Source organism: Pinus tabuliformis, chromosome 1_2 (genome assembly GCF_031772625.1).
Source record: "Pinus tabuliformis cultivar Carrire ecotype Pingquan chromosome 1_2, CPIR1, whole genome shotgun sequence".
Taxonomy (NCBI): domain Eukaryota; kingdom Viridiplantae; phylum Streptophyta; class Pinopsida; order Pinales; family Pinaceae; genus Pinus; species Pinus tabuliformis.
In genome coordinates this window covers 711,553,181-711,697,359 of record NC_142298.1, presented here as the reverse complement: position 1 = coordinate 711,697,359, position 144,179 = coordinate 711,553,181, and the positions used below count along the sequence as shown (strand labels likewise).

The window sequence follows — 144,179 nt, the reverse complement described above, 5'->3', positions numbered from 1 at the left end:
TCTTAAGGGTTCAATATGTTACTTACACTTACAAAAATGCTTCTTACCATGGAAATCAGAGATATAAAATCTAATTTTTGGTTTTCATTGTTTTTGGGTTTTTTTTTTGCAGCATTTGGAGAACGAGTATCCTGGAGGCAATCTTCTGATGGTAACAGTCACTGACGATGAAGCTAGACGTATAGAACAACAGCCTGACCACGAGACAAAAATAGAAATAATGGGCGTTTTAAGAAAAATGTTCGGCTCTGATATCCCAGAGATGGAGGCAATACTCATTCCTCGATGGGGAAGAGATCGATTCTTCAAGGGAACTTACTCGAACTGGCCCATTGGTGTATCCACACATGACTTTGACAACATAAAGGTTGTTAACAAAACTCGGGGCTTATCACAATTTATTCATTTGCTGTATAACGCTATACATATTAGAATATGCCAAATGGATAACTGATCATTTATGTTGTGTGAATGGCTGGCAGGCACCAGTAGGACCTATCTATTTCACTGGAGAACATACAAGTGAGAAATATAATGGTTATGTACACGGTGCTTATCTTGCAGGTATGTCTAAGCCATTTCTGTATTTTGACAGGATAGTGTAAATTTGTTTCTGTGAATCTAGCAGTTAAAGTAGAGGTGGGTTTTTTGTCTCATAAATAAAAGGGTTTTATAAACTAGTTTGGTGTCTGGCTTGGCGGACACCTAAAAATTAGATAATAATCATAATATTAATAATAATTACATGAGATTTATTTGCCTATGAATTTAGAATTAATTAATGTGGTTTATCATCGAAACAATAAAATAGATCACATTAATTGGTTAAAAAAAATTGACAAATAACTCTTATGTGATCCATTCCAAAGACATTTGTCAAAATAATTCTTCTCACAAGAGCTTGCATTCAGAAATCTCTATAGCTCTATATTCTTCTTTCTTTAGGGATTGAATAATATTTATTTATTTGCTGACTCGATCTGTGATCAGGCATCGACACGGCCAATATGCTGTTGGACTGCATGAAAAGGAAGGGACGTTGCACCCACATGAGATCCCAGGGACAAACTGTAGCAAAGAACGAGTCTTCTTGTAAAGCAGAGATTCAGAGGGTAAGTGCTAACCTTCTAATCGTTGTTAAATTTCAATGCATTCACAGACAATATGAAGGTAAAAAGGGCTGGGCTCCTGAACATGAAAGGCCAGCTATAATTTGATTGCAGGAAAGGGAGGTTGGAAGAGAAGCGTGGATGAGTAAGGTGCAGGTTTTGGAGGACGCGCTTTCTCACAAATGCAAAACAGCATGAGAGAGGATAAGGGAAGCTCAGGAACTACTGGTCAACGAGAGGGTCTCCTCGAATCCATAGTCTTGTACATGTCACGTTGTTTCAAAATGTCAGTGTGTCTCGGCATGTTGATGACAGCCGACAAATGTACTGGTTGCAGTAATTTCTCGTGTAGGCTTTTGGTGTTACATCATTGTGTTTGGATAGCGATAAATGTATTTGTTGCAATAATTTCTCGTGTAGGCTTTCGATGTTACATCATTATGTTTGGATATTTTCAAATTAAAGCATGAGTGGCGGTTGTGGTTTTTTCTTTTTTTAATAAAAAGACGTTCGCTTAACTTTTTACGTGGGCACTCAAGGAATGGTCAGTTGTCTTTATAGGTATAAATTTGTAAAAATGTCGTAATCTGATAATTATTTTTTTTGAAAATTATGGAAATTCTGGTTATATTTATAAAAAAATTGGCATGTGATTTTTGTGAATCTAAGTTGTTAAATTTCATAATTTTTGGTGCCTTAAAAGTTTTGATGATGCCGAATTTATATTTCCGCCATTAAAAACATGATTCAAACACTACCTCTATAAGATTTTTTTAATTTTTTCTCTCAAATTCTGACCGTCGAGCAATTCACCCCATAAACGACTCATGTATAAATTTGTTTAGAGAAGACGGAGGTGTATAAATTTGTTTAGGGAAGACGGAGGTGTAGAGTTGAAGTTCTAAAGGTACATATATTGTTTATGGTTGTGGCGATTTAAATTTCTGAGAGCCATGTTTTATTGTTTATGGTTGTGGCGATTTAAATTTCTGAGAGCCATGTTTTATTGGATGAAAAATTGATTAGGTAATATGAAAATCGTTTTTAATTAGAAATTTTTTTTTTTTTTATTAATTCATAATTAAATTAATTAATTTATATTAAATTTTAATTATTTTTATCAAATAAATATATTTTATTAAAAATAATGGATTATCTATATATATGAAAATGATTTACTATAAATAAATTGAGACTAATAGTAAGAAAATTTTATTTTAATTAACATTATAATATATTAATTGTTTCGTAAATTTATTTTAATAAAATTGTATAATAATAAGTTTGTTAAATCTCAAAAAATAATTTGAGATTATATGAGGTGTTCAGTAAATATGATAGACAAGATATTGGGTGTTCAGTGGACATGATAAACAAGGTGTAGGTGAGGGGATGGTCACTATTCTTTATTCTTAGTTGGTATGAAAATATTAAGGTGTAATGTACTTTGAATTAACAATATTCATTATTCTTAGTTGGTATGAAAATATTAAGGTGTAATGTACTTTGAATTAACAAAATTCCCAAAGATAATCCCATTACACTTCACTCTACTCAAAATGTTAAGGAGAAAGAAACTTGCACTTAATTCCTATTATTATTATATGTGCATCATTTTTTTAATGTAAGGATAAACGCACTTGCACTTAACTCGTATTCTCATTATAAGTGCATTTCTTCTTTTATTATTGTTAGTTATAGATTTCATTTGCGTCCAAAGTGTATTAGCCAATTTTAGACTAAAGTGAGTTATGTTTTCTGTATGGTTGAGCCACTATTTTGTTTTCATTCGGGATTTAAATTTATTTTTCTCTATCACCACTATTCTGTTTTCATTTGGGATTTAAATTTATTTTTCTCAATTTTTAAAGCTTGACATGGCTTATTTTCCAAATGTGTGTGTGATTATGTTTTTTTGTGAACTCTATAATTAGGTAGATATTTTGAGTTTATTTCTTAATATTCATCGAGGTCTAGATTTTTTTGGATAAAATATTTTTCTCTATCTTTAAAGCTTGGCCTAGCCTATTTTCCAAATGTTTAAGTGATTGTGTTTTTTTGTTTTTTGTGAACTCTATAATTACGCTGATATTTTGAGTTTATCTCTTAACATTCATGGAGGTCTATATTTTTTTGGATAAACCAACCCTGCCAACTTTCTACTTTTATGTAGTTATGTATTCTACAACTTAAGGGCTTGCTCATGATAATCCTATCCAATTATAACATGTTAGTTGTGATGGAATTTTCAATGAATAGAAATATGATCACTTAAAAGAATTATTAAAGGTACTTACACAAACTTTAAAGACATTGTGTAAAAGGATGAAACAGATAATGAAATTGCATTCCTTAATATACAAGTTTTATATATGTAAAACTTGATATAACTCAAAAAAGAGGTTTTCCTATTATTAGTATGTTATTTTTTTCTTGGTTATGCCCTAGGTTTAGTATGTAAATGATGAAATTTTTGAAACAAAATTGTATAGCTATACATAGAAGGAAATTCTTGTGCAATGTTATTTTTCAATTATTTTTAATGTTAATTTTTATTTATTTATTTTTTAATTAAGAAAGTTAGTGAAGCCCTAAAATGATGAGGTTGATCATTAAGATCCACTATCATGGTTTTAGCATAATCATATTATTTTTATTGTGTAGGTATTCATCTTTAATAGTGCAGGTTCCTTTTTTTTCAAATGTTATAGTAGGGGTGAGTGCATGAAATAACCCAAAAGAGTGAAGTTGCATTATGCCTCCCTCCTTGGAGAGTGAATCAACCAACCCATAAATGAATATATAGTAGGAGAGTGGGACAATTTTGGTATGTTCTTGGTTGCTTTCCTTCTGGACAGTAAAAGCACTTACAATTGACTAATATTGAGTGAAATATATAGCAATAGTATAATGTCCAGCCATTGGAGAAAAAATAATATTTGACAAGCAACAAGAGGAGAAAAGGTAGCATTTAAGCTAGAGGTAGAGAGACAATCGTCAAATATAAATACATTGACAAAGTCAAGGGCCACAAATATATAAGGCAGAGGTTACTCTATTGTAAGAGGTTAGACACAAAAGAATTGGGGTGGTAATATTAGAAAAGGCGAAAAGGATTGGTCGAGGTTCTGAATTTACCTTTTTTACAACACTACTACATATGGTGACTATGTTTGTTAAGGAATATTGTCGGTATGTATAAAATAAATTGTACCATTGAAAATTACTAAGTAATTATCAAAATGTTTTATCGTTTTATCATATAGATTTGAACATAGTTTGACATTTTAAGAGAAGTTCTTTAGGATAGAAATTGTACCTAGTGTTTTAAAATGCCTAACATTTCGAGTGGACACTCCAACCATTATCATGGACCAAAAATTAAATGGTAAATGGAGAGAGACAAAAGAACTTAAATTAAAAGTGACAAAATAATAGTTGAGAAAAATTCCATTAAAAAATGAGAAAATATAAAAAAATATATTGAATACTCAAACACCATTAAAATAAAAAATACAAATACAAATAAAATATTAAAGATTAAATATTTTCGATTAAAATATTCACTTCAAAAACTAAAAAGCACCAAAGAACCTAACCAATATTAGGGAAGTAATAACTACTAGGCAAAAGTTAAATTTTTTAAGGGATTAATAATTATCTAATTAAAATTTAAAATCAAAATAACTTATAATTAAAATTTAATTAATGGTTTATAAGTTAACTAATTAAAAAATTAGATATTAATAAAAAATAAGTATAGTTTGAAAAAATAGGAATTTTAAGGGAATAAAAACTATAATTAAGAAATAGGAAAAATAATTTTAAAATGAATCAATTTATGATTATAAATTAACTAACTAAATTAAATTAAATTAGGAAGGATGTTTTAGGAGGAAAAAGTAAGAATGGATTTGATCAGGTGATCAATTTTAATCTCAAAAATGAAAGTGATATGAATCCAACACAACTTGAATCGCTCAAAACTGATATTGTATGCTCCCAATATCACATTTTGATCGTTTTCACAAATAGGCAAACTTTTTGCAGGTACATTGACTGTGTAGTCCATACACTGATTAGGCAAGGTGATTGGGCATGCTGACTATATAATGTGGACTAAAGACAAGTTGCCACTTGTCCTCTTCGAACTGGCTCAAATTTTTTGTGTTTTTATAGGTCGAAGTGGATTTTAAGTGGTCCAATGGATGGAAGCCACATGAGCCAATGGATGGCTGCCATGTGGCCTTTCGATGGGGATGTAATTTTTTTGTTATGGGCCGAAATTCCCTCACAAGAATCGAACACGAGATTGGTAGAGCAACACTGCAACGCCTTATTACTAGGGCGCATGGTAGTTCTTAACTACTATATGTCTGAATTTGTATTTAAACTTCACGTATTTGGAATTTGGGGGATGTGATCGGTGTTATGCCCTAGCCCCCAGTCACCCCACGCCCATGGGACCACGGGGGGGAGCCAAGGGCGCGGGCTTAGTCCCGGCCCACAATTTTGGCACCATAGTCCTTGCCACCAAACCACATGCCAATCCAGAGTGAAACAGTTGAAGGCGATAAGCATTGGGACTAGCCCACTATCGTGGGCATTACAACGTGACTGAGTGCTAGAGTGTTAAGGAGCTTAACGGAGAATGCAAAGTCTAGGCCTCAACCCAAGCCATATGGCCCTTGTCGTGACCACAAGTGTAGAGTTTGGGCATAAGGTGGAAGGTGCCAAGGTGGGGGATCAACCCCAGGTTCTGATGGCAATCACAAGACTGCGTGCTAGCAGATTAGGGGCTCTAACGGGTAGAGCAGGTCATTGGCCCAACCCTAGGACTTGTGGCACTCTATGTGACCTCGTTTTTAATTTTAAGGGCTTAACTAGTGGGGGTGGGTGTTAAAGCCTAGCCCTCGGCCCTATGTGGCCCATGTGCCCGTGTTTTTCGGATTAAGGGGTTTGAGGCTAAATTAACTATCCAACAAAATGCACTAGCAAGTAGCAAAATTGTCACTCCATTAGCAATTTTTAGGGCAGATTTGTTGAACCGATAGACAAAAGGGTGGATTTGTTGAACCAATAGACAAAAGGGTGATTTTTTTGAACTGTATAGACTTAAGGGCGAATTTGTAGTATAGTTAATAGTGAGATTTATGAGAGAGCTTGGAAGCTCATAACTTTTTGAGTTTTTATCAAAATTGAGCTTAGAAAGAGGCTACTTAGGGTTTTTGGATGTTTTGGATCCATTGGTAACCTCTAATTTCCAATTAGAGAACATATACATAGTCTGTTTGTAGGTTTGAGACTAAAGGTGTTTGGATGAATCAGGGTTTGGAAGTAGTTCTCGAAGGTATTTCGGCATGGAGAAGACCTTGTAGGGGTATTATCACTTCCAGAAGTCTACTACAGTAGCTGTAACTTGCAGGGTTTAGATCAGGTTCAAATTATTTTAACATGAAGTTTTGATTATGTGCTTCAATGTGAAATTGAAGGGTTCACAGGTTGTTTTTAGTTCATTTCAATTGAAGTATGTCATATTTGTAGGAGATGATTTGAGTTGTTGTTGTTTTTGAGAGTTCTTTGAATGAGAACATTACCTTGTAGGTGTGATAGCCACATATTTACCTGCAGCAAACAGTTATGTACTTCATTTGACACTGAATATATGTATGGTCTAGTCATGTTGATAGGCCCAGAGATGTAGCTCAGGATGGTGAATTCCTTCAACCAACCTTTTGTCTTACTCTTCATTATGCCTTCATGTATTATGTGTTGTTATTTTTACTATGTCAACTTACATATGAATACTAGTTCATGGTTTGAAGAGATGTTGAAAAACCTGTTTGTTTCAAGACGCATTTTTACCTTGCAAAGCATCGACACGATCCTAATTTTTGTTTTATTTGATTTTGGTAAAGAGGAAGAAATCACCTAATCCAATTTCATATCATTTTGGTATTAGAGCACCAGTTGAACATGTTGCAAAGATGGGGAGCAAAAGAGTCTCCAAGAGCTAGAGGAACAAAATTTGGCTCTTCGGATGGAGAACATATAGTTGAGAAGGATGTTAGAGATATTTGAAGAGGAAAAGATAGACATGCGCCTTGTTTTGCAGCAAGTGCTTGATGAGCAAGTGCTTGATGAACAATTTACATAAAGTTCTACTCCTGTACCAGCAAGGGAAACCTCCAAAATGAGGCCAGTATGTGGTCATGGTTCAAATAGTGGTTTTGGACCATATGTGGAAGATGTTGCATGTACATTTTGCAAACATCTTCAAGAAGCACACCATATGCCAGTGGACAAGAGTGGGTGGCTAGAGTCATCTACAAGTTGTCCATCATCATCATCATCAAAAGCTGAAAAGATGAATGACAAATTTAAGGAGGTAATTAGCATCTCAAGTTCCACTCCTTCCGTTTATATGCATAACAACTCTTTTGCAGTGTTTGAACAACATACCAAGGGCATAGGTATGAAGTTGCTTTCCAAGATGGGATATGAAGGTGGAGGCCTTGACATAAATGGCCAAGGTATTACCAATCCAATTATGGTTGAGGAGAGATAGAAGTATATGGGATTAGTATATAATCGAAGGGAGTTTGGAGAATACTCCAAACAACTTGAGGTACATCAAACATCTGAAGATGCGATGTAACTACCTTGTGACAACCATTAAATCTACATCTCTAGAGACATGTATAACTCTCAAGAATGTTTTCCAATGCATGGAAATTTTGAATACTTGTGGAATCAATACCCTTGTACATTTTGTGATGATTTTGACCATTGCGTAGCTATATACATATGATAATGGTTAAAAGAATGAACCAAAATTTTGGCATCTAACACAATGATTTTCTTTCACATGAGATAACTTTTATGTCAGCAAACAATAAGAAGTTTTTTTGTACTCATTGCTAGTTGCATGTACATGACACTGAATGATGTTGGAAGTTTCATCTTGAGCTTCGCTCATAGAAAGGTAAAGAGATTATGCTACATAATGCAAGGGAAACAAGAGGTGGCAAAGAGGACTCTCCACAATCCTAAGCGACCTTCAAGACTAGATGTTGCAAGAAGAGAATCAATAAGCCTAAGAGAGGCAAAGTTTGGGAAGACTTATTGTAAATTTATTTTGTAAAATTTTGTAAATAAATGTTGTCATTAACTATTTAGGTACTTTTGTAAAGTGAACATTCATTGTCACTATGTTCAACAAGTATATGTTTTTCATTGATGTATGTATTGAATCGTTATAGTCCACATGTTTAAGGGATTTTGTGAATGTACAAGATTGTCATTCAAAGTTGTCTACAAGTTTCCATATGATCATTGATACAAGTATTTGATTTGAAATTTGTGTGAATCGAATCTTTGTTTTCAAAGATTGTATAACATGACTATGTATTGTAGGCAAGGTCAATCATATCATGGAAACTTTAGCAGCAATGTACATTTCATGTACAAGGTCCGCTTGAAGACACTAAAACAAGTTTATTTTGCTTCTGAATTCCAAGATGGAGTCAAGTTTGTCTTCAGCAGTTTAAACTTCAAGATGAAGTGTTTTTGGAGTCGTGCAAAGATGAGATTAGAGAGAATTTTTAGATTCCACTCATCAATATTTTGTTCTTGCAGCAGCAATAAGATTGATGGCTCAATTCTTAACAGGACAATAGGTCTTCATGAAATTGATAAGTGAAGTGACTTGATTGGGGCTTGAAGGGAACTAATTGAAAATTTTGCATTTTGGATTGCGTTTTTGGGTATTGTTGAGTTTTATCCTTTTTATATTGACTAGAGAAGTAAAATTTTGGAGTCCAAAAGTTCCTAGTGGGCAGGTGTGATTAGGTGATCAATTTTAAGCTCAAAAATGAAAGCGCCCAGACATTCTTGAAATTGGCGCAAAATTGAAGAGCTTGCCAATATAAATCCAACACAACTTGAATCACTCAAAATTGATATCGTATGCTCCCGATATCATGTTCTGATCGTTTTCCCAAAAAGACAAAATTTTTGCAGGTATGCTGATTAGGCAAGCTGACTGTAAAATGTGGGCCAATGACAAGCTAACACTTGTCCTCTCTGGATTGGCTCTAATTTTCTATTTTTTTATTAGTTGAAGTGGATTTTAAGTTGTCCAATGGATGGAAGCCATGTGGGCCAATGGATGGCTGCCATGTGGCCTCCCAACAATGGTGTAAAATTTATGTTATAGGCCGAACGTCCCTCACAAGAATCAAACACAAGATTGGTCAAGCAACACTGAAACACCTTACCGCTATGGTTCATGGTAGTTCTTAACTACTATACGTCCGAATTTGTATTTAAAATTTACATATATGGTATTTGGGGGACGGGGTTGGGGCTAAGCCCTAGCCCCCGGTCACCCCACATCCACCGGACCGAAAGCGGGGGAGCCAAGGGCACGGGCTTAGCCCTAGTACATGGTTCTATCACTACACTCCTGGCCAACATACCAGATGCCAATCCGGAGCGGAACAATTGAAGGCGCCAAGAATTGGGACTAGCCCACGGTCGTGGTCATTACAATGTGATTGCGTGCTAGAGTGTTAAGGAGCTTGGCGAAGGGCACGAATCCCAGGCCCCAAGCCAGGCCATATGGCCCTTGACATAAACACAGGCACGGAGTTTGGGCGTAAGGCGGAAGGTGCCAAGGAAGGGGGCTAGACCTAGGGTCACATGGTAGTCACAGGATAGCGTGCCAATAGATTGGGGCTTTAATGGGACCATGGCAATTTAGGTGACCTCGTCCAAAATTAAGGGCTTAACCGGCGGGGGCAGGCATTAAGGCCCAACCCTTAGCTGTATGTGGTCCATGTGGCCATGTTTTTTGGATTATGGGGTCCGAGGCTAAATTAACTATCCAACAAAATGCACCAGTAGGTACTGAAATTATCTCTCTGTTAACGATTTTTGGGGTGGATTTGTAGGATCGATAGATAGAATGGTGAATTTGTAGGATGGTACTGAAATCGATTTAAGACAACTCTAAAAAAATTAGTTTATGAAGGTTACAAATTTGCCAGTAAATATTTTGGCCCGAGTTTTGCCAAAATCTCGTAGAAATTTTAGGAAATCTTTATTACAGTTGTCAAACTTCAAGATTTCGGACTCTTAGAAAGCTTTTGATGATGCTGAATACATTTCCACAGTCCAAAAAACAATTCAAACACAACTATAAACATTTTTTTTTGAAAATAAAAAATGTCCAAGGAAAAAATAACTTTTCAAGCAAATTTGTACACTCAATCCACAACGCCAAAAAAAAACTATAATAATTTGATTATTAGTTTATTTTAATAAAAAACCAAATGAATTGATTAGATGTGGTGCACAGAACCTCCACGTGTGACGAGCTTAAAGAATGTGCTACCCAATCCCACTTTTGACGATTTTGGTGAAGATGAGTACTTCGTGGCCGACAGTCGAGGATACGAATACATCGTTCATAAAATAGCTCAGGAGTTCCTCGATTCTCACAACGGAGATATATCAGATAACCGTCTCAAGCTCAACCAGGTTGGGGTCTCCCAAAAATTTAGTGTTTTCTATGGAAAATAAACCTATTTCTACTTGCTGATCTATAATCATATGTTTTCATTAAATCTTTTGATAGGTTGTGAGGGAAATCCAATATACAGACAAAGGCGTCAAGGTTGTGACAGAGAACGGTTTAGCTTACACTGCAGAGAACGTGATTGTTTCTGTCAGCGTGGGAGTTCTTCAAACCAAACTTATCAAGTTTAAACCTGATCTTCCTGTACGTACTATAAGCCCTCTGATCATGGTATTTGCAATAAATTCATAGATTAAGGAGATTAGGGTTTACTTCATTCTCTGACCTGTCTGAACTACTGTGCACAGCTGTGGAAACTGCTGTCAATATATAGATGGGATATGGTTATCTACTGCAAGATATTTATGAAGTTTCCTTCTAAATTCTGGCCTACTGGACCTGGCACAGAATTTTTCATTTATGCCCATGAACAAAGAGGTTACTACAATTTCTGGCAGGTATTCAGATTAAGTTTGCTTATCTTAGGGATTTAGTTTGTTTAACTATTTTGTTTTCATAGTTTGTTTAACTATTTAGGGATTTAGTTTGTTTAACTATTTTGCTTTTATACGAGGAAACTTGATAAGGGTTTACATGTGAAATGTTTGATGTTTTCACATAAGTAGATGAGGCATTTTGAAATAGATATATTTTTATGTTTTAGGAGGATTGTAGATTTTGGGAATATTTTGAAAAAAAATAATGGTTAGAAGAGAGGAATTTGAAACAGATAGGATTGCAGATTGTGGGAATATCTTGAAATGTGGCAGTTCGAAGAAAAGTCAATCTTTTGATTAATCTCTCTTCTCACATTCAGATTCCATAATATTCCTTGAATCTATAATTTATATAAGTTCAAATTCCAAAATATTCTTAAAATCTACTATCTATATAAATTCAGCACTTTGAAATAGATAATCTTAGGGGTTCAATATGTTATTTACACTTACAAAAATGCTTCTTACCATGGAAATCAGAGATATAAAATCTAATTTTTGGTTTTCATTGTTTTTGGGTTTTTTTTGCAGCATTTGGAGAACAAGTATCCTGGAGGCAATCTTCTGATGGTAACAGTCACTGACGATGAAGCTAGACGTATAGAACAACAGCCTGACCACGAGACAAAAATAGAAATAATGGGCGTTTTAAGAAAAATGTTCGGCTCTGATATCCCAGAGATGGAGGCAATACTCATTCCTCGATGGGGAAGAGATCGATTCTTCAAGGGAACTTACTCGAACTGGCTCATTGGTGTATCCACACATGACTTTGACAACATAAAGGTTGTTAACAAAACTCGGGGCTTATCACAATTTATTCATTTGCTGTATAACGCTATAGATATTAGAATATGCCAAATGGATAACTGATCATTTATGTTGTGTGAATGGCTGGCAGGCACCAGTTGGACCTATCTACTTCACTGGAGAACATACAAGTGAGAAATATAATGGTTATGTACACGGTGCTTATCTTGCAGGTATGTCTAAGCCATTTCTGTATTTTGACAGGGATAGTGTAAGTTTGTTTCTGTGGATCTAGCAGTTAAAGTAGAGGTGGGTATTTTGTTTCATAAATAAAGGGGTTTTATAAACTAGTTTGGTATCTGGCTTAGCGGTGACCTAAAAATTAGATAATAATCATAATACTAATAATAATTACATAATTACATGAAAGTTTAATTAATGTGATTCATCATCGAAACAATAAGATGAATAACATTAATTGGTTAAAAAAATTGACAAATAATTCTTATATATATGATCCATTTCAAAGATATTTGTCATAATTCTTCTCACAAAAGCTTGCATTCAGAAATCTCTATAGCTCTATATTCTTCTTTCTTTAGGGATTGAATAATATTTATTTATTTGCTGACTCGATCTGTGATCAGGCATCGACACGGCCAATATGCTGTTGGACTGCATGAAAAGGAAGGGACGTTGCACCCACATGAGATCCCAGGGACAAACTGTAGCAAAGAACGAGTCTTCTTGTAAAGCAGAGATTCAGAGGGTAAGTGCTAACCTTCTAATCGTTGTTAAATTTCAATGCATTCACAGACAATATGAAGGTAAAAAGGGCTGGGCTCCTGAACATGAAAGGCCAACTATAATTTGATTGCAGGAAAGGGAGGTTGGAAGAGAAGCGTGGATGAGTAAGGTGCAGGTTTTGGAGGACGCGCTTTCTCACAAATGCAAAACAGCATGAGAGAGGATAAGGGAAGCTCAGGAACTACTGGTCAACGAGAGGGTCTCCTCGAATCCATAGTCTTGTACATGTCACGTTGTTTCAAAATGTCAGTGTGTCTCGGCATGTTGATGACAGCCGACAAATGTACTGGTTGCAATAATTTCTCGTGTAGGCTTTTGGTGTTACATCATTGTGTTTGGATAGCGATAAATGTATTTGTTGCAATAATTTCTCGTGTAGGCGGGCAATTCCTATTTCCAACCCCATTGAAACATAAATGCAGCCTGACATGCAAGGGGAATAACAGTTGCTTTGTTGCTAAAATGCCAAAGTCAACCCCATTGAAACATAAATACAAGAGAACTGCTATAGCCCTTGCATGTCAGGCTGCATTTATGTTTCAATGGGGTTGGAAATAGGAATTGCCGTAGGCTTTCGATGTTACATCATTATGTTTGGATATTTTCAAATTAAAGCATGAGTGGCGGTTGTGGTTTTTTCTTTTTTTAATAAAAAGGTACGTTCGCTTAACTTTTGACGTGGGCACTCAAGGAATGGTCAGTTGTCTTTATAAATTTGTAAAAATGTCGTAATCTGATAATTATTTTTTTTGAAAATTATGGAAATTCTGGTTATATTTATAAAAAAATTGGCATGTGATTTTTGGGAATCTAAGTTGTTAAATTTCATAATTTTTGGTGCCTTAAAAGTTTTGATGATGCGGAATTTATATTTCCGCCATTAAAAACATGATTCAAACACTACCTCTATAAGATTTTTTTAATTTTTTCTCTCAAATTCTGACCGTCGAGCAATTCACCCCATAAACGACTCATGTATAAATTTGTTTAGAGAAGACGGAGGTGTATAAATTTGTTTAGGGAAGACGGAGGTGTAGAGTTGAAGTTCTAAAGGTACATATATTGTTTATGGTTGTGGCGATTTAAATTTCTGAGAGCCATGTTTTATTGTTTATGGTTGTGGCGATTTAAATTTCTGAGAGCCATGTTTTATTGGATGAAAAATTGATTAGGTAATATGAAAATCATTTTTAATTAGAAAATTTATTTTTTTTATTAATTCATAATTAAATTAATTAATTTATATTAAATTTTAATTATTTTTATTAAATAAATATATTTTATTAAAAATAATGGATTATCTATATATATATATGAAAATGATTTACTATAAATAAATTGAGACTAATAGTAAGAAAATTTTATTTTAATTAACATTATAATATATTAATTGTTTTGTAAATTTATTTTAATAAAATTGTATAATAATAAGTTTGTTAAATCTCAAAAAATAATTTGAGATTATATGAGGTGTTCAGTAAATATGATAGACAAGATATTGGGTGTTCAGTGGACATGATAAACAAGGTGTAGGTGAGGGGATGGTCACTATTCTTTATTTTTAGTTGGTATGAAAATATTAAGGTGTAATGTACTTTGAATTAACAATATTCATTATTCTTAATTGGTATGAAAATATTAAGGTGTAATGTACTTTGAATTAACAAATTTCCCAAAGATAATCCCATTACACTTCACTCTACTCAAAATGTTAAGGAGAAAGAAACTTGCACTTAATTCCTATTATCATTATATGTGCATCATTTTTTTAATGTAAGGATAAACGCACTTGCACTTAACTCGTATTCTCATTATATGTGCATTTCTTCTTTTATTATTGTTAGTTATAGATTTCATTTGCATCCAAAGTGTATTAGCAAATTTTAGACTAAAGTGAGTTATGTTTTCTGTATGGTTGAGCCATTATTTTGTTTTCATTCAGGATTTAAATTTATTTTTCTCTATCACCACTACTCTGTTTTCATTTGGGATTTAAATTTATTTTTTTCAATTTTTAAAGCTTGACATGGTTCATTTTCCAAATGTGTATGTGATTATGTTTTTTTGTGAACTCTATAATTAGGTAGATATTTTGAGTTTATTTCTTAATATTCATCGAGGTCTAGATTTTTTTGGATAAAATATTTTTCTCTATCTTTAAAGCTTGGCCTAGCCTATTTTCCAAATGTGTAAGTGATTGAGTTTTTTTGTTTTTTGTGAACTCTATAATTACACTGATATTTTGAGTTTATCTCTTAACATTCATGGAGGTCTATATTTTTTTGGATAAACCAACCCTGCCAACTTTCTACTTTTATGTAGTTATGTATTCTACAGCTTAAGGGCTTGCTCATGATAATCCTATCCAATTATAACATGTTAGTTGTGATGGAATTTTCAATGAATAGAAATATGATCACTTAAAAGAATTATTAAAGGTACTTACACAAACTTTAAAGACATTGTGTAAAAGGATGAAACATAGATAATGAAATTGCATTCCTTAATATACAAGTTTTATATATGTAAAACTTGATATAACTCAAAAAAGAGGTTTTCCTATTATTAGTATGTTATTTTTTTCCTGGTTATGCCCTAGGTTTAGTATGTAAATGAATAGCTATACATAGAAGGAAATTCTTGTGCAATGTTATTTTTCAATTATTTTTAATGTTAATTTTTTTTTTTTTTTTTTTTTTTTTTTTTAAGAAAGTTAGTGAAGCCCTAAAATGATGAGGTTGATCATTAAGCTCCACTATCAGGGTTTTAGCATAATCATATTATTTTTATTGTGTAGGTATTCATCTTTAATAGTGCAGGTTCCTTTTTTTTCAAATGTTATAGTAGGGGTGAGTGCATGAAATAACCCAAAAGAGTGAAGTTGCATTATGCCTCCCTCCTTGGAGAGTGAATCAACCAACCCATAAATGAACATATAGTAGGAGAGTGGGACAATTTTGGTATGTTCTTGGTTGCTTTCCTTCCGGACAGTAAAAGCGCTTACAATTGACTAATATTGAGTGAAATATATAGCAATAGTATAATCTCCAGCCATTGGAGAAAAAATAATATTTGACAAGCAACAAGAAGAGAAAAGGTAGCATTTAAGCTAGAGGTAGAGAGACAATCGTCAAATATAAATACATTGACAAAGTCAAGGGCCACAAATATATAAGGTAGAGGTTACTCTATTGTAAGAGGTTAGACACAAAAGAATTGGGGTGGTAATATTAGAAAAGGCGAGAAGGATTGGTCGAGGTTCTGAATTTACCTTTTTTACAACACTACTACATATGGTGACTATGTTTGTTAAGGAATATTGTCGGTATGTATAAAATAAATTGTACCATTGAAAACTACTAAGTAATTATCAAAATGTTTTATCGTTTTATCATATAGATTTGAACATAGTTTGACATTTTAAGAGAAGTTCCTTAGGATAGAAATTGTACCTAGTATTTTAAAATACCTAACATTTCGAGTGGACACTCCAACCATTATCATGGACCAAAAATTAAATGGTAAATGGAGAGAGACTAAAAGAACTTAAATTAAAAGTGACAAAATAATAGTTGAGAAAAATTCCATTAAAAAATGAGAAAATATAAAAAGATATATTGAATAGTCAAACACCACTAAAATAAAAAATACAAATACAAATAAAATATTAAAGATTAAATATTTTCGATTAAAATATTCACTTCAAAAACTAAAAAGCACCAAAGAACCTAACCAATATTAGGGAAGTAATAAATACTAGGCAAAAGTTAATTTTTTAAAGGGATTAATAATTATCTAATTAAAATTTAAAATCAAAATAACTTATAATTAAAATTTAATTAATGGGTTATAAGTTAACTAATTAAAAAAAATAGATATTAATAAAAAATAATTATAGTTTGAAAAAATAGGAATTTTAAGGGAATAAAAACCATAATTAAGAAATAGAAAAAATAATTTTAAAATGAATCAACTTATGATTATAAATTAATTAATAGATTATAAATTAACTAACTAAATTAAATTAAATTAGGAAGGATGTTTTAGGAGGAAAAAGTAAGAATGGATGTGATCAGGTGATCAATTTTAATCTCAAAAATGAAAGTGATATGAATCCAACGCAACTTGAATCGCTCAAAACTGATATTGTATGCTCCCAATATCACATTTTGATCGTTTTTCCAAATAGGCAAACTTTTTGCAGGTACATTGACTGTGTAGTCCATACACTGATTAGGCAAGGTGATTGGGCATGCTGACTGTATAATGTGGACTAAAGACAAGTTGCCACTTGTCCTCTCCGAATTGGCTCAATTTTTTTGTGTTTTTATAGGTCGAAGTGGATTTTAAGTGGTCCAATGGATGGAAGCCACATGAGCCAATGGATGGCTGCCATGTGGCATTCCGATGGGGATGTAATTTTTTTGTTATGGGCTGAAATTCCCTCACAAGAATCGAACACGAGATTGGTAGAGCAACACTGCAACACCTTATTACTAGGGCGCATGGTAGTTCTTAACTACTATATGTCTGAATTTGTATTTAAACTTTACGTATTTGGAATTTGGGGGATGTGATCGGTGTTATGCCCTAGCCCCCAGTCACCCCACACCCATGGGACCACGGGGGGGAGCCAAGGGTGCGGGCTTAGTCCCAGCCCACAGTTTTGGCACCATTGTCCTTGCCACCAAACCACATGCCAATCTAGAGTGAAACAGTTGAAGGCGATAAGCATTGGGACTAGCCCACTATCGTGGGCATTACAATGTGACTGAGTGCTAGAGTGTTAAGGAGCTTAACGGAGAGTGCAAAGTCTAGGCCTCAACCCAAGCCATATGGCCCTTGTCGTGACCAAAAGTGTAGAGTTTGGGCATAAGGTGGAAGGTGCCAAGGTGGGGGGTCAACCCCAGGTTCTGATAGCAATCACAAGACTGCGTGCCAGCAAATTAGGGGCTCTAACGGGTAGAGCGGGTCATTGGCCCGACCCTAGGACTTGTGGCACTCTATGTGACCTCGTTTTTAATTTTAAGGGCTTAACTAGTGCGGGTGGGTGTTAAAGCCTAGCCCTCGGCCCTATGTGGCCCATGTGCCCATGTTTTTCGGATTAAGGGGTCTGGGGCTAAATTAACTATCCAACAAAATGCACTAGCAAGTAGCAAAATTATCACTCCATTAGCAATTTTTAGGGCAGATTTGTTGAACCGATAGACAAAAGGGTGGATTTGTTGAACCAATAGACAAAAGGGCGATTTTTTTGAACTGTACAGACTTAAGGGCAAATTTGTAGTATAGTAAATAGTGAGATTTATGAGAGAGCTTCGAAGCTCATAACTTTTTGAGTTTTTATCAAAATTGAGCTTAGAAAGAGGCTACTTAGGGGTTTTTGGATGTTTTGGATCCATTGGTAACCTCTAATTTCCAATTAGAGAACATATACATAGTTTGTTCGCAGGTTTGAGACTAAAGGTGTTTGGATGAATCAGGGTTTGGAAGTAGTTCTGGAAGATATTTCGGCATGGATAAGACCTTGTAGGGGTATTATCACTTCCAGAAGTCTACTACAGTAGCTGTAACTTACAGGGTTTAGATCAGGTTCAAATTATTTTAACATGAAGTTTTAATTATGTGCTTCAATGTGAAATTGAAGGGTTCACAGGTTGTTTTTAGTTCATTTCAATTGAAGTATGTCATATTTGTAGGAGATGATTTAAGTTGTTGTTGTTTGTGAGAGTTCTTTGAATGAGAACATTACCTTGTAGGTGTGATAGCCACATATTTACCTTCAGCAAACAGTTATGTACTTCATTTGACACTGAATATATGTATGGTCTAGTCATGTTGATAGGCCTAGAGATGTAGCTCAGGATGGTGAACTCCTTCAACCAACCTTTTGTCTTGTTCTTCATTATGCCTTCATGTATTATGTGTTGTTATGTTTACTATGTCAACTTACATATGAATACTAGTTCATGGTTTGAAGAGACGTTGAAAAACCTGTTTGTTTCAAGACGCATTTTTACCTTGCAAAGCATCGACACGATCCTAATTTTTGTTTTATTTGATTTTGGTAAAGAGGAAGAAATCACCTAATCCAATTTCATATCATTTTGGTATTAGAGCACCAGTTGAACATGTTGCAAAGATGGAGAGCAAAAGAGTCTCCAAGAGCTAGAGGAGCAAAATTTGGCTCTTCGGATGGAGAACATATAGTTGAGAAGGATGTTAGAGATATTTGAAGAGGAGAAGATAGACATGCGCCTTGTTTTGCAGCAAGTGCTTGATGAACAATTTACATAAAGTTCTACTCCTGTACCAGCAAGGGATACCTCCAAAATGAGGCTAGTATGTGGTCATGGTTCAAATAGTGGGTTTGGACCATATGTGGAAGATGTTACATGTACATTTTACAAACAACTTCAAGAAGCACACCATATGCCAGTGGACAAGAGTGGGTGGCTAGAGTCATCTACAAGTTGTCCATCATCATCATCATCAAAAGCTGAAAAGATGAATGACAAATTTAAGGAGGTTATTAACATCTCAAGTTCCACTCCTTCCGTTTATATGCATAACAACTCTTTTGCAGTGTTTGAACAACATACCAAGGGCATAGGTATGAAGTTGCTTTCCAAGATGGGATATGAAGGTGGAGGCCTTGACGTAAATGGCCAAGGTATTACTAAGCCAATTATGGTTGAGGAGAGATAGAAGTATATGGGATTAGGATATAATCGAAGGGAGTTTGGAGAATGCTCCAAACAACTTGAGGTACATCAAACATCTGAAGATGCGATGTAACTACCTTGTGACAACCATTAAATCTACATCTCTAGAGACATGTATAACTCTCAAGAGTGTTTTCTAATGCATGGAAATTTTGAATACTTGTGGAATCAATACCCTTGTACATTTTGTGACGATTTTGACCATTGCGTAGCTATATACGTATGATAATGGTTAAAAGAATGAACCAAAATTTTGGCATCTAACACAATGATTTTCTTTCACATGAGATAACTTTTATGTCAGCAAACAATAAGAAGTTTTTTTGTACTCATTGCTAGTTGCATGTACATGACACTAAACGATGTTGGAAGTTTCATCTTGAGCTTCTTTCATAGAAAGGTAAAGAGATTATGCTACATAATGCAAGGGAAACAAGAGGTGGCAAAGAGGACTCTCCACAATCCTAAGCGACCTTCAAGACAAGATGTTGCAAGAAGAGAATCAATAAGCCTAAGAGAGGCAAAGTTTGGGAAGACTTATTGTAAATTTATTTTGTAAAATTTTGTAAATAAATGTTGTCATTACCTATTTAGGTACTTTTGTAAAGTGAACATTCATTGTCACTATGTTCAACAAGTATATGTTTTTTATTGATGTATGTATTGAATCGTTATAGTCCACATTTTTAAGGGATTTTGTGAATGTACAAGATTGTCATTCAAAGTTGTCTACAAGTTTCCATATGATCATTGATACAAGTATTTGATTTGAAATTTGTGTGAATCGAATCTTTGTTTTCAAAGATTGTATAACATGACTATGTATTGTAGGCAAGGTCAATCATATCATGGAAACTTTAGCAGCAATGTACATTTCATGTACAAGGTCCGCTTGAAGACACTAAAACAAGTTTATTTTGCTTGTGAATTCCAAGATGGAGTCAAGTTTGTCTTCAACAGTTTAAACTTCAAGATGAAGTGTTTTTGGAGTCGTGCAAAGATGAGATTAGAGAAAATTTTTAGATTCCACTCATCAATATTTTGTTCTTGTAGCAGTGATAAGATTGATGGCTCAATTCTTAACAGGACAATAGGTCTTCATGAAATTGATAAGTGAAGTGACTTGATTGGGGCTTGAAGGGAACTAATTGAAAATTTTGCATTTTGGATTGCGTTTTTGGGTATTGTTGAGTTTTATCCTTTTTATATTGACTAGAGAAGTAAAATTTTGGAGTCCAAAAGTTCCTAGTGGGCAGGTGTGATTAGGTGATCAATTTTAAGCTCAAAAATGAAAGCACCCAGACATTCTTGAAATTGGCGCAAAATTGAAGAGCTTGCCAATATAAATCCAACACAACTTGAATCACTCAAAATTGATATCGTATGCTCCCGATATCATGTTCTGATCGTTTTCCCAAAAAGGCAAAATTTTTGCAGGTATGCTGATTGGGTAAGCTGACTGTAAAATGTGGGCCAATGACAAGCTACCACTTGTCCTCTCTAGATTGGCTCTAATTTTCTATTTTTTTATTAGTTCAAGTGGATTTTAAGTTGTCCAATGGATGGAAGCCATGTGGGCCAATGGATGGCTGCCATGTGGCCTCCCAACAATGGTGTAAAATTTATGTTATAGGTTGAACTTCCCTCACAAGAATCAAACACAAGATTGGTCAAGCAACAATGAAACACCTTACCGCTATGGTTCATGGTAGTTCTTAACTACTATACGTCTGAATTTGTATTTAAAATTTACATATATGGTATTTAGGGGACGGGGTTGGGGCTAAGCCCTAGCCCCCGGTCACCCCACACCCATTGGACCGAAAGCGGGGGAGCCAAGGGCACGGGCTTAGCCCTAGTACATGGTTCTGTCACTACACTCGTGGCCAACATACCAGATGCCAATCCGGAGCGGAACAATTGAAGGTGCTAAGAATTGGGACTAGCACATGGTCGTGGTCATTACAATGTGATTGCGTGCTAGAGTGTTAAGGAGCTTGGCGAAGGGCACGAATCCAAGGCCCCAAGCCAGGCCATATGGCCCTTGACATAAACACAGGCACGGAGTTTGGGCGTAAGGCGGAAGGTGCCAAGGAAGGGGGCTAGACCTAGGGTCGCATGGTAGTCACAGGACAACGTGCCAATAGATTGGGGGCTTTAATGGGACTGTGGCAATTTAGGTGACCTCGTCCAAAATTAAGGGCTTAACCGGTGGGGGCAGGCATTAAGGCCCAACACTTAGCTCTATGTGGTCCATGTGGCCATGTTTTTTGGATTATGGGGTCCGAGGCTAAATTAACTATCCAACAAAATGCACCAGCAGGTACTGAAATTATTTCTCTGTTAGCGATTTTTGGGGTGGATTTGTAGGATCCATAGATAGAATGGTGAATTTGTAGGATGGTACTGAAATTGATTTAAGACAACTCTAAAAAAAATAGTTTATGGAGGTTACAAATTTGTCCGGAAAATAGTAAATATTTTGGCCCGAGTTTTGCCAAAATCTCGTAGAAATTTTAGGAAATCTGTGTTACAGTTGTCAAACTTCAAGATTTCGGACTCTTAGGAGGCTTTTGATGGTGCTGAATACATTTCCACAGTCCAAAAAACAATTCAAACACTCCTATAAACATTTTTTTTGAAAAATAAACAATGTCCAAAGAAAAATAACTTTTCAAGCAAATTTGTAGCCTCAATCCACAACGCCAAAAAAAAAACTATAATAATTTGATTATTAGTTAATTTTAATAAAAAACCAAATGAATTGACTAGATATGGTGCACAGAACCTCCACGTGTGACGAGCTTAAAGAATGTGCTACCCAATCCCACTTTTGACGATTTTGGTGAAGATGAGTACTTCGTGGCCGACAGTCGAGGATACGAATACATCGTTCATAAAAGAGCTCAGGAGTTCCTCGATTCTCACAACGGAGATATATCAGATAACCGTCTCAAGCTCAACCAGGTTGGGGTCTCCCAAAAATTGAGTGTTTTCTATGGAAAATAAACCTATTTCTACTTCTGATCTATAATCATATGTTTTCATTAAATCTTTTGATAGGTTGTGAGGGAAATCCAATATACAGACAAAGGCGTCAAGGTTGTGACAGAGAACGGTTCAGCTTACACTGCAGAGAACGTGATTGTTTCTGTCAGCGTGGGAGTTCTTCAAACCAAACTTATCAAGTTTAAACCTGATCTTCCTGTACGTACTATAAGCCCTCTGATCATGGTATTTGCAATAAATTCATAGATTCAGGAGATTAGGGTTTACTTCATTTTCTGATCTGTCTGAACTACTGTGCACAGCTGTGGAAACTGCTGTCAATATATAGATGGGATATGGTTATCTACTGCAAGATATTTATGAAGTTTCCTTCTAAATTCTGACCTACTGGACCTGGCACAGAATTTTTCATTTATGCCCATGAACAAAGAGGTTACTACAATTTCTGGCAGGTATTCAGTTTCAGTTTGCATATCATGGGGATTTAGTTTGTTTAACTATTTTGTTTTCATAGATTGTTTAACTATTTTGTTTTTATACTTGGCAACTGCATCTTCCTCAGGGGCTTCATAAGAACGGCCCTGCCAAAAGCAGCAACATCAACAAAGGCAAATGGACCGCTCCCCCAAAGCATTCCTATAAGCTCAACTTCGATGGTGCCTCCAAAGGCAATCCTGGAATAGCCGGTTTTGGGGGAATTATAAGAAATCATGAAGGCACTCCCATGCAGATATACTTTGGAAACATAGGATGGGATACTAACAACTCAGCTGAGTTAGAGGGACTTTGGCAAGGGCTCACTCTCGCTTGAAATCTCAACCTTCAACCCCTGGCCGGACTCCCAGATTCTCATAAACATGGCCAAGCGCCTCCAGAATGGTTCCCAAGCAAGGAAAATTGCCACTAGCTGGAGGCTCGAAGCAAGGCTGGAGGCTATTGAACAATCGCTTCGCAGCAACAGAACCATCTCTTTCAATCACATAAAAAGGGAAGGCAACAAGGTTGCTGACCTCTTGGCCAATATAGGAGTGGAAAACGAGAATACCCTTCTCACTGGAAATACCACCATAATACCAAATATTGTCCAGGCTCAGGAATGCGCTAGCCTGGTCCAATGTGATGCAGCTGCCCCAGATGCGGGTGAAAGGACGGGTGGCAGTGAGGAGCCACATGCCAGCCATGTGCTGCCTCGAGCATAAGCTTGGAATTCAATTCGTTTCTCGCCGCCGAGGAATAAGTGCACAGGTGAAAGCGGAGGTTATTCAATGCAGTGTCCGGTTAATTGGTGCGACTGCAAATCGCAGTTATGGAGAACAAGTCTCGAGGGAATGTTGAAGTTTTTAAAAAGGGTGATGGATTGGAGCAGGTTCACGCTCGGTGCTTGGGTCACGAAGTTCAGGTTCCTGCATGCAGTATTGTCATACAGGCTACAACTCTTGCTGTTAAAGCCTGCTTCCAAGTCGTTGAGGGCTGTCTCAAGCCCGGAAAATCTGTTGGTTGCTGTCTCTGGTCTGTTGGGAGTCGTCCCAAGCCTGTTGGGCGCCGCTTCAATTCTGCTGGGTGCCGTTTCAAGCTGGAAGGTCCTCTGTCTCAGCATTGCTCCAAGCCCCCGGTGCTCCTGCAAAGATGGTCAGACCCCGACAAAGATTGCTCAGTCGTCGAGGTTCTGCTCCGGGAGGGTCTTCTCGTCCTCCAGTCACAGAGCCCCGTCTCCACTGTTGCCGCTGTCACTGCCATAGAAGTGCTGAGGCCAATCCCCTCCAGGCAAGCCAATTCATGGACGCGAGCAGCCCAAATTCTGATCCGGATCCTTTACCTGCCTTCGGCTCCGCCATCTTCACCTTCGGCAGCTCGATGGATAAACCCCGCATTAATGCACACGTTTCGGTTCTATTCCTCGAGGAAACTCAGGACGGTGAAGGAGGTCCGCGCAGTATGGGGAAGCTCCCAGGTGGAAGCTCGGAAGACGACGAGAAGAGACAGCGGGGGCGCCCGAGCAAGCTCCTAATCGCCCTCAGGCTCAGAAGGCGTCGACTTCCAAGGAGAACATTGTCGAAGATTGGGACTCCTTCCCCACTGCAGAAGAACGAGAGAAGTATGGATGGTGCAGGGTGGTCGAGGAGAAGCCGGAGGAATAGCCTTCCACTGGTTCAATCTCTCTTCCTCCATAACTGCTCAGGTCCTGTTTTGGTTTTATGTCTATGTCTATGTCTTTTTGGTTTATGTCTAAGTCTATGTCTGCTCTTGCTATGTTTGTATGGCCTGTAAGGGAATTCGCTGAAAGTTTTTTGATGCCCCTGAGTGGGATGTACTTTTTTGCTCCGGTGCCCCTGCGCGGGATGATTTTGTTTGGTCTGGATGCACTGTCGTGTTACAATGCCCCTGTGTGGGTAGTTCTGTCTAGTCGCACTGCCCCTGCGAGTGCTGGTTTTGTACTGAGAAATCCTGGTCCAAAGAGCCACAGTTGGCCTTGGGCAAACTGACTCTGTGAATGTAATGTTTTCCTGTATATAATAGAATAGAATAGATTTACCGAGAAAAAAAACTATTTTGTTTTTATACCAGGAAACTTGATAAGGGTTTACATGTGAAATGTTTGATGTTTTCAGATAAGTAGATGAGGCATTTGAAATAGATATATTTTTATGTTTTATGTGTATTGTAGATTTTGGGAATATTTTGAAAGAAAATAATGGTTAGAAGAGAGGAATTTGAAACAGATAGGATTGCAGATTCTGGGATATCTTGAAATGTGGCTGTTCGAAGAAAAGTCAATCTTTTGATTAACCTCTCTTCTCACATTCAGATTCCACAATATTCCTTGAATCTACAATGTATATAAGTTCAAATTCCAAAATATTCTTGAAATCTACCATCTATATAAATTCAGCACTTTGAAATAGATAATATTAAGGGTTCAATATGTTATTTACACTTACAAAAGGCTTCTTACCATGGAAATCAGAGATATAAAATCTAATTTTTGGTTTTCATTGTTTTTGGGTTTTTTTGCAGCATTTGGAGAACGAGTATCCTGGAGGCAATCTTCTGATGGTAACAGTCACTGACGATGAAGCTAGACGTATAGAACAACAGCCTGACCATGAGACAAAAATAGAAATAATGGGCGTTTTAAGAAAAATGTTCGGCTCTGATATCCCAGAGATGGAGGCAATACTCATTCCCCGTTGGGGAAGAGATCGATTCTTCAAGGGAACTTACTCGAACTGGCCCATTGGTGTATCCACACATGACTTTGACAACATAAAGGTTGTTAACAAAACTCGGGGCTTATCACAATTTATTCATTTGCTGTATAACGCTATAGATATTAGAATATGCCAAATGGATAACTGACCATTTATGTTGTGTGAATGGCTGGCAGGCACCAGTTGGACCTATCTATTTCACTGGAGAACATACAAGTGAGAAATATAATGGTTATGTACACGGTGCTTATCTTGCAGGTATGTCTAAGCCATTTCTGTATTTTGACAAATGTCTATTTTGACCGATGTTTTTAGGATAGTGTAAGTTTGTTTATGTGGATCTAGCGGTTAAAGTAGAGGTGGGTCTTTTCTTTCATAAAAAGGATTTTATAAACTAATTTAGTATTTGGTTTAGTTGTGACTTAAAAATTAGATAATAATAATAATAATAATTACATGAAAAAAATTAACACCATTCCAAAAACATTTGTGAAAATAATTCTTGTTACAAAAGCTTGCATTCAGAAATCTCTATAGCTTTATATTCTTCTTTATATTCTTCTTTCTTTAGGGATTGAATAATATTTATTTATTTGCCGACTCGATCTGTGATGAGGCATTGACACTGCCAATATGCTGTTGGACTGCATGAAAAGGAAGGGACGTTGCACCCACATGAGATCCCAGGGACAAACTCTAGCAAAGAACGAGTCTTCTTGTAAAGCAGAGATTCAGAGGGTAAGTGCTAACCTTCTAATCGTTGTTAAATTTCAATACATTCGCAGACAATATGAAGGTAAAGAGGGCTGGGCTCCTGAACATGAAAGGCCAACTATAATTTGATTGCAGGAAAGGGAGGTTGGAAGAGAAGCGTGGATGAGTAAGGTGCAGGTTTTGGAGGACGCGCTTTCTCACAAATGCAAAACAGCATGAGAGAGGATAAGGGAAGCTCAGGAACTACTGGTCAACGAGAGGGTCTCCTCGAATCCATAGTCTTGTACATGTTACGTTGTTTCAAAATGTCAGTGTGTCTCGGCATGTTGATGACAGCTGACAAATGTACTGGTTGCAATAATTTCTCGTGTAGGCTTTTGATGTTACATCATTATGTTTGGATATTTTCAAATTAAAACATTTAGTGGCGGTTGTGGTTTTTTCTTTTTTTAATAAAAAAGTACGTTCGCTTAACTTTTGACGTGGCACTCCCGGAATGATCAGTTGCTTTTATATCTATAAATTTGTAAAAATGTCGTAGTCTAATAATTATGTTTTTTTTTGAAAGTTATGGAAATTTTGGTTATATTTTTAAAAAAATTGGCATGCTATTTTTGTGAATCTAAGTAAAAGTTGTTAAATTTCATAATTTTCGGTGTCTTAAAAGTTATGATGATGTGGAATCTATTTCCGCCATTAGAAACATAATTCTAACACTGCCTCTATAAGATTTTTTTAATTTTTTCTCCCAAATTCCGGCCACTTTTGACCCTGTGATGACCCCGTAAAACATGTAATTATGAAAAGTTACTATGGTAAGAAACTAATGTGAACTGTTAATTACTGTTGTTAAATGATATTATTTATTTATGAAATGGAAGATATTTTTGGAAAAATGCTGGTAGCCTCCTGAGGGAGGATTTCTAAAGAAAAGGAAATAGTTATAAAACTGAAAAAGAAACTAACCCTCCAGACACGAAAAGTCCTGGGAGGGAAAACCCCTGGGCTGTGGTGACAGACAGGGGAAGAGAAATTCCAAGAGAGGAAAAAGAAAGAAAAATGAGGGTTAAGTCTGGGAAGGACCAGATAACCCTAGCACAACAGTGCATGAGTCTTGTTGAGGGCTGCAGGCCTGCAAGACAGCTCGGGGGGAGAATCCAACGTACTGGTGGATCTCAAGGTTGGGTGGATAAGAGCAAGCATGTAAATTGCAGGTGAACTTCTGGAGCGTTAACTCTTGGGCCTAATAGACCAGGTATGAGTTATTCACCAGAATTAGATTTCTGTATTCAGTATGCTGGGTGTATAGAAGGAAAGTATAGCTGCACCTGAGTTTCTGTTGCTAACTAGATGGAAAAGTATACATATAATATTTTAAACAGTTTCTAAGAGTGCTTAGAACTGGCTATTTAAGACAAAAACAGAGATTATCTGCTACATACTTTGCATGATAACTGTAAAGAAAACGATGCATGCTAACTGTACAAAAAGCGATGCATGTTAATTGTATAGAAACTGATGCTCATTACTGTATGGAAGCCGAAGCGTTTCTGTATAGAAACATTACGATGGTCTTGAAAGACCATAACTGTATGCAGAGTACGTGAGTGCATACTGGAAAAAAAAGGCATTGAACTATTCAACAGTGGGAGAATTTATTAGCAAACATAACAGTAGAATGATTATGGAAAATAACAGAACGACACATAGATTAGTCGTATTTTTATAACAGCCGGGAAGCATATTGAAACATTAAGTGCTGTTCATAGTATATGGTGAGGCCGTTTCAAAGTAAACCCATCGGGCCCTGTACCTAGGGTTTAGTCTCATTTTATATGAAAATAAGTAAAAGACGATCACTGTATCATCGCAGAATACAAACAAATAATATCATTAACAAAGTAAATGCGACTTGATGTCACAGAACCACTGTGGTAAACGGCCGCTTAACCGCCATGTACAGCCATGCATTGACAAGTGAACGTAGGGTTGTTATAGACGAAACCCTCGAAAGGGACCCGTCTCGACTCTGTTAAACAGAGGAATGATAATAACCTTAAACAAGACGAGCTCAATACATTCTGGAAAGCAAGTTCATATACATATAGACAAATAAGTTGTTGATGCAAATTAAACCAAATGAAAAACATGTACATCGTATTCAACAGGAAAAAGAAATATACATATATTAACATTGTGACAAATAAAACCCCTGAAGGGTATATCGACAGCCTGTTCACTAAATGTTCAGAGAGCCGAGATGGACTCGTTGTCCCTTCATAAATACAGATAAACCTGGGTAATTATAGTTAACATCCTTGAAAAACAAGAGAAACTGAAAGGGATAAATATCCTAACTTAAGTTGAATCGATTCGGTTCCGGCAAGGGAGGCCGTGAACCCTTAACAAAATATACATAATCCTGGACATAGTGCCAAAATGAATACAACATAAAACTGTATAACCAGATTAGACGCAGGTCCCGGCATGGAAGGCCGACCACGCATCCTAACCAGGGTTTAGCCGAATGAAGGAACCCTGAGACAATAAATAAAAAGATTGCCATGAGGAACTCCTCAGGCCGAGAGAATCGATGCAAGAGAACCTTCCAGTTTAAACCCTCACCCATCGGATTAAACCAATGCTCTGCATCAATTCATGATAGAATAAATACCTGAGGATGCCTCGGTTGTGTCATTTCTTCCCTGAGCGGTAGGAGGAATGAGAAGCAATTACCTGCACATGATAAACACGTTGAAGTTAGCCGTGAATGCATAAACCGGAAATGTGAAACCCTGCCGAAACAACGCACTGTATTTATAAACAAATAATTTGACAGCTGAAAGGGAAACAATGAATCAGCGGGCATCAATCATTAGTTTACCTGAGTTAGCTTGCCAAGACCTGGCATATGGTGCAGGGATGGAGCCGCTGAATTAAGCAAGGGTTCGGCCTCTCCACCAGGTGCAAATGAACCCGAAATAAGCGACTCAGTGGTATATATGAAATCCGCTAAACCCTGAAGCAAATGTAACCCTTAGATCTGTGCAAGTGATCCTCACCGTCCATCCGGTGGAGGTTTGGCGCGCGAACCCCAGTGATTTCCCCGAGACTTCACATGGCCTCTGCACGGTGCTAGCCACCTGGCCAAGGTAGGTGAAGCCATTTAGAATTCCGTTCACACCTGGCACCGGAGATTGATCGGAAAAGCAAGCCGATGGACATGATAACCGTTGACTTAAACCTTAATATGAAGGTCGCCAATGATTCATATAACCATAAGTCAAGAGGAAACCTTAAGTTAATAGGTTGAGAATTATATATGTGTAACCATGGCAGCACGTTCGGTGCTTTAAAAGCGATTTATATATATATGTGTGTAGTTATTCTATGATCGAATATATGGAGGGTTATGAAGTAAAAGGTTTTTACAATTAATTTTTTTTTTATTTGGTATATTTACCGTGGAGTCGTGACAATGTGGTATCAGAGCAGAGGTTTCAGAACTGTGGCCTCTGGAGCAGTAAGATCCAGCTGCATGGAAGATTATCATATAGTACATATATGAGGAAGAATTAATTCAGCTAACTGTTTTTCTGTTTATTAATTAGGAGATAAATACAGAAACAACAATCCGCTAACAGTCAACAATAAAGATGGAGGAAATGCAGGGAGCTGACAGCATTCCTCGGGAAAATCCAGAGCTGTGGGTACAACTTGGTGCAGAGACACGCAGTACCAATCTGGCGATACTAGAAACTGTTCAAGAACTGAAAAGGGAGATGGCACGTTTGCGAGAAGACAACGCGCGATTGACAGTGGAACAGGAAAGAATACTGAAGAGTTTGTCGGACAGACAGAATCCACCATTAGCCAATCCCAGTGCAGAACAACAAAGGGCAACTGAGGAGCGGAATTACCCAACTGCACCTGAAATTTCAGAGGAAAAAGAGGACCATTCTGATAATGTACTTGAACAACAAACCTCAAAGTGACAGAAAATGGAATTGCAGGGGGAATTCCGGAAAATTAAACCTCCACATTTCGATGGGGAACAGGAGGAAGCAGCAGAAGCATGGTTAATTAACATGAACAAGTATTTCCAGTTGTACGAGTATAATCAGAATTTGAAGGCACGGCTGGCCATCTTTCAGCTACAAGGCAAGGCAACTCTGTGGTGGGAAGAAACCAAGATTGTAAAAGGAGTGAATGAGCAGAGTATAAGGTGGGAAAAATTTCAAAAATACTTCAAGGAGAGGTATCTAACTGAACGATTCTATGATGAGAAAGCACGGGAATTCCATGATTTACGGCTAGGACAGCAGTCTATGGACGAGTTCATTAATCGGTTCACTTCCCTGCTTCGCTATGTGCCATATATTAAGGAGGAAAAGGCCAAGGTGCAGAGATTTGTGAGCAGCCTACCTGCCTATATAAGGGAGCGCATTGAGTTTGATAATCCCAGGACAATGGATGAGGCGATTCGTAAGGCAAGAATCTGTTACCAGCAAAACAAACAGAAAGGAGACACTTCAAATAAAAGGTGGAATGAAAGAAAGAGCAACATAATTGCTGGTAATAATAAAGGGAGTCGTGGTAATGGCAGCAAGGGTGCTGGTAAGGGACAGATTAGCAGAAATGTAGCAAAGAGTACCTTTCGGACTAAACCAAGTGAGAGCAGAATCAGTGAACCACCTGCCAGGTCCGACCTTGAAGGAATAACCAGACCTCCAGTTCAATGTTGGGGTTGTGGAGGACCGCATTATGTTAAGAACTGCCCTCAGCGTAAAGGAGTGGACCAAATATCTCAGATCCAGGAAGCATCGACTGTTGGGGAAGTGGCACGCAGCGTACCAAGAATTAACGCAGCCTTGGATGACCGTCAAGCGGAATACCAACCGACCATGGTGGAGTTTGAAGGTAAAATTTCAAACCTTTCTATAGCTGTTCTTATTGACCCAGGAGCTACTTTGAGTTATGTTAGTCCAAAAATAGTAGAACAGTGTAAGTTACCTTCTGAAAAGTTTAGGAGTCCATGGCTGGTACAGCTAGCCACGGGAGCTAAGAGACGAGTCTTAGCCAAAATTGGTAACTGCTCTTTCAGCATAACTGGACAGCCAATTACAGCAGACCTGAATGTACTCCCATTGGGGTCCTACGACATCCTGATTGGTATGGATTGGCTGGAAAAACATTGGTCGTTGGTAAACTGCAAGACCAAAACCATTTATTACAAGGATGACTTGGGACAGCAGCAAGAATTGCAGGGAATTAAACACCCTGTACAGATCCGGCCTATCACTGCTTCCGAGCTAGCTAAATGTCTCAGGAAGAAGTGTCAGATTTATGCTATTCAAGTTGGTTATGCAAACCAGAAAGACAAAACATCTGCACTGGACAATATTCCGGTAGTACAGGAATTTGTTGATGTTTTTCCTGAAGAGGTACCAGGACTGCCTCCAAAAAGGGATATAGATTTTACTATAGAGCTAACACCAGGGGTAGCCCCGGTGTCACGAGCACCGTACCGGATGAGCGTACCCGAGTTGACAGAATTAAAAATGCAACTACAAGAGTTGCTGGATAAGAATTACATCCGCCCCAGCATGTTATTTGTTAAAAAGAAAGATGGAACTCTCCGTATGTGTATAGACTATCGTTAGCTGAACAAGCTCACGATAAAAAACAAGTACCCCTTGCCTCGGATTGACGAACTCTTTGATCAAATGAAGGGAGCAAAGGTATTCTCCAAGATCGATTTGCGATCTGGTTATCATCAGATCAGAATTAAAGAAGAGGACATTGCCAAAACCGCTTTCAGAACACGCTACGGGCATTACGAATTTGTGGTGCTGCCCTTTGGCTTGACCAATGCACCCGCCACCTTTATGTGTTTGATGAACAACGTGTTTCACAGGTTTTTGGACAAATTCGTGCTGATATTTATCGATGATATTCTGATATATTCCCGTTCCCATGAGGAACACGAAGAGCACCTGAGGATGGTGTTGCAAACTCTTCGAGAACATCAGCTATATGCTAAGTTTAGTAAGTGTGACTTTTTCAAAGAGGAAATCCAATATTTGGGCCATGTGATTACTAAAGAAGGAATTGCAGTAGATCCTGAGAAAATAAAGACTATTATGGAATGGCCCATACCCAAGGATGTAGCTGATATCAGATCCTTTATGGGACTAGCTGGCTATTATCGAAGATTTGTGGAAGGTTTCTCAAGGATAGCCTACCCTATCACTTCTTTGCAGAAAAAGGGGAAGGTGTTTAAGTGGACAACGAAATGTCAGCAGAGCTTTGATCGGTTGAAGCACTTACTCACCACTGCACCCATCTTGAGTATAGCTGATCCTAATAAGGATTATGTTGTGTGTACTGATGCAAGTAAAGAGGGTGTAGGAGGAGTATTAATGCAGGAAGGGAAAGTAATTGCGTATGAATCAAGAAAATTAAAAGATCATGAGCATAAATACTCTGCTTACGATCTAGAATTAACAGCTGTTATTCATGCGCTGAAGATGTGGCGACATTACCTCTTGGGGAGGAAATTTCTGTTGTTAACAGATCACCACAGCTTGACCAATTATTTCAGTCAACCTACCTTGAATGCAAGGCAGGGTCGTTGGGCAGATTTCCTAAGTGGATTCGATTTCGAGATTAAGCACCTAAAAGGCAAAGAGAACCGGGTGGCTGATGCATTGAGTCGAAAGGTGCAGTGTTTGTGTGAACTTTCAGTCAGCAAGTGGCGAAACTCTCTGTTTGAGCAGATTAAATCAATAGCAAATCAGGATGCTGAATACCAACAATTAAAACAGCAGGTACAACAATCAGTTAATGAAAAATTACAGCAAGGATATACACTAGACAGTGCTGGCATGCTGTATTTTAATAAAAAATTATATGTACCTGATTCGAATGACCTTAAGAACCTGATTTTGGACGAGTTCCATACCAGCCACTACACTGGCCATCCAGGGTACCAAAAGATGGTCACTGCACTTAGGAAGGAATATTTCTGGCCCAGAATGAAGAAGCAAGTGGTTGAGTATTTGGCAAGGTGTTTAGAGTGCCAGCAGATTAAGGCAGAACATCAGCATCCAGCCGGGCTATTACAACCTTTGCCTATTCCGGAGTGGAAATGGGAAACCATTTCCATGGATTTTATAACCGGTTTGCCACGAACGAAGAAAAACAATGATTCCATCATGGTGGTGGTTGATAAGTTGAGTAAAGCGGCACACTTCATACCCGTGCAGTCCACTTATAAAGCGGTGCAAATTGCTCACCTTTTTATGCAGAATGTGTTCAGACTGCATGGACTACCGAAGGTAATCATTTCAGACCGGGATGTAAAGTTCACATCCACCTTTTGGAGGACGTTGTTCGCTGAGTTGGGAACACAGCTGAACTTTAGCACAGCCTATCACCCGCAGACCGATGGTCAAACCGAGCGAGTAAATCAAGTGTTGGAAGATATGTTGAGGGCGTATGTGATGATGAAACCAAACCAATGGGAAGAATATTTACACCTGGTTGAATTTGCGTATAACAATGGATATCATACCTCGACACAGTTAAGCCCCTTTGAGGTTCTGTATGGGCGAAAATGCCGCACACCCTCAAGTTGGGGTGGACCTGAGGATAAGCTGAGTTTGGGTCCGGAAATGCTTAAAGAAATGGAAGACATGGTGAAAAGGGTGCGTGCCAATTTGAAGGCTGCACAGGACAGGCAGAAAAGTTTTGCGGACAGAAAAAGAAGGTTTAAAGAATATCAGGTTGGTGACCATGTGTTTGTGAGGATCCAAGCCAAAAGAAGCACACTACAATGGAGCGGATGTGCCAAGCTGGCTCCTCGGTACTTTGGACCTTTCCAGATCTTGGCTAGAGTGGGGCCAGTGGCTTACCAACTCGCCTTGCCAAGCCATATTAGAATTCACAACGTTTTCCACGTTTCTGTTCTAAAGAGATATGTATATGATCCTAAACATGTGATCAAATGGCGAGATGTTCGGGTAAGAATTAATTCCGTTGTTTTGAACATGCGGATATACTTAATGGGAACTGACTGAAGATATTGATTGTCTGTAGGTCGAACCGGAAGGCGAGGTTCTGGTCGAACCACAGAGCATTCTCAACCGGAGAGAAGTGCGGCTGCGGAAACGGGTTATTACCCAAATTAAAGTGCTGTGGCAGCACTATGGGCTTGAGGAGGCTACTTGGGAAGACGAGGAGCTTATGAGGAAGGTTTACCTGGACTTATTTAAAGGGAATAGACATCGGGACGATGTCCAATCCTATGGGGGGGAGATGTGATGACCCCGTAAAACATGTAATTATGAAAAGTTACTATGGTAAGAAACTAATGTGAACTGTTAATTACTGTTGTTAAATGATATTATTTATTTATGAAATGGAAGATATTTTTGGAAAAATGCTGGCAGCCTCCTGAGGGAGGATTTCTAAAGAAAAGGAAACAGTTATAAAACTGAAAAAGAAACTAACCCTCCAGACAGGAAAAGTCCTGGGAGGGAAAACCCCTGGGCTGTGGTGACAGACAGGGGAAGAGAAATTCCAAGAGAGGAAAAAGAAAGAAAAAGGAGGGTTAAGTCTGGTAAGGACCAGATAACCCTAGCACAACAGTGCATGAGTCTTGTTGAGGGCTGCAGGCCTGCAAGACAGCTCGGGGGGAGAATCCAACGTACTGGTGGATCTCAAGGTTGGGTGGATAAGAGCAAGCATGTAAATTGCAGGTGAACTTCTGGAGCGTTAACTCTTGGGCCTAATAGACCAGGTATGAGTTATTCACCAGAATTAGATTTCTGTATTCAGTATGCTGGGTGTATAGAAGGAAAGTATAGCTGCACCTGAGTTTCTGTTGCTAACTAGATGGAAAAGTATACATATAATATTTTAAACAGTTTCTAAGAGTGCTTAGAACTGGCTATTTAAGACAAAAACAGAGATTATCTGCTACATACTTTGCATGATAACTGTAAAGAAAACGATGCATGCTAACTGTACAAAAAGCGATGCATGTTAATTGTATAGAAACTGATGCTCATTACTGTATGGAAGACGAAGCGTTTCTGTATAGAAACATTACAATGGTCTTGAAAGACCATAACTGTATGCAGAGTACGTGAGTGCATACTGGAAAAAAAAGGCATTGAACTATTCAACAGTGGGAGAATTTATTAGCAAACATAACAGTAGAATGATTATGGAAAATAACAGAACGACACATAGATTAGTCGTATTTCTATAACAGCCGGGAAGCATATTGAAACATTAAGTGCTGTTCATAGTATATAGTGAGGCCGTTTCAAAGTAAACCCATCGGGCCCTGTACCTAGGGTTTAGTCTCATTTTATATGAAAATAAGTAAAAGACGATCACTGTATCATCGCAGAATACAAACAAATAATATCATTAACAAAGTAAATGCGACTTGATGTCACAGAACCGCTGTGGTAAACGGACGCTTAACCGCCGTGTACAACGATGCATTGACAAGTGAACGTAGGGTTGTTATAGACGAAACCCTTGAAAGGGACCCGTCTCGACTCTGTTAAACAGAGGAATGATAATAACCTTAAACAAGACGAGCTCAATACATTCTGGAAAGCAAGTTCATATACATATAGACAAATAAGTTGTTGATGCAAATTAAACCAAATGAAAAACATGTACATCGTATTCAACAGGAAAAAGAAATATACATATATTAACATTGTGACAAATAAAACCCCTGAAGGGTATATCGACAGCCTGTTCACTAAATGTTCAGAGAACCGAGATGGACTCGTTGTCCCTTCATAAATACAGATAAACCTGGGTAATTATAGTTAACATCCTTGAAAAACAAGAGAAACTGAAAGGGATAAATATCCTGACTTAAGTTGAATCGATTTGGTTCCGGCAAGGGAGGCCGTGAACCCTTAACAAAATATACATAATCCTGGACATAGTGCCAAAATGAATACAACATAAAACTGTATAACCAGATTAGACGCAGGTCCCGGCATGGAAGGCTGACCACGCATCCTAACCAGGGTTTAGCCGAATGAAGGAACCCTGAGACAATAAATAAAAAGATTGCCATGAGGAACTCCTCAGGCCGAGAGAATCGATGCAAGAGAACCCTCCAGTTTAAACCCTCACCCATCGGATTAAACTAATGCTCTGCATCAATTCATGATAGAATAAATACCTGAGGATGCCTCGGTTGTATCATTTCTTCCCTGAGCGGTAGGAGGAATGAGAAGCAATTACCTGCACATGATAAACACGTTGAAGTTAGCCGTGAATGCATAAACCGGAAATGTGAAACCCTGCCGAAACAACGCACTGTATTTATAAACAAATAATTTGACAGCTGAAAGGGAAACAATGAATTGGCGGGCATCAATCATTAGTTTACCTGAGTTAGCTTGCCAAGACCTGGCATATGGTGCAGGGATGGAGCCGCTGAATTAAGCAAGGGTTCGGCCTCTCCACCAGGTGCAAATGAACCCGAAATAAGCGACTCAGTGGTATATATGAAACCCGCTAAACCCTGAAGCAAATGTAACCCTTAGATCTGTGCAAGTGATCCTCACCGTCCATCCGGTGGAGGTTTGGCGCGCGAACCCCAGCGATTTCCCCGAGACTTCACATGGCCTCTGCACGGTGCTAGCCACCTGGCCAAGGTAGGTGAAGCCATTTAGAATTCCGTTCACACCTGGCACCGGACATTGATCGGAAAAGCAAGCCGATGGACATGATAACCGTTGACTTAAACCTTAATATGAAGGTTGCCAATGATTCATATAACCATAAGTCAAGAGGAAACCTTAAGTTAATAGGTTGAGAATTATATATGTGTAACCATGGCAGCACGTTCGGTGCTTTAAAAGCGATTTATATATATATGTGTGTGGTTATTCTATGATCGAATATATGGAGGGTTATGAAGTAAAAGGTTTTTACAATTAATTTTTTTTTTATTTGGTATATTTACCATGGAGTCGTGACAGTCGCAATTCTTTACCCCATACTCATGTATAAATTTGTTTATGGAAGATGGAGGTGTAGAGCTGAAGTGCTAAAGGTACATATTTTGTTTATGGTTGTGGCTATTTAAATATCCGAGAGACATGTTTTATTGGATGAAAAATTGATTAGGTAATATGACAATCATTTTTAATAAAAAAATTGTTTTTTTAATTAATTCATTATTAAATAAATTAATCTATATTAAGTTTTAATTATTTTTATCAAATAAATATATTTTATTAAAAATAATTGATTATATATATATGAAAATGAGTTACAATTATATATTTTCAATATTTATAAATAAATTGAGATTAATAGTAAGAAAATTTTATTTTGATTAACATTATAATATATTAATGGTTCCATAAATTCATTTTAATAAAATTGTATAATAATAAGTTTGTTAAATCTCTCAAAAAATAATTTGAGATTATATGTGTTCAGTAAATATGATAGACAGGATATTGGGTGTTCAGTGGATATGATAAACAGGGTCTAGGTGAGGGGACGGTCATTATTCTTTATTCTTAGTTGGTATGAAAATATTAAGGTGTATTGTACTTTGAATTAACAAGCTTCCCAAAGGTAATCCCATTACACTTCACTCTACATTCTTAGTTGGTATGAAAACATTAAGGTGTATTGTACTTTGAATTAACAAGATTCCCAAAGGTAATCCCATTACACTTCACTTGAATTAACAAGATTCCCAAAGGTAATCCCATTACACTTCACTCTACATTCTTAGTTGGTATGAAAATATTAAGGTGTATTGTACTTTGAATTAACAAGATTCCCAAAGGTAATCCCATTACACTTCACTCTACTCAAAATGTTAAGGAGAAAGAAACTTGCACTTAATTCTTATTCTCATTATATGTGCATCATTTTTTTTTAATGTAAGGATAAACGCACTTGCACTTAACTCGTATTCTCATTAAATGTGCATTTCTTTTTTTATTAGTTATAGATTTCATTTACGTCCAAAGTGTATTAGCAAATTTTAGATTAAAGTGAGTTATGTTTTCTATATGGTTGAGCCACTACTTTGTTTTCATTCAGGATTTAAATTTATTTTTCTCTATCGCCACTACTCTGTTTTCATGTGGGATTTAAATTTATTTTTCTCTATTTTTAAAGCTTGACATGGCTTATTTTCCAAATGTGTATGATTATGTTTTTTTGTGAACTCTATAATTAGGTAGATATTTTGAGTTTATTTCTTAATATTCATCGAGTTCTAGATTTTTTTTGATAAAATATTTTTCTCTATCTTTAAAGCTTGGCCTAGCCTATTTTCGAAATGTATAAGTGATTGTGTTTTTTTTGTTTTTTGTGAACTCTATAATTACGCTGATATTTTGAGTTTATCTTTTAACATTCATGGAGGTCTAGATTTTTTTTTGGATAAACCAACCTTGCCAACTTTCTACTTTTATGTAGTTATGTATTCTACAACTTAAGGGTTTGCTCATGATAATCCTATCCAATTATGACATGTTAGTTGTGATGGAATTTTGGATGGATAGAAATATGATCACTGAAAAGAATTATTAGAGGTACTTACACAAACTTTAAAGACATTGTGTAAAAGGATGAAACATAGATAATGAAATTGCATTCCTTAATATATAGTTTTTATTTATGTAAAACTTGATACAACTCAAAAAGGGGGTTTTCCTATTATTAGTATGTTATTTTTTTCTTTGTTATGCCCTAGGTTTAGGATGTAAATAATGAAATTTTTGAAACAAATTTGTATAGCTATACATAGTAGGCAATTCTTGTGCAATGCTATTTTTCAATAATTTTTAATGTTATATATATATATATATATATATATATATATATATATATATATATATATATATATAAGAAATAAAGTTAGTGAAGCCCTAAAATGATGAGGTTGATCATTAATCTCCACTATGAGGGTTTTCACATAATCATAATATTTTTATTGTGTAGGTATTCATCTTTAATAGTGCAGGTTCTTGTTTTTTAAAATGTTATAGTAGGGGTGAGTGCATGAAATAATCCAAAAGAGTGAAGTAGCATTATGCCTCCCTCCTTTGAGAGTGAATCAACCAACCCATAAATGAACATATAGTAGGAGAATGGGACAATTTTGGTATGTTCTTGGTTGCTTTCCTTCTAGACAGTAAAAGCACTAAAAATTGACTAATATTGAGTGTAATATATAGCAATAGTATAAGCTCCAGCCATTGGAGCAAAAATAGTATTTGACAAGCAACAAGATGAGAAAAGGTAGCATTTAAGCTAGAGGTAGAGAGACAATCATCAAATATAAATACATTGACAAAGTCAAGGGCCACAAATATATAAGGCAGGGGTTACTCTATTGTAAGAGGTTAGACAAAAGAATTGGGGTGGTAATATTAGAAAAGGTGAGAAGGGTTGGTCGAGGTCCTAAATTTACCTTTTCTACAACACTACTACATATGGTGACTATGTTTGACAAGGAATATTGTCGGTACGTATAAAATCAATTGTACCATTGAAAATTACTAAGTAATTATCAAAATGTTTTATCGTTTTATCATATAGATCTGAACATAGTTTGACATTTTAAGAGAAGTTCTTTTGGATAGAAATTATACTTAGTGTTTTAAAATGCCTAACATTTCGAGTGGACACTTCACCCATTATCATGGACAAAACTTAAATGGTGAATGGAGAAAGACTAAGAGAACTTAAATTAAAAGTGACAAAATAATAGTTGAGAAAAATTTCATTAAAAAATGAGAAAATATAAAAATATATATTAAATAGTCAAAGACCATTTAAATAAAAAGTAAAAATACAAATAAAATATTAAATATTAAATATTTTCGATTAAAATATTCACTTCAAAAACTAAAAAGAACCAAAGAACCTAAGCAATATTAGAGAAGTAATAAATATTAGGGAAAATTAAATTTTTTAAGTGATTAATAATTATCTAATTAAAATTTAAAATCAAAATAACTTGTAGTTAAAATTTAATTAATGGGTTATAAGTTAACTAAAATTTAAAATCAAAATAACTTGTAATTAAAATTTAATTAATGGGTTATAAGTTAACTAATTAAAAAAATTAGATATTAATAAAAAAAATTATAGTTTGGAAAAATCGGAATTCTAAGGGAATAAAAACCATCATTAAGAAATAGAAAAAATAATATTAAAATGAATCAAATTATTATTATAAATTAATTAATAGATTATAAATTAATTAACTAAATTAAATTAAATATTTATTAAATTAGGAAGGATGTTTCAGGAGGAGAAAGTAGTAATGAATGTGATCAATTTTAATATAAAAAATGAAAGTGATATGAATCCAATGCAACTTGAATCGCTCAAAACTGATATAGTATGCTCCCGATATCACATTTTGATCGTTTTCCCAAATAGGAAAACTTTTTGCAAGTACATTGACTGTTTAGTCCGTACACTGATTAGGCAAGGTGATTGGGCATGCTGACTGTACAATGTGGACTAAAGACAAGTTGCCGCTTGTCCTCTCTGAATTGGCTCAAATTTGTTGTGTTTTATAAGTCGAAGTGGATTTTAAGTGGTCCAATGGATGGAAGCCATTTGCACCAATGGATGGCTACCACGTGACCTCCCGATGGGGTTGTGCACCAATGGATGGCTACCACGTGACCTCCTGATTGGGGTGTAAATTTTTTGTTATGGGCCGAAATTCCCTTACAAGAATCGAACATGAGATTGGTAGAGCAACACTGTGGTGCCTTACTGCTAGGGCGCATGGTAGTTCTTATCTACTATACATCTAAATTTGTATTTAAACTTTACGTATTTGGAATTTGGGGGACAGGGTCTGCGTTATGCCCTAGTCCCCGGTCACCCCACACCCATGGGACCACAGCCGGGGGAGCCAAGGGCACGGTCTTAGCCCTAACCCATGGTTTTGGCACCACAGTCCTTGCCACCAGACCACCTGCCAATCTGGAGTGAAACAGTTGAAGGCGATAAGCATTGCGACTAGCCAATTGTTGTGGGTATTACAACGTGACTAAGCGCTAGAGTGTTAAGGAGCTTGATGGAGGGTGCAAAGTCTAAGCCCCAGCCCAAGCCATATGGCCCTTGTCATGACCACAGGTGTAGAGTTTGGGCATAAGGTGGAAGGTGCCAAGGTAGGGGGTCAACCCTTGGTTCTGATGGCAGTCATAAGACTGCGTGCCAGCATATTAGGGGCTCCGATGGGTAGAGGAGGTCACTGGCCCAACCTTAGGACTTGTGGCACTCTATGTGGCCTCATTTTGAATTTTATGGGCTTAACCAGTGGGGGTGGGTGTTAATGCCTAGCCCTCGGCCCTATGTGGCCCATGTGCCCATGTTTTTCAGATTAAGGGGTCCGAGGCTAAATTAACTATCCAACAAAATGCACTAGCAGGTAGCGAAATTGTTACTCCATTAGCGATTTTTAGGGCAGATTTGTTGAACCGATAGACAAAAGGGTGGATTTGTAGAGCCGATAGACAAAAGGGCGATTTTTTTGAACGGTATAGATAGAAGGGCGAATTTGTGGTATGGTTAATAGTGAAATTTATGAGAGAGCTTGGAAGCTCATAACGTTTTGAGTTTTTATCGAAATTGAGCTCAGAAAGAGGCTGCTTAGGGGTTTTTGGATGTTCTGAATCCATTGGTTACCTCTAATTTCCAATTTAAGAATATATACATAGTCTGTTTGCAGGTTTGAGACTAAAGGTGTATGGATGAATTAGGGTTTGGAAGTAGTTCTGGAAGGTATTTGGGCATGGAGAAGACCTTGTAGGGGTATTATCACTTCCAGAAGTCCACCGTAGTAGCTGTAACTTGTAGGGTTCAGATCAGGTTCAAATTATTTTAACATGAGGTTTTGATTATGTGCTTCAATGTGAAATTGAAGGGTTCACAGGTTGTTTTTAGTTCATTTCAATTGAGGTATGTCTTCTTTGTAGGAGATGCTTTGAGTTTTTGTTGTTTGCGAGAGTTCTTTGTATGAGAACATTACCTTGTAGGTGTGATAGCCACATATTTACCTGCAGAAAACATTTATGTACTTCACTTGACATTGAATGTATGTGTGTTCTAGTCATGTTGATAGGCCTAGAGATGTAGCTCAGGATGGGTGAACTCTTCAACCAACCTTTTGTCTTGCTCTTCATTATGCCTTCATGGATTATGTGTTGTTATGTTTACTATGTCAACTTACATATGAATACTAATTCATGCTTTGAAGAGACATTGAAAAACCTGTTTGTTTCAAGACACATTTTTACCTTGCAAAGCATCGACATGATCCTAATTTTTGTTTTATTTGATTTTGGTAAAGAGGAAGAAATCACCTAATCCAATTTCATATCAATTTGGTATTAGAGCACCAGTTGAACAAGTCGCGAAGATGGGGAGTAAAAAGAGTCTCCAAGAGCTAGAGGAACAAAATTTGGCTCTTCGGATGGAGAACATATAGTTGAGAAGGATGTTAGAGATATTTGAAGAGGAGAAGATAGATATGCGCTTTGTTTTGCAGCAAGTGCTTGATGAGAAATTTGCATAAATTTCTACTCCTGTACCAGCAAGGGATACCTCCAAAATGAGGCCAGTATGTGGTCATGGTTCAAATAGTGGTTTTGGACCATATGTGGAAGATGTTACATGTACATTTTGCAAACAACTTCAAGAAGCACACCATATGCCAGTGGACAAGAGTGGGTGGCTAGAGTCATCTACAAGTTGGCCATCATCATCATCATCAAAAGCTGAAAAGATGAATGACAAATTTAAGGAGGTTATTAGCATCTTAAGTTCCACTCCTTCCGTTTATACGCATAACAACTCTTTTGTAGTATTTGAACAACATACCAAGGTCATAGGTATGAAGTTTCTTTCCAAGATGGGATATGAAGGTGGAGGCCTCGACGTAAATGGCCAAGGTATTACTAATCCAATTATGGTTGAGGAGAGATACAAGTATATGGGATTGGGATATAATCGAATGGAGTTTGGTGAATGCTCCAAACAACTTGAGGTACATCAAACATTTCAGGGTGCGATGTAACTAACTTGTGACAACTATCAAAACTACATCTCTAGAGACATGTATAACTCTCAAGAGTGTATTCCAATGCATAGAAATTTTGAATACTTGTGGAATCAATACCCTTGTACATATTGTGATGATTTTGACCATTGCATAGCTATATACGTATGATAATGGTTAAAAGAACGAACCAAAATTTTGGCATCTAATACAATGATTTTCTTTTGCATGAGATAACTTTTATGTCAGCAAACAATAAGAAATTTTTTTGTACTCATGACAAGGTGCATGTACATGACACTGAACGATGTTGGAAGTTGCATCTCAAGCTTCGTTCATAGAAAGGTAAAGAGATTATGCTACATGATGCAAGGGAAACAAGAGGTGGTAAAGAGGACTTTCCACAATCCTAAGCGACCTTCAAGACAATATGTTGCAAGAAGAGGACCCATAAGCCTAGGAGAGGCAAAGTTTAGGAAGACTTCTTGTAAATTTATTTTGTAAAATTTTGTAAATACATGTTGTCATTACTTATTTAGGTACTTTTGTAAAGTGAACATTCATTGTCACTATGTTCAACAAGTATATGTTTCTCATTGATGTATGTATTGAATTGTTATAATCCACATGTTTAAGGGCTTTTCTGAATGTACAAGATTGTCATTCAAAGTTGTCTACAAGTTGCCATATGTTCACTGATACAAGTATTCGATTTGAAATTTGTGTGAATTGAGTCTTTGTTTTCAAAGATTGTATAACATGACCATGTATTATAGGCAAGGTCAATCATATCATGGAAACTTTAGTAGCAATGTACTTTTTATGTACAAGGTCAGCTTGAAGACACTAAAACAAGTTTATTTTGCTTATGGATTCCAAGATGGAGTCAAGTTTGTCTTCAACAGTTTAAACTTCAAGATGAAGTGTTTTTGGAGTCGTTCAAAGATGAGAGAAGAGAGAATGTTTAGATTCCACTCATCAATATTTTTTTTCTTGCAACAGCAATAAGATTGATGGCTCAATTCTTAACAAGACAATAGGTCTTCATGAAATTGATAAGTGAAGTGACTTGATTAGGGCTTAAAGGGAACCAATTGAAATTTTTTCATTTTGGATTGTGTTTCTGGGTATTGTTGAGTTTTAGCCTTTTTATATTAACTAGGGAAGTAAAATTTTGGAGTCCAAAAGTTCCTAGTGGGGAGGTGTGACCAGGTGATTAATTTTAAGCTCAAAAATGCAAGTTCCGAGACATTCTTGAAATTGGCACCAAATTGAAGATCTTGCCGATATAAATCCAACACAACTTGAATCATTCAAAATTGATATCGTATGCTCCTGATATCATGTTCTGATCGTTTTCCCAAAAAGACAAAATTTTTGCAGGTATGCTGACTAGGCAAGCTGATTGTAAAATGCAGGCCAATGACAAGCTACCACTTGTCCTCTCTGGATTGGCTCTATTTTTCTATTTTTTTATTAGTTGAAGTTGATTTTAAGTGGTCCAATGGATGGAAGCCATGTGGGCCAATGGATGGCTGCCACGTGGCCTCCCAACAATGGTGTAAAATTTATGTTATAGGTTGAACTTCCCTTACAAGAATCAAACACAAGATTGGTCGAGCAACACTGCAACACCTTACTGCTATGGTTCATTGTAGTTCTTAACTACTATACGTCAGAATTTGTATTTAAAATTTACATATATGGTATTTGGGGGACGGGGTCGGGGCTAAGCCCTAGCCCCCGGTCACCCCACACCCATGGGACTGAAAGAGGGGGAGCCAAGGGCACGAGCTTAGCCTTGGTCCATGCTTTTGTCACTGTACTCATGGCCACCATACCACATGCTAATCTGGAGCAGAACAATTGAAGGCGCTAAGAATTGGGACTAGCCCGCGGTCATGGGCGTTATAATGTGGCCACGTGCTAGAGTGTTAAGGAGCTCATCAAAGGGCGCAAAGGCCAAGACATATGGCCATTGACATGAACACATGCGCAGAGTGTGGGAATCAGTGTTCAAAATTGAACCCTTCCTTGCACTTCCTTAGGCTCCTAGCCCTTCCTAGAAGGGCTAAAAAAAATTACACTTCGAAAAAAATTTAAAATATCAAAATCACTCGTCAATTACAAAGGTTAGATTAAATTTTTATATTTCAAAAGAAGGGAAATATTTTTAATAGCCTGTCAATACTTTTTTAAGTTTATGATAATTTCGAGTCTGTACTAGCGCATAAATCACTCTAACTAGTGATAGTTTCGTAGAAGAGACCAGTCAAAGTCCAAATGACCTCATATAATTTAATAGTTATGTCATGATTTGGGGACGTTTCCCTGAGGCCCCCAACTTACGCCAACATGATGCAACTTGCAACAATAAGACATGCAACAATCATGGTACTATTACACCTAGCACAGGGTGGCAGAGCACATTGAATAACCATTCAACAACTATGCACGTGCTCTCGCTTCTCCGTGAGTATCCTTGAGTGTGCTTTCCCTGCATCCATTTTTTCCATTTTCATTTGAATTGCAACCCATCATCCATAGAAGGAAAGTTATCGTTCGACGCTAGACTATAAGGTATTTTTCATTATCCTCCTCATATCTTCATTAAAATTTGGTTTTTAATTCTATGGATTCTTTAATGCAACACTCCTTGAAGTAATGACAGCCTTCGTGGTCACACAATGTATCCTAGGCACCATAGAATCCACACTCTAGGAAATCAACATTGTGGCTAGGTACCTTGAATGCAACTGCTTCCCATCCTTCCATTCCGGGCATGGGTGGTCGAGTTGCTTTCTACATTGTTAATGGTGCAATTTTTAATTGTCATAATTATATGAATCTACCAACTATGAAAATAATATCTATCTTATATCGAGGGTATTGGACTCCACAACTATAACGCTCTCATTCAAACTCTTGCTTATTTTCCTTCGTTTCTTAAATTCATACAAATTTCTTGTCCAAGTACCATTTTTCATGAATTTTTTGTTCTCTATCATAAATATACAAGTTTCCTTGAATGTTACAAAACATAATTCAACAAATCAATGAATAACCTATCAAGAAATCTATAGTCAAATCCTATGGAATCTTGCTAAGGTTGAATTTTTTATATCTCAATCTTGCTAAGGGATTTTTAATTTATGTATTTACTTATTCTAATTTTTTTTATTTATTTAATAGAGTAAATCTTGAAAAATTCTCCTATTGGTCATCCTAAGAAGGATAAAATGCAATTGTCAATTTTTGAATCATTTGGTCTTTCACAAAATTCTAATCAACCATGTAATATTCAAAATGAAGTTGATGCTCATCTACATGAATATGATAAATCAAATAGTGTAGAGCTTGTTGAAATAGAAAACCCATCAAAGAAACACAACATAATATTCAAATCTAAATGGAATACAAGGTTTCCATGGGCTTATGTTTTAAAACATTTAATGGTAATGAAAGGATAAAATGTTCTTGACGTATTAAATTTAAAAGTGAGACTTCATTTTTAAAAGAGGGAACTACCACTCTTCAAGTTAGTGGTATAACTAGCCATGCAAAATCAAAAGCTCAAGTTTTGTTTTACAACTTTTGGAGGGAAAAAGCGATTGAAGCAATATTCCAATCAATAAACATGTAGAACTAATGGTAAATGTTGGGAAGGAGAAAATTATGTCAATGATTGAAAAAATGTATTTTGTTTCTATACATGATTTATCTTTAGAAATGTATAAGTCAATATGCAGCTATAATTGGTATAAGTGCACTCCACGCGTGCTTATAACAGATGAATTTTCTGCATACACAAATACCACACCAAGAAAATATTTTCTTCAAGTTTCTAAAGAGGTGTATTAGAGCAATCTAAAAGAGAAGATTTTACATAGGTCATTTTAGTCAATTTCAGTTGATGAAAGCACTGATCAAATTATGGAACACCAATTGATTGTTTATATTACATATTTGACGAATGGAGGAAGAGGTCAATGTTTAACAAAGTTTATATGTTTACTTCAAATAAAGGATGGAATAACTCAATGTATGTATGATCTAGTGAGAACTCCTTTAGCATAAATGGATTTATATTTGATGAAGGTTGTTGGTTTTGGATGGTGCATCTTCCATGAGGGGTATTCATGAAGGTTTATCTCCTAAGCTTCGTATGCTCCTGATTTATTAGTTCTCCATTGCATAGCTCACGGGGAAGCATTGACAATCAATGAGGCTTCATCTCATTTTCCAGAGTTGCAATATACTAAAAAATTTGAAACAAAGTTTTTTCATGGCTTGGAAAATCAACTAAAGGACATGGAAAATTGAGAGAGCTAATGTATACATTTTTCAAATCACTAAGTTAGTGGTCTTACAAATTCATCAAATTAGGCGGCTCTCGAGAGGAAAGGTCATGGAAAGACTTGTTAAACTCATGCATTATTTGTTAGGATTGGGAGTTAGGAGAGAAAAAAATGTATGAGTTGACAACAATATTTCATGTGAAAATTTGCATCCATATACTTGCAGACATGCTCATTGAATTAAATAAGTTGAATCAAAAGTTTGAAGAGGATCATGTTGATATTACATATATTGACACTAGTTTAGATGTTTCTATTAGCATGCTTCGTAAATGATTTTTGGAAAGCATTTTTTGTGTATATGTTGTGCATCTGTCTTCTTTTTTAGTTAAAGCATAAAGAGGAACCCTTGAATTTGCAGATAGCACAAGTATGGTACATTTACATCCACTGAGATTCGAAAGTTTTCCAAAGATGAAAATATTTGGGGCTACTATATGATTATATTGTTTTGTGAAAATGTTTTATTGTAAAGGTGATTAAATCTTTAGATAGGAGATTCGTAGATTTACATGTATTTAATGTGGCTAATTTTTTCACTTCTCAACATTATTATGAAGAAGTGAATGATATAAATTGTCCAACAAAAAAATAGTTGAAATGTTTATGTGAAAAAAAATATTGTTTGGGAATCATCTATTGTGGATATTGCTAGATGTTTGGGTGAAATGAATGAATTTATTTGTGCTATTTGTAAATCATACCCTAAAAATCATATGTATGGCATGAGACCTATGTGGAGATGAACATGAATGGTTTGAAGACTTTCCATATTTGATGCAATTATGGCAAGCTATTTTTGTTATCCCAATAACCACATGAGTGTGTGAAAGAGGCTTCTGAAAATTAAACAGGATAAAAAATTATGATAAATAAAGACTATGACTAGAGACACTAGATATGCTAATGTTTATATCTCTAAGTGCACATCATGCTCTAAATGAGGTAGATCGGAATGCTACTTATGATGTATGGAAATAAATGAAAACTAGAAATGCATTTCCATTGGAAAAATATATTTATATTTTCAATTATGTAAGTCCAAATACTTTTGAAGATCATTGAACGAATAGAAGCAACATATGTTTACCTTTTTTTAATGGAACTTGAGAATTTTTTTGTTTATTTACTAGTTATATGGAGATTTTATAGTGTTTTATTGAAGCTACTCTTTAAATTTTAAAGATTTTAAAGATTTAGAATGGCACTATTTCATTATGGAATTTTTTTGAGGGGTTTATTTAATATACACTTTTCAGTAGAAGTGAATTTTTTTTATAACCTTTCATCCTTGAAGGGTTAGATGAATATATGCCCTTCCAAATGAAATTAAGAGCAGACCTTCCAATTTGATCATTGGTGGGAATAAGGTGGAAGGTGCCGAGGAAAGGGGCTAGAACAAGGGTCGCATGGTAGTCACAGGATGGCACGCCAACAGATTGCGAGCTACGATGGGACTGTGGCAATTTAGGTGACCTCGTCCAAAATTTTAAGGGCTTAACTGGTGGGGGCGAGCATTAAGGCCCAAACCTTAGCTCTATGTGGTCCATGTGGCCATGTTTTTTGAATTATGGGGTCCAAGGCTAAATTAACTATCCAATAAAATGCACTAGCGGGTACTAAAATTATCGCTTTGTTAGCAATTTTTGGGGTGGATTTGTAGGATCGATAGATAGAAGGGTGAATTTGTAGGATGGTTAGTAGTGAAATTCATCAGAGAGCTTGGAAGCTCATAACTTTTTGAGTTTTATCCATATTGAGCTCAGAAAGAGGCTAACTAGGTGTTTTTGGATGTTCTGAATCCATTGGTAACCTCTAATTTCTGATTTGAGCACATCTACAGAGCCTTTTTCCAAGTTTGAGACTAAAGGTGTATGGATCAATTAGGGTTTGGAAGAAGTTTTGGAAGGTATTTGGGAATGGAGAAGACCTTGTAGGGGTATTCTCACTTCCATAAGTCTACTACAGTAGATGTAAATTGTAGGGTTCAACTCAGGTTCAACTTCTTTTAACATGAAGTTTTGAGTATGTCCTTTAATGTGAAATTGAATGGTTCACATGTTGTTTTTAGCTCATTTCAGTTGAAGTATGTCATGTTTGTAGGAGATGCTTTGAGTTGATGCTATTTGTGAGAGTTATTTGTAGGAGAACATTACCGCATAGGGGTAATAGCCACATATTTACCTCCAGCAAACATTTATGTAATTAATTTGATACTAAATATCTGAGTGGTATAATCATGTTGAAAGACTCGAAGATGTAGCTTAGGAGGGGTGAACTTTGTCAACAAACATTTTTTATTTCTCTTCACTATGCCTTCATGGGTTATGTTTTGTTATGTTCACTATGTTAATTTACATATGAATATCAATTCATGATTTGAAGAGACATTGAAAAACCTGTTTGTTTCGAGACCCATTTTTACTTTGCAAAGTGTTGACATGATCCTAATTTTTTTATTATTTGATTTTGGTAAAGAGGAGGAAATCACCTAATCCAATTTTAGATCAGGATGACTACTTGTCTAGTGTGTTGAATAAGAGGCTTCCAAGAATGGAATGCATCTTCACAATAAAAGTTGTTATGGTGTTTCTCAATATTTAGGGCTTTAAGAATAATGTAGGAAGAGTGGTGTAGGGGTTTAGGCTAAGACCTTCACTTGATTGAAATATATAAGACGTTTTGTGTTAAAATAATTCTCCACAAGAGAATATTTGGAATCATGATTGCGGGTAGTATCAACAACGTGTTCTTTGGGCCAAGTTTGAATCGATGCTTATTTTGCCCAATGTAAGATTTATTTCAAGAGAAAGGGATTTGGAAAACTCATCATTCTAACATAGGATTTGACTTTTCCTCAGCAGAAAAGAATAATTTCTCAAGGGATTTATAAGGATTAAAAGGGATTTTTAAATCCTTTCTAATTTTTTTTTTAAATGAGGTCAATACTACTTTTAATATAGGGAAGTGTAATAAGTGCTCGAGGAATGGAGCGAGGGGACTTATTCAGTTTAGGATTCAGGACCTCTTGAATTTTTTTGTTTATGAGAGATAGAGTACCCATTAGACATCAAGGATTTGGTTAAATGTGCTTTTTACTCCTCTAAAAATTAACACGCAAAAATACACATTGCTTAGGTAATGAGAGTTTCTAGGATAGTGGAATTTTTTGTTGGGTGAGGATGTGAATGGGCATGAAGATAGTGGTCAGTGTGCATATTTTTTTGGAAGAATTGGTGGTGAAGGGATCCATCTGGAAGTACAAAAACTAAAACATCTATAAGTGGGAGAGATTTATATTTTTAACTTTCCATAATGAATTGAATATGGGAGCAGATGATGTTCAAGTAGTCCAAAACGGTAGTCATGGATGAGAGGCCATGAGGCTAGACAACAAACATATCATTAACAAACCAATACCATTATTTTTGCTTGACATGCCAAGGGTTAAGAGCTTGAGTTTGAAAATTTTCCATGAAAATATTGGAAACCACAAGAGATAAGGAAGATCCCATAATTTCACCTTCCATTTGTTCATAAACATTCCCTTTGAATGAGAATAATTTAGAAGAGAGGAAATTTTAGATCAAGTTAAGTGTTTTAGGGTTAGCCAATTCAAAGATAAGATTAAGGGCTAAAGGGACTGAAATATTAGTGAATATATATACAACATCAAAGCTAACAAGGATGAATTTTTCTCCAAGGTGAAGGTTCCTAGTTTTGTTGATTAATTTGATGGATTCCTTTATGAAAGGGGAGGTTCATTCAATGAATGATTAGATTTTTTCACCTAGGAAATAACCCAAGGCATGAGTGGGGGATCCAATCAAACTCATAAATTGAGTTAATGGGAATCCTAGATTTATGAATCTTAGGGTTCCAATATCTTATGGGTTTGGGGGTTACAAGGGATAAGGTGTTCATGAGTGGTGGGGTGAAGGGTGAGGGATAACATGTTTTTGAGTAGTGGGGTCAAGCGATGAGGATTTAGTAGTTTTAGTGAAAAACTAGGGATATAATTTATATTATTTTTAGCAAGGGGCTTGTAAGAGGAAGAAGAAAGGAGATCAAGGAGTTTAGATTCATAGTCATGGTTGTTCATGATGATTGTGGCATTTAAATTATTGGCTTTAAGAATGAAAATGTTGGGGTTATCATTCAATTTGAAAATAGATTGGAATTCTTATTTGGTTAAGTTGAACTTGAGGAGGTTAGAGTGCCAAATGATTCCATTGCATTCTTGCCAAATTTATTCCACTTTGAAAGTGAGGATATTTTTCGTAAATGGATTTGATGGAACAAACAATATCTTCAAAAGGAAAGAAATACAACATCAAAGATAACAAGGGCATCTTGATCTTCAAGGTGAAGGTTCCTAGTTTTACTAATGAAGTTAGTGGACTCCTTGATGAAATGGGAGATCCTTTTAAGGAATGATTGGATATTTTTAGCTAGGAAATGACCCAGGGATGTGAGTGGGGACTCTTATCACACTCACAATGGGTCTAATGGGAATACCAAATTTATGAATCTTAGTGTTCAGATAGATATTATGGGTTTCTATGCTACAAGGGATAAGGTGTTTTTAAGTGGTGGGGTCAAGGGTTGAGGATTTAATAGTTTTAGTGACCAAGTTTTGGATGGAATTTAGAGTTTTTTTTAGCAAGGGGCTTGTAAGAGGAATAAGAAATGAGATCAAGGAGTTTAGAGTTGTTGTCATGGTTTTGAATGATGATAGTGGCATTTCCCTTATTGGATTTGATAATGACAATTTTTGGGTTACCATTCAAGCTAAAAATTGATTGGAATTGTTCTTTGGTTAGGTTGGACTTGAGGAGGTTAGAGTGCCAAAGTATTCTATTGCACTCTTGTGAGATTTCTTCCACTTTGGAAGTGGGGATATTTTTTGTAATGGATTCGATGACATAAACAATATCTTCAAAAGGAGAATAAATACAACATCAAAACTAATAATGATGTCTTGACCTTCAAGGTGAAGGTTCCTAGTTTTATTGATGAAGTCAGTGAACTCCTTGATGAATTGGGAGGTTATTTTAATGAATTATTGGAGCTTGTTTATCTAGGAAATGACTGAGGGTATGAGTGGGGACTCTAATCACACTGACAATAGGTCAAATGGAAACCCCAAATTTATGAATTTTAGGGTTCCAATAGATCTTATGGTTTTTGGGGTTACAAGGGATAAGGTGTTTTTGAGTGGGGGGTTCAAGGGTGGGGGATAGGTTTCTTTTGAGTGGTGGGGTCAATGATTAAGGATTTGATTATTTTATTCACGAAATTAAGGATGTAATTTATAGTATTTTTAGTAAGATTCTTGTAAGAGGAATAAGAAATGAGGTCAAGGAGTTTAGAGTCATAGTCATGGTTGTTCCTCATTTAATGTTGTTACATTATTATGTTTGGACATTTATGATGTTGTTACATTATTATGTTTGGATGTTTATGATTATCAAAGGAAAAAATAAGGATAGGTTGAGTTGCGTGTTTTTTTAATACAATCGAAAAATTTATTTAGTTTTGAATTTAACGGAGAGAGAAGTCCTTACTAGTTGTTGTCACATAATGTAAGTTGACTATTTGAGCTACATGTTACTTATAGCTTTTTTTTAATAAAAAATAATTAACATAATCTTTTAATTAAAAAAGTGTTTTTTTCTTAACTATTCATTCAACAAGTTTGGGGGTGAGATCTTTATGTGTAGACCTGCTTAGGTAGAATGGACATAATCACCTTATGTAAGGTTTCGATCAGGGTATTTTTTAAAGATTCAAAAATTTTGCTTAATTATAGTATTATAGGCCATTATTATGGTGTAGAAAGTCATACATTTCGAATGTAGGTGAATATTCAGTAGGAAATATATAATTTAGTATTGAAAGTGGTAAATTTTTGTGGAATATTTTACATTTAATCATATATATGTAAAAAAATAGAAATTTTTTTAAACCAAATGGTTATATATATATATATATATATATATATATATATATATATATATATATATATATATATATCAAAAAATTACATTATTATTAAATAATCTAATATTTATATTTTTTAAATATTTTTAAAATATATATATTATATTATTGAAATAAAGTGATGATTGTTAATATATTCTCAATATATTATAATTGGTTGTCATTATTACACCATTTCCAACTATTACATAAATCTCACAAAAGGCTAGTTATAACATCTCTTCAAGAGTAGGGAAACAAATAGTTCACCAAACCATTCAAGTTAAGATACTTTTACAATCCAAAAAGTTATTATAAGTTATTATTAATAATAAAGGAAAAAATGTTTTCTCTATATTAGGTGTTTACTTTACAATATGGATAGGATGTGAGTGAGGGGGCTGGCATTATCATGCTTCCAGCCACGAGTTTGTCACATAATGCCATTATTTATGTAGATTAGGCAGGTGGTGTTTATAGTTTACACAAGGATGAATGAAGAATGGGGGTTTTGCTAGTGCTAATCTGGTCAAATGAGGCAATCAATCCCAATGCAAATCATGCTAGAAACTAGTCAAACGAATATAAAAATCATATCGTCAATCCTTTCAATTTGGCACCCTTGTTGTGAGATGGTCGCATGCCCATCCCTTCTATTAGCAATCATTCATAATTTTGTTATCCCTAGTTCTATTTTAGAGCTCCCTCTAGGCCTCCCAAATGGATTTTTAGTGTTCGCTTTAGTTGTCATATCTCATTGCTCCTTCTGTAAGGGATAATCTTTGTTGATGAAATAAGGTAGAAAGTGTCATTGCTATCATTGCCGCAACCTTTTAGTGGACATTTCCATCTAGAATTAAGAATAATATTAAGGATTTGGAAGAGATGTTAGAGTGGAAAGAGATTACAAAGAAGACGAGGAGGTTGACTAAATGATCAAGGATTTTGTTTCAGATCTAGGCACCAATCACACAAGAGATACCAAATTTTTCTAGACTATCTAACTATATTGACACACCTAATTTTTTGTTTATTTTATTTTGGTAAAGAGGAAGAAATCACCTAATCCAATTTCAGATCAGGATGACTACTTGTTTAGTGTGTTGAATAAGAGGCTTCCAAGAATGGAATGCATCTTCATGTTTAAACTTGTTATAGTGTTTCTCAATATTTAGGGCTTCAAGAATAATGTAGGAAGAGTGGTGTAAGGGTTTAGGCTAATACCTTCACTTGATTTAAATATATAAGACATTTTGTGTTAAAATAATTCTCCACAAGAGAAGATTTGGAATCATGATTGTAGGTAGTATCAACAATGTGTTCTTTGAGCCAAGTTTGAAACAATTCTTATTTGGCCAATGTAAGATTTATTTCAAGAGAAAGGGATTTGGAAAACTCATAATTATAACGTAGGATTTGACTTGTCCTCAGCTGAAAAGAATAATTTATCAAGGGCTTTATAAGGATTAAAAGGGATTTTGAAATTCTTTCTAAATATATTTTTTTAAATGAGGTCAATACTACTTTTAATATAGGGAAGTGTAATAAGTGCTCGAGGAATGGAGAGAGGGGACATATTTAGTTTAGGATTTAGGACCTCTTGAATTTTTTTGTTTATGAGAGATAGAGTACCCATTAGACATCAAGGATTTGGTTAAATGAGCTTTTTACTCCTCTAAAAATTAACACGCAAAAATACACATTGCTTAGGTAATGAGAGTTTCTAGGATAGTGGAATTTTTTATTGGGTGAGGATGTGAATGGGCATGAAGATAGTGGTCAGTGTGTATATTTTTTGGAAGAATTGGTGGTGAAGGGATCCATCTGGAAGTACAAAAACTAAAACATCTATAAGTGGGAGAGATTTATATTTTTCACTTTCCATAATGAATTGAATATGGGAGCAGATGATGTTCAAGTAGTCCAAAATGGTAGTCATGGACAAGAGGCCATGAGGCTAGACAAAAAACATATCATCAAAAAACCAATACTATTATTTTTGCTTTACATGCCAACAATTAAGAGCTTGAGTTTGAAAATTTTCCATGAAAATATTGGAAACCACAAGAGATAAGGAAGATCCCATAATTTCACCTTCCATTTGTTCATAAACATTCCCTTTGAATGAGAATAATTTAGAAGAGAGGAAATTTTAGATCAAGTTAAGTGTTTTAGGGTTAGCCAATTCAAAGATAAGATTAAGGGCTAAATGGACTGAAATATTAGTGAATATATATACAACATCAAAGCTAACAAGGATGCATTTTTCTTGAAGGTGAAGATTCCTAGTTTTTTTGATTAATTCGATGGATTCCTTTATGAAATGGGAGGTTCATTTAATGAATGATTAGATTTTTTCAGCTACGAAATAACCCAAGGCATGAGTGGGGGATCCAATCAAACTCATAAATTGAGTTAATGGGAATCCTAGATTTATGAATCTTAGGGTTCCAATATCTTATGGGTTTGGGGGTTACGAGGGATAAGGTGTTCATGAGTGGTGGGGGATAACATGTTTTTGAGTAATGGGGTCAAGCGATGACGATTTAGTAGTTTTAGTGCAAAACTAGGGATATAATTTATATTATTTTTAGCAAGGGGCTTGTAAGAGGAAGAAGAAAGGTGTTGGGTCCCTATAATACTAGTGATTCCCCCATTACTATTGTAGTTGTATTTAATATTGTTTTGCCCCTATTGTCCCCATAATGTTATTATTGTGCCCCACATAATCCCTTTATTATTATTTTTGTGCCTTTATATTATTATTGTTAGGTCGGCTTGGTTATATTGTGATTCCTTAGACTCCTATATATAGAAAGGAGGTTTTGTCATTTGAATCATCCAAGAATTGTTCATTTATGTAATGTAAAGGAGGTTGCCCCCTCGAAGAGGCTGAATTCTAAGGTGTTTATCTTTCTTTTCTATCTTTTTGTGAGCTGGTTTCATAACATTTGGTATCAGAGCTTTGGATTCTAGGGTTTCGTTGCCCCAAATAGGTCATCATGGCATTTTCGCTATAAATTTTTTCTGTAACATTTCAGAGGCCCAAAAAAAACCCATTTTAGAAGAAATTATGCTGAACCGTGGGTCCGAATTTTAGAGCTTTTTGCGCTATATTTGCGGAGATATGATCTAAGGAAGTTGGTCATTTTGCATACTCCTAAATTACATTCCAAACATGTGACCTTGGGAAAATCATCATTGCTTTTGTTTTGAGCATCATATTAAAATTTTGTCAGAAGTTACAGAAAGAGGACAAACTGTAGTTTCCTGTATATATTTTTTAGACCTGAAGGTCAAAACAGTGACATGTGGCACTTCATACAAGTTCACTCTTCTAAAAAGGTATATAATCAGGTCATCTTGGGAGATTGTGCGTAACTATTTCTTGGAGAATCTAAATTTGATCAGACTGGTGGCATTGGAAAGAGAACATAGAGGGCTACTGCAGGTCACAATTTTAGAAGTAGAAGATCCGAAATTACAGAGATACATCAGCTTCAATATCGAGTGCCTACAAAGTGAAAAAAGGTATGTATTTTTTTTAAATATTTGCATAAGTTTGGTTTGAAAAATTAGTTTGAAGGAATTCAAAGGGAACAATGAAGCATTATTATTGGTAATTGATACCCCGAAGAAAGAAAATGGAAACACCTAATAAACAACCTGAAGGCTCTAGCATGACTCATGAAGAAGAGGAAGAAATGCTACATGATATATCAAAATTACGAGACCAAGTCCAACAAATGTCACTCTCACAAAAGCTAATAGAAGCTAAGATAAATGGCGTGGAATCTAAGATAAAGGGCATGGAAGCTAAGATGAATGGCGTGGAGGCTAAGATGAATGGCATGGAAGCCAAGATGAATGGTGTGGAAACTAAGATGGATAGCATGGAAGCTAAGATGGATGGCATGGAAGCTAAGATGGATGGTATGAAAACATTGTTACTAGAAAGACTTCCTAATGGAAGAAAGGTAGGAGAGAAAACTCATAATGAGAACAAAAGGAATGTTAATCATGATTTGAAGAATGACAACATGGAAGATTTGAAGAAAGACATTGAAGGATTGAAGGAAGGTTTGACAAAGTTGCTACAAGAAAGGCTTCTTAATGGCGAAAATGTTGTATAGGAAACTCATGATGAGAAAAAAAAATGATAATCATGATTTCATAGACTCTAACAATGGAACAAATACCCACCATGTTCCAAAGATCGATATGAAGAAGTTTGATGGCAAAGATCCCGTAACATGGATACTACAGATGGAGCAATTTTTTAATCTCCATAATGTGCAAAACACACAAAAGGTATGCATTGCAACTTTATATTTGGAACTAAACTAGTTTGTATGGTATCAATGGCTTTTCTCTCATAAACAAATTGTGAATTGCGCAATTTTTACTAAAGAAATGACAACACATTATGAGGATATGAAAAACAACACTTTTTTTAGCCAATTGATAAACCTCAAACAAAAGGGTTCAATGAGCGAGCACATTGAGGACTTCCAAAAATTGAATATAAGGGTAAAAAATATTCCAGAGGAGCATAGGATTGATATGTTCATAGGGACTTTAAAGGATAACATCCAACATGAGGTTTGCCTTTGGGAACCTGACTCATTGGAGAAGGCATTCAGGTTGGCAAGAAAAATGGAAAGCAAAATTATGGTAACAAGGAAGCCTACCACTCACAACTATAAGGATGGAAGTGTTGTTTCCCCCAACCATCCACAACCTACAAGGTTGACACCCCAACAATTGGAAGAAAAAAAAGCAAAAGGGCTTTGTTACAGTTGTGATAGCAAATACACTAAAGGTCATAAGTGTGCTGAGAAGAAATTATTTTACATAGATTGTGAAGAGGAGGAAGAAAATGAACAAGAAACACCAAAAGATGAGGATATACACCAGGTACAAACCCTAGAGAGAGAAGAAATGAATCCAACCATATCTTGTAATGCATTGGCTCAAATTACTACTCCTCAAACTATCAAGATAGAAGGACATATCAAGAAGAAAAAGGTAATAATGTTGATTGATTCGGGAAGTACCCATAATTTTATTCATTGTAAGATAGCCAAGGAATTGAATTGCTTCTTATATCCAGCACCAGAGTGTCAAGTGATGGTTGCAAGTGGAGGAACCATAAATTGCTCTGGAAAGTGACATAATATCAAGCTATCCATGGGAGAATATGTATTGAATAGCCCAATGCTTTCCATTCCAATGGGAGGCACTGATGTTGTACTAGGAATCCAATGGCTACAATCCTTGGGTATAATAGCTTTAAATTTTCAGGAACTTTTCATGAAATTTTCTACAGATGGAAAGGAAGTTGAATTAAGGGGTATTGTAGGGAAACCAGGAAAGATAATCAGCTCTGACGGTATGACACATCTTCTAAAAAAGGAACAACGAGGTGTAATTGCACAATTATGTTCGCTAGATGTTTCCACATCGAAATCACCTATTTCTCCATATCTCCAAAATATCTTGGACAATCATTTTAAGGTATTTGAGACTCCCAAAGGTCTCCCACCTATTCGTGATCAAGATCATGCTATTCATTTGATTCCAGGAAGTGCTCCTCCAAACATTAGGTCGTACATATATCCTTATGCGCAAAAGAGTGAAATTGAATGTATGGTTGCAGAAATGCTAGAGGCTGGTATAATTCAACCTAGTCAAAGTTCTTTCTTTGCTCTAGTAGTATTGGTGCACAAGAAGGATGGATCATGGCGCATGTGTCTGGATTATAGGGAGCTCAACAAGCTCACTATTAAAGATAAATTTACCATTCCTGTCATTGATGAATTATTGGATCAATTGCATGGATCAATTTACTTCACCAAGTTGGATATTTGTTCAGGATATCATCAAATCAGAATGAAGATTGAAGACATTCCAAAAACAGTATTTAGAACTCATGAGGGTCATTATGAATTTTTGGTCATGCCTTTTGGCCTTACCAATGCACCTTCTACATTTCAAGGTTTAATGAATTCCATTTTCAAACCCTTCCTTAGAAAAATTTTGTTAGTATTTTTTGATGATATACTAATCTACAACAAGTCTTGGAAGGATCATGTTGAACATGTTGACAGGGTGCTACAACTATTGGAGGAAAAACAATTATATGCAAAAAGCTCCAAATGTTTCTCAGGAGTACAAGAGGTGGAATATATGGGTCATATTGTATCTCATGAAGGTGTTAAGGTAGACCCTAGCAAAATTAAATCCATTAAGGAATGGAAGATCCCCACATCCATAAAGCATCTGCGAGGATTTCTCGGGTTGACAGGGTATTATCGCAAGTTTGTTAAGGATTATGGGAGAATAGCAGCACCTTTAACAACATTATTGAAGAAAGATGCATTTTCATGGACTCCAAAAGCAACAAAGGCCTTTGAACATCTTAAAGAGGCAATATGCCAAGCACCGGTCTTAGCTACACCGGACTTCACAAAAACCTTTATTGTGGAATGTGATGCTTCAGGAAATGGAATTGGTGCTGTTTTAATGCAAGATGAAAGACCCATTGCTTTCGAAATTCGTCCAATAAAGGGAAAGTATTTACACAAAGCTATTTATGAGAAGGAAATGTTGGCAATACTACATGCACTTAAGAAATGATGACCCTACCTAATGGGAAGACACTTCAAGGTAAAAACAGATCATGATAGCCTTAAATACTTTCTAGAACAAAGATTATCCATTGAAGAGCAACAAAAATGGGTCACAAAGATGTTGGGTTATGACTTCGAAATTATCTACAAAAAAGGGAAGCAAAATGTTGTGGCAGATGCACTCTTAAGAAAGGATGAGGATGTGGAAGCATTGTTGTGTGCCATTTATATTATCCAACCAGATTGGATAAATGAAGTAAGGGAGGAATGGAAGAATGACAAAGAAGTGTGGGCACTTATTCGAAAGTTACAACACGACTCCAGTACATTTTATACATTTAACTGGAAAAATGATTCATTATGGTACAAAGATCACTTATACCTTTGTAAGAATTCCCAACTCAAACAAAAGATTCTTATGGAATTGCACACTTCTCCCTTAGGAGGGCACTCAAGATTTTTAGAAACTTACCACAGGGTTAAGAAGGAATTTTTGGGTTGGCCTTAAATCGGATATTCAAAAGTTTGTGGTGGAATGTTTGGTTTGCCAACAAAATAAAGTTGAAACAATTAATACCCGAGGTCTATTACAACCTTTATCTATTCCAAGCCAACATTGGGAGGAGGTTTCAATGGATTTTATCACAAGTTTACCCAAGTTTGAAGGAAAGAGTGTCATCATGGTGGTAGTTGACAGACTTACCAAGTATGCACATTTTTGTGCATTATCACATCCATTTAAAGACATTACAATTGCTACTACATTTATGGAAACAATTCAAAAGCTACATGGAAGCCCAAAGATTATTGTAAGTGACAGAGATCCTATTTTTACTGGAAATTTTTGGACATAATTATTTTCTTGTCTTGGTACTCAGTTAGCTCATAGCTCATCTTATCATCCTCAATTTGATGGGAAAACTGAGATAGTAAACAAATGTTTGGAAGGATATCTTCGTTGCTTTGTATCTGATAAACAGACACAATGGGTCAAATGGTTGCCTCTGGCTGGATGGTGGTATAACATTTCTTTCCATACTGTAGCAAAAATGACCCCATTTATGGCACTTTATGGATATCAGCCACCATCCATCGCATCATATTCAAAAGAAAATTCTAAGGTTCAAGCAGTGGAACATCGCATCGAGCATCAACAACAAGTTCTCCAACTCTTAAAGGATAACCTCATGTTGGTGCAGAATAGAATGAAACAACAGGCAGATCAACATCCCAGTGAAAGAAGTTTTGTTGTAGGTGACTGGGTATTCCTATGGCTACAACCATATAAACAAATGTCCCTCTAGCAAGCTAAGAAGGATAATAAATTATCACCAAAGTATTAGGGTCCGTACAAGGTGTTGCAAAAGATTGGTACTATGGCATACAAATTGGATCTTCTTGCAGCTTCTCGAGTACACCCAGTTTTCCATGTTTCATGTTTAAATAAGGTTATAGGCGACAAGCTCCCAGTTCAAACAATATTGCCAGAACTTGACAAGGAAGGAAAAATTATATTGGAACCAGAAGCAGTTATAGAAACAAGAAATCGATAGCTACGAAATCGATCAATTTCAGAGTATCTCATCAAGTGGAAGAACTTATCCACTGAAGACTCCATATGGGAGGATGAGAATTTTATACAGAAGCATCCAGAACTACTCAAGCATTGAGGACAACACCTTTTTAAAGGAGAGGGGCATGTTGGGTCCCTATAATACTAGTGATTCCCCCATTACTATTGTAGTTGTATCCCTTATTAATGTTGTTGTGCCCCTATTGTCCCCATATTGTTATTATTGTGCCCCACATAATCCCTCTATTGTTATTTTTGTGCCTTTATATTATTATTGTTAGGTCGGCTTGGTTATATTGTGATCCCTTAGACTCATATATATAGAAAGGAGGTTTTGTCATTTGAATCATCCAAGAATTGTTCATTTATGTAATGAAAGGAGGTTGCCCCCTTGAAGAGGCTGAATTCTAAGGCGTTTATCTCTCTTTTCTATCTTTTTGTGAGCTAGTTTCATAACGAAAGGAGATCAGGGAGTTTAGATTCATAGTCATGGTTGTTCATGATGGTTGTGGCATTTCAATTATTGGCTTTAAGAATGAAAATGTTGGGGTTATCATTCAATTTGAAAATATATTGCAATTCTTATTTGGTTAAGTTGAACTTGATGAGGTTAGAGTGCCAATTGATTCCATTGCACTCTAGCCAGATTTCTTCCACTTTGAAAGTGAGGATATTTTTCATAAATGGATTTGATGGAACAAACAATATCTTCAAAAGGAAAAAAATAGAACATCAAATATAACAAGGGCATCTTGATCTTCAAGGTGAAGGTTCCTAGTTTTACTGATGAAGTTAGTGGACTCCTTGATGAAATGGGAGATCCTTTTAAGGAATGATTAGATATTTTTAGCTAGGAAATGACCTAGGGTGTGAGTGGGGAGTCTAATCACAGTCACAATGCGTCTAATGGGAATCCCAAATTTATGAATCTTAGTGTTCAGATAGATATTATGGGTGGGTTTCTATGTTACAAGGGATAATGTGTTTTTAAGTGGTGGGGTCAAGGGTTGAGGATTTAATAGTTTTAGTGACCATGTTTTGGATGGAGTTTAGAGTTTTTTTAGCAAGGGGATTGTAATAGGAACAAGAAATGAGATCAAGGAGTTTAGAGTTGTTGTCATGGTTTTTAATGATGATAGTGGCATTTCCCTTATTGGCTTTGATAATGACAATTTTCGGGTTACCATTCAAGCTAAAAATTGATTGGAATTGTTCTTTGGTTAGGTTGGACTTGAGGAGGTTAGAGTACCAAAGGATTCTATTTCACTCTTGTGAGATTTATTCCACTTTGGAAGTGGGGATATTTTTCATAATGGATTTGATGGCATAAAAAATATCTTCAAAAGGAGAATAAATACAAATCAAAACTAATAAGGATGTCTTGATCTTCAAGGTGAAGGTTCCTAGTTTTATTGATGAAGTCAGTGAACTCCTTGATGAATTGGGAGGTTATTTTAATGAATTATTGGAGCTTGCTTATCTAGGAAATTACTAAGGGTATGAGTGGGGACTCTAATCTCACAATAGGTCAAATGGGAATCCCAAATTTATGAATCTTAGGGTTCCAATAGATCTTATGGTTTTGGGGGTTACAAGGGACAAGGTGTTTTTGAGTGGGGGTTTCAAGGGTGGGGGATAAGTTTCTTTTGAGTGGTGGGGTCAATGGTTAAGGATTTGATTATTTTATTCACGAAATTAGGGATGTAATTCATAGTATTTTTAGTAAGATTCTTGTAAGAGGAATAAGAAATGAGGTCAAGGATTTTAGAGTCATAGTCATGGTTGTTCCTTGTTTGATGTTGTTACATTATTATGTTTGGACGTTTATGATGTCATTACATTATTATGTTTAAAAGTTTATGATTATCAAATGAAAAACTAAGGATGGGTTGAGTTGCGTGTTTTTTTAATACAATCGAAAAATTTATTTATTTTTGAATTTAACAGTGAGAGAAGTCCTTACTAGTTGTTGTCACTTAATGTAAGTTGACTTTTTGAGCTACATGTTACTTATACCTTTTTTTTAATAAAAAAATATTTACGTAATTTTTTAATTAAAAAAGTGTTTTTCTCTTAACTATTCATTCAACAGGTTTGGGGTGAGATCTTTATGTGTAGGCCTCCTTAGGCAGAATGGACATAATCACCTTATGTAAGGTTTCGATCAGGGTATTTTTTAAGGATTTAAAAATTATGCCTAATTATAGTATTATAGGCCACTATTATGGTGTAGAAAGTCATACATTTCGAATGTAGGTGAAGATTCAATAGAAAATATGTAATTTAGTATTGAAAGTGGTAAATTTTTGGGGAATATTATACATTTAATCATATATATGTAAAAAATAGAAACTTTTTTAATCAAATGGGTTGATATATATATATATATATATATATATATATATATGAAGGAAAGTGATGCTCGTTAATATACAACCAATATATTATAATTGGTTATCATTATTACACCATTCCAACTATTGCATAAATATCACAATGGACTAGTTATAACATCTCTTTGAGATTAGGGAAACAAATTGTTCACCAAACCATTCAAGTTAAATCCTTTTACAATCCAAAAATTTATTATAAGTTATTATTAATAATAAAGGAAAAAATGTTTTCCCTATATTAGGTGTTTACTTTACAGTATGGATAGGATGTGAGTGAGGGGGGTGGCATTATCATGCTTCTAGCCACAAGTTGGTCACATAATGCCATAATTTATGTAGATTAGGTGGGTGGTGTTTATAGTTTACACAAGGATAAATGAAGAATGGGGGTTTTGCTAGTGTTAATTTGGTCAAATGAGGCAATCAATCCCAATGCAAATCATGTTAGAAACTAGTCAAACGAATATAAAAATCATATGGTCAATCCTTTCAATTTGGCACCCTTGTTGTGAGATGGTAGCATGCCCATCCCTTCTATTAGAAATCATACATAATTTTGTTATCCCTAATTCTATTTTAGAGCTCCCTCTAGGCCTCCCAAATGGCTTTTTAGTGTTCGCTTTAGTTGTCATATCTCATTGCTCCTTCCGTAAGGGAAAATATTTGTTGATGAACTAAGGTAGAAAGTGTCATTGCTATCATTGCTGCCACCTTTTTGTGGACATTTCCATCTAGCATTAAGAATAAGATTAAGGATTTGGAAGAGATGTTAGAGTGGAATGAGATTACAAAGAAGATGAGGAGGTTGACTAAATGATCAAGGATTTTGTTTCAGATCTAGACACCAATCACACAAGAGATACTGAATGTTTCTAGACTATCTAACTATATTGACACACAAAAACTTTCATCACTCATATTTTTCTCACTTAACAATTAAATTGACAATAATTTAGCTAGTGGCTAAAGAATTTGGAGAAGAAAGGCCAAATTATTATTACTCTATTCATTTTGGTAAGCAACGATTAAGGGGAACTCTCCTTTGAATTGACAAAATTCTCAAAATACAATCTTATTATTCTTCACTCTGCTCGAGATGTTAAGAGAAATGAACTTGCACTTAACTCCATGTTCTCATGATATGTGAATCATCTATATTTTTATTAATTTTAGATTTAATTTGAGTCCAAAATGTATTATCAGACCTTAGATTAAAGTGGGTTACATTTCCTATATGGTGGATTCACCTAATTTTCATTGAGAATTTCAACTATTATTTTCCATCTTTCAAGCTTAGCAAGTCCTTGTTTCACATGGATAGGTGAGTATGATTTTTTGTTTTTTGTGAACCCCCTAATCGATGAGTTTCTTTGAGTTTATCTCTTAAAATTCATAGATTGGTTTGGATTCCTTTGGACAGAATAACATCGTAAGCTTTCTACTTTTCAATAACTACGTATTTTACAACTTAAAGGCTAGTGCAAGGTATTGTATTACCAGGGTAGCTAGAATTTTAGTTAAAATAATACATGTACCAGCATGTCAAAAATTGAAGTTGAGTGCTTGGATATAAGAAAAAAAGGTCATTGTGAATCTACAAGGTTTATTGATATTTAAGTTTATATACTTGCAAGAAATATCATAAGTTACAGTATTGTAGAAAAGTTATATATATATATATATATATATATATATATATATATGATTGTGAAATTGGAAACTTAAAGCTTTACTATGCAAAACGACCAAAATAATTTGTTATATGGTGAAGAGGGAAAATTGTTTAAATTTCCGTTCTTAAAATTCACACTAGCATAAGGGAAATCCGCTCCTAGTGGTGAATTTTGTATGATGAGAATATATATATATATAATATATTGAATAATACATTCCTTAAGATGAGATATTCACTCCTTAAGAAGAAAATACATGCCCAAAATGAAAATCATGTGTGTTCTACATGAAAACAAGCATGTTGTAAACCACACTCCCTTGAGTTAATAATGCAATCCTTGTATTAGGATTTGCATGATAATTTGTTGTTCAAATCATAATGTTTCTTTGTTTTCATATCTTTAGATGAGTTATGCACATTATTCTTATTGTCCTTATGAAATTTCATGCAACAAGGCATTGAGGAATATGCACACCTTGTTAGAGAAAAGTACACACCCTCAAGTGAAAATGCATGTTGAATGCATGGAATAATCTGTGTACATGTTAAAGAAGAATATTCACATGTTTCTAAGGATAAATGCATGTTTTCACTATAAAAATTCATTCTCTTAACATAATGTGAAATCTTATAATGATTTAAACCCTATTTGTCTCTTCCTTAGGCATATGAATGTCTTCATGGGAATAAGATTGAAAATGAATGTTAATACATTATGGGATGATGAAGATAGTATGGAATGACTTATAATGAATGACCTTATAAATTCATAAAGGTATTAATGCATATATAAAAATGCATGAAAACAAAGCATGATGTAAAATGCATGCCTTGTGTTGGTAATCGGATGTTGACATTATGAAATTACATAAAAAAGGTCGTGAGGGAAATGCATGCATGAAGTTAAAAACACATGTTGAGTCTGTGGAATTACATGTTTACATAGTAGGAAGGAATACACACACCATAATGAAAAATGAATTCCTACACTATAAAATACACTACATCCTTTAGAATCCTATAATGGTTCTTATTTAACTCATTTGAATGGTTTTCATAGAAATATGAATGAAAATGGAATTTGATCCTTTGTGTATGATTGATGCTAGTATGCCATATCTTCTAACAACCCTAAACCAATGTTTGACAATTTGTTTAGAGACAAACTTAGGTAGTTAACCTTATATGTTGAATTATTGCAACATTTGTGAATGGCATTTCTTGAAACTATAATTTGGTGTAATATTGTTATGATAAAGTTTTATTATTAAACTTAATGAAAATGATTGAAATTTGTTTTACATTGGTCTTTAATGAAAAATACAAAGGCACATTGTAATCCTTTAATAGCTATTGGAAACATGATCCTTAGGGACTATGTAAAATTATATTATTACTTGATAGGAAGGAGAAAATCTAAAAGTGAACATGAACATCCATAGGGAGTCCAAGAAACCTCTTCGAAGAGTAAACCAAGGGTTGTGAATTTATGTATTTTTGTGTATGGTATAAAAATAATGGAATTACACACTTAAATTTCAATTTGTATAGTCTAATAGTGGTATCATAATATGTTTTCTCTCATATTTCCCTTCACCCTCATCATGAGGGTATATTTTCTCTCATATTTTGGCGCACCCCTACCCTCATGTTTTCTCTCATATTTCCCCATACCCCTACCTTCAAGTTTTCTCTTATATTTCTTGCTAAAAGGGAATATGAGAAAAACATGAGCGTGGGGTGGGGGGTAAATATGAAAGGAAACATAATATATTTTCTCTCATATATTTCGGCACCCCTACCCTCATGTGGGAGGGAGGAAATATGAGAGAAAACATATTATGTTTCCTCTCATATTTCCCCATTGCCACACTCATGTTTTCTCTCATATTTCACTCCACCCTTATATGCTCATGAAGTTAAAACTTCACAAATGAATAAATTTAAGAATTATTTTTAAGGAGTGGGATAATAATAAATATTAAAATGATTATCTATAAATTAGAAGGTTTTAAAGATAGAAATCCTTCATGCTAAATGTATATTATATATTTAATATATTTTTTATTTACATAAAATGTTTTTTTGGATTAATTAATCAAAACAATAAATCATTTAACCTAAATCATTTATTAACAACTAGCACAACTATCACTAATTATAATCTATAAGTACAAACAAACTAATCACTATTATTAAAAAAAAATTACATTTAAGCAACTTGTTAATGCTCCATAAAGAGGTAAATTTTCATCTTCCAAAATTCCTTTGAATCTTGGATTATTCACCTATTTTATTAAATACAAAAAATAAGAACTGTTAAAAAAAATCATAAACAATTCTAAACCTTACTCTAACACCAAAAAAATTAATTTTCAACTTAAATAACATCCAATTAAAAAAAAGAAAAACCCTAAAAACTAATATAATTTCTAATCATTATAAAGGCTACTTTTAGAAAGGTAATAAATATGGCTTCTATCATTATAAGATCTACTTTTAAAAATGCAATAAACTATGGGAAGTATTTAACGTTAAACCAACACATAAAACTAACTATTACTTCTAAATGCAATTTAAATTCAAAACTCACAGCATCACATTCCTTAGTAAATATTTTTTTTAATAAAATAATATTATAAAAACGTTATTAATCTTTTTGGTGGTCATCATGTCAATTTTCTACCACCTAAATTTCGACCACGGGTAACATTAACTACACTAAATATAAACCAAATTGTCGTGGTCTAATCAGTTTGTTTTTTTTTATGAAAATTATAGAAATTTTGGCAAGATTATGTAAGGATTTTTGTAAATCTAAGTTATAGTTGTCAAACTTCAAGATTTTTAGTTACCCAGAAATTTTTGATGATAATAAATCCATTTCCACCATTAAAACATAATTCAAACACTACTATTACAAAATTTCTTAAAAAAATTGACTAAATTCCAACCACTTTTAACCATTAAATTTAACATTCGGCTGGTTTATAAAATAAAACACTAATCTTATCCATGGACAAAATAAAACACTAATCTTATCGATGCATGAGTGTGGTACCTTTTGATATTTGGGCCCATATACTATGGGTTTCACATTCCAACGCGAGGAGTTCATTGTTAAACGATCACAGTACCCTTTGGTATTTGGCCCATACGCTATGGGTTTCACATTCCAACGCGAGGAGTTCATTGCTAAACGATAAGTTACACCATGAGCTGTCGTGGCTGGCTCTTTCCTGCTGTCCTACTTAGCTGGCCGTCAAGGTTATTCAACATGAGCACTACCTTGCTATAATAATGGCATGCATTTTCTTATTGTCTGTTCAAGGCCCAACGTTTAAACAAATCCAAATCCCCACACAGCAATTTTTTAAATTTCAAAACACATTTCTCATGTTAATGACTGATTTAGTTAAACTAATATTGATTGATACCAAAACTCATTACCAAATTCCTTGATAAGCAAACCTCAACTTTTTAGTGAGAAAAGCGAGAATCTGAATATATAACTAAACCATTTATGTTTTTAATAAAAATTATTTTCAAATTTTTAAAATAAAAATGATATTTTTATTGTAAAATTTAATAATATTTTTTTAATACAATAAATTTTATTATTAAAATATATTTTTAAATATATAAATAAATTCAATAATCAAAAAAATGTAAATCTTTTATATCTTGTGAATTACAAAATTCAAACATAAAATCTTGGTAAATTTTCAACTAAAACCATAAAAAATCCAAACATCTAACATCATTAATATATATATTAATGCACGCACCTAAATTTTTAATAAATTATTTATTTCGCATTAAAATCAATTATAACAATTAAATTGTAAAATTAGACTAAAAATAAACTGGAAAATATATAATAATTAAACTAAAAATAAATTAGAAAATATATTTGAATGTTTAGCCTTAGCCCGTCTCGTGCCTAGACTTTGGAAGAGATTTGTGGATGACACAGATGTCATCTGGTCTCATGGCCAAGAAGAGTTGGATCCTTTCTTCAATCATCTCAACAATTAATCCTCCTCCATTAAGTTCACTATGGAGTAGGAAGTTGATGGGCACCTGCCCTTCCTCGATGTTCTCATTTTGAGGAATGATGACAGCTCCTTCTCCCACCAAGTGTTTCAGAAGAAAACTCATACTGAGCAGTGTCTTCATGCCAGCTCTCATCATTTTTCCGCTCAGAAGATGGGCATTCTCAACACGCTAGCTACTTGTGCGGTAAGGATATCTGATGAAAAGATGCTCGAGAAAGAGAAATCTCATCTCCTTAATGTTTTTGCTAATAATGGTTATAGTAGGCACCTCGATCAGAAAGCTTTCCTCAGAGCCAACAAAAATTCATTGGTCAAAGAAGACCCTAAAGAGCGAGTCTCAGGGTTCATCTCCCTTTCATCCAGGGGACCACTGATAAAATTGCTAGAATTCCTAGAAAGCATAATGTCCCCTCAACCTTTACACCCCTTAACCCTATCCATAGCTCCCGAAGATCGGTAAAAGGCCCGGTTGACCCCAAGGACATGAAAGGTGTCTATGTTATTCCATGTTCCTGTGGGACCGCATATGTTGGTGAGACCGGTCATTCTATTAATCAAAGGATTAATGAGCACTCAATCGACATAAAACATGGGAGAAGTCAGTCTTCCTCCCTGGCAGAACATGCGGAGACGACTAAGCATCATGTATGCATTGAAGAGGCCAAGGTTATTGCCAAGGTAGCACATTTCCATCGCTAGAAATTTAGGGAAGCCATAGAAATCGAAAAACGACTGAGCAACCTCAATAGAGATGTCAGTTGGAAAATTAGCCATTGCTGGATCCCTGCCCTTTCCTCCTAGCCACTTCCCCGCCCTTCCCCTCGTCCTCGGCCCACATCTTTATTGTTTCCCCCTCATCCCCTTGTTCATTTGTTTTCCTGTTCTCCTTCTCGTTTCTCTATTTTAGTTCCTATTGTTTAAAAGAGGAATTTGCCTCTTCTCTATGCTATTAGATTCCTTAATCTTAATTAGTGGTCCATTATTTAACTTATTAGGTTTAATAAACTTTTATATATATATATGCTTATTATTATATCAATTATTTATGTTTTTATTTGTTTAGTTTTAACAGTAGATTAATCTATTAATAGGTCTTAGGAGTTAATTCTTACAATTTATTCTATTATATAACAAGAAACTAGCTTGCATAATAACTAATTAACTAATTACTTATATATTTATATTTAATTTTGAATATTTATATTTATATTTATATATTATTACATATTAGATTATTGATTTAAGGTTTTCGATCTTACAATTATATATATATATATAATATATATAATATATCATAATATACATATATAATTATTTATTATTCCATATTATGATTTCAATTATCAAAGGAAAAAATTTATATGGTTTTTTCATATTAGATTAATAATTGATGTTTGTTTTATTGGTCTTGGTAGTTATTTCAAACAATTATATTTTTTGGAAATAAATATAACAAAAACTAACTTACATATTAATTAACTAACCATTTATTTATATAATCATAATTAGGAAATAGACCTATTAATAACTATTTGTTTCATACTCTTGATTATTAAATACAAACTTTACCTTTATTTAAACTTTGGTAATAAATATAACAAAAATTTGGTATTAAAAAAAAATAAAAAATTATTATTATTTCCCTATCCCTTTCCCTCATTCCAATTAGATTGGCTAGTCAAATTTAACTAGTTTTCCGTAAAAAACCCAGACCAATGTAGCCATTTCCTAGTCAAATTCAGCCGTTGGAAGATCTACTCTCCCTATTTAACATACACCCATGATGTGATTCTTCAACTTCTCTTGAGGATGAACCACACTCGTTGGTTCGAAACGCATCGACAAAAGTATTATAATGTGATCTTCGCAGAAGAAATCTTCTCAAAAACTTGATATGGATCACAGAAGCTTAAATTCAACAATTGAGAAAAAGGTTTACACATCTTTTCGGCCCTTTGATAGGTTAGCTTATTATTTATTTCCACATATAAATCAAGTATAATTTTAATTTTTTTTTTTTTATGTGACTGAGAGGAACCCAACAACCTACCCCAAAACATAATTTTAAAACATATTCAAAATATATATCATAATATAAATCATTTATATTTTCAAATAGAAACATTAATTATTTAATATAGATAATGTAATTATCATTAAAAATAACATTATTTTCTCCTCTAAACCCTTGACATAAACTAAAATAAAATTGACTTATTGCTTTCCTTTAAGGTGGTAACAAAAATATATAGTATATATTGTTAACACTTTGTATTGAGTAAACTAATTTGAAATTTAAGAGTTTATGTTGAGTATATAAAGATTGTAATTTATCTTTTATATATATATATATATATATATATATATATATATATATATATTTAAGGTCTTGGCCAAGCCAAACACCAAATTGGTGTATGATACCCCTTTGTTTGTGGGACAAGTGATCTACATTTCAGTAGTCATTTGACTAATAAATTGTAATCCATTTTAACTCTGGATCCAAGTGCCTACAAGGATCGAATCCCTTGAAGCTCAAAAATCTTTTAAAATGAAAATAGATTTGATCTCTCTCCTCCCTTAGTATAACCAAAGTTAAGATAGAACTCGGATAGTTTTTAAAGTTACAAAAAATGGGATTATAATAAGTATTAAAGTTATTATCTCTAAATTCAAATTTGAAGATCAAACAAATCCCTCTTGTTAAATGTATATTATATATTTTAATTTTCTTTCATTTATATAAAATATTATTTTTGTAATTAATTAATTAGAATAATAAATTATTTAAGTCAAATCATTTATTATTATTATTATTATTATTATTTAGAGTAAAAAATATACTCATAACGAGGATAACCATTATTACTTATTATTCATAAATATAAATTAATTTATCACTATTATTGTAATAAAGCTGCATTATTTAAACAAGTTATTAATGGTCTATAAGGAATAGATTTTCATTTTTACAAGACGCCTTTTAGTTTTGGATTATTCACCTATTTCATTAAATTTAAGAAAATGAACTCTTAGCCAATCATCAACCATTTTAAACTTTACTCTCACCACAAGAAAAATTCAACTTAAATAATATCCATAAAAAAATAATAATAATAATAATCAATGTCAAAGCTACCTGAAAAACTTGAGTGCCATAATCCCACACAAAACTGAACATAATTTCTAAATACAATTTAATCTCAAAACTTATACCATCACACTCACACAATCATTTTTTCAATGCAATAGTATTATAAAAACACTGTTAATCTTTTTTGTGTTCAACATGTGATCGCCTACCACCACTCATATCACCAACTACACTAAATATACTAGCATTTGCACCAGATGTTGCAAAGGAAATGCCGTAAGGCATAAAGTACGGAAATCCATTATCCATGTAGTGTGTGCATTATTAAACAAGGTGGATCTCTTTAAATTTGTTGCAAACATTTATGTTGTTGCATTGCTAATTTATTTAGAATCTACTACTACCTCCTCTTCTTGGAATATTAAATTTCTTATTACAATCCCTTTGATTATTGGCATCACAATTTTTCCACTTTAGTGGCTTTAACTTCAACCTAAAGAAACATGAATTTGAGTCACTCAATTAAAAAGAAATTACTAAATTACTATTTATCAGGTTTTGCATAAAAACAATTAAGTCTTGTATTTATAACTCATATTTATAACCCTTTAAAATGAAACTAACTATCTATATTTTTATTAATAATAAAAAGAATCTTCTTTATAAAACTAACACTCACATGCTACTCCTATATATTTATCTTATATTTAATATTCAGTGTCCATCAATTGAATGACAAGTTGAAAGCTCAACTTAATTGCACCTTTCTGAACTCCTTTGTGGGAATTCATGTCCCATTAATTTAATGGCAAATTGAAGTTTCAAATATAGTACACATTTTATACCAGATTCGGAGAGTTCATGAACAAACTTTCAAGGTTTTGATGGATCTGGAGAGTTCATGAACAAACTTTCAAGGTTTCGATGGATCTGGGTCGTTTGTATTTTCTCTGATGTTCTGGGTCGTTTGTATTTTCTCTGATGTTGACTATATTACAAAAGCCAAAATCTCTTGGATTGTGGTGAAACCATGGCTAAACCATAATCCAAGTGGAACCATGAACAATCCAGAATTAGCGAGTATATTACGAAACCCAAAATGGTGTAACCTTGGCTAAACCATAAATCCAATTGGAACCATGAACAGTCAAGGATTATCGTCGCCAAAAACATAAAAAGGCACACTGTTTATATTAGTATACGTCCAATAGAACTTGTTGTACCATATTGTGGATTCCTGTGGCCAACCAATGAGAACCAAATACTATGCTACCTTTGTGGGTGGAATCTAATTCGCTGTATCTAACCCCGGCCAACGTGCCATATGCCCCAATGAATATCTAATAAACTATATAATCCAAGAATTTTGTAACACAACATATACTGATAAGGAGGTCTCCTTCCACAGGCTCTAGCATTTACAACATGGAGTTGCAGCAGTAACTCGCTATTGAAAAATAACTATTTGGCAATGTGTTTATTTTGCAAAGAAACACACTGGACAGTATTCCATATGGGCACAAACTGGAATTGACTAACAGAGACCAATTAACATTTCACATTTGTAGCTTTGCTAACTGTTTATGTTCTATAAAATACTGATAAAATGATAACCTTACAGAAAAAGCAGACATCACTTTGTAGGGTGTGTTATTTGTATTTACACAATTGATTTTTTTATTCAATCAGCTATGCTATTCTCTGTGCTTTTGCTGAGTTCCTTCATCACCACCATCACTGGGAAATTCATTTCCCTCTTGAAGTATGAAACGAGTAGCAATTCCCAATTGATCTCACACTACCACCCCAAAGAAGCTAGCAATCCTGATATACAAATCGAACCAGCCATCCTATCAAGCAATCCATGTAGTTCTCAGTCTATAGCTTTGATAACCCAAAACTCAAATCTTTTATATCTAATATGCACAGAAATTTTCACATTAATATGTCTGGATCTCATTCTAAGATCTTTACAGATCTGATACAGAGGTAAACCAGATTTTTCATACTATGACAAGCAATATTAGCAAGTCTTGGAGTCTCTCTTATGTAATGTCTCCTCCTTATTTGATATTGTTGCTTTAGTATGGTTTGATACAGAAACTTAATTGTAGATATGGGTCTCCTGATCTCTTGCAAACATTCTGATCTGATGATTGTTATAGCTATGCATCCCATGAATACTATGGAGATTTTAACTACAAACCTTCTGATTGAATATTGGGATATTATCATACAAGTTTCTGCTCTTATGAAGAAATTGGAAGTATAAGCGTTTTCATCTTTAGGAAGGCTTTTGTATGAACAACTTTTCTACTCTATAAATAATAATATACCATAGTGAAATGCTACAATTGTCTGATGAATAAAGGCCTGAAGCCATAGACAGTTTCTTTGCACCTGATACACTAATTGTATATACTTATTGCTATACACATAATATAGCAAGCTGCTACTGTTCATTCCATGCACAAATTATGACAATTTTCATGTATACCATAGAAACTATTATACAGATCAATTGTAGAAAAAACAATCTATTTTGAGTTAGTATCCAGAAATTTTTTACATATACCAATCTTAGTCCTTTTGAAAAGAATTCAAAATCTCTGTGATGAGTAGTTGCTTAGGTGGTCCAATGCATGTTCTAAATGTAGGGAAGTCTGAAATTCTGTTGACTGTCATTCAATGCGCTTAGGAAGTTCTGCTGTTGGAAAGTTTGATTAGGCTGCATTGAATTAAGCAAGGCTGAAACATTATTGTTGACGTTGTAGTTATAGTTGTTCTGCATGTTGTTGAATCTCTTTGCAGGGTTAGTTTCATCGTCCCCATATGCTAAGGAGAGGGTCCTCTTGAGAGAATTGAATTTGTTGTCATTCTCCACTGCTAATTCTTCTTGTTTTGGGACAACTTCATATCGGCAATTGCTATTGTTGTCATTGTTATTGCTGAAATTGTTGTGAAAGAGGCTGGAGGATTGGACTTGAGGTAGTTTGCTGCTATTTCCATTGCCATCCATGGCTTCATCATTTAAAAAACTATCTATGAAAGGGTCATCACTCTCCAACAACCCACTAAAAGAGGCAATTTTGGGCAGTTGCAGTTTGTTTTGCTGATCAATATCAGGAAAAGAAGCCATCACTTCATTTGCACTTGGTGATTCATCTCGTTTTACCCCTTGTACTCCCTGAGAATGACCATTTTTCTTGTAAATTCAGCACAACACCCAATCATCAAGCTAAAGAAAAGAAGTACCATAAAAATCAACAATACCAATTTTAGTTGAATGAATCAATTCCTATTCATAAAGAATCAAAACACAAGAACTGTTAAAGGAAAATCATTCATATTGATCAATATTCAAGAAGACATCACTTTGTAGGGTGTGTTATCTGTATTTACACAATTGATTTTTTTATTCAATCAGTTATGATATTCTCTGTGCTTTTGCTGGGTTCCTTCATCACCACCATCATTGGGAAATTCATTTCCCTCTTGAAGTATGAAACGAGTAGCAGCTCCCAATTGATCTCACACTACCACCACAAAGAAGCTAGCAATCCTGATATACAAATCGAACTAGCCATCCTATCAAGCAATCCATGTAGTTCTCAATCTATAACTTTGATAACCAAAAAATCAAATCCTTTATATCTAATATGCACAGAAATTTTCACATTAATATGTCTGGATCTCATTCTAAGATCTTTACAAATCTGATACAGAGGTAAACTAGATTTTTCATACTATTTCAAGCAATATTAGCAAGTCTTGGAGTCTCTCTTATGTAATGTCTCCTCCTTATTTGATATTGTTGCTTTAGTATGGTTTGATACAGAAAATTAATTGTAGATATGGGTCTCCTGATCTCTTCCAAACATTCTGATCTGATGATTGTTATAGCTATGCATCCCATGAATACTATGGAGATTTTAACTGCAAACCTTCTGATTGAATATAGGAATATTATCATACAAGTTTTTGCTCTTATGCAGAAATTGGAAGTATAAGCCTTCTCATCTTAAGGAAGGCTTTTGTATGAATAACTTGTCTACTCCTATATAAACAACAATATACCATAGTGAAATGCTACAATGGTCTGATGAATAAAGGCCTCAAGCCATAGATAAATTCGTAGGATAAATTAATTACTCTTTTCCTAGACATCTGGCAAAACTACAAAAAAAAGTGTCTAGCTATCAAAAACCATGGTTTTCATCTCTTTGATATCCTAATGCCATAAAACAATGATATAAGAGTCCATCAATAATTGGAAATCCATTGTGTTTGGTGTTTCTCAATATTTGTACATTATTTACCTACCCTCTCTTTTCCGATAAGAGTTACGAATGTACCTATGACAACATCATTGGTAGTCAATTCCCTCATATATGGCTCTGCATGTGCTTCAAGGAAAATAAGCTCCTTCATGTGAACAACTTGGTCATAGACACCACTGAAGCCATCTCTATTATCAACATTTTGCTGCTCTGTTTTGAATCCATGACCAAATTGCAGAGGTAGCATCTTCTCGTGCCTAAGAAACTGCATAGATTGAGATTGATGGAAGCCATCATTAGCTTACATACATAAACTTGTAGCTAACATACACATTATACAATATTAAATATTGAATATTTCTCCATAGACCTTGACCCCATAGTAGACCTATAAACAAAAACCTCAATAATATGTTGTACAATTTTGACATTCACTTGCTTGTTTGCAAACACACTCTCCAAATTATCTAAACAGCTCCTTGGATTGGCAAGATCAAAAATCCAGATCAACATCAAGATGATACCAAACCAAAGCATTCTCTTTAGCTTCTATGGAAAAACCATCAGTAGTCTCAGTACATAATTTCATAATAGGATTTGTTGTTTTCTTCCAGTAAACGTTTGTAGTGGGTTGTTGTTTTTCATTCAGTATCCTAGTTCATTTAGCAATTAAAGGTGTTCCTTTCTTGCACTACTTTTGGCTATTGCATATTCCTTTATTCTTTTGAGTGACATACTTCATTTTATCCTCTGATCTAGCTTTCACAAGAGCTGTCCTTTCTTTGTCTGTGAATATGTCAACTAAAGGCCTGGGTGACTAGGAAGGCCAACATAATATACTTTCTCTCTTAGAGAATGATATAAGAAAAAGTCTGCAAATTTCCTTGCATTCTACTATTGTTTCTTAATGCTCAAAGTCATTGTATTTATTCTTCATAAGCATAGCCAAGAGTGAAATGAAGTTAGATCAAATCTTCTGCATTATGTAGGAAATAAATATCTTTGGCCCAACTTCCCCCCTTAAATTGTATCTTTTGGACTCACGATTGTTACCAATACTACAATAACTACTTGTTGATGGAGAGCCTCAAAACTTTTTTGCATATTTATGCTACATTGAAGTGTTTGTTCACTTGCTTCAAAATATTATATGAATTATTCCCAATGTTGTTCTTTGGTGCTTGTGGATCTTCAATCGAAAGTATGTCGTCGCTTAAAGTCTACACGATACCCCAAGATTTGATATAGACAGAACTTCAACATTCTCAAATGTTAGTCAGAAACTGGACCAAGATCTTGGAAATTCCCTTTATAACAAATGCAATTGGTTAGCAGACTCAAGATATTTTCTATTAGAATGTGCTCAGAGCCAAAATTATTAAGCTATGCATGCAATGAATAAAACTGAATGAATACAAAAGATTTATGAATAATCTTCTCTTGAATATCAAAACCAGTGACTTCTAAAACTCTGGTAGAAGATCCACCCAGATTTGAAAAAGCATTTTCATGATATCAAAGCTTCTAATTCCAAGCCATGAAGGAAACATGCACCCAACAACCAACCTTCAAATAAAGGATCAGTTGTTTTGCAAAACTCGGCCATGCAAAAAACTGAGTATATACCCTTTAGAAAACCAACAGAATCTCCCAAACTGTTGACAATTTAAAAAAAATTCTCGTGTCTCATCTAATTGAGGCCATTTTTCAAAAACCCCATTGTTTGGAATTTTGAAATTCCCCTTCAATTTCCTGGAAAATGCCCACAAAATTTTGATGAGTGGTTTCCAAAAGAAATTTCTCGGTGGAGGGGGAGAGGAGGGATGGGTTCCATGGTATTGAAAACTGTCAAGGGGGTGCTACTATGAACCTGCTGCTGCCACATCACCAATAGTTTTTTCACTCCCTTTGTTAAACATCAAACACACAGAGGGGGTTCGCAATTTATAATAACTATCGATCTGCTATCGTCTTATACTAGATCTACACGATACCCCAAGATTTGATATAGACAAAACTTCAACATTCTCAAATGTTAGTCGGAAACTGGACGAAGATCTCGGAAATTCCCTTTATAACAAATGCAATTGGCTAGCAGACTCAAGATATTTGCTATTAGAATGTGCTCAGAGCCAAAATTATTAAGCTATGCATGCGATGAATAAAACTGAATGAATGCAAAAGAGTTATGAATAATCTTCTCTTGGATATCAAAACCAATGACTTTTAAAAATCTGGTAGAAGATGCACCCAGATCTGAAAAAGCATTTTCATGATATCAAAGCTTATAATTCCAAGCCATGAAACATGCACCAAACAACCAACCTTCAAATAAAGGATCAGTTGTTTTGAAAAACTCGACCATGCCAAAAACTGAGTATATACCCTTTCGAAAACCAACAAAATCTCCCAAACTGTTGACAATTTAAAAAAAAAACTCGTGTCTCATCTAATTGAGGCCATTTTTCAAAAACCCCATTGTTTGGAATTTTGAAATTCTCCTTCAATTTCCTGGAAACTGCACCTAAGGTTCATTGTTGCAAAATGCCCACGAAATTTTGATGAGTGGTTTCCAAAAGCAATTTCTCAGTGGAGGGGGAGAGGAGGGATGGGTTCCATGGTATTGAAAACTGTCAAGGGGGTGCTACTATGAACCTGCTGCTGCCACATCACCAATAGTTTTTTTCACTCCCTTTGTTAAACATCGAACACACAGAGGGGGTTCACGATTTATAATAACTATCGATCTGCTATCGTCTTATACTAGATCTACACGATACCCCAAGATTTGATATAGACAGAACTTCAACATTCTCAAATGTTAGTCAGAAACTGGACCAAGATCTTGGAAATTCTCTTTATAACAAATGCAATTGGTTAGCAGACTCAAGATATTTTCTTTTAGAATGTGCTCAGAGCCAAAATTATTAAGCTATGTATGCGATGAATAAAACTAAATGAATACGAAAGAGTTATGAATAATCTTCTCTTGAATATCAAAACGAGTGACTTCTAAAACTCTGGTAGAAGATGCACCCAGATTTGAAAAAGCATTTTCATGATATCAAAGCTTCTAATTCCAAGCCATGAAGGAAACATGCACCCAACAACCGACCTTCAAATAAAGGATCAGTTGTTTTGCAAAACTCGGCCATGCCAAAAACTGAGTATATACCCTTTAGAAAACCAACAAAATCTCCCAAACTGTTGACAATTTAAAAAAAATTCTCGTGTCTCATCTAATTGAGGCCATTTTTAAAAAACCCAATTGTTTGGAATTTTGAAATTCTCCTTCAATTTCCTGGAAACTTCACCTAAAGTTCATTGTTGGAAAATGCCCACGAAATTTTGATGAGTGGTTTCCAAAAGAAATTTCTCAATGGAGGGGGACAGGAGGGATGGGTTTCATGGTATTGAAAACTATCAATGGGGTGCTACTATGAACCTACTGCTGCCACATCACCAATAGTTTTTTTCACTCCCTTTGTTGAACATCGAACACATAGAGGGGGTTTACGATTTATAATAACTATTGATATGCTGTCGTCTTATACTAGTTCTACATGATACCCCAAGATTTGATATAGACAGAACTTCAACATTCTCAAATGTTAGTCAAAAACTGGACCAAGATCTTGGAAATTCCCTTTATAACAAATGCAATTGGTTAGCAGACTAAAGATATTTGCTATTAGAATGTGCTCAGAGCCAAAATTATTAAGCTATGCATGCGATGAATAAAATTGAATGAATACAAAAGAGTTATGAATAATCTTCTCTTAGATATCAAAACCAGTGACTTCTAAAACTCTGGTAGAAGATGCACCCAGATCTGAAAAAGCATTTTCATGATATCAAAGCTTCTAATTCCAAGCCAGGAAACATGCACCCAACAACCAACCTTCAAATAAAGGATCAGTTGTTTTGCAAAACTCGACCATGCCAAAAACTGAGTATACAGCCTTTAGAAAACCAACAAAATCTCCCAAACTGTTGACAATTTAAAAAAAATTCTCGTGTATCATCTAATTGAGGCCATTTTTCAAAAACCCCATTGTTTGGAATTTTGAAATTCTCCTTCAATTTTCTGGAAACTGCACCTAAAGTTCATTGTTGGAAAATGAAATTTTGATGAGTGGTTTCCAAAAGCAATTTCTCGGTGGAGGGGGAGAGGAGGGATGGGTTCCATGGTATTGAAAACTGTCAAGGGGGTGGTACTATGAACCTTGCTACTGCCACATCACGAATAGTTTTTTTCACTCCCTTTGTTAAACATCGAACACACAGAGGGGGTTTACGATTTATAATAACTATCGATCTGCTATCGTCTTATACTAGATCTACACGATACCCCAAGATTTGATATAGATAGAACTTCAACATTCTCAAATGTTAGTCGGAAACTGGACCAAGATCTTGGAAATTCCCTTTATAACAAATGCAATTGGTTAGCAGACTCAAGATATTTGCTATTAGAATGTGCTCAGAGCCAAAATTATTAAGCTATGCATGCGATGAATAAAACTGAATGAATACAAAAGAGTTATGAATAATCTTCTCTTGAATATCAAAACCAGTGACTTCTAAAACTCTGGTAGAAGATCCACCCAGATCTGAAAAAGCATTTTCATGATATTAAAGCTTCTAATTCCAAGCCATGAAACATGCACCCAACAACCAACCTTCAAATAAAGGATCAGTTGTTTTGCAAAACTCGGCCATGCCAAAAACTGAGTATATACCCTTTCGAAAACCAACAAAATCTCCCAAACTGTTAACAATTTAAAAAAATTCTCATGTCTCATCTAATTGAGGCCATTTTTCAAAAACCCCATTGTTTGGAATTTTGAAATTCTCCTTCAATTTCCTGGAAACTGCACCTAAAGTTCATTGTTTTAAAATGCCCACGAAATTTTGATGAGTGGCTTCCAAAAGCAATTTCTCAATGGAGGGGGAGAGGAGGGATGGGTTCCATGGTATTGAAAACTGTCAAGGGGGTGCTACTATGAACTTGCTGCTGCCACATCACCAATATTTTTTTCACTCCCTTTGTTAAACATCGAACACACAGAGGGGGTTTACGATTTATAATAACTATCGATCTGCTGTTGTCTTATTCTAGATCTACATGATACCCCAAGATTTGATATAGACAAAACTTCAACATTCTCAAATGTTAGTCGGAAACTGTACCAAGATCTTGGAAATTCCCTTTATAACAAATGCAATTGGTTAGCAAACTCAAGATATTTGCTATTAGAATGTGCTCAGAGCCAAAATTATTAAGCTATGCATGCGATGAAAAAAACTGAATGAATACAAAAGAGTTATGAATAATCTTCTCTTGGATATCAAAATGTTGACACCTAATCCGAAACGGATGAGGTGAAGCTGGACAGTCATCTAGAAGATGAACTGATCTGTTTTGTATATGTATAAATAATAATTGTCTAATGAATAAAATCACAAGTTCTGTCTTGCGCTCATTAATTGCTGGAGTTACCCTGGCCTGACATGGTATCAGAGCACAGGTCCCAGAAATAGCTGTAACTCCTGCCTCTACCAGGTTTCTGCTGCCTCATGAAACCTTTGTCCTGAGACTGCGCCCTTTGTCATGAGCGCCTCTGGACTGAAGAAGGTGCACTTCCATCAAGTTTATTATGGCATGCTAGATTTGGACATTTAAACTATGATAGTCTCCGCTTGTTGAAGAAAAATGGTGTTGCTGGTTTGCCTACAATTCCTAGAAAACATAAACAATGTGATGCTTGCATTCTAGGAAAGCATAGCAAACAGTCTTTTCATGATTCACATTCAAGAGCACATAGGAAGCTTGAACTTATTCATTCAGATTTATGTGGTCCAATGCCTGTTCCTTCTGCAAATGGAAATAAATATATCATGACATTTATTGATGATTACACCAGAATGTGTTGGGTTTATTTTTTGAAGAACAAATCTGATGCTTTTCAAACATTCAAGAATTTTCATAAATGGATTGAAAATGATGCACAATCTCATATTGGGTCTATTCGCACTGATAATGGAAAAGAATATACATCAAATGAATTTGAACACTATCTTCGCCAACATGGGATTAAACATCAAACAACTGTGCCTTATAATCCTCAACAGAATGGTGTAGCTGAAAGAATGAACAGAACAATTTTGAATATGGTACGATCCATGCTTTTCTTCAAAAATGTAAAGACAATGTTTTGGGCTGATGTTGTTCTATGTGTTGCATATATAAAGAATAGATGTCCATCTAGTGCTATAAGAAACAAGACTCCTTATGAATTGTGGTATGGACATGTTCCTTCGGTAAAACATCTCAGGATATTTGGTTCCACCTGTTATGCTTTAATACCAAAGGTACATAGAAACAAACTTGGTGCTAGAAGTCGTAAGTGTATCTTCCTGGGGTATTCAAACACATCTAAAGCATACCGCCTTTATGATGAAGTAAATAAAAAGTTTGTTTTATCTAGAGATGTCATTTTTCTTGAATCATCCAAATCTGACAGTGTTGTTGAGCGGCAACTTGATCGCTTGGATAGATTCACAAAACCGAAATCATTCCAAGAGTTTGATAATCAGATTCCACATCTTGAAGGGGGGATTCCTATACTAGATCAACATGTGGAATCTCCTTCTGAAGAACAATCTCCCCTGCATGACACTCCAACAACGGATGATGCTTTAAGTGATGTAATTGATAGAATTGGGAGACTTAATCTTGATTCAGTCCCAACTCAATCAACAGAACAGCTTGGACCATCTCAGAAAGGTCCCCCAAAGTGGTTGACAAAGACACTTGAAAGTGTTCATCCTGATGAAATTGGAACAACAGGAACCAGAAATACAAACCGACAAGATGGAGGTGATGTAGATAACTCTAATTCACCTGTTGATATGGATATTACTTATGATTGTGAATTGAACTTGTCTACAGATTTTGAACCAACTTCCTTCAAAGAAGCTGCTTCTCATGATGAATGGAAATAAGCGATGCAGAAGGAGTATGATGCCCTCATAAAGAATGGCACTTGGAAGCTGGTTGATCCTCCATTTGGAACCAAACCAATTGGCTGCAAGTGGGTCTACAAGAACAAGTACAAAGCTGATGGCTCACTTGACAAGCACAAAGCTAGGCTTGTGGCAAAAGGTTTTGCACAGAAGGAAGGGGTCGATTATGAGGAAACTTTTGCTCCCACAGCAAAATGGGCCACCATCCGGACACTCTTTGCACTAGCTGCTCAGAACGGTTGGAAAGTCCATCAAATGGATGTAAAAACTGCATTCTTGAATGGAGATCTAAAAGAGAATGTTTTTATGTCCCAGCCTGAAGGATTTGCTGTGAAAGGACATGAAAATAAAGTATGCAAACTTGTGAAGTCCTTGTATGGCCTCAAACAAGCACCACGAGCCTGGTATGAAAAACTAACTGAGCATCTTCTGAAACTCAACTTCAAACATTTTGATCTTGATGATGCAACTTTATTTGTCAAGAAAGTTGGGAAAACAGTTGTATATCTTGTGGTATATGTAGATGATCTTTTAATGATAGGGAACAATGAAAGCTATATTGCATCCATAAAGAAAGAATTAGGAAATTTTTTTGAAATGACTGATTTGGGCTATGTTCATTACTATCTTGGCATTGAAGTAACCCAACATCCAAATTCCATATTTCTTTCTCAAAAGAAATACATTGGAGATTTTTTAAACAGATTTGGCATGACAGAGTGCAATCCCCTTTCTACTCCAATGGAACAAAACTTGAAGCTCACATCTATTGAAGGAAAGGAATTTGAGGATGCAACAAAGTATAGACAGCTTGTAGGAAGTCTCATCTACCTCACTACTACCAGACCAGACATTTCATTTGCTGTTGGAATCCTCTCCAGGTTTATGCAAAAGCCTTGTGAGGGACATTGGTCTGCTGCAAAAAGAGTTCTAAGGTACTTGAAGGGAACCCAAGACCTTGGAATCAAGTATACACAGGTGGACGACTTCAACTTGATTGGATACTCTGATTCAGACTTCGATGGAGACAAAGAAACTGGGGTATCTACTTCAGGATATGCTATGAGTCTTGGATCAGGAGCTGTCTCCTGGAGATCACGCAAATAATCAGTACCAGCAGATTCCACAACAGAAGCAGAATATGTGGCAGCAGCTGAAGCAATGAAAGAAATTGTGTGGCTCAGGAAAATTCTTGAAGATTTGCAGGTAAAACAAATACAATCAACTCCACTCATGATTGATAACACCTCTGCAATAAAGTTGGCCAAGAACCCAAAGTTCCATGATCGTACTAAGCACATCAATACTAAATATCATCTGATACAACATCATGTTGAGGCCAAAACAATCCATCTCCGTCATTGTTCCACAAACGAGCAAATTGCAGACATCTTCACCAAAGCGCTTGGAAGAGAAAAGCTTGAAAGATTCAGAACGATGCTTGGACTCACCAACATCCCTTCAGATTAAGGGGGGGAATGTTGACACCTAATCCGAAACGAATGAGGTGAAGCTGGACAGTCATCTAGAAGATGAACTGATCCGTTTTGTATATGTATAAATAATAATTGTCTAATGAATAAAATCACAAGTTTTGTCTTGCGCTCATTAATTGCTGGAGTTACCCTGGCCTGACACAAAACCAGTGACTTCTAAAACTCTGGTAGAAGATGCACCCAGATCTGAAAAAGCATTTTCATGATATCAAAGCTTCTAATTCCAAGCCAGGAAACATGCGCCCAACAACCAACCTTCAAATAAAGCATCAGTTGTTTTGCAAAACTCGGCCATGCCAAAAACTGAGTATATACCCTTTAGAAAACCAACAAAATATCCCAAACTGTTGACAATTAAAAAAAAAACTCGTGTCTCATCTAATTGAGGCCATTTTTCAAAAACCCCATTGTTTGGAATTTTGAAATTCTCCAATTTTCTGGAAACTGCACCTAAAGTTCATTGTTGGAAAATGCCCACAAAATTTTGATGAGTGGTTTCCAAAAGCAATTTCTCGGTGGAGGGGGAGAGGAGGGATGGGTTCCATGGTATTGAAAACTGTCAAGGGGGTGGTACTATGAACCCTGCTGCTGCCACATCACGAATAGTTTTTTTCACTCCCTTTGTTAAACATTGAACACACAGAGGGGGTTTACGATTTATAATAACTATCGATCTGCTATCGTCTTATACTAGATCTACACGATACCCCAAGATTTGATATAGACAGAACTTCAACATTCTCAAATGTTAGTCGGAAACTGGACCAAGATCTTGGAAATTCCCTTTATAACAAATGCAATTGGTTAGTAGACTCAAGATATTTGCTATTAGAATGTGCTCAGAGCCAAAATTATTAAGCTATGCATGCGATGAATAAAACTGAATGAATACAAAAGAGTTATGAATAATCTTCTCTTGAATATCAAAACCAGTGACTTCTAAAACTCTGGTAGAAGATGCACCCAGATTTGAAAAAGCATTTTCATGATATCAAAGCTTCTAATTCCAAGCCATGAAGGAAACATGCACCCAACAACCAACCTTCAAATAAAAGACTAGTTGTTTTGCAAAACTCGGCCATGCCAAAAACTGAGTATATACCCTTTAGAAAACCAACAAAATCTCCCAAACTGTTGACAATTTAAAAAAAATTCTCGTGTCTCATCTAATTGAGGCCATTTTTCAAAAACCCCATTGTTTGGAATTTTGAAATTCTCCTTCAATTTCCTAGACACTGCACCTAAAGTTCATTGTTGGAAAATGCCCACTAAATTTTGATGAGTGGTTTCCAAAAGCAATTTCTCGGTGGAGGGGGAGAGGAGGGATGGGTTCCATGGTATTGAGGCACTTCCAATAATTCTATTGTATTTAAGGAAGGCATTTTATAAATATAATAACAAACAATTGATAATCTATTATTTCAAAAACAAGATTGTGATCATACAATAATGGAGATATAGATATCTGCTTTCATAGCATTGCTGGTAAATCAAAATTAAAGCTAACGGAGAAGGCAAAGCAATAATCAAATACCTCAAACATTCAGCATCAGCCCTGACATCAATTTTCTCGGTCTCTCGGTTTATCAGATTGACAATTCGAGCTGTATATGTAGTAATTGCACGTAGCAATTGTGGAGGACTCCTGAGCAAATTTAAAGCAAGATCCTTCACATCATTTGGTATTTCCCCATCCAAATCAATAACTAGCTTCTCAGCATCTAGATGTGCATGTCCCTGAACACCACCCCCATCATAAGCCGGAAAAGTGTTCCGTATTCTTTCAATGAGATGAGCTACAAGTGATTCACATGCCTTTCTAATGCTCCTTTCCTATGTTGTTTCAATAAGAATGAGACCATCCGCTGGCTTGTTGCCCTTAATTGTGGCATAAACTATATCCCGCTCGTTACAGGTATGCAGAATGTCAGGAGTTACATCTTGCCCACTGCCAACCCTCACTCGCTGTGCATCCCTTGCTTGATCAACATAACGATGAAGTCGTTGCTGATATTCTGCAAAAATCTTGCATGTTTCTTCACACCGCTGGTCATAAGCTTCAAGCATTACCTGCTTATGCCTAATACAAAAGAAGAAGAAAAAATAACAGTCAAAAGGCGATACTTCAATGAAAACTTTAGAAATAATTTTAAAATTTGAGCGAAGTTCCTTAATGTTCTTCACAGTATATATTATCCAGTTAAACTTGATTTCAATGTTATTGCACGAAATTATTCCTGTTTGACAAAATGAAATTCAGCCACACACTGCCTTACGAGTAATAGATCATTCCCTGTGATATATTACATGAGGAATTTTGGAGCATAATGAGTAACTCTAGGATCGGGTATAATCAGTTCGTTTATTCCATATTTATCATTAAGGAGCTTAAAAAGAGCACAGTGTCAAGCCCCTTCTGAACCTATCGCATTAATTAGCATATTCGAAACCAGGATATTCCTAATATTTAACGGAATAGCTTAATGTAAACAAGTTGCAAGATCCACAAAACTAATTTGATACACAGGCTTTTTAGAAGCGACAGAATTTAACCAAGAAACTAACTTGAATAATGTAACGTTCTCATAGAACCAGGTAACGAAACCTAGTTTGATTTTAGAAAATGAATCAACAACACAATAAATTTTAAATCTGTACGTGTAATTTGATTTCTCATCAAGCATTCTTTTGCGTTCAGCTTCTTCCATGGAAGCTTCAAGCATCCGTCCCTTCAATTCCTTCCTCTGTCGCTGAAGGACGTGGCATAGTCTTTCTACCTCTTTCTCAGCTGCATCTCATTCTCTCAGAGTGCTCTCTCGGGTCCATAGGCTTTAGAAGTGTGTCCTTTTTCCAGAGGCTCTTTAGCTTTGGCAACCTCGGCCACCTTTCCTTTGCTTCTACCGTCATATCTCTTCCTGTTTTTGCCTTTAACTTCCTCCTCCTTCACATTTAAGTTTTTTGCTGCTGCCTTGGCTCCTTCTTGCAGACCGACTGTGATGCTAGGGCTGTCGTGCACGAGAATGTTTCTCTTAATTTTCTCCATTGTTTTCTCAGACCTTACTTTCTGCAATAGGAAATTCCATACGGGTAACATATTTCCCCTGCATATTTTCTTCAGATCCTCCGGTGATGGCAGGGGTTTGTTGGAAGATAAATATCGGCCGTGTGGTCTGTACCCCATTTCCTGCTGTAACCATTCCAATATAGCCTCCAGCTGAGGAACGAAACTTCCTGGAGTCTGCATAGCTTAAACACTACAATCTTTGGATAAAATTGGTCGAAAGTGAGCTCAAATTACTGCAAATGTCCTCGGAAATTCGATCATGCCTGCTTGGTAAGGCACCGAAGCTCAATCTCGGATGTAAAATGCCGGTTCCGCTTAGATTTGGTACCAAACTGTCCCGAATTGAAGACCTAGTCAAAGCTGGAAACCCTAAACCAAGAGAATTTCTCTGTGTCCAATTGCAGCTGCGATGGCTGCTGCGGTGAGATGAGAAATTTGAGAGTCCCATGGACTCAAACCTTCAATCCATCGGCCATATCGAAATTTTCTTCATCATATCTCAAACCCTGGCTTCGTGCTTTTTCCTTCCACTGTGTTGATAAATCCCGTGCAACAAAGGCATTTGCCCTGGCCCCCCTCTGCAGCAAACTGACTATTTGTGTGTGCACGACAGAATAAGTGGATAGACATACGGGTTGGGCTGGGTTTAACTATTTTTTTTTTTCTAATTAAATTGGACGACAGATAATTTTTGAATTGTCTAACAATAGATCTGACGGTTAACATTAAGACAGAAAGGTGTTTAGTGGAGTTCATTTCAGAGAGAAACACCTTACGACGTAATAAATTGAATATAATGTTCCAATTGTTTATAAAGCGAAACCCTAATCTTATCCATGAATGAGTGGTACTCTTTGATATTTGGGCCCATACACTATCAGTTTCACTTTCCAAAGTGAGGCGTTCATTGTTGAACGATCACTGTTACAGAATGAGCTATTATGGCTGCCTCTTTCATGTTGTCCTACTTATAGTTGGTGAAGATTGTTGAGCATCAGCACCGCCTTGCCATAATAATGGCATGTATTTTCTTATTGTCTGTTTACGGCCCAATATTTAATAGATATCCACAAATAGCATTTTTAAATTTTAAAACACGTTTCCCATGTTAATGACTGATTTGTACTTTGTAGGCCATTTAAGGGAGTCATTAGATAATATTTTTGCAAGTTTGTTAAATTAAATTTCAATATCAATTATATAAATGAATTATATAAATGAATCGTTTTTCTTTATAATTAAGTTTAAATTTTAACATTATTATATAAAATAAACATACATTTTTTTGAAGTGTAATATAAATATTATATATTTTTTTTATTATTTTCAATTTTAGCCAATACTTGTTTATTTGTGAATTTTAGGTGGAACTTTAGATGGATGAAGGTCGGTGGACTTTTAAACAAACGATGTAGATTTAAAGTGCCCAGAATATGTTTCGTCTAAAAATCCACAACTAGAATTTACACAGCACATCTCAGGTTGAATGAACGGGTCAAAGCCAAGTGTTGCAGAGAGTATTTCTCAGACTCCATTGTTTTCGGCCTATTGCTACAAACTATTGCTGGTGTTGTTGGATGGCTCAAAAAACAAACAACTGAGTTAATCTGCAACAAACAACGGGGAATTTGACAGTTACACCTATGAGGCAGAAGGGTGGATTTGTCAGCCAACAGGAGTTCCGCAGACTTCCTTACGTTCAACAAACAAAAGCCGAGAAGTGTGCTTCGAATATTGTTGTGGAACCTATGTGTGAAAATGACAAGTAATGTCAACCCAAGGTGTAACTAGAGACATAATGCATTCAAACGATAGACAAAAACCTGGATTCAGGAACTCACCTGTTATTGTGCAAGCTAAACTATAACTTTCGTAAGTATTTCACCATAGTCACTGAGTATTCCAGCAGCAAGGAGAATCCTGGTACCAAATCTTAGCGGCGTTAATCCAAACGCATAAATTAATGGCTAAAATTGTTAGAAAAGCCTAGCCATTTGATGCAAACAATGGAGTTCTGAACATTCTTTACTTGCTGGTGGCTGAAGACTGCCTTGGGCCTTTGGTGGGAGCTAGTGTCATGCATCTTGCAGAGGTTGGGCAGGCTCAAATGCCACAGCAAATGAGGGTTCTGTGCCACGAATGGGATAGGGTTTGGTTACCCTAACTTCCTGTTGCTGAATCATGACCATCATATCCATGATCCATTATCTACGGTGGAGATTAACCCTCATGCCAAACATTTGACCCTCAATTTCCAGTTGCAATGTCTTCTTACCTTTGACAATGTTCCAAGGACCTAAACTTTGATTAAGGCTTAACAATAGGCATGTTATGTGACCGCTAAAATGTGATGCTAAATATTTGACCCTCAATTTCTAGTTGCAATGTCTTCTTACCTTTGAGAATGTTCCAAGGACCTAAACTTTGGTTAAGGCTTAGCAATAGGCATGTTATGTGATCGCTAAAATGTGAATAATAATATCTTTCATCGCCATGAGTATTTATGACCATTGTATATTTTATAACCCAACTTGTTTTGTGGAAAAATGTTGCCTCGTTGATTAATAAATGAGTAGTGTATGTCAAATTTTCTATACGTTTTTTTTTATATTGCATTTATGTTGTTAAATTTCATGGATAGACCTGTTACAAGGATCTATAAGTAATAGTTCAAAATCATAGTGTGGTTGTTGAATAAGCCGCTAATTTGTAGTTAGGGATGGACTTATAACTCCAAAAATGTTTATAAGTGCAGCAAAATGAATGTCTTCATGAAACTATTCATGTGTGTTCATACCAGGTCTGAAAAGAAAAGAAAACATGAGGCAGACATGGCATTGAAATTAACAAAGTTCCATAAAGATTTCAAGAGAGTTACTTGACTAGGTAATTGTTCCCTTAGAATCAAATAACCATAAAATTGTTTAAATTTTTTTAATTCGTTTTCCAAATATTTTCAGCATTAACCTTACCTAACATAATTTCAAGATAATAGTGTCTGCCTTTCTTTTTCAATCATTAGATAAGAGAAAACTAGGGAAAAGTAGTAGTGGAAAGTGGTCTTTAAAATAAATTTTAAAATGGAGAAGTGCCAAACACAATAATTTATAAGAAAAAACAAAAATGTTTTCAATATCGACTATGCTTCAATAAAACAACCACACGTCCTTACCATTTTGTTGGGGGCGAAATGCCTTTCAATTGGATTGTGCATTAATAAAGAAGTCAGACGTGTTTATAAAGAATGTATATTTTTAAAGTGAAGATCATTTTATTGTTAAAGTAATAGGATGATTCTGAGATATGTTTGTCTTTTTCTATTATGGGGTAATTTTCAAAAATTTTATAGCAATTTCTAGGAATTTTAAGTTTTAGTCCTATAAATTAATTTGTAGAAAATTGAGTGTATCAATAATTTGTTTATACATTGCAAAAACATATTTCAAAGACAAAAACATTTAATATTAGACTATTCTAAATTAATCTAAATTTATTTTATATTATTATTTCAATTAATGTAAAGATTATAGGCCAACTTTAACTTGAAAAAAAAGGAATTACACATCTTATTGTAAAATGGATCATTTTGCTAAATAAAATTTGCTTATATATTAATTTCCCCATCTAATTAGAATATGAACTTATTAGAATTGGGATAATCTCAAATCCCTAGGAAATTGGTGGGGAGAGCCACATGGTACAAATCTAATTTAACTTGAGAAAAAAAAGGAATTACACATCTTATTGTAAAATGGACCATTTTGCTAAATAAAATTCAATTATATATTAATTTCCCCATCTAATTAGAATATGGACATAAGAATTAGAATAATCTCAAATCCATAGGAAATTGGTGGGTAGGGAGCCACGTGGCACATAGATATAATTTTTTAAATTTATTAAAAGTCAATCCAAACTAACAAACTCGGTAACACACTAAAGTTGTTGATAAACATTAAGACTAAGCATATGCTGAGCATATTCCCTTGAGAATCAATCTAGGGTGCCAATCAAAAAAATAAAATAAAAAAGTCTAAAGTTCCTCATCCTCCTTAAGTTGGAAGTTGGCTTAGGCATGAACTTCGATACATACCTAAAGAGATCACAAGATATCGATGGAAGTTGGAAGTTGGATTAGGCATGAAGTTCGATACATAACTAAAGCGATCACAAGGCATTAGGGATGTCCATAAATTTTATGGTTAGTTGCAGATGACAGAGCCATTGACTTGGACGGGAAACATTGTGAATGAGACTTACGGTTAACCAACCCACAAAATCTTAGGCCATTTGATTAAAAAAACCCTAAGATCTAAGTAGTGGAGCTCATGCTAATTGTGAGCGACAGATTTAAATTCAATATTTTGTTTATTGTTTATATTGAAATATTTTCTATATCTCCATATATAAGAATGTTGAAAGAGTATCACACAACTAACTTGGATAGAAAAGATCCTAAATTCATCTTAAATTTGGATTTATCAAGTACTTGAAGAGATCAAATGCCTCTACCTACACATTTTTCCTTAATTTTTTAGTTCGAAATTAAGATGAATCTTGACATTATATATATACAAACTATGAAAAGAGATTAACCATTAAAAAAATTACATATCACAAACATTGTTGGCACGAAAGAGTCATCAGGGGGAAAAAACCTTGGGTTCAAGTGCAGAGAGCCAACAATGGTTCATTGTAGTCTAGGACAATGTTGACATTTTCATCTTACCCACCTACCTTTGTCTTCTGCTGCCATCTTGCCGTAACCCCTCTGCAACTACCTGTTCCTTCTTTGTGGTCCAGCTGTCCTTCTCGTAAAGCTAACCGTTGTGACCGGCCGTCTCCTTCTCGTTCTATGGCCTACAAAAATGATCAAAACCTTTGAAAGATACAAACGATGGCCCCAACAAGGCCCAACCACAATTCTTTGACTCGTCCCCGATTCAATTCATTTCGACCTCGATCGGTCCTACTGGTATTTCCATGGGTTCTTCAGTTGGTGGCTTCACTGTCAGTTGCACTGTTTCTGCTGACTGCTAGGATGGTGCTTCTTTCACTTCGGTCAATGCTTGCAGGGTGGCATCTGCTCCCATTGCACTTTCCTCCTTTTAAGGCTACCCTGTTTCAAACGAAGGCTCCAATTTCGGAACAGTTGTCGTGGTTTGCTACTTGAATTCTCTATACCTCTAAATGGCAGTTTCCTATCTGGCGAGGATTGCATCAGTACTTTGAGTGAATTCTTCGGCCGTATTTGACATTAACTCTATTAGCCGTTAGCTTCGCAAGTTGTCTCATTGTTTTCCGCTTGAGTCACAAACCTCGTTTAGAGTTAGGAACTGCCTACGGATCCGTGTTCGTAGGTCTCTAATCACCTTCTTCATTTTTGCCGACTCTTCCTCAATTTGATCAACTTGGGCCTGGATTGCATTGATATGGTCATTGATCTACTACAGGTGGGCAGGGTTTGTGCAGTTCTTTGTGCTAGCGAATAATTTCTATATTCGCTCTCTCATTGGGTAGACCAAGTGATTTTTCACCGCTAGGCTCCCTAGCCAATCATGGACTATGCTCATTAAGGCATAGCCATCCACGAGGGCATCAACTAGTGCTTGCTTCTTTTCTTACACTTCAATGATTTTACCCTCGACTGTCCTTATGTATATCTCTATCCGGTTTGGCAGTGCTAATCTTATCGTCTCTAGCGTCCTTTTCATGTCAACATTAATGGCTACTAGATTCGAGCATGCCACCTGGATGTGGTTGCAATAGTTTACCAGTGTGCAAGTTGTGATGTCTATTGGCTCCTCTGTGTTTGCATTAATGATCGTTGGCCATAATTACTGGAATCTCTATGTGACTTGGTCAACCTGGCTTATAAATTTGTAGTCCCTCGCCTCAGGTGATCGCATTTTTTTGTTACTTCCTGCAATCACTTTGTTTGCTGCTCATGCTCCTTGGCTAGATTCTCATGGATCTTTTCGGCCCTGTGGGCTACTTGTTGTATGAATGTGAATAACTGCATCGATGACTAGTGCTGTAGTGTGTCGGCTTGCATTGTGCTAGGCTCAGGGAAATTCTGTTGTATGGGTAGGCTGCTAGTGACGGATTTTTCGGAGTGAGAGGTGGGCAAATGAACTTGCTGTGACTACAGAGTGAACTATGTTGTGGGTGGCACAATGCTAGGGTTTGGGACCACTATGAGATTTATACGAAAAAGATGCCAGTACGGCTCAACCCTTTCTTCCTTTGGAACAGTGTTTGGGCTTCCCCCTTATGGTGGGTTTGACCCAAGAAGTAGTGATGCAAGTGATGTTGGTTGTGTACCACTGGCAGAAGTGGTGCCCTTTGCCTATAATGTTGACTCAACTTTTGTTTCCATAGTCGTTTGTCGTCGGTCAGACTAGAGGGTTTTTGATAAGGTCGCTGAGGTGGAGGCTGTGTGCAGGGAGGATTCCCATGACTAATGTAAGGTGGTGGAGGTGGTGGTAGGAATCTCTTCGATTATGGGAGATGGATTCCCACGACTAATGTAAGGTGGTGGAGGTGGTGGTAGGAATCTCTTCGATTATGGGAGATGTAGAAACTGAGTGCTCGACCTCATCAGTAGGTCGACAACTGAAGGTTGTGGGGCAGTTTTTTTCTTTTTAATGGTTGGACAGTGAACAACTCTTTTCTTCTTTAGCTTGGGGACTGTTGACTAAGATGGAGGGTGGGATACTCCAGTGGGGAGTTTCATGGCCAATGGAGTGGTGATGATTGGTGAAAACATTGTGGAACCTTGAAATTGCACGGGATAATTACTTTCACCTGATTGTTCTTCAAAGCTTGAAATTGTTCACCTAAACTCAAACATTTTCTCCTCCATCTGAATCACCATCGATTGGAAGACATCTTCGGCTGGTCTTTTCCTGCTGCTTTCTATTGCATCTCCCCCTTGCGCCTGTTGCTTCAAGGCTCCGAACAAATAGTTGTACTTATCATCAATAATTTCACAAGCCAGCCCCGACCATGATCCTGCCTCAGTGTGTAGTGTTGCTGCAGTCAAAACGAACCTTTGTGGCCTCATCTTGAATGTCTCCGGGTGGACACAGGTTGGTCTAAGGTAGGTGTGCACATGTGAGGTTCTGAGCTAGATTTCTTTTGAAAACTCATCCTGCAGAGTCTTAGGTATCCTCTGCATCGACCTTCTCATGGTTAGCATCAGTTCATACAATCCTTGAAGGCTATCTCATTTATCTCTTTTGTGTTGGGATCCCCTGATGCTCTCCATGGTTAATGGAGTGCTATCAGCTGTCCTTCGACAAGGGTCGCCATTTCCCTTTCTTTTGGCAATCTCCATTTCCACATTGCTGAAGACATCAAAATGTACCCAAATGGAAAATTGGTACTCCACCTATACACATCTTCACATGCTTCAAAAAGTTCGTTAAGAACAAAAGCATACCAGTTAAGTACCTCTCCTTGGCAACAATGTTCTGCAGCTGAAGTTGCGTCTAGTGTGCATTCATTTCTCAAAAAATGTCTCATGGTTTTGCGTGCTATAATGAAGCAAGAAAATCTGATGTTGACCTTGTTCATCATATCAATCTTTGCTCCTCTTCCACCTCGTTTAGTCTTGTATCTTGTATAGTAGTATCTTCATTTTGCTTCTTGGCTCTTTTAGCACCTTCCTAAAATGCTATGTTGATTGCATTCCCTCCTGCTGACAACCCTGTTAGATGATTAATATCATCTACCTGAATGGGGTACTCTTTGTCAAGCCAAAGTGACCCCCCATGCATTCTGCTTGCCAGTAGTTTGGTACATTGCATTGCGGCGGATTACTTGCTGAAAATAGGTAGGCTTCTCAAATGAAGTAAGGATGACCTCTGTAATCCTTTAAAGGCCTCCTTGACTCTAGAATTCTTGGTGCCATCATCCTTCTGGATTTCCTCTGCATAAACATCCCTCTTCAGGGTTGCAAATTGGAAACAATCTGTAAGGTCATTGTCAATTAGAATCACCTTATTGTACTTGCCATACAAATTGTTGACCAGTTCAATTTGCTCATCTAATGAATTCTATGGAACAAAGACAATCCCATTCGCCATCTGAATTTGTCTCTGGTATACAATTGTTATCTGAGGCTTCTCGTTTCTGTGTTTCTGCAGTTGTTCTTTAGAGATAGCCTGGAATTCTTCTTCTATCTGCAGTTGAAAGTCTATGATTTCCTTCATTATCCTGGGAGTTAAGTAGCTGAGATTGACGCGACGTTTCCTGACTGGACCTTAGCAACTAATTACTCTGGCAACTTTCCCCATGTGTTTTAGCCATACTTTACCACCGTCGGCTGACCTAGACCTGACAATCGTGATGTGGACTTGGAAAGGATAGAGTGGGCTGCATGGCATATTATTTTTTTCGTGATGGGGTTATTTATTAACTAAACTTGTGCTTAATGGGAAAAGAATATGTGGCTCCTACTTTGACAGTTGCATTATTAGTTACTTATTATGACTATTGGTACGGTGGAAAGGACGGGTACATCGTGTGATCATAGAGGCTAGAAAGAGCACCTGCCTAAGTGTAATTTGTTGATTGTGACTGCTAATTCTACTTCCCCCCCGACCACAAATGGGTTGCGGCATGATGATAATGTTGCCACAATCTTATTGACATTTCGCTTATTTTTATGATAAAAATCAAGACTCTAACTAGTTGCTTAACATGACTGACGAACTCTTATTACCTCCTACCTACTTGTGGGCTCATTTTCAAGACCCTCTTTATTCTGAATTTGTGGTTAGTGCATTGTGGAAGGGATTTAGGCATGCACCATTTACCCATCAATGCAGCATGATTCCATCCAGTTGTGCCAATCTTACTACTCCAGAATCTCTGATTTCTATAACTATAAATGGTCCTAGCCAGTTCATCTATAGTTTCCCTGGGAATTTCTGGAATTTGTTGTCATATAGTAGTACCTGATCCCCAATTCCAAATGTCTTCTTCCTGATATGCCTTTTGTGTTAAGATTTTTGCCTTCTCTGCTCCACTGAATGATGAAACTCGACCAAGAATCGAGATTCGTCAAGTTCCATTAGCTGACTAAGTCTTTCTCTCAAAGCCATGTTGTCTGTCATTCTTGTTGCTTCAGATATGAACATGCTTGGTATAATGAACTTTGTTGGAACCACTGCCTCCCTTCTGTATACTAGCTGAAACAGACTTTGTTTATTGAGTCTCTTCAATGTTGTTTTGTATGCCCATAGAGTTGCTGGTATTCTCTCATCCCAGTCATCCCTGTTGGCTGATATAATATTTGTTAGACCTTTCGCAAGATTTTTTTGAATGCTTCAATAGTTCCGTTAGCTTGGGGATGATAGGGGCTACTTTTCTTATGCTGAATCATGAAATTCTCAAAAAATCCTCAATAGTTTCGTTTATAAAATGCATCCATTGGTCACTTGTGAGACTCTTTGGGCATCTGAACCTCAAGATTATATTCTCAAAAATAAACCTTGCAGATGTGTCCATTGTACAATCCTTGATGGGTGTTGCTTCTGCCCACCTGGTGAGGTATTATGTTATGGTTATGATGTATCTTGCCCGTGAATGCCTTGCCAATGGTGTAATAGGTCTGATGAAATCTATTGCCCATTTCTTAAAGATTTTCACTGTGTGAATGAGATTTAGAGGCAACTCATCCCATCAGGAAGGCTTCCCAACCCTTTGACAGACATCACAACACTTAGCATATTCCTTAGAATCTTTATGTATGGTTGGCCACCATAGTCCTGCTTGCAGTGTCTTTCTTGCGATGGCTTTACCCCCTACATGGCCTCCTACAACTCTCACATGGCATTCCCATAATACATCTTCTCTTTCATGCTAAAAGATGCACCACCTCAATACTTGATCCAAGCCCATTTTGTAGAGGTGTCCTGTGATCAACTAGTAATCTGCTACCCTTACTATTAAGTGTTGCTTTTGTGCTGTAGTATATCCTTCTAGGCAATAGACTATTGTTAATAATGTGGCGATCTATTCTAGGTGATTGAAGACTGCTTCTATTCTGAATAAGTTGGCATTGGGCAACCAATCATCTAACACTCCCTGATTCTCTCTTGTCTCCAGTCGTGATAAGTGGTCTAGCCCCACATTCAGTCGGCCGAGTTTTATGACCACCTCGAAAGTAAATTCCTGGAACAACAACATCCATCGTCATATTCTACCTTCTAGTATGGGTTTGTTTACTAAGTATTTCAGTGCAGAATGGTCTATGAAGAATTTGAATGATGCTCCCAATAAGTAATGTCTCAAATTTTGGAGAGAATAAACCATGGCCAACCCCTCCCTCTTGGTTGTTGTATAATTCCTTTCCATCGTTGATAGCTTTCTGCTAGCATAATGCACCGGGTGGTTCATATTTTTCTCCCCTGGTTGCACTAATTCTGCTCATAACGCGATCCCTAACGCATCAATGTGTACATGAAACATTTTGTTCCAATCTGGATAGAAACGTATCGAGGCACTTACCAGTTTTTCTTTCAATATATTAAGTTTTGTTTAACAGTCGTTAGTCCACATGAACTCTTCTATTCTCTTTAGTAATTTTTCCATCGAGGTTGTGATTGATGCATAATTCCCGATGAAACATCGGTAGTAGTCCGTATGGCCTAGGGTTGACCTTAGCTGCTTCACGTTGTGCAGTAGCTCCATGTTGATGATCGCCACAAACTTCACTAGGTCTATGCATACTCCATCCTTGCAGACGATATGGCCTAATAGTGTTACAAATGGGACCACGAAAATACACTTCTTAAGGTTTAAAGAAATTTTCAGTTGTCGGCACCTTTCAAACATAACCACTAATAAGATGGTGTGTTTCTTTAGCAGGTTATACATTTTCCAGTCATCCATGTACACCTACAGAAATCTGTGAATGTAGTCTCGGAATGAAACAATGACAATTCTTGAGAAGACCACTGGTGCATTCTTCAATCCGAAGGGCATTACGTTGTACGCATATGACCCCCATTCGGTAGTGAATGTTTTTTCTTTTTATCCTCATTGGTTATCCGAACTTAATGGTAACACGAGAATCCATATGTAAATGAATATGATTCATTACCCGCCACATTGTATAGAACCTCATCACTGAATGGTGTTGGGAACGGGTCTTGCACACATGCATTGTTGAGACTTCTATAATCAACACACACTCTGATTTCAGTCACATCCTTCTTTTTTGTGTGAATATTGGACTTATCCACTCTACTTCATCTACCCTAAATATGATCCCTGCTTTCAACATTTTGTCGATTTCTTTCTTAACCTTCTCCTTCACCCTCGGGTTCAGTCTATATGGCTTGTGCTTTACCAAATGGGCATCTGGAATTAGAACAATCTTCATCTTCCCTATGTCTCCTTTAATACCCTTCAGCTCTGCTACTAAAGCTGGAAACAAGTCTTGGTACTCCTGTAATAGGTCGAAAATTTGTCTCGTGGTCCATTCATCCCAGTAATCCTCTACAGATGTCATTTTGGGTTTATCCTCCGTCCCAATAGTTTGTTTTCTCAGTTTCATCGACAGAAGGTGAGAGCCTTCTCTTGAGAGAATTTCCTGGATGTCTCTCTCTCCCTCTATTTCCTCAAAGGTCAGGTGTCTCAATCCGTCTAAACCAACCTCTTCTGGCTCTGCATCCACCTTGTTGTAGGTCGCATATTTTGGAGAGTTCATGTCATACAGATACTGTAGAGAACTTTCATCAGGACAACCTTCAACTAATTGTCTTGGGGAAAACATAACCCTTTTTATCACATGGAGTGTCTCTGTCATGCATCCATCATCACCTTTGAATGAAAATATTCTAATGAACTGTGCCTTGAAAACATCCCAATCCATCGTTTGTCGAAGGAGTTCCTCCTGTATGTGCCAAGCTCAGGGAATAGTTCCTAGGGTATGTATGAATATATGTACCCACAGATCCTTCGATATTCCCTGGGTCTTTCAGTTTTGTATGCAAGCCTCAATGTGGTTTTTAGGACTTGAATTCCCTTTGTACTTCATGTTATCATATGTTCGATCTTCATCCTTGGAGAATCTTTCCCTATGTGCTTGCTTGAAGGTTTCCCAGTTTGGCAATGCGCTGCGGTGGGTTCTCCACCATCTTGTCGGTGTTTCCATGAGCACGATATCAAGAAAATGAATCTTTTGATCTTCCCTCATTTCATTGTCTACCTTGTTCAAGAATATTTCCACTGGTTCAACACCGTAGTACTTGGGATAGTTGCTTATCTCTGTTCCTATCCAATTTACTCAGCTTATCATTGCATAACGTCTGGTGTTTAGTTCATATCCTCCTTGCTGCCATGCGTCCCATGCAGCTTCTGAACCGGTCTCTGAGCTTTGAATACTTCTCCAACTGACATATCCTCCTACAGTAGGATTTATGTAATCCTCCCTTTTCCTGATGTTAAGGTGTATAGCTGGTTTAGCATTCTTGGTTCATCCCTATCATTTATAGGTGTTGTGAACCTGGGCTCTTGATACGGGTCCAAGGTTTGGATCACCCTCATTCCTTCTGCTTCAAAAATCATCAGCTCTTTCTTTAGGTGGATGACAACATAGCTTTCATAGGCCTAATCGATCCTAAGGAGCACTGGGTATGGGTCCTTATCCCCCATTATGTCGATCACCTAAAATTTAGTGTGCATCTTCACCCTCGCCACATCTACCTCTATGTTTTCTAGCCTTCCAATGGGTAGTATACAATACTAGTTCGCCATTCTTAGTTGAATCGTGAATATTTCAGTTGTAGCTTCCCTATTGCCTCCCATGTTTTCCTAGGCGGGATGTTTACATTCGATCCCAAGTCTAGCATCGTGTCCCTGATCTTGAATCTTGCAACATGAGCATTAATTTGGAATTCCTTCCCCCTTCTTTTCTTGTTTCGACTCACTCTTCTGGAATTCTTTTCTAGTAGGTTGACAGGTGGTCATTCTGCTTCCCCTTCCCCCATTGATAATGCGGTCTTTAAACTTTTTCGCAACTCCTTTAACATGTATTCATCTTCAACGATCTGCAGGAATAATTTAAACCATTCTTTAATCGGCTGGTTGCGATCAAGTATGTGGCCTTTCTATCTCTATCCTTCCTTTCTCTCGGTCATCCTCTCGAACAACTTAGCTGCCTTGTGATAATACTGTTTTTGGCACTCAGGGTGATATGATTTCTTTGGAGATGTCACTGTAACAATTAAGGGTCGATCTGTCATACCACAATACTCCCCCGTTTTCTTTCCTCCTTTTGTAACTATGTTAATATTGGTTGCTGGAAGACCGTCGTCGGTACAAGGTTCGGCATTAACCAGCTTAGCCGCCATTTGCTTGGTCCTTTCCTCCCATTTTACAATGACTTCTAGGAAATCCTCTATGGCATGAGTATTAATCTTGCATTGTGATCACCATGGTCTCCTAGGGAGCAGGCATTCCCTAACGACGTGTCCTTCCTAGTCACAATTGTAACACCTTACGAGGCCTCTCCCTCCCGTTCTTCCTCCTCTCCCATTTCCTCCTCGTCCTCCTCAGTTTGACTCATTAATTCTGAATGTCAACCTGTCTAGCCGCTCTCCTAGAGCATCTAGTGCTCGACACTGGTTAAGGTGATGTGTTGTAGATGCACATAACTCATAGTAGTTATTATTAGCGATGTTGGAGTACTTCTGTAGTATTGGGCACATCCGTGGAAGATGTCCATACATTCTACATATCTTGCAATAGTCTTGGCTATTCGATCTTGGAAAAACTCGCGCTTCTATTGCCACAAATCCTGCGTTGGTGGGGTCCATGACAATCTCGTACCCCCTGGATGATTAATTCCTCACAATCTTGGGAATTATGTCGTGACATGTCCTTCCACCATGCAGCGTGTGCACCATACTTTGGGGCTGGATAGTGGCACTAGTTCAAGATCCTTCAGTTTCTCTGTTAAAGTTGAGATCTGATTATGAAGACCCATGATTGACAGATCTTGCAAACTTGTCCCTCCCTGATATTCATGAGGATATCCAACCATGGCCTCTATGCGTGATGCTTGCTCCAAAGCATCTTGGAGAGTTCTGATTTTCTATTGTGTCAGTGGCGTTCTGGTGAGGGGCAGGAGTGCCTTGATAAACTAGTCCCGTTGGTGGTTCGGGTCTATAGTGTAACTCAGCTTATCAATGGCATCCTTAAACCTTTGCATGGGTTCCCAAGTAGTTTCACCCTCCTTCTACTTGATCTCCTACAGTTTCAATAACCCTTGGTGATTTTTTTTGGGTACTTTGAACTCTTGCATGAATCCTCTCTTGATATCATCTATCGTGGGATTCTGGTTTTTCTCCACCCATTTTATAAGCCTATGCAGAGCTCTCTCCCTCAGCGTGGTCTGGAACTCCACTGTCTTGACATTGTCTGGAGTCTGATGTGCTCTCCAAATAGCTTCACAAAGGTACCCGTGTTGTTCCACATCTTCTGTTCCCCTCCTTGCAAACTCTAGATATCTGGTAAATGATCTTGCCATATTTACTTGGGTATCAACTAGCGACATGAACCCTTTTTTCCTTGGCTGCTGGGATCCTTATAGTCCCAAGTTACTAATACTACTAGTTCCCTTGTTGCTTCCAATATTAAATCTAGCCTTATATTTCTCACATGCGCTATGTATCGGTATTGCCTTAACTAATTTAATAACAAATTTCTCCATATTGTAGTAAGCTACCAGGAGAAGGTCGGGAGGCATGCTACCTGTGTCTCGGGGGTATTAATGCTGAATCCTAGTGGATGCTTCTCCTTCAGCAAATAATCTTCTCATAACATTGCCCATCTCCTCTTCTCTCTCCTCTTCATACTCACTCAGCATTTTCTCTTGCACCATCCCTCTCGCAACCTGTAAGGAATGACCCTTTTCACCCTTCTGGATCCTATACCTCTTGTTGTCGATCTTGCTTTGTTCTACATCTTCTTTCTCTCCCCCTTTGTCTTGGGGTTTTATTGACACAACTCCTACTTGGTGGGGTCCCATCTTTCTTTTCTTCAGAGTTTATACCACTCTTGCCTGCCACTTATTAGTTAGCATCGCTCTCCTTTGTGCTCTAATATCTCTCGCTTTCTTCAACCCTTCCACATCCATTCCTTCAGCAACATCTCTATTCCCGAACCAGTAGCATTCCCCCCTTAGGTCCTTCCCCTAGTTCTAGGATTTCACGCTACCATCTCTGTGGTGGGTGAGAGAAGTAGTCCTTCCTCTACCATAAACATCTTAATCCACGTCGGTACTTCCCTCATGAACCTTCCTCTTAATCTGGATCCATATACCGCTTCTTCCTTTGAGAAGGATTGATAAGTCTCGGTGGAAAACTCGACTATATAACCTTCCACCGTAGTCTTTACCCGAAAGTCAGCTGCTCTAGTCAGATCACTATCTAACTCATGAGCAGTACGAGATCTGAGGGATTCCAACTATGGTGAACTATCATCAACTTTCCTGACTGAGTCTTCCCTTTCAGTGTTCTTAACCAATTGTACAAGTCTTCTGGAAACTTTCACCAGAATATCTCTTATTGGTCATTGGTACCCTCAACATATAAAATACCTTCACTCACCTTACCGGCCGGTTGATTCCTGTGTATAGCTTGCTCTACTACAAACTGATCTATCTTAAGATTCCATCAATCCAAGATCTCTTTCTTGAATATCCTTGACACCATGTTATGAACCAGTTCTTGTAACTTTTGGTCCCGACAATGGAACCATTTGTCGGCACGAAAGAGTCATTAGGGGGAAAAGACCCTAGGTTCAAGCACAGAGAGCCAATAGTGGTTCATTGTAGTCTAGGAAAATGCCAGCATTTTCACCTTACCCAAGGGGTAAGGAGTCTCACCCGAGGCATTCCGCAACCAGAAATAAGAAGGCTTCATCATGGAGTCAAGGAAGCACAAACTAGAACACCAACCGATAAATGATATATAACATTAAACACATATTCAAGATAACAACATACTATCTAATACATAGAAACTACTACATGCATGAATATTATAGGACATTTCAAGATTTTAAGTGGTTCACCACATCCTGTACACTCATACCCATGATGCTACGCAACTAGTCTAGACTTTTCTTTATACTAATTCAACATTACAACATTATAATACATCTCAGCATTTGCCACAGGTGAATATAAGAAATACCCATTTACAGACTCACGACTCATTCTATAGCTCAAAGGTCTTCCTCAACTAAGCTTTTGTATTCTGATACTAGTTTGTTGTGACCATTTATCCTCTCTGCAACACCAACCTCGCTTCCTCATAGGCCTTCTCCTTTTATATTCTTCTCTGCCGCTTGGATTGCTAGTTCCTCCTCGGCTGTTCTTCCCATCGACTACCCCTCCTCCTTCCTATCCACTTGACTGCCTTTGTCTTCTGCTGTGACCTTGCTAAAACCCCTCTGCAACTTCCTGTTCCTGCTTTGCGGTCCAGCTGTCCTACTTGCAAGCTAACCATTGCTGCTGCTCGTTTCCTCCCCATTCTCTGGCCTGCTAAAATGATCAAAACCTTTGCAAAATCAAAATGAAGGCCCCAGCAAGCCCCAACCACAATTCTTTGACTTGTCCCCGAGTCAATTCATTTCGACCTTAATCGACCCTGCTGGCATTTCCATGGGTTCTTCGGTTGGTGGCTGCACTATTAGTTGCACTGGTTCCTGCTGACTGTTGGGCTAGTACTTCTTTTGCTTTAGCCAATTCTTGCATGGTGGCATATGCTCCCACTAAACTTTCCTCTTTTTGATGCTCCTCCATTTCAAATAAAGGCTCCAACTCCAGAACAATTGTCGTGGTTTGCTACCTAAATTCTTTGTAACTCTAAATGGTAGTTTCCCATTCGGCGAGGATTGTGTCAGCATGTTGAGTGAATTCTTCAGCTGTATTTGACATTAACTCAATTGGCTATTGCATTTGTAGATTTTCCCATTGTTGTCCACTGGAGTCACAAGCCTCTTTTAGAGTTAGGACCTACGTATGGACCAGTGGCCGTAGGTCTCTGATCACTTTCTTCATTTTTTTTACTGTTCTTCAATTTGATCAACTTGGGCATGGATTGCGTTGATCTGGTCATTGATCTGCTTTAGGTGGACAGGGTCTGTGCAGTCCTTTGTGTTAGAGAATAATTTCTGTATTCACTCTCTCATTGGGTAGACCAAGTGATTTTTTAGCGCCAGGCTCCTTAGCCAATCATGGAATATGTTCATCAAGGCGTAGCCGTCTGCGAGGACATTGGCTAGTGCTTGCTTCTTTGTTTCCACTTTAGTGATTTTACCCTCGACAGTCCTTGTGTATATCTCTATTGGGTTTGGTAGTGTTGATATTACCATGTCCAGCTTCCTTTTCATGTCAGCATTAGTGGCTACTAGATTCGAGCATGCCGCCTAGATGTGGTCACAACAATTTACCAGTGTGCAGGTTGTGATGTCTGTTGGCACCTCTGTGTTCACATCAATGACTGTTGGCCATAATAAATGGAATATCTGTGTGACTTGGTCAACCTGGGCTTGTAAATCTATAGTCGCTCACCTCAGGTGATCGTGTTCTTTTGTTACTTCCTGTAATCGATTTTTTTGCTGCTCATGCTCCTTGGCCAAACCCTCATGGATCTTTTCAGCCCTGTGCGCTGATTGTTGTATGAATGTGAATAACTGTGTTGACGACCAGTGCTATAGTGTGTCGGCTTGCATTGTGCTGGGCTTAGGGAAATTCTGTTGTATGGGTAGGCCTCTAGCGATGGATTTTTCAGAGTGGGAGGTAGGCGAATGAACTTGCTATGACTGCGAAGTGAATTGTGGAGTGGGTGGCACAATTATAGGGTTGGGCACCACTGTGAGATTTGTAGGAAAAAGTGGCCGGTACGGCTCAACACTTTCTTCCTACAGAACAATGTCTGGGCTTCCCCCTTGTGGTGGGTTTGACCTAAGCAATAGTGATGCAAGTGATGTTGGCTGTGTACTGAAGGCAGAAGTGGTGCCCTTTGCCTACCCTGCTGACTCAACTTTTGTTTCCACAATTGTTCATCCTTGGCCAGATAGGAGGGTTTCTGACAGGGTCATCGAGGTGGATGCTATCTGCGGGGAGGATTCTCGCTGTTAGTGTTAGTCTTTGAAGCCTTCCTCCAGTGATCAAACATGCTCTTACAAAATGATTTTAAGGTGTCAAAGTCAAATTTTGTCATTTCAGTGAGTCTTCAAGTAAAATTTGGTCACTAGGTATTAGGTCTAGGGTTTGTTTTCACTCCTTCCAAAGTTTTCCAAGTGTCGGTCCATGTCACCATTCAGCTGAGTGTACCATCATTCAGAGAGTTTTCATCATCATTTCAGGTTCCAATGGGTCATTTTACACCTTGTTCGTGTTTCAGTTGTGCTTAGGTAAGACTCATTTCCCTCTCCTAGGGTTTTGAAGGTAATTTCTCTTGTATGGTCAAATCATCAACAAAACTTGTGTCTTGATGTTCATACACCTTCCCCTATCCTTAATGTACCTTATTAAACATTTCCCATCATTGATATCCCTCAAATTCTTCATTTTCCCACAAACCCTAGTTTCTTGCTACAATTTGACAATTTTCTAGGCTAAGCCTCTGTTTTTCCCCTTTGGACCCCTTCCCCTTACTCAATATTTGAAATTCCACTTTCCCCTGTTTCATAACATCCCTCCCTACTTCCCAAAATTTTCTCAAGAATTTAGAAGCAGCTTATCCCCTTCATTTCACTTCATTTCGATAAATCCTCTGTTCCACACATCAGGATAGGTTTTACTCAAATGATGTTTCTGAGCAAGAAAAAATGAATTTGTAAAAAGTGAGAGAGGTTTTTGTCCATAATAGGCCAAGGAATAAAAATATAATTCACTTTTTACACAGGTATCATGGTTTTAAAGAAATTTCAATAATACAGTTGCCTTAGGAGAGTTAATGCACCTCTCGAGTGACCTTGGTAAAATCAAGATTGCTCCTAGCCTGGTTGGCCAAATGACTTGCTTGATGAGTCAAATGATAACTAGACACAAAGAGATTTCAAATGAGCTATCATGAGCTCAATTTGGCGTTGAGGAAGACCTTAAAAGGTTGACTGCAACAGCACTCTGCATTTAGGCAGCCTCATTTTGCACATTTTGACCAGTCGTGGGAGATTGGACTTTTGACAGGGAAAATGACCTTCAAATTGGAAAATTCAAGATGTTCTAGAAAGTAGACTCGATAATATTTCCAACAAGCTATCACATGCCCAATTTGGACACCAGAAAGGCCTCCAAAGTGGTATGCAAAAGGCACTGTGCATAGGATCAGTGACGCTGCACATAGAAAAGGCATTGCGCATGTGGCAATGTTTGACAGTGTAAAATTACACTGGCACTGTGCATACAAAAGGCGTTGCACACCTATCAAACTCTTCCAAATCACTCAAATTTGCCTCAATTCTCCAAATTTTCCTCTTGACAAGTAAGTAACACAATTATTCTTGTTTGAAAAAGGGTTTTTTGCATCACTCTATGGTACTTGTGTTTATCAAAAACCAAACCCTAGTTTTCACCAAACCCTCTCATATACTTTAAATCTCATTCATAGATTGTTGTCATATCTCATCCATTGGTTGTCCCCCTAAAACCCTATTCCCTCATATAAATTTCCCTAGATCTCATCCCTTCATACAAATTTCCTAAACCCTATACTTCCTCCCAAAAACCCCACATACTTTATTCACATACATCCCAAACCCTACACTATCCCTAAAACCTACTCACTCCATAAATCTTATCCACACTCCCATTCACCCTCACATACTTTCCTATTCAAAATCTCTTCATACTCATCATATCCTCACTCACCAATCCATCACTCCTCATTGACCATAAAGACAAACAACAGTACAATAATGGAGAGGGACAGTGAGTACGAACTTGAAGAACAAACCCTTAGTGATAGTTCCATGGGGAGATTTGAGAAGCAAAAAGGAGAAAAAAAAGAGCATGATAAACTCAAAATCTTGTTTGAGGCTTCATTAGCTTAGCAAAGCACTTAATGAGGTTGCCTCTTCCCAAATTTGAAGAAATTTTGAGAATTTTTGGTCATTTTGCATTTTTGGAAATTTTTACACAGGAAATTCCAATAGGTGCGAGCACCACCGGTGCTGCGCTTTTGTTGGGGACATCTTCTTGCAAAATGGTTTACATTTTTGGAATCAGCATGGAAAAATATGAAAGCTCTGAAATGGCTGAGAATTTTGGACAAGTTCTAGGTCTCCAAAAGGGAAAAAAACAACCAAAAAGCGCCCTCTCTGCTACTTTTTTGCCACACAGGAAGCAATCTTGGGAGAATCAATTTTTGGAGGGGAAAATGGACTCCAAATTCAGAAATTCAAGTTGTTCCAGAAAGTAGACTTGCAAGTCTTTCCAACGAGCTATCTTGCACCTGATTTGGACTCTAGGAAGCCTTCCAAACTTGGCCTAGAAAAAGCATTGCGCATAGAATCAGTGGCGCTGCGCATAGGATGAATTTTTCCAGTTTTGTTCAAAAATCCAAATTTCGCCTAGTTTTCTCTACAATTTACTTTTTCTTGCTCTCTTGGTGAAATTAGCATGGTAAATGATGTAACTTGATGTAATTATGGATTTAAAACACTTGATAGGGTAGATACATCAATTTAAAGGTGGTTTTGAGCTGAATGAATTGGTTTCCTTGGTTTTAGAGGTAAGCTGTTCCACTACCTATATTCCTGTTCTTAGTTTAGATATGGTTGAAACCACCCCTTTTCTCATGGATTCGACCCTGATAGCTAGCTTGAGTAGTTTCCTTGCCTATATCATGTATTTTTTGATTCATTTGTAAAGGTTGGACTTTGGCAGAAGTGTTGGACTCACTGAACATTTTGTATCAGCAGTTTGGCAAGGACTAAAACCAGGTTTCACAACTATTTTTGTGGGATTCTTGTGGCAATGAGTTTATGTATTGCTTCTTCTTTGTAATGAGCTTTTCCTGATGTTTTATATGTATCCACATCCCTATATTTCTTCTAAACTAAATGAATCAAGGTGAATAGACAAAATACACTAGATTTACAGTGCTTTGTCTTGGGAATGCATTTAGTTTTCAATGTTTTCACTGTTTGAAGAGGATTCATAGTTTCATATGCCCTCCTCAACTCTTCAACAGTATTACTCTACCATCTCAATTCTTTGCTAGTACATAAACACTTGTCTACCTCGGCCCATAGGACATGACTGTATCCCTAAGTTGATTTCCGTACCCAATCTGCCTTCTCCAATTGATCCAGCAACCAAAACCTAAAATCAAACCAGAAAGCCTAATCTACTATACCTAGCCTAAAATCATCATTCATTTCAATCATCTCAAGCCCTAGTTGCCAATATCTAATTGAGATTGACAAGGAGAGAGCCCTCTCTCAACCTGGTAGGGCTAGCTACCAGGTTAAGCGTGGTTTGATGTTACCATAGACCTACTTTCCTTCAGCCTGAGGTAGATCAAGGCACTAACATAGTGGCGACTCCACTGGGGTACATAGTTTTATGTTCCTTAGTAAAATGTAATCAAGTTCAGATCTAATTTTTGATGGTGAAAAACGATCAGACACAGCAAGGCTAAAATCATTCACCTGGTGACTCTAAATTAGTTTCGACATCAGATCCAAGGACTCCACTGGAGGATGAACTTGACTAGAAAAAACATGAAAGGACAATATGGAGAGATCAGATATTCAAGTTGGAACTTCATCCAAGACATTATGTTCTTTGTTATAAATTATTTCTTCTCTTTTTCCGAGAATGTGAAGAAGACTTTACAAAGTATATTGTATTTCAGAAAAGATACTAAATCTGCATTTGATTCTTCCCTTTGAAGATTGTGAGTACCAAAGATTTGCATGCCTTTGAGCTTGATCAAGACCCTTTTTCTGAAGCTTATGATGACTGTCTTCAAACTGATGAGCCTCAAGAGACCAAGACTGATTCTACACCTTTTGTACATACCCCTATACCTTGTAAAATTCCAGATCGATACAAGCCTCTGATTTTACCTCCTATATCCCATTCTTTCCCTAAAAATCATGACCTATATCTACCAAGATTTGATGGTGAATGCGACGACATCACTGCCAAGAGACATGTACTGAATTTTGAGTCTTTTCTTGACCGTTTTGAAGTTGATGAAGAAGATGTTAGTATTAGGATTTTTGCTCTTTCTTTGCAAGGCAAAGTCAAGAGTTGGTTCAAAACCCTCCCTGATGCAAGCATCTCAGATTTCTAGCAGTTCTTCAAAGTTTTCCTCGTCAAGTGGATGATCGAATAGAACCCTTTCTTGATTCTAGAAGAGTATAACTAATTGAAAAGATAGCCAGGGGAGACAGTACAATACTTTTCTGCCAGATTTAACCAAGTTTATTTTTTGATGCCGATTAATATAAGGCCTCCTCCTAGATCTGCTCTCTTGCACTACCCAGAAGCCTTTGATCCAGAAATGGAGTTTTAGTTGAGAGAAAGAAACCTTGCAGCACTTGAAGAGATGCGGAACAGTGCAGTAGATGTATAGGCTCGTTTGTTGATCAGAAGGGCAAAGTTGAAGGAAGAAGAGATGAAAAACATAGATCCAGAGGAATCGACATCTTTAGACGTAAAGCTTGACATTTTGGTAAGTGTAGTGGAAGAGATGATGCAAAAGATCACCACAAGGAATGAGTATGATGTTCAAGACCATGGCTCATTGATTGAAGTGAACAAGAGGCTGATCCAAAACTTTTTCTTTCTTATCCTAGTTGTCATAGATCTGATAATGATTGTTTTATAGATCATATTGGAGAAGACAGATCTATTGATATGACATGTATACTTGATGATGTATTTTATACTGATGATTTGCCTCAGTTTGATCAGTATGATGATGATTATGTTCTCCAAATAGAAGCTACTATTGCAGACAAATCAGTAGCTAGTTTGTGGGAGGAGGAAGTCCACTTTCCACAGTTCGAGTATAGTGATCAGCCGATGCATATCAGCTACCGAAGTGAGGAGGAAAGTGCATCAAATTTTGAAGTAAGTGAAGGATCTTGGCTTTTTTGTTTTACTTCGTTTTAGTTCATCAGAGACAACTTTCATGCAATCAGAAGTCAATTGTTGATAAGTTCTGATTTGAACCATTTTGAGGGCAATGAAATCCTCGTTCAAGACTTCTCTTATCTATATTTGCAATCCTGGAATGCCATTGATTTTCAAGTTGCAGATGAAGACTAGGAAGCTAGAACATATGATCAAATGATGCAAGATGATTCTGTACCATTCTGTTTTGAATCATTTCAGTTTTTGAAGGAAAATTTGCATAGTATATCTTCAAATGGGTAGCCTGTAGAAAATCATGCAATCTCATTGGAAAAAATAGAAAATGGGTTGCAATAGTCTTTTCAAGTTTTTCATGATCCAATAGCTGATGTGTTGGATGATGTCTGCAGTCAAAGTCCTTCTCCATTAGCTACCCATGAGCTTGAAATGTGTACTGATACAAACTTGATCTGGCAGCTGGTTTCTTTGTCATTATTAGTAGGAGTCTCGTCACAATGCTCAAATCAAAGTTTGCATTCATGGTACGAGGAGAAGAAAAGTAATCCATTGGATGATCTAAGTCCTAGTGCACATGAATTTCAAGATCCTTGTGTAGTTTTTTTGGAGTCAGATAGAGAATCCATATCATTCAATGGATCTGTTTACAAGTTTTCATGGGAGTTTCCTTTCAATAGTTCTCTCTTGTTGTTCATAAGCAAGCACTTGCAGAGAATGCAAACAGTAGCTAGAACGCTTACTTGGTTGCATTGGTTGTTTCATTTCACTTGATTAGGTGATGAATGGAACTGTTAGAGTAGGTTTTGATGAATAAGCTCTATTTTGAGCATCGTTTCCAGTTTTTCAGTTGTGTTTAAGTATGGAGTCAGTTTTTAGTTGAGTGAGAGTCAGTTTGTGTCGTCAAGTCGTCAATTTTGAGTCATGAATTTCAGTGTGAGTTTTTGACTCCATTGCCCAATGGATAAGGCACTGGTCAGCTCTCCCAAATATCTATGGTTCTTGGCACCTCCAAACAGCTACCATCCCCATTGGATCCAATGTTAGTGTCATTCTTTGAAGCCTTCCTCCAATGATCAAACATGCAAAATGATTTTAAGGTGTCAAAGTCAAATTTTGTCATTTCAGTGAGTCTTCAAGTAAAATTTGGTCACTAGGTATTAGGTCTAGGGTTTGTTTTCACTCCTTCCAAAGTTTTCCAAGTGTCAGTCCATGTCACCATTTAGCTGAGTGTGCCATCATTCAGGGAGTTTTCATCATCATTTCAGGTTCCAATGGGTCATTTTACACCTTGTTCGCATTTCAGTTGTGCTTGGGTAAGACTCATTTCCCTCTCCTAGGGTTTTGAAGGTAATTTCTCTTATATGGTCAAATCATAAATAAAAATTGTGCCCTGATGTTCATACACCTTCTCCTATCCTTAATGTACCTTATTAAACACTTCCCATCATTGATATCCCTCAAATTCCTCATTTTCCCACAAACCCTACTTTCTTGCTAAAATTTGACAATTTTATAGGCTAAGCCTGTGATTTTCCCTTTTGGACCCCTTCCTCTCACTCAATATTTGAAATTCCACTTTCCCCTGTTTCCTAACATCCCTCCCTACTTCCCAAAATTTTCTCAAGAATTTAGAAGCCCCTTATCCCCTTCATTTCACTTCATTTCGACAAATCCCCTGTTCCACACATCGGGATAGGTTTTACTCAAATGATGTTTTTGAGCAAGAAAAAATGAATTTGGAAAAAGTGAGAGAGTTTTTTGTCCATAATAGGCCAAGGAAGAAAAATATCCTTCACTTTTTACACAGGTGTCATGGTTTTAGAGAAATGTCAAAAATACAGTTGCCTCAGGAGAGTTAATGTAGCTCTAGAGTGACCTTGGTAAAATCAAGATTTCTCCTAGATTTGTTGGCCAAATGACTTGCTTGATGAGTCAAATGATAACTAGACACAAAGATATTTCCAGTGAGCTATCATGAGCTCACTTTGGAGTTGATAAAGACCTTCAAAAGTTGATTGCAACAGCACTCTGCATTTAGGCAGCCTTATTTTTCACATTTTGACCAATCTTGGGTGATTGGACTTTTGATAGAGAAAATGACGTCCAAATTGGAAAGTTCAAGATTTTATGGAAAGTAGACTCAATAATCTTTCCAACAAGCTATCACATGCCCAATTTGGACACTAGGAAGGCCTCCAAAAGTGGTCTGCAAAAGGCATTGCGCATAGGATCAGTGGCGTTGCGCATAGAAAAGGTGTTGCGCACTTGGCAACGTTTGACAATGTAAAACTACACTGGCGTTGCACATGCAAAAGGTGTTGTGCACCTATGTGAGGGTGCTATGCACCTATCAAGCTCTTCCAAATCACTCCAATTTGCCTCAATTCTTCAAATATTCCTCTTGATAAGTAACACAATTATTCTTGTTTAAAAAAGGCTTTTTTGCATCACTCTATGGTACTTGTGTTTATCAAAAACCAAACCCTAGCTTTCACCAAACCCTCTCATATACTTTAAATCTCATTCATAGATTGTTGTCATATCTCATCCATTGGTTGTCCCCCTAAAACCCTTTTCCCTCATATAAATTTCCCTAGATCTCATCCCTTCATACAAATTTCCTAAACCCTATACTTCCTCCCCAAAACCCCACATACTTTATTCACATACATCCCAAACCCTACACTATCCCTAAACCCTACTCACTCCCTAAATCTTATCCACACTCCCATTCACCCTCACCTACTTTCCTATTCAAAATCTCTTCATACTCATCATATCCTCACTCACCAATCCATCACTCCTAATTGACCATAAAGACAAACAATAGTACAATAATGGAGAGGGATAGTGAGTACGAACTTGAAGAACAAACCCTTAGTGACAGTTCCATGGGGAGATTTGAGAAGAAAAAAGGAGCAAAAAAGAGCATGATAAACTCAAAATCTTGGTTGAGGCTTCATTAGCTCAGCAAAGCACTTAATGAGGTTGCCTCTTCCCAAATTTGAAGAAATTTTGAGAATTTTTGGTCATTTTGCATTTTTGGAAATTTTTACACAGGAAATTCCAATAGGTGCATAGTGCTACCAGTGCTGTGCTTTTTTGGGGGACATCTTCTTGCAAAATGGTTTACATTTTTGGAATCAGCATGGAAAAATATGAAAGCTCCGAAATGGCTGAGAATTTTGGACAAGTTCTAGGTCTCCAAAAGGGAAAAAAACACCCAAAAAGTGCCCTCTCTGCCACTTTTTTCCACATAGGAAGTAGTCTTGGGAGAATCAATTTTTGAGGGGCAAATGGACTCCAAATTTAGAAGTTCAAGTTGTTCCAGAAAGTAGGCTCGCCAAGCTTTCCAACGAGCTATCCTATACCTGATTTGGACTCTGGGAAGCCTTCCAAAATTGGCCTAGAAAAAGAATTGCGCATAGAATTAGTGGCACTGCGCATAGGATGAATTTTGCCAGTTTTGTTCAAAAATCCAAATTTCGCCTAGTTTTCTCTACAATTGACTTTTTCTTGATCTCTTGGTGAAATTAGCATGGTAAATGATGTAACTTGATGTAATTATGGATTTAAAACACTTGATAGGGTAGATACATCAAGTCAAAGGTGGTTTTGAGCTGAATGAATTGGTTTCCTTGGGTTTAGAGGCAAGCTGTTCCACTGCCTATATTCCTATTCTTAGTTTATATATGGTTGAAACCACCCCTTTTCTCATGGATTCGACCCTGATAGCTAGCTTGAGTAGTTTCCTTACCTATATCATGTATTTTTTGATTCTTTTGTAAAGGTTGGACTTTGGCAGAAGTGTTGGACTCACTGAACATTTTGTATCAGCAGTTTGGCGAGGAATAAAACTAGGTTTCACAACTATTTTTGTGGGATTCTTGTGATAGTAAGTTTATGTATTGTTTCTTCTTTGTAATGAGTTTTTCTTGACATTTTATATGTAGCCACATCTTTCTCTTTCTTCTAAACTAAATGAATCAATGTGAATAGACAAAATACAATAGATTTACAGTGCTTTGTCTTGGGAATGCATTTAGTTTTCAATGTTTTCACTGTTTGAAGAGGATTCATAGTTTCATATGCCCTCGTCAACTCCTCAACTATCTTACTCTACCATCTCAATCCTTTTCTAGTATATAAACACTTATCTACCTCGCCCCACAGAACATGACTGTATCCCTGAGTTGATTTCCTAGACCCAATCTGCCTTCTCCAATTGATGCAGCAACCAAAACCTAAAATCAAACCAGAAACCCTAATCTACTATACCTAGCCTAAAATCAGCATTCATTTCAGTTATCTCAAGCCCTAGTTGCGAATATCCAATTGAGATTGACAAGGAGAGAGCCCTTTCTCGACCTGGTAGGGCTAGCTACCAGGTTAAGTGTGGTTTGATGTTACCCTAGACTTGCCTTCCTTCAGCCTAAGGTAGATCAAGGCACTAACACTCGTGACTAATGTAAGGTGATGGAGGTGGTGGTAGGAATCTCTTCGATTACGGGAGACATGGAAACTGAGTGCTCGTCCTCATCAGTAAGGTTGACAACTGGGGGTGGTCGAGTAGTTTTCAGCTTTTTAATGGCTGGACTACAAACAACTCTTTTCTTCTTTGGCTTGGGGACTATTGGCTGAGATGGATGGTGGGCTACTCTAGTAAGGAGTTTCATGTCTAGTGGAGTGATGATGATGGGTGAAAACATGGTGGAACCTTGAAATTGCACAGGATAATTACTCTCACCTGATTGTCCTTCAAATCTTGCAATTGTTCACTTCAGCTCGAGCATTTTCTCCTCCATATGAATCACCATAGGTTGGAAGACGTCTTCGTCTGGCCTTTTCTTGCTGCTTTCTACTGCATCTCCCCCTTGCGCCTACTACTTCAAGGCTCTGAACAGATAGTTGTACTTCTCATCAATAATTTCACAAGCCACCCGTGGCCATGATCCTACCTTGGTGTGTAGTGTTGCTACTGGAAAAACGAACCTTTGTGGCCTCATCTTGAATGTCTCTAGTTCAACGCACCTTGGCCTAAGGTAGGTGTGCACGTGTAAGGCTCCAAACAAGATTTCTTTTGAAAATTCATCCTGCAGAGTCTTAGGTATCCTTTGCATTGACCTTATCATGGTTAGCATCAATTCATACCAATCCTTGAAAGTTGTCTCATTTATTTCTTTTGTGCTGGGATCCCCTGATGCTCTCCATGGCTCATAAAGGAGTGCTATCGATTGTCCTTCGACAAGGGTTTCCATTTCCCTTTCTTTCGGCAGTCTCCATTTCCACATTTCCAGAGACATCAAAATGTACCCAAATGGAAAATTGGTTCTCCTCCTATACACATATTCACATGCTTCAAAAGGTTTGTTAAGAACAAAAGCAAACCAATTAAGTACCTCTCCTTGGTAGCAATGTTCCACAACCGAAATTGTGTCCCATGTGCATTCATTTCTTGAAAAATGTCTCGTGGTTTTGCCTGCTATGGAGTAGCTGGAAAATCTGATGTCGACCTTGTTTATCATATCAATCTTTGCTCCTCTTCCACCCCGTTCAATACCGTGTCTTGCATAGTATTTATCTTCGTTGTACTTCTTGGCTCTTTTAGGACCTGCCTGAAATGTTGTGCTGACTATGTTCCCTCCTGCTAAATAAAAACCTTGTTAGATAATGAATGTCATCTACATGAATGGGGTACTCCTTGTCAAGCCACAGTGAACCCCCATGCATTCTACTTGCTAGTAGTTTTGTACATTGCATTGTAGCGAATTGCTTACCGAAAATAGGTAGGCTTCTCAAATGAAGTAAGGTCGACCTTTGTAATCCTTTAAAGGCCTCCTTGACTGTGGAAGTCTTGGTGCCATCATCCATCTGGATTTCCTCTACATAAACCTCCCTCTTCAGAGTTTGGAATTGGAAGCAATCCATAAGGTTGTCATCAATTAGAATCGCCTTATCGTATTTGCCATACAATTTTTTTACCAGCTCAATTCACTCATCTAACAAATCCCATGGAATAAATACAATCCCCTTCACCATCTCCCTTCATCTTTGGTATACAATTGTTATCTGAGGCTTCTCGCGTCTGTGTTTCTGTAGCTTTTCTTCAAAGCAAGCCTGGAATTCTTCTCCTATATGCAAGTGAAACTCTATGATTTACTTCATTATCCTACGCGTTAAGTAGCTAGGCTTGACACGATGTTTCCTGACTCGACCTTAGAAACTAATTACTCTGACAACTTTCCCCATGTGTTCTAGCCATACTTTTCCACTTTTGACTGACCTAGACCTGACAACTATGATGTGGACTTGGAAAGGATAGAGTGGGCTGCATGGCTTATTAATTTTGCCATGATGGGGTTATTTATTAGCTAAAATTGTGCTTAATGGGAAAAGATTTTGCAGCTTCTACTTTGATAGTTGCATTATTAGTTACTTATTATGGAAATGACTACTGGTATGGCGGAAAGGAAATGTACAACATGTAATCATAAAGGCTGGAAATAGCACCTACCTATGTGTAATTTACTGACTGTGACTACTAATTTTACTTTTCCCCCCGTCCACAAACAGGTTTTGGCATGATGATAATGTTGCCGCAACCTTATTGATATTTTGCTTATTTTTACGATAAAAAGAAAGACTCTAACTAGCTGTTTAACATGACTGAATAACTCTTATTACCTCCTACCTACTTGCGGGCTTGCTTCTGAGACCCTATTTATTTTGAACTTGTGGTTGGTGCATTGTGGAAGGGCTTTAGGTGTGTGCCATTTACCCATCCATGTAGCATGATTCCATCCAGTTGCGCCAATATTAGTGCTCCAGAATCTCTGATTTCTGTAACTATAAACAATCCCAACCAGTGCATCTATAGTTTCCCTGGGAATTTCTAGAATTTTTTGTCGTATAGTAGTACGTAATCCCCAATTCCAAATGTCTTCTTCCTGATATGTCTATTGTGCCAAGATTTTTGCCTTCTTTGCTCCACTGAATGATGAAACTTGGCCAAGAATTGGGATTCATCAAGTTCCATTAGCTGACTAAGTCTTTCTCTTAAAGCCATGTTGTCCATCATTCTTGTTGCTTCAGATATGAACATTCTTGGTATAATGAACTCTGTTGGCACCACTGCCTCCCTTCCGTATACTAGCTGAAACAAAGTTTATTTATGGATTCTCTTCATTTTTGTTCTATATGCCCATAGAGTTGTTGGTATTCTCTCATCCCATTTTTCCCTGTTGGCTGATATAATATTTGTTAGACCTTTTGCCAAGATTTTGTTAAATGCTTCAACGGTGATGTTGGCTTGGGGAAGATACAGACTACTTTTGTTATGCTGAATCATGAAATTCTTCAGAAGAGACTCAATAGTTTCGTTTAGAAAGTGCGTCCATTGGTTTCGTTTGAGACACTTTGGGCATATGAACCTTGAGATTATGTTCTCGAAAATAAACCTTGTAGATGCATCCATTGTACAGTCCTTGATGGGTGTTGCTTCTGTGCGCTTGGTGAGGTATTATGTTATGGTTATGATGTATCTTGTGTGTGAATGCCTTGTCAGTGGTGTAATAGGTTTGATGAAATATATTTCCTATTTCTCAAATATTTTCACTGTGTCAACGGGATATAGGGGCAGCTCATCCCATTGGGAAGGCTTCCCAACCCTTTTATAGAAATCACAACTCTTAGAATATTCCTTAGAATCTTTATGTATGGTTGGCCACCATAGTCCTGCTTGCAGTATCTTTCTTGTGGTGGCTTTACCCCCTACATGGCCTCGTGCAACTCCCACATTGCATTCCCATAATACATCTTCTCTTTCATGATGAAGGTTGCATCGCCTCAATACTTGATCTAAGACCATTTTGTAGAGGTGTCCTGCGATCAACTGGTACTCTGCTTCCCTTACTATTAAGTGCCTCTTTTTTGCTGTAGTATATCCTTCTAGGCAATAGCCTATTGTTAATAATGTGGTGATCTATTCTAGGTGATCCGGGACTATTTCTATTCTGAATAAGTCGGCATCGAGCAACCGATCATCTAATGCTCCCTGATTCTCTCCTGTCTCTAGTCGTGATAAGTGGTCTGGCCCCACATTCCATCTACCAGGTTTTATGACCACCTCAAAATTAAATTCTTGGAATAGCAACAGCCATAGGCATATTCTACCTTCTAGTATGGGTTTGTTTACTAATTATTTTAGTGCAGAATGGTCTATGAATAACTTGAATGGCTCCCCAAATAAGTAATGTCTAAACTTTTGGAGAGAATAAACCATGGCGAACAACTCCCTCTCAGTTGTTATATAATTCCTTTTCTTTGTTGATAGCTTTCTGATGACGTACTACGCCGGGTGGTCCATATTTTTCTCCCCTGGTTGTGCTAAGACTACTCCTTGCGCTATCCCTGACACATCAATGTGTACATGAAACATTTTATTCCAATCCAAATAAACAAGTATCGGGTTGCTTACCATTTTTTCTTTCAATATATTCAATGATGTTTGATAGTCGTTAGTCCACATGAACTCTTCTGTTCTCTTCAGTAATTTTTCCATCGGGGTTGTGATTGATGCATAATTCCGGATGAAACGTCGGTAGTAGCCCGTATGGCCTAGGGTTGACCTTAGCTACTTCACATTGCGTGGTGGCTCCATGTTGACGATCACCACAACCTTCTCTAGGTCTATGCATACTCCATCCTTGCAGATGATATGGCCTAACAATGTTTCAAATGGGACCGCGAAAATACACTTCTTAAGGTTTAAAGAAATTTGCAGTTATCGGCACCTTTCAAACATAACCCTTAGTAAGTTGGTGTGTTTCTTTAGCAGGCTATATACTGTCCAGTCATCCATGTACACCTCTAGAAATCTGTGAATGTAGTCTCAGAATGCAACAATGACAATTCTTGAGAAGACTGCTAGTGCATTCTTCAATCTGAAGGGCATTATGTTGTACGCATATGACACCCATTTGGTAGTGAATGTTGTTTTATTTTTATCCTCCTCGGCTATTCAAACTTGATGGTAGCTTGAGAATCTATCTGTAACTAAATATGCTTCATTACCTGCCACATTTTCTAGGACCTCATCACTGAAGGGTGTCAGGAAAGGGTCATGCACACATGCATTTTTGATACTTCTGTAATCAACGCATACTCTGATTTCGGTCGCATCCTTCTTTTTTTGTATGACTATTGGACTTATCCACTTTGCTTCATCTACCGTAAATATGATCCCTGCTTCCAACATTTTGTTGATTTCTTTCTTAACATTCTCCTTCACCCTTAGATTCAGTCTATATGGCCTGTGCTTTATTAGAATGGAATCCAGCCTTAGAACAATCTTCATCTCCCCTATGTCTCCTTTAATCCCCTTTAGTTCTGCTATTGAAGCTGGAAACAAGTCCTGGTACTCCTGTAGTAGGTCAAAAATTTCTCTCATGGTTTGTTCATCCCAGTAATCCCCTACAGACACCATTTTGGGTTTATCCTCCATCCCAATATTTTGTTTTCTCAGTTTCATCGACAGAAGGTGAGAGCCTTCTCTTAAGGGACTTTCTTGAATGTCTCTCTCTCCTTTTGTTTCCTCGAAGGTCAGGTGTCTCAATCCGTCTAAACCATCCTCTTCTGGCTCTACATCCACCTTGTTGCAGGTCGCGTATTCTGGAGAGTTCATGTCATACAGATATTGTGGAGAACTTTCATCAGGACATTCTTCAACTAACTGTCCTAGGGTGAACATAACCCTTTTTATCGCATGGAGTATCTCATTCATGCATCCAACGTCACCTCTGAATGAAAAGCTTCTAATGAACTATGCCTTCAAAACATCCCAATCCGTCGTTTGTCGACAAAATTCCTCCTGTATGTACCAAGCTCGGGGAATAGTTCCTAGGGTATGTATGAATATATGTACCCACAGATCCTTCGGGATTCCTTGGGTCTTCCAATTTTGTATGCAAGCCTCGATGTGCCTTTTAGGACTTGAGTTTCCTCTGTACTTCATGTTATAATGTGGTCGGTCTTCATCCTGGGTAAATCTTTCCCTCAGTGCTTGCTTCATGGTTTCCCAATTTAGCAGTGCACTATGGTGTGTTCTCCACCATCTTGTCAGTGTTGCCATGAGTGTGATATCAAGAAAAGGAATCTTTTGATCTTCCCTCATTTTGTTGTCTACTTTGTTCAAGAATATTTCCACCGGTTCAACATCGTAGTAGTTGGGATAGTCGCTTATCTCTATTCCTATCCAATTTACTTGGCTTATCATTGCACAACGTCTGGTGTCTAGTTCATATCCTCCTTGCTGCCATGCATCCCATGTAGTTTCTAAGCCGATCTCTGAGCTTTGAATACTTCTCCAACTAACGGATCCTCCTATAGTAGGATTTATGTAATCCTCACTTTTCTCGATGTTAAGGTATATAGCTGGTCCAACATTGCTCGTTCACCCTTATCATCTACAAGTTTTGTGAACCTAAGCCCTTGATATGGGTCTAAGGGTTGGATCACCCTCATTCCTTCTGCTTCAAAAATAATCACCTCTTTCTTTAGGTCAATGAAAACATAGTTTTCATAGGCCCAGTTGATCCCAAGGAGCACTAGATATGGGTCCTTATCTCCCATTATGTCGATCACCTCAAATTCAGTGTGCGTCTTCACCCCCGCCACATCTACCTCTACGTTTTCTAGCCTTCCAATGGGTAGTATATAATACTGGTTTGCCATTCTTAGTTGAATCGGTGAGTATTTCAGTTGTGGATTCCCCATTGCCTCCCATGTTTTCCTAGGCAAGATGTTTACATCCGACCCCAAGTCTAGCATCGTGTCCCTGATTTGGAATCTCGCAACCTGAGCGTTAATTCATAATTCCTTCCTACTTCTCTTCTTGTTTCATGTCACTCTTTTGAAATGATTTTATGGTAGGTTGATAGGTGGTCGTTCCACTTCCCCTTCCTCCACTGATAATGTGGCCTTTAAACTTTTCCGCAACTCCTTTAACATGTATTCATCTTCAACGATCTGCAGGAATAATTTAAACCATTCTTCAATCAGCTAGTTGTGATCAAGTATGTGGCCATTTTGTGTCTGGCCTTCCTTCATCTCGATCATTCTCTCGAACAACTTAGATGCCCCGTGATAATACTACTTTTGGCACTCATGCTAATATGCTTTCTTTGGAGATGTTGCTCTAACAATTAAGGGTGGGTCCGCCGTACTACAATCCTCCCCTGTTTTCTTTTCTCCTCTTGTAACTATGTTAATATTGGTTGCTGGAAGACTATCATCGGTACATGGTTCGACATTAACCAAGTTAGCCCCCCTCTGCCTGGTCTTTTCCTCCCATTTTATAATGAGTTCTAGGCAATCCTCTACGGCATGAGTATTAATCCTGCATTGTGAGCACCATGGTCTTCTAGGGAGTGGGCATTCCTTAGGGACGTGTCGTTCCTGGTCATAGTTGTAACACCTTACGAGGCCTCTCCATCCCATTCTTCCTCCTCTCCCATTTCCTCCTCGTCCTCCTTGGTTTGACTCATTAATCCCGAACATCGACCTGTCCAGACGCTCTGCTAGAGCATCAAGTGCCTGACACTGGTTAGTGTGATGTGTTGTAGATGCACAGAACTCACAGTAGTTATTATTAGGGACGTTGGAGTACTTCTACAGTATCAGGCACATTTGTGGCAGATGTCCATACATTCTACAAATCTTGCAATAGCCTTGGTTATTCTGTCCTGGAAAAACTCCTTGCTCTCCTATTGCCACAACTCCTGTGTTGGTGGGGTCCCTGATCATCTGCACCCCCCCTAGATGATTAATTCCTCACAACCTTGGGCATTCTGTTGCAACATGTCCTTCCACCATGCAGTGTGTGCACCATACATTGGGTCTGGCTGGTCGCACTGGTTGAAGATCCTTCAGTTTCTCCGTTAAAGTTGCGATCTAATTCTGAAGACCCATGATTGACGGATCCTGCAAACTCGTCCCTCCCCGATATTCATGAGGATATCCAGCCATGGCCTCTATGCGTGATGCTTGCTCCAAAGCATCTTGGAGAGTTCTGATTTTCTATTGTGTCAGTGGCATTCTGGTGAGGGGCAGGAGTGCCTTGATAAACCAGTCCCACTAGTGGTTCAGGTCTAGAGTGTAACTCAGCTTAGCAATGGCATCCTTAAACCTTTGCATGAGTTCCCAAGCCATTTCACCCTCCTTCTGCTTGATCTACCATAGTTCTGATAGCCCTTGCTGATCTGTCTGGGGTACTTCGAATTCTTGCACGAATCCTCTGTTGATATCATCTATCATGGGATTCTAGTTTTTCTCCACCCATTTTATAAACCAATGCAGAGCTCTCTCCCTCAGCGTGGTCTAGAACTCCACTGTCCTGACGTTGTCTCGAGTCTGACATGCTCTCCAAATAGCTTCACATAGGTACCAATGTTGTTCCACGTCTTCAATTCCCCTTCCTTCAAACTCTGCATATCTCGTAAATGATTCTGCCATGTTTACTTGGGTATGAGCTAGCAACATGAACCCTTTGTTCCCTAGCTGTTGGGATCCTTGTAGTCCCAAGTTACTAATACTACTAGTTCCTTTGTTGCTTCCAATATTAAAAATGGCCTTATAGTTCTTGTGTACGCTATGTACCTGTATGGTCTTCGCTAATTTAATAACAATATTTTTTCTTATTGTAGTAAGGTAGTAAGGAAAGGTCGGGAGGGATGCTACCTGTGTCTCGTGGGTGTTGTTGTTGACTCCTAATGGATGCTTCTCCTTTGGTAAATAATCTTCTCATAACATTGCCCATGTCTTCTTCTCTCTCCTCTTCATACTCACTCGACATTTTCCCCTACACCATCCTTCCCGCAACCTGTAAGGAAGGACCCTTTTCACCCTCCTAGCTCCTATACCTCCTATTGCCAATCTTTCTCTGTTCTACTGATCCAGATGGATATTGGTGGCCACCTGCCAAGTCCACTTGGACCCCCACCATTGTTTCTCTCAGCATTTTCAGTTTCCTTAATTGTAGCACAACTTACTATTTTTAGCAGTTTTTCAGGTCCTGAACTTCCAGATCCGTTTTAAGGCCCTAAACGACGTTTTTTGGGAAAACTGGGAGCAACACGGGTCCATGGACCTATGTTTCTCTTCCCAAAGTTGTAGTCCTCGGGTAGATCTTTCTAACGAGATATTGTGTGCATCAAATGGAGATCATATGCCAAAGTTACAACCCCGGGAAGTTGATGTACCAATTTACCCAAACGGGGCCCACAGTTTGGCGTTTCATCTTCTAGGGTTAGGTTTTTGGATGTTTAGGATTTTCTATTGTTTCTCAACAATAAATAGACCTTCAAGCCTCATTGTAAGACAGTTCAGAGGTATGTAGCCACCACATCTCTTCTCAGAGATAAGCTACCATCGCCCTAGTTGGTTCATTTCCATTTCTGTTTGTAAGCATATTTCAGTATTTTACATTAATGAAATGAAGTATTATTTCCACTGCATCTTTGTTTATATGGTTATCTCTATATTTTGTTGTGTTCCTATTTAAATCCAGATCATATACATCTTCTTTCTCTCCCCCTTTGTCTTAGGGTTTTCCTCACAACGCTCCTACTTGATGGGGTCCCATCTTTATTTTCTTCAGAGTCTATACCACTCTTTCCTGCCACTTATCAGCTAGCAGTGCTCTCCTTTGTGCTCTAATATCTCTCGCTTTCTTCCACCCTTCCACATACATTCCTTTAGCAACATCTCTATTCCCCAACCAACAACATTCCCCCCTTAGGTCCTTCCCCCGATACTGGGATTTTACACTACCATATATGTGGTGGGTGAGGGAAGTAGTCCTTTTTCTACCATAAACATCTTAATCCATATCGGTACTTCCCTCATCAACCTTCCTCTTAATACGAATTGAAATACTGCTTCTGCCTTTGAGAAGGATTGATAACTCTCGGTGGAAAACTCAACTATATATCCTTCCATAGTCTTTACCCAAAAGTTGATTGCTCTAGTCAGATCATTGTTTAACTGGTGAAGAAGTACAAGATTTGAGGGAGTTCAACTACGATGAACTGTCATCAACCTCCCTGACAGAGTCTTCCCTTTTAGTCTTCTTAACCAATTGTACAAGTCTTCTGGAAACTTGCAGCAGAATATCTCATATTGGTCATTGGTACCATCAGAATATAAAATCCCTTCACTCACCTTATCGATCGGTTGATTCCTGTGGATAGGTTAGTCTGCTGCAAACTGATCTATCTTAAGATTCCACCAATCCCTAGTCTATTTCTTGACTATCCTTGACACCATGCTCTGAAGCAGTTCTTGTAACTTTTGGTCCCAGCAATGGAACCATTTGTTGGCACGAAAGAGTCATTATGGGGAAAAGACCTTGGGTTCAAGTGCAGAGAGCCAACAATGGTTCATTGTAGTCTACGACAATGCCAACATTTTCACCTTACCCAAGGGGTAAGGAGTCTTACCTGAGGCGTGCCATGACAAGAAATAAGAAGGGTTCATCATGGAGTCAAGGAAGCACCAACCAGAACACCAACCGATAAAATATATATAACATTACACACATATTCAAGATAACAACATACCATCTAATACACAAAAACTATTACATGCATGAATCTTACAGGACATTTCAAGATTTTAAGTGGGTCACCACATCATGTACACTCATAGACATTATGCTCTGCAACCAGTCTAGAATTTTCATTATATTAATTCAACATTACAACATTGCAATACATCTCGGCATTCACCATAGGTGAATATAAGAAATATCCATTTACAGACTCATGGGCTCATTCTATAACTGAAGGGTCCCACTCAACTAAGCTTTTGCATTTTGATACCAGTTTGCCACAACTAGTTATCCTCTCCACAACGCTAACCTCAACAACCTCATCAGCCAACCTCGCTTCCTTATGGGCCTTCTCCTTTTATATTCTTCTCTGCTACTTGGACTACTAGTTCCTCCTTGGTTATTCTTCCCCTCAGCTGCCTCTCCTCCTTCCTATCCACTTGACTACATTTTTCTTCTACTGCCACCTTTCTACAACCCCTCCACAACTTCCTGTTCCTGCTTTGCAGTCCAGTTATCCTTCCTGCAAGCTAACCATTGCTGCGCCCATTTCCTCCCCGTTGTCTGGCCTGCAAAATGATCAAAACCTTTACAAAATCAAAATGAAGGCCCCAACAAACATTATTAAAATACTTTTTAATAATAATAATAATAATCCCTTGGGTTTAATATTATTCTATTGGGTTTATAATCCCTCGAATAAGAATAATAATAATAATCCCTTGGGATTAATATTCTTCCCTTGGGTTTATTATTCCCTTAGGTTTATAATATCTTTTTTTTTCTTAAGCAAGAGTAGTTCCTTCTATTTCAATAAAACAAGCATAATTTACAAATTTTACACCAAGCCACCAAACTGAGTGGTAATGTGCTTGCAAGGATCGGTCTCGACATAAAATAAGACTTCATCACTCTCAACCCTTTGGAAACACACAAAAAATCAACCACGAGACCCACAGGATCCATGGTCCCTCTCCACAAAATCCACGTCATCACCAACCTAATCCTACCTTGAAAACTCCACCAACAAAACATCTCAAGAGATCCAACCCCTGAGATGAAAAAAGTGACAAGAAGAAACCCTAAGGATAACCCCCGGACCTTAATAAACCTTGCAATTAATTCTGACCATAGATTTGTTAAATCCCATTGAACGTCGGAAGTTAACCCTCACATGGCCTAAGTGATCGATCTTTAGCGCACAATGAGGGTGGTTTTCTGGCCCAACCCTCATCCACGCGTCAAGATTTTTATGTGATCACTGCCCGAAGTTCAAAACTTCCTTCCGTACAAAGGCGGTGCGATCGCACTTAAACCGCTTTGGAAGCGGTTTAGTGTCCCACCACTGAAACTGTTGAAAAGTTTCCCGACTTCTTCTGTTACCTTTCTCCTTCCGATTGAAAGAGATGACCCTGTGCCTGACTTCGGGGCTGAGCATGGGAGAGATTCCCACAGAAGCTGAGGCCGCCCCTGACCGATCTTCCTCAAAAGGCTTATTAGACTCGAAAAGTGAAGCGTGCCAAAAACTGATCATTGTTAATTAGCTTCCTAAGTTTTGTTCTTATACACTTCTTTTTCCTCTTCCTCCTGGTTATGGCAGAGTTCTTTTAGGTTGCTCGGCGGCATTGCAAGCCAATCCATCAAAACTCTGCTATCCTTACATCTGACACCTTGGTTGGCCAGAATATCCGCCAATTTGTTAGCATTTCGACGAACATGGATGAATCTAAGAGTGCGAAGTCCTTGAAGATGTCCCTGGATTTTCTGGAGAACCTGTATTAGCCTCCAATGTTTTGAGACTTTCTCTGGCCCTGTTCCATGACTGATTCTTTTGGCTGCATTGATGGCTAACATTGAATCTGATTCTATTATTACATTCTGGTGATTGTTCTGTTTCGGAAATTCCAAGCCTTGTTCCAATGCCATTAATTCCGCCATGTTGTTGGTGGCTTTTCCTAGATGACCATAGAAGAGGGAGATGATGCTTCCGTCTTCATCCCTAAGGACCCCACCAAAGCCTGCCATGCCCGAGTTTCCCTTTGAAGCTCTGTCGATATCATACTTTAAAATCCCTTTCGGGGGAGGATTCCAGAAATCTTTACCCGGTTCCCTGATGTTTATTTTCCTGCCTATACCTTGCAGACTCAACCCCTGCATGCCTAACTGCCTAAGAATTGAAAACTCTGCTTCTGAGGGAGGATTTTTAGGGAGTTCCCTAACTGTAGTGCTGACTGTCTCCTTAAGCTGTCTTGAGATTTGCTCCAAAACGTGAAGAGATGAACTCTTCTCATCTTTGAATATTCTTCTATTTCACTCTTTCCACACATTCCATATGATGAAACTTGGTAACAGAGCCCAGGTAGAGTTAATAACTTCATAATCTGAGAAATTATCCCTCTAATTGGTGTAAGGTATTTGTGATGCTGCTTTTGTCTCTATCTGACTGTTTGAAGATGGTGGCAAAAAAATCACATAACATGGAGGTGAAAATGCAGCTATTGAGAAGATGTTCAAAGGTCTCCTATTGCACTTCACAGAGTTGGCATCTGGATGGACCCAATATACCTCTCTTCCTGATATTATCCCATGTTAAGATTTTCCTATGGTGAACAAGCCACATAAAGAGTTTGATCTTCATCCAGCCCTTATGCCTGCATAGCTTTTGCCAAGTTCTATCCGTATTTTGGGTTACCATCCCAAGGAGAATCCCTTTCGCTTCCTTAATGTTAAAATTTCCTTCTTTGTTCATGCCCCATCTTATTTGGTCCTGCCCTTCAGTAACTAGAATCATCCTCTGATCCACCAACCTCTTAAGGGTTTCTGCTTTACTGTTCAGGGTCCTGTTATCTCTAACCTCTATTTCCTTCCATGTTTTCCATTTTTCTGTGTTGTGAGAATGCTCCCAAAAGTCCTTAACTTTAAATTCTTCTGTCAAAAGAGTTGGTTCTTGTTGCCATTTGTCCTCCCAGAATAATGCCAGATCTCCATCTCTGATATCCCAGAAACAATTTTTTTGGACAACCTCTCTGTTCTCCCAGGCCTTGTTCCAAATGGGAGAGCCCTTTATATTTCCAAACATTCTTATGATATCATGAGAAATCCAGGCATTGGCATATTTTTCCTTCTAGATTCTTGCTCATTGAGCCTTAGGATCCTTAACCCACCTCCACCAAATTTTGGCCCCTAGAACCTTACTTAGAATCTATATATCATCCAACCCAAGGCTGCCTTGGTTCTTAGGTTTACAAGTCTTATCCCATGAGAATAAAGCCCATTTTTTCCTTGTTTCCTCTTTTCCCCAAAGAAAATCTCTTTGGATGTTTCTAAATTGTTGTAAAACTCCTTTGGGGGCTGGGAGGGCTAATAACATGAAGACAGGGATAGCTTGTAGCACTGCCTTTGTGAGAGCCAGTCTACCTGCCAGATTTAGAGCCCTATTTGCCCATTTCTTGACCTTATCATGCATCTTAATGATTAACGATTCCCAAATGATTTTGAGCATGGGTTTAACCGTTAGAGGAACTCCCAAATACTTAGAGGGGAGAGAGTCTCTTTGAAATCCAAGGATTCTAGATACATTTCTCTAGATGGCTATATGTGTATTAAAGAAAAACATTTTTGATTTGGAGAGATTAACTTCCATACCTGAAGCCAAAGCAAAGTCTTTCAAAAACAATTTGTAAGCTAGCGCTTCCTTTACCGTGGGAATTCATTGTAACATGGTATCATCTACAAACAGTTGATGAGTCAATGCTTGTCCATTCTCCGAAAGTTGTAGTCCTTGAATTTTTCCTGTAGTTCTAGCATGTTTGATGGACCACCCTAGCCCTTCCATCATGAGTATGAAGAGAAAAGGAGAGAGCGGATCTCCCTGTTTGAGTCCTCGAGAAGGTAGAAAAAGTTCCGAGGGAGAGCCATTAATTAAAATTGAAAAGCTGGAGGAGGTCACCAGGGCCATGACCCATCTGATCCAATTATGGTCAAAACTAAACGCCATAAGTACTTTCTTGATATAAGTCCAACTTACTTTATCATAAACTTTGGCAATGTCCAATTGAATTATCATACCTGATTTCCTATCACTGGTTAACGAGTGTACCACCTCGTGTGCTTGTATGATGTTGTCTAGAATTTGTCTGCCCTCCACATAACCTGATTGTTCCCTCGAAACCAGTGAAGGAATTAAAGGTTTAAGTTTGTTGGCCACAACTTTGGAAATTATCTTATAAACAACGTTGCATAAAGCTATGGGTCTATACTTCTCTGGAGTTTTGGTGTTATCCTGCTTTGGAATAAGGGATATAAAGGAGGTATTGAGAGCTCTCAAAATGGTTCTGTTCAGCCTGGAGTCCTCCACAACCCTTATGATATCCTCTTTGACAATATTCCAACAAGGTTTGAATAAATCTACATTGAATCCATCCGGACCTAGAGCCTTACCATTTTTCATTTCCTTGAGGACTTCACTGACCTCCTTTTCGGTAACTGGTCTGTTAAGATTGTAGTTATCCTCTCTGGAAACCAACTTGGGGATATGCTTTATGAGGTCCTTGATGAAAGGGTCCCTATCTAAAGTGATTTTCTTAGCAATAAGTCGGAAGTGCTTAACTAACATTGCTTCTATCTTCTCATGAGATTGTTGTATCTGCCCATCTGCATCCTTAATCGAAGATATTTTGTTGTAAGTCCTGTTTGCTATAGTAGATTTATGAAAAAATTTAGTATTTCTCTCTCCTTCTTTTAGCCATTAAACTCTTGATTTCTGTTTCCAAAAAATTTCCTCTTGATAGCACAACTTTTCCCATTCTTGGTGATGTTTCTCTACTTGGTCATTCTTTTCCTTGCCATAACCTTCCTTGATCAAAGCTTGGTTGAGCTCCATTATTTTATTTTCCACCGCTTTCTTTCCTACAAAAATATTACAAAATTCATTCTTATTCCAGGCTTTCAGCTTCAGTTTGATGTACTTTAATCTTTTGTGAAGCAGGAACATTGATGATCCTTGGGTTTGTAGATCCTCGGCCCACCATTCTTCGATGTTATTGATGAATTCTGGGTGAGAAAGCCACATATTTTCAAATCTAAAAGGTCTATTTCTTGGGGTGCCTATGCCCTTTATTTTCATTTGAACCGACCAGTGATCTGAGCCTCCGAAGGGAAGAATTCCTGCTATTATTTCCTTATCTATGAGCATGAGATCTTCAAAGATCATGAACCTATCTAACTTGGAGGCTACCTGTGAGTCCGCTCCTCTTTTATTGTTCCAGGTGCAGAGGCCATTGTTTGTTTCAATATCAACAAGGTTCATGCTTTCTGAAAATATTTGAAAGGCTAAGGAATCTTTATTAAGAGCTCTTGTACCTCCTTTTTTTTCCGAGAGAGATTTGATCATATTGAAGTCTCCTCCTAGGACCCAAGGTAGTCCTGCATATCTGACTCGTAGATCCACCAGGGAGTCTATGAACTTGATTTTGTCATCTAACCTTTGAGGGCCATAAACATTCGTGACTAGGTAAGTGATCCTGTCTCCGACAAGTTGTATAACTAATGATAAATAATTCCTTGATGCCTCCGCATCAATTATACCAATTTTTTGGGGATTCTAGAGTGTGAGGATGCCCCCTGCTGTATTTTCTGCTTTAACTTCTAGAAACTCAAATCTACTGAGCCATTTACTATGGATTTGCCTCAATTTCTGAATGGAGCATTTTGTCTCTTGGACAAAATAATATCCGGAGCTGCCTGTTTCATTCTATTATTCATAATTCTTTGTTTTCTTTTGCTACCCAGACCTCTAATATAATTCCAAATTGTGAACTTCATAATTAAAGATTGGTAAAGGAGTAACTGGTTAGGTCTTTCATCTTACCTGAGTTCACCATAAGCTTTCCACATTCCATTAGTAGCATGTTTTGTTTTTTCCTCCCTCTTTCTTCCTTGGATTTCTCGGTGCTAATCCCAGAGTCATTTTTGCTGCCTTCATCTCGTCATTGCTATGTCTTACAAAGGTATTTACATGCCCTCTAAACCCTTTGACTGGGTTTTCCATAAGAATAGTTGCTGAATCTGATTGAACTCTTATTGGGGTAGTGATTCTACCCCGCCAGTTGTTCCCTAAGCCAAGAACCCTTCTAGATCCAGGTTTTCTCTGTCTAGAATCTCCTGAAGCTCATTATCCTCCATATCCATATCACTCTGGGTCATATCATGATCCATTTCCAGCTCTGATTCACTCAACCTAGTCCCCTTCTATTTTTCATTTTCCTGCGTTCGATCTCTTTCTTTTTCCTTCTCCTTCTTCTCATTATCTTCATGCATTGCTTGATCTTCTATTGTTATTTCTTCCTCCTCTTCAAGATCTTGGAACGAGTTCTGGCTACCACTTTTTCCTTCAACATGATATTTCTTTGTCCCTTTTTTTCCGCTTTTCCCTTTATGAACAACTTTGTGAAAGCTTTCTGAGTCTTTCATTGTGTTCATTTTTCTTTTGTTCTCTGCTTGACTGAGGGGACAATCTCTTAGAAGGTGCCCATGTTCATGGCATATATGGCATCTAAATGGAATATGTTCATAGTTGACTATTTGCACCCATTCCTCATCAAAAACCTCCAAGATGACTTCGTCCGGGAGAGCTCTTGATAGGTCCATTTCCACACAAATCCTAGCAAAGGAAGTGTATTTTCCCCTCCTTGTGGCTTCAAAGGCTTTGATAAATCGTCCTAATTTATTGCCTATGGCTGCAAGGGATTCAGATTGCCAATAGTCAAGAGGTAGAGAATAAAGTCTTACCCAAACAGGAACCGAAGTAAAAGTTTCCCGCTCTGGAAGGAAGTTCAATGTCCATGGTCTCATGTAGAGCCTTGCTGCTGCATAGAAGTAGGGCCCACCTTCAAACACGCTGTCCTTATCCTCAATGTCAGTGAACACCACAGTAAAAAAACCTTTGGACCCCATATGTAGATCAATGCTACCTTTGGGCTTCGTGTGGTATCTTATCCATGTTTGTAAGGCTTTTTCAGTGGGCCATAGCCCCATGAATTTGCATATGATTGCGTAAGTTCTCATGTGCTCTCTATGCTCCTGCAGCGCTGGATTATTTAAAACTACTCTAGGAGTAATTTCAGCTCTGGGTTTGCACTGATTCTTCTGATTTTTGTCTTTTTTCCCTGTAATTTGTCATTTTCTTCCTTGTCTTTTGTAGCATCCTGCTCCTTCGCTTTGATGCTTTCTGATTCCTTCTCCTTGTTATTTCTGCCTACCTCCGCATCACCTTTTCCCTTCTTTGGAGGCCTCTTACTCTTGTTGGCCACTGCTTCCTTATAGGAGGGAGTGGAGCTCCCTCCTCTGCGCCGATCCATGGAGAGAAACCCACTGCAGCAGACGTAAACCCTGGTTGCCTTTGCTCTGCTTGTTTCACTAGCACCTCAAAGGAGCGAATGATATCAATATATCACTATTGATCTGTTCCCTTAGGTTTATAATATCAATCATGGTCAACTATCATCAATCATAGACAACCATGGTCAACTATGGTCAAATGTCACATTATGGTAAGGACTGTATCAATATGAAAATCAACCATGGTCAACCATGTTTATTTTACTATTTATAATATTTATCTTAGGGTTTATATACTTTGGGTTTATAATATTATTCCCTTAGGTTTAATATTATTCCCTTGGGTTCATAATCTCTTGGGGTTTTAGTATTAATCCCTTGGGTTTATAATATAAATCCCTTTGGTTTATCATTCCCTTGAGTTTATAACATAAATTATGGTCAATCATGGTCAATCATAGTCAACCATGGTTAACCATGGTCAAAAGTCGCATTGTCGCAAAAATTGTCTCCATGTGAAAATCATGGGCAATCATGGTGAACCATGGTCAGCCATGGTTGATCATGGTCAACCATGTTTTATAGAATGAAACATGGTCAATGATGGTAAACCATGGTCAAACGTCGCATTGCAACAAAGATTTGCTTGATATGAAAAACATCCATGAAAAATATTATCTCAATATGAAAAACATCCATGGTCAACAATGGTCCAATGTTCATAAGGATTGTTTCAATATGAAAATAAACCATGGCCAATCATGTTTATTTTAGTGTTTATATACCTTGGGTTTATAATATTAGTCCCCTTGGTTTAATATTATTCCCTTGGTTTCATAATCCCTTGTGGTTTTAGTATTAATCCCTTGGAGTTTTGGTATTAATCCCTTAGGTTTATTATCTCTTTGGTTTATAATATCAGTTTATTGGGTTTATTTGTCTCTTAGGTTTATAATATCAATCATGGTCAACTATTGTCAATCATAGCCAACCACGGTCGAATGTCGCAATGTGACAAGGATTTTCTTAATATGAAAATCAACTATGGTCAAACATGTTTATTTTAGTGTTTGTAATGTTTATCTTAGGGTTTACATACCTTGGGTTTATAATATTAGTCCCTTGGGTTTAATATTATTCCCTTCGTTTCATAATCCCTTGGGGTTTTAGTATTAATCCCTTGGGTTTATTATTCCTTCAATTTATAATATAAATACCTTAGCTTTAGTATTGCCTTGGGTTTATAATGTCAATCATGGTCAATCATGGCCAATCATACTCAACCATGGTAAAATATCGCACTGTGACAAAAATTGTCTCCATGTGAAAATCATGGACAATAATGGACAATTATGATGAACCATTGTCAGCTATGGTTGATCATAGTCAACCATGTTTTATAGAATCAAACATGGTCAATCATGGTCAATCATGTTTGAATGTAGCATTGTGACAAATATTCTCTTGATATGAAAAACATCCATGGTCAACCGTGGTCCAACGTTGAATTGTGACAAAGATTGTCTTGATATGAAAAACATCCATGGTCAACCATGGTCCAACGTTGCATTGTGATAAGTATTGTCTCAATATTAAAATCAACCATGGTCAACCATATTTATTTTAGTGTTTATAATATTTATCTTACTGTAATACCTTAGGTTTATAATATTAGCCCCATGGGTTTAATATTATTCCCTTGGGTTCATAATCCATTGGGGTTTTAGAATTAATCCCTTGTGTTTATAATATCAATCCCTTGGGTTTATAATATCAATCATGGTCAAATGTCGCATTCTGACAAAGATTGTCTCAATATGAAAATTAATCATGGTCAAGCATGGTTCAATGTCGCATTGTGACAAAGAGTGTCTCATTTGTAGTATTTATCTTAAGGTTTACATACCTTGGATTTATAATATTAATCCATTAGGTTTAATATTACTCCATTAGGTAAATGCCTTGGGTTTTAATTATTATTCCCTTGGGTTTATTAAATTGTGTATAATTATTTTTTATAATATTTGCTTATGTGTGCTATTATTTATTTCTAAAATTATTTTAACTTTTTATTCATTAATTTTTATTAATTTATTATTATATAATATTATTAATATGTAATATTAATAATATTATGTAATATTAATAATATTATATAATATTAATAATATTATAAATTTATAATGTTTGTTTATGTGTGCTATTATTTATTTCTAAAATTATTTTAATTTGTTATAAATTAATTTATCTTTATTTATTATTATATAATATTATTAATATGTAATATTAATAATGTTATATAATATTTTTATAATAATATTGTATTATATTATTATAATAATATTAATAATATTGTATTATATTATTAGTAATATTGATATTAGTTGATATATGATTATCAGCGTTTATCAACCACATTTATATTAATATAAATGTGGTTGTGCTAGTTATAATTATAATTATAATTATTTGAAGAAAATGATTTACAATAATTTATTTTGAATATATTTTAAATTTAGATTAATAGTAAGAAAATATTACTTTGATTAGTATTATACTAAATTGTTCCACAAATTTATTTTAATAAAATTGTATAATAATAAGTAATTTAAAATGAAAAAAAAAAACATACATTAGTTTTAAAACATTATTAGTTAAATCCCAAAAAATAATTTCCCTATATTAAATGTTTCATTAAACTTTATAAAGAAGATGTTGGGTGTTTAGTAGACATGATAGACAAGGTGTAAGTGAGGGGATGGTCATTACTCTTTATTCTTAATTGGTATGAAAAATTAAGGTGTACTATCCCTTGAATTAACAAGATGCCCAAAAGATAATCTCATTATGCTTCACTCTACTCAAAATTTTAGGGAGAAACAAACTTGTATAACACCTATTCTCATTATATGTGCATCATTTCTTTTTTAATGTTAAGGAGAAATGAACTTTCTCTTAACTCCTATTCTCATTATATGTGCATTTCTTTTTTATTAGTTATAGTTTTCATTTGCGTCTAAAGTGTATTAGCAAACTTTAGATTAAAGTGAGTTATGTTTCTTAATGTTAAGGAGAAACAAACTTTCTCTGTTGGAAGTAATGCTTCCATGTCATGTGTGAGTTATCATTGTAGTCCCTAGGTGTGAATCTAGAAGTAGTGAGTTTCTTATGTGTGAGTTGTAACAGTTATCTAGATGTGTCGTTGTCCATGATCTAGATACTATAAATATGTAAGCATTAACATTAATAAAATATGGTGTGTGAAGTTGATTTGTGTTGTGTTTTATCCCTCTCTCTATTTTCTATCATGGTATCAAAGCCTATTCTGGCCTGACTCCTTCACAGGAGGGCCAGGAAGATGTGAGAAAGTCTCAATGTTATTGTTTTGCACATAGATTAGTATAAGTGTAGGAATTGTTTTCTATTGTTTTTTCTTAGATCTATATGTGAGAGTTTATTTTTAATTATGCGAGAGTTTATTTTTAGTGAATGTTGAGGATTTCCATAGCATGATCCTTCTTCCATAGTAGGTTGAAAAACATTTTGTAAGGATCCATCCTCTAGGGTAGAGCTACCATTTTGGAAATGATGGAAATTGTGTGGAGGACTATATTTAAGCCATTGCCAACCAAAGATAAGAATCCAGATTTGCTACCTACGATCACCTAATAATAATGTGGGAGAAGTGGTCAAATCTGCTTGCTGGAAACCGTTTCGATCAAGCACAGAGCATAGAGGAAAGGTTTAGATTTGAAACAATGTCCTTGTCAATAGCATCATCTTTTAGTCATCTTTTAGTGAAGCCTGCGTTGAACAATGCAGTCGATGACAAGAATAATCCAATGGTTTGGTGTGAGTTTATTGTGTGAAAGTCGCGTGGGTGTCTAGCCAAGCTTATGGACCTGTGATGCAAGAGCATTTGGCTCAAAAGAATCATTGTATTTTAGTATACATAGGGGGGTCTTGTGTTTTAAGGAAGTTGTTTTCCTAAGTGTTGAATTAACGTAATTACTTAGGTTTTGAGTGATTTTAATGAAAATAGGAATTAATTAAGTATTGTGAGGATATTTGTAAATGTTCCTGAATGTAGGAGAACATGAGTGATGATGAGTAATTAGTATGGATTGAGATATTGTAATCTTAGAAAGTAGTTCATGATTTATGGAGGATCCTTAGGACTAGTTGAAAGTTGAGATCCTTAAGGGATAAAGAAGATATTTTAGGAACTAATTGAGGACTTAGAGGATTCTTAGGGTTTAGTTGAGAAGATTGAGGATCTGAACCAAAATTGGTAAATAGAATCCTTTTGTATAAATGTAAACCTTGAAGGCTTAAAAGAGAGAGTTGGAGAGATAGAAAATAGATAGGAGGTTTGGATTGTGAGCCTACAAGCATTGAAACGAAAAAGGGCCACTGATACAGATCATGTAAAGGCAGATCAGGCCAAAGCTAGATTGTAAAAACAGAGTTTTATTTGTATCTGTACATTTGTTAATGAATGAGGAAATTGAATTCATTGTGACTATGTGTGTCATTCCTTTTATGTGTTGAGTGATCCGTAATTGGGAATTTATGGTTCTATGTGATAAACCATGATGAATGAATTCAAGTTGAATTTCTGAAAGTATTTCTGAGTGACAAAAGACTTATCATCTAGGTAGAATCTGTGTGATTCCAATCAGATTTAATAGATGTATGTACAGGTCAAGTAATTATGAAATATGAAGGGAAATAATAGAGTGTATTACGTATTCCAGTTTGAAGTGGTGTTAAAGAAACAGAGGTATAAGTTGCAGGCGGAGTAATCAAAGAAGTCTCGGCACATTGTTCCTAAGCGAAGAAATGAGTTGGTAGAATTGAACTTGATAACAAGACATTCTGGAATGGTGAGTTGGCAATGAAATCAAGTTATCAGTAAGTGCGGGGATAGGAGTGGACAAATTTTTTGATCATGGTTAGCACCATATTAAACTCTGGTCGTTGATCGTGTTTTCAACCACTGACGTCACCGTCAACTATGGGGGTTAACCATTATTTAACCAGTGTGTTAGTTGAAGGGCTGCAGACCGTTGGATCATTGTTGTGCTGACCATTCGATTAATATCGCATCACATCACTCATGAGTTAATGAACCCTAGGTGGAAGAAATTGCAACATGCGATGTAAGATGATCAGATAATTAAATGTCGTGCAAGTAGTCCATGTGATATCATTGTTGGGTGTCGAATCAAGTGTGTCCTGATCAAATGGTGGAGAATTAATCTGACAAGATTTGTGTGGGAAGTCAACGTGGGAGTAATTGTTGTTCAATTGCTATTCAATCGGGTGTTGTTCAATTGCTGTTCAATGGGGCGATGTTCAATTGTTGTTCAACCAATGTTGTTCAATTGCTGTTCAATCGGTGTTATTCAATTGTTTTTCAATCTTGCATCATCTTGCGTCATTTTTAGGTGAGCCTTGGGAAATGTGCCAAAGCCGTGGAAAAAGTGGAAAGGTAAAGCTAAAAACGATTTATGTATATTTCTATAATAAAGCAGATTAAGGGAAATTAACCATAGTATGATTAGTGTTGAGACTAGAGTAAGAGGGTATGGTTAATATGTGTGGGTTTAAGAATTAATTAGAGTTTATGAGGATTGAGTAAAGTTTCCGCTGGAGTGATTAATTAAGGTTTAGACCATTGATTAGTTTTTGAAACATTTCCGCATGAGAATTTATTAAGGGGTCTTAAACCTTAACTAGTGAAGGTTTGACTAGGAAGGATAAATGAAATTCCTGGGAATAAATGAGATTATGCATTTTATATGCATATTGTGGGTATTGTTGGCTTAGGCTGACATCATTTTGGTATCAGAGTAGGAAAAAGCTTTTTTGGGAGAAAATCAGAGTGGGTTTGTCTTTTGAAGATAATTCAGAACTTATGGAATTATTTTATTTCATAATTAACTTTGTGGAAAAAGAACAGATTTTGAAGAGTTTTCTTTGAAAAGGACAGAACGGGAAGAATTTTCAGGAAACCAGAGTGGCGTGGCAGAAGCGAAGAGAAGAATCAGATCTGAATCTGATTGAGGTAAAAATAAATTGATTTTCTTATTTGATTTTGAAATTGGTGATTGATAAATTGATTTTTGAAAGAGATAGAAGAAAATCTACTTTGGGAGAAAGTAGATCAGATTATTGGAAGGACAAATTGAAAAATTGTTTATGAAGGGATAGTGGAAAAACTGCAACAGCAACATGTATTCAAAAAATTTGGACAGTGAGGTATGGTCTTTATGATTTCAGTTAATTAATGATGAATTATTGATTGAAAAATGCTATGAAGATGTTTGATACTTGTAGCGAAGAACAAGCAGAGTTTTTGATGATGATGGCAATGAACCTATCCAACTAGAGGTTGGAAGAAAGGAGAAAGGTGACTGAGTGCAGCAGCCAGAGGAGCAATGAGACTCTAAAAGGTTTGAGAGAGTGGACCAAGAGAGAGAATACCTAGGAAGAGATCAAGCTCAGAGAGGAAGCTTGATAGGGTATTGAGTAGCAAGAGAATAATGCTACAGGAAAAGGCTATGTTGTAGATCACCAATCAGGCACAGATGAGCTTGTGAAGGAAGATGGCCATGGAAAGTCATAAAAGAGGTTCTAGAGAATGATATATAGGTAAGATGAGTAATGAGGAGTGAGAGAGAAATCTTGTAGTAATGAGAGTACAGTTGGAGATACTATAGGGATGGCTACAAGAGAAAGAGAACAAAGACTGAAGACATGGATGGAGAATGAGGAAACATGTCAAATGGAACCCATTGCAAAAGAAATGGAATGCCAAGCTGATAAATGAGTTCAGAGAAATTGAACAAATACATATTGCTTTGTTGGAAAATGAGAGACTCAAAGGAATTGAGTCACAGCAAAGAGGGTTTGTTGAAACCCAGAAAGTTCATTGTGAAAGATTGGAGATAGAGAAGCTCGAAAGAATTGAGCTATAGCAAAAGGAAAATGCCAGAGAAGGTGTTGAATTTTTGGTATGTGAACCAAAACATGGACCATTACTTTTTGAAAGTGATGAAGAGACAGAGGAGTTGAATCATATGAATGATTCAGAGCAGCCAGAAGACTTGATGTCTGAAGCATCAACCGAGACCGAAAGGTCTTGTATTTTTAAAACTAATGATTTGTGTATGGTTGTAGGTACAACACAGGGTGATGAAAAAACTTTAGAGTTTGTTAATAAGGAGGAGAAGAATCTAAAATCTATTCAGATTAAGACTGAGATAGCAAGATCTCAGAAATGAAAGGAGACAAGAAGTTCTCATGGAAATATGCAACAGAATATTGGAGCTGGTAATAGTGAAGATTGGAATAGCAGATATGAGTTAAGACATGAAGATAAAGAAAAGGTATTTACTGTGCCTAATGAGTTTGGAATACTTAAGCATGATGATTTAGATTTAACAAAAGAAAGATCATTTGATGATGGGATGACAACAAGTGAAGGTACTGAAAATCGTGTAAAGTTTTCAAATTCTACTCCAATTAAAGTTATTGAATTATATAGAAAATTAGATCTTCAAAGAAGAAAGTTGGAAAAGTAGAGGATAAATGTTCAGGATAAATTGTTTATGAAGGATGAAAAAGAAATTGTCATGAATGACAATCAAGAAGAAGAAGTTGATAGGTACAGTAAACAGAAGCAAAAAATTGTCTTGAAGGATAATGTGGCAACAACTGAAAAGGTGTGAAATTCTATAGAAGACAATAATGAACAAGAGAGTAAGGATGTAAGGGTGGCAGTAATAGTTAGAATGAGAGTTCAAAAATCAAGAGTTGAAGGTAATCAGTAGACAGAGGATATAATGGACAAAGAGATTGAGTTGGTAAGAAGGTTAATGACGAAAGTGTCTCAGAAGAAGATAACCGCAAGAAAGGAAAGAAGAAACAACAAGAGGAAGACAACAGAAGAATGTGAGAGCATACCAAGTGGAGCATTCCAGCATAAGATATGGAGACCTGGAAAACAGTAGCAGACAACCGCGACAACAGAGTAGCTAAAAGGAAAAGAAACAGGCAAAAATAAATTACATAACAAAGTGTGAGATCCAGGAGGACAAATATTAGAAGCACATGATCTGGAGATCATGATTATTTTCTACTTTGGGAGTCTAATGCAAGAGCATTTGGCTTAGAAGAATCATTGCATTTTAGTATACATAGGGGGGTTTTGTGTTTTAAGGAAGTTGGTTTCCTAAGTGTTGAATTAATGTAATTACTTAGGGTTTGAGTGATTTTAATGAAAACAGGAATTAATTAAGTATTGTGAGGATATTTGTTAAATTGGCAACTAGGGCCAAACTCCATGTGGGTTAGCTTATTTATGGCAGCTGATATTTTTATTGGATCCCTCTCGTCGAGAGGTGTAGGATTGATCCAAAAATCATCCTGTTCCGATATGTATTTATGGAGATATGAATTTATTTAGATTATGGTTTTATTATCTAGCGGACCAGCTCTTATGTAGGCTCAAGAAGCCCAAACGTCATGTCTATTGAACCTATATGTTTTGGTATAAATAGAAGAGGATTTGAAGTCATTTAGACACTCTTCATGTGATCTCTTCTCCACGTCTGGGTTTTTGGAGAAGGAGAAAATGCGAAGAGTATTTGCTATGATGCCCTAGCCGCAGTAGCATAATGATCTAGATCTAAACACTGCTATGGAAGAAACCCTAGAATCTGTCACTAAATACGCAGCAACAGGAAGGCTCAAGATCTCATAACGCAGTCCAAGAAGAAACCTATGTTTCCTTACAGATCTGGCGGCGTAGAAGAACAAGCAGCGTGTAATCTGGGCAACCGTGGCATTATGGTGAAACGTAATCATATTGAACGTTGTGGCATTATGATGACATGCAGGTCTAGCAGCATAGTTTAAGAGAGACATGGTCATATATATACCCATCAACAGAAGACCTAACACGCTGGTTGGTAGCATAGTTTAAGAGAGACGTGGTCATATATATAAGCATCCACAAAAGACCTAACAGGTAGGTCTGGCAGCATAGTTTAAGAGAGACATGGACATATATATATGCAGTTCAAGCTGGATGTGATATGGTTCATATATGCAGTTCATAATAGATACAGTGGACATATTATGCTATTCAGATTACACTAGTTACGGATAATACCTCCAAGCGGTTATAATACACATATGGGAATAAGCATATGTATTTAAACGCAGTCATATATTATGGAACGACAGAAGTTGTATGGAACGCAGAAGTCATATTCGTTATGTAAACATAGTCATATAGGAACACAGTCACATAAATATGGAACATAGGATCTAGCAGCATAGTTTAAGAAATACATATATATACACAGGCATTCTGGCAGTGTAGTGGAGACATATATATATATATATATATATATATATATATATATATATATATGCAGGATCTGGCAGCATGGTTTAAGGACATGAAGTCTCAGGTGAACGCAGTCATAATATTACACATACGCACTGAACTTATATGCTGAGACCTTATATGTTGGAAACCCTATACTCTGCACGCACAGTCATACGTTGCAGTAACGGTTATATGTAAACGTTGGACAGTCATACGCTGCAGTAATGTAATCACTAGATAGTCTTATATATACGCTGGAGTCATGGTTATATATACGCTGGGCAGTCATACGCTGGTCAGCAAGACAAGGGTGCCACTATCATCAAGCCGCAGTGATGAAGAGGTAAACGCAGTCATGGTATTGGAGGAATACCAATACGCTGTGTATAATGGGATTGCATGGAACCACAACCTAGCTGCTTTGCTAGGCTGCAAGCCATAGCAAGTAGCTAAGGCTGATATCAACAAAGGCAAATTGTTGCAGTAGCATGAAGCATGATGATGCATGAGCGGCATGAAGTATGAATTCATGGAAAACCTGATGTATGGGCAGCACAGTGA

At 36.7% G+C, this 144,179-nt stretch overlaps 2 pseudogenes across 1 annotated transcript in view; one reads left to right on the top strand and one right to left on the bottom strand.

Annotated features, from left to right (window-relative positions):
* LOC149207713 (polyamine oxidase 1-like) overlaps window positions 1-1,595 on the top strand; it is a 4,909-nt pseudogene extending 3,314 nt beyond the window's left edge. The window contains exons 8-11 of the transcript XR_016252703.1: window positions 113-367; window positions 483-564; window positions 991-1,112; window positions 1,224-1,595. The product of XR_016252703.1 is annotated as a polyamine oxidase 1-like (transcript). The remainder of the gene's footprint in view (window positions 1-112; window positions 368-482; window positions 565-990; window positions 1,113-1,223) is intronic.
* A 34,592-nt stretch (window positions 1,596-36,187) lies between these two features.
* On the bottom strand, window positions 36,188-89,315 carry LOC149207712 (AUGMIN subunit 5-like; annotated as a pseudogene).
* Window positions 89,316-144,179: the final 54,864 nt, after the last annotated feature.